This window comes from Thamnophis elegans, chromosome 17, assembly GCF_009769535.1.
Source record: "Thamnophis elegans isolate rThaEle1 chromosome 17, rThaEle1.pri, whole genome shotgun sequence".
Classification (NCBI taxonomy): Eukaryota; Metazoa; Chordata; class Lepidosauria; order Squamata; family Colubridae; genus Thamnophis; species Thamnophis elegans.
The window spans coordinates 13580095-13702185 of NC_045557.1; the positions used below are offsets into that span (position 1 = coordinate 13580095).

The 122091-nt window shown below is 44.1% G+C and overlaps 3 protein-coding genes and 5 long non-coding RNA genes across 11 annotated transcripts; 4 read left to right on the forward strand and 4 right to left on the reverse strand.

The window, feature by feature from the left end:
- Positions 1-8725: 8725 nt before the first annotated feature.
- Positions 8726-118558, forward strand: LOC116520190 (prelamin-A/C-like). Its single transcript, XM_032234341.1, is given in 15 exon segments — positions 8726-8957; positions 15732-15979; positions 20056-20152; positions 20155-20180; positions 21179-21349; positions 21635-21760; positions 22112-22179; positions 22181-22321; positions 22725-22935; positions 24221-24252; positions 24254-24299; positions 24568-24686; positions 25342-25573; positions 26592-26840; positions 117970-118558. Coding segments are annotated over 15 exon segments (2004 nt in total). The 3' UTR covers positions 117976-118558.
- On the reverse strand, positions 23177-24157 carry LOC116520268. Its single transcript, XR_004256741.1, has 2 exons — positions 23757-24157; positions 23177-23575 (listed from the first exon to the last, which is right to left on the reverse strand). It is a non-coding gene; the product is annotated as an uncharacterized LOC116520268 (long non-coding RNA).
- LOC116520263 lies at positions 31361-34004 on the reverse strand. Its single transcript, XR_004256735.1, has 2 exons — positions 33640-34004; positions 31361-31867 (listed from the first exon to the last, which is right to left on the reverse strand). It is a non-coding gene; the product is annotated as an uncharacterized LOC116520263 (long non-coding RNA).
- Positions 54902-57893, forward strand: LOC116520269. The gene is made up of 2 exons (XR_004256742.1): positions 54902-55466; positions 57724-57893. It is a non-coding gene; the product is annotated as an uncharacterized LOC116520269 (long non-coding RNA).
- LOC116520264 lies at positions 58016-62175 on the forward strand. Of its 2 annotated transcripts, XR_004256736.1 has the most exons (3): positions 58558-58577; positions 60835-61203; positions 61606-62175. It is a non-coding gene; the product is annotated as an uncharacterized LOC116520264 (long non-coding RNA). The 2 variants fall into 2 exon arrangements; XR_004256737.1 differs by lacking the exon at positions 61606-62175 and having other exon boundaries at positions 58016-58577; positions 60835-61517.
- On the forward strand, positions 69263-73556 carry LOC116520261 (lymphocyte-specific protein 1-like). The gene is made up of 4 exons (XM_032234428.1): positions 69263-69369; positions 70843-70980; positions 71201-71281; positions 73390-73556. The coding sequence occupies exons 1-4, from the start codon at positions 69295-69297 to the stop codon at positions 73480-73482; spliced, it is 387 nt and encodes a 128-aa protein (XP_032090319.1). The 5' UTR covers positions 69263-69294; the 3' UTR covers positions 73483-73556.
- Positions 77902-80869, reverse strand: LOC116520256. Of its 3 annotated transcripts, none has more exons than XM_032234422.1 (3): positions 80576-80869; positions 80097-80153; positions 77902-79244 (listed from the first exon to the last, which is right to left on the reverse strand). In XM_032234422.1, the coding sequence occupies exon 3, from the start codon at positions 79233-79235 to the stop codon at positions 78372-78374; it is 864 nt and encodes a 287-aa protein (XP_032090313.1). In that variant the 5' UTR covers positions 79236-79244; positions 80097-80153; positions 80576-80869; the 3' UTR covers positions 77902-78371. The 3 variants fall into 3 exon arrangements, with proteins under 3 accessions (XP_032090313.1, XP_032090312.1, XP_032090311.1); XM_032234421.1 differs by having other exon boundaries at positions 80441-80869; XM_032234420.1 differs by lacking the exon at positions 80097-80153.
- On the reverse strand, positions 93372-112708 carry LOC116520265. The gene is made up of 3 exons (XR_004256738.1): positions 112315-112708; positions 110995-111132; positions 93372-93520 (listed from the first exon to the last, which is right to left on the reverse strand). It is a non-coding gene; the product is annotated as an uncharacterized LOC116520265 (long non-coding RNA).
- Positions 118559-122091: the final 3533 nt, after the last annotated feature.

Consider the following 122091-nt stretch of genomic DNA (forward strand, 5'->3'; position numbering starts at 1 on the left):
GCATGCAAGAAAGACATCAGACAACGCCATAGTTGCTATGGTAGCATTTGGCTATGCGCAGCGATGCTCTCCTGGTCTTTATGGGTGGGAGGGGCGCAGTTGAGCTGTAATGCTAATCCCCTCGTGGGAACACAGAGGGTGGGAGAAGAGAACCAAAGAACTTCAAACTCCAAGGTTCTGGAGTGGAGAATAAGGGGATCAACTTTGTGACTTCCGGGGAGTGGCCTGTCGCCGTCGGCAGCTTAACAGGGCTGCCCCCAGAATTCAGGTTCGTTATCTACTCAATATCAAGAAGATAACTCTTTTTTCAGACAAGAAAAAAGCAGTGAGGAATCTCAGCTGGTAAGAATCTTCTTTGAAGTTCACAGTTTGTTTTTTTGTGAGCTGTGGACGGAGGGGGAGGATCAACCCAAAGCTGAGTCATTCAACTCCGACCTGAACTTCGCAGCTGTTATTCACAGCACTAGACAGCACCCCTCCCCCTCAGGACAATCTTTAGAAAAGAGACTATTAAAAATCAATACGAGCAAAGACCAAACTTGTGAACTTTAAAACCTTTTTCTATCTGAAATACCAGCTTCAATGTTATAAAAACCTCTTTTGTTTAATTGTCTTCAAAATGGCGTTTACAGCTTCTGCATTTGTTATCTCCGGCTTCCTGCTACAGAATTAAAGAAACAATCTCTTATAATTTAAATAGAGCTACTCCCTTAAAGCTTTCAAGACTCTTTGTAGTTGATACAGAGACATTCCAAACATTCCAAACGGACTTTCTCTTTTGAAATCCTCCGTAAAACCCCTTGAAAAAAAAAAAAGAAGGAAAAAAAGGGGGGGGGAGGAATTTCTTTTTCTCCACATAGCACAGTGGATTAGTAATTTAGAGTAAATAATTAAAACCAAAATATAATGGCATCCAAATCAACCTCTGTCAAATTACCTCCGAAAGCGTCTCCCATACCTGGTACAAAGTTGCAGCCCCCACCATCTATGCCCCCTAGTGGAGATGTACTAACAAAAGAATTTTTTCTGGAAATGTTCAAAGAATCCAGAGAACAGAACTTAGAAATGTTTAAAGAATTCAGAGAACAGAATCTAGAAATGCTTAAAGATTTCAAAGATGAAATAAGGAATGAGATGGAAGTTCTATATGACAAATTCGATACCAGGGTCACTAAAATGAATGATAATATGATGGGAATTGTAAATGTGATAACAGAATATATTTCTGGAATGGAAGATAATTTAGAAACTCTCAATGAAGCTAAAACTAACCTGATATCCAAAACTGAAGTGGTGGAACAAAAAATTGACAATGCTGAAAAACAAATTATTATGATACAGTATAAGCAGATGGAGCTTGCATTAAGAGTGAGGGGGCTGCGTGAAGAAAAGCAGGAGAACTTAAAGCAAATGTTTTCTGAAGCTTTTGACCGTCTGGTGGGAAAACCGGGATCCAATTTTGATTGGCAGATTGACAGGATTTTTCATGTTAACTCATGGGCGGCAAAACAAAGGCAACTTCCCCGAGACGTGGTAATATACTTTGTTACAAGAGAATCTAGAAATATGATACTACAAGAGTCTTACAATACTAAGCTTCAAATTGGTGGACAGGACCTGATTGTTTTGAAAGAAATACCACCTCAGATGCTAAGAGCCAGAAGAGATTATGCTTTTCTGGTGGAAGAGCTCAGAAAGCGTCAGATACAGTACAGATGGGATGCCCCATTCGGTATTATAGTTACAATGGACAAACAAAGATATCGTCTCAGCTCTGTATGGAAAGCTCGTGATTTCTATCATAAGATTCTGAAGATGGGATACCCTGGACCTTCGGGATATGGTGAAAAACCACGAGACGAACAAGATAAACAGCAAACCACACAACCATCAGATAAAATGTATCATCTCCCTCTTCCGGAAGGGCAAGGAGTCAAGGAAAAAAGATCCAACCGTAAGACCACCAGACAAACGGATAAACAAGCTACTATGCAACAATCTCAACAATCGTTGGCCACTGATCAAGGAGCTACTGCAACAAGCTCAGAAGCTGTGGGAGGAGCTAAACCAAAGGTGAGACAGGCCTTGCGGGAGGCTCTAAAAAAGCTTCAGGCAACCAAAAATGACAACTAAGATTTTGACATGGAATGTTAACGGACTGAACTCTCCACAGAAAAGAAAGAAAATATTTCATTATCTCAAACAGTTTAAGAATGACATAATTTGCTTGCAAGAAACTCATATCAAATCAACCGATCAAAAATATTTGTTTAACCCCAAACTGGGCCAACATTTTGCGACCTCAGCCATGGAAAAGAAAAATGGCATAGTAGTATATTTAAGAAAAGATATTAAAGCTGAGCTAATTGAAGCAGATCCCTTTGGAAGATATATTGCATTAGATTTAATCTTAGAAGGGAAAAAGACGTTACTTTTGGGAATTTATGCTCCTAATCAACAACAAGATGGATTTTATAGAAATCTCCACGCTAAATTAGTACAGTGGGACTTTGAGTCTTGTATATTATTGGGTGACTGGAATGGCGTGATCGACACCAAAAGAGATAAGAAGACAGCTCGCCCGAACACCAAATTTCAAGCTAAGTTACCCAAACCCTTTTTTGACATGCTGGACGACTTTGAATTGCGAGAGGCTTGGCGCGAGAGGCATGCAGAAGAATATGACTTTACTTTTTTTTCCAATAGACATCAATCTCTTTCAAGGATTGATTTTATACTAATTACAAATGATTTACTTTGTAGGGTGAAGAAGACAAAGATTATGGCGAGAGTTCTTTCAGACCATAATCCAGTCTGGATGGAATTGGGAAGGGTAGCCCAGGCAAGAAGGTCCTGGAGGTTGAATGAAAACTTATTTAGATATGAAAAGTATGTTAATGATTGTAAAAAATTGCTATCGGAATATTTTGTTCTCAATATGAACAAGGGTACATCTTTGGAATATGTATGGGATGCAAGCAAAGCGTATATGAGAGGAGTATTAATGAATATAAACAAAATACATAGACACAAACAAGGGCAAAAACGAAAAGAATTGGAAGAGGAAATTAAAGGGAAAGAGTCAGAATTAACATTGAATCCAGGAGATACAAAGATTAGGGAAACAATTGCTATATTAAAATCTCAGTTTGATATGCTGATCTCTGACCAGGTAGCTACTAGTTTATTATATGCTAAACATAATACTTTCTGCAATGCAAATAAACCCGGTAGGTGGTTGGCTTATCAGATTAGAAAAAAAAGGAAAGCTCGAAATGTATCCAAATTGTGTTACAGAGGGAAGGAAGTGTTTCAACAGGAAGAGATTCAAAAGGTATTTCGGGAATTTTTTACAGAGTTGTATAAAGGGGATAAAATTAAGGACGGAGATATAGACAAATACCTAGATAAAGAGAAAATCCCCCTAGTTAGAGAAGAACATAGGCATAAGCTGAATCAACCTATAACCTCTGGGGAAATTTTGCAGGCAATTAAACAATTAAAGTTAGGGAAAGCACCAGGCACAGATGGTTTAACAGCTGTTTATTATAAAAATCTACAGTTAGAAATGGTAGAACCCCTCAGAGAACTATTCAATAAAATTCAATCGGGAGGGAAAGTGCCTCCTTCGTGGAAGACTGCGTTCATATCGTTGATACCCAAAGAAGACCAAGACCTTACCCAACCAAAAAATTACAGACCTATTTCATTACTCAATGTAGATTATAAAATTTTTACTAAAATATTAGCAAATAGGCTAATGGGGGTAATTCAGCAACTGATACATACCGATCAAACTGGTTTTATACAGGGCAGACAGATGAAGGACAACGTTAGATTAATTATCAACGCTTTAGAATACCTGGGAAAGAACAATCAAATCCCGGCCGCATTCATATTTTTGGATGCGGAGAAAGCCTTTGATCGAGTTAATTGGCAATTCCTGCTGAAGACATTGCAAAAAATGCAGATAGGAGATGGCTTTTTACGGTCAATTGGTGCAATATATCAGCAGCAAACAGCCCAGATCATTGTCAATGGAAGTCTGACAGACTCCTTTCAAATTGAAAAAGGTACAAGACAGGGCTGTCCTCTGTCCCCATTATTGTTTATTATAACTTTGGAAACACTGTTGAATAAGATACGGGGCCTGGGCGGTCTAAAAGGGATTAAAATTAGACAGCAAGAATATAGAGTCCGTGCATTTGCGGATGATCTGGTTATAATATTGGAACAACCGCAGGAAACTAGTAGGGTATTATTGAATACGATCAATCAATATGGTCAAGTCTCAGGATTTAAAATAAATCTAGGAAAAACCAAAATAATAGCTATAAATATGACTATCAAACAGAAGGAAGAACTGGGGGCGATGCTAAGATGTGAGGTAGTTAAAAAAGTTAAATATCTTGGAGTTAATATTTTAATCTCAAATGGGAAATTATACAAGTATAATTATGAATCACTTTGGCATAGTACACAGTTGGAGTTGAAAAGGTGGGAAAAACTGCATTTGTCCTTGCTGGGTAGAATAGCGGCAGTAAAAATGAATATTTTACCAAAATTTTTATTTCTTTTTCAAATGTTACCAATACTTAAAAGAGATGCGAATCTTTTAGAATGGCAGAAGGGTATCAACAAATTTGTGTGGGCAGGAAAGAAGCCGAGGGTAAAGATGAAAATAATGCAAGATGCACGTGAAAGAGGAGGATTGAAATTACCTAACTTAAAATTATACTATGACGCAGTGGCATTATCTGCAATTAGTGATTGGATTCATCTAACTAATGACAGAATTTTGAATATCGAGGGATATGACTTGTTATATGGTTGGCATGCTTACCTGTTATTTAACAAAAAAACGGATAAGAAATTTAAAAATCACATCTTAAGAAATGCTTTATTGCGGGTTTGGAAAAAATATCAACATAAATTAAATGATAAAGTGCCCATGTGGGCAATTCCTAGACATGCAATTGAAAATATGAATGTAGAACAAAAACACGATAGAACCACCTATAGACAACTTCTTATCTCAGAAAGAGGGGTGATGGAACTAAAATCTTTAGAGGTACTTAAAGAAGAGAAGGTAGTTCAAACGTGGTTTCAGTATGGTCAACTACAGGCTAGGTGGAAAACAGATCAAAAAATTGGCTTTGTAAAAGTTGAGGATAATTTGTTTAAACAAATAAGAGATCAAAGCTCAATGCATATAAAGAGGATATATAATGTATTAGTACAGATGGATTCTGAAACGGAACTGATTAAGGATTGTATGATAAAATGGGCTCAGAATATCGAGGAACCAATAATGCTTGAAACATGGGAAAGAATCTGGGTAAGAAATGTGAAATTTACACAAGCACAAAACTTGAAAGAAAATTTTTATAAGATGTTTTATAGATGGCACCTAGATCCTAAAAAGCTTGCCTCTATGTATCCAAACGTTCAACCTAAATGTTGGAGATGTGGTTCTTGTGATGCTACATATTTTCATATATGGTGGACATGTCGTAATGTCAAGGCATTTTGGATAAAAATATGGTGGATCCTGCAAAACATCTTTAAAAGAAGGATAAAATTTACCCCCCAGTTGTTTTTACTGGGTATATGTATTGATTTTACAGCAGCAGAGACTAATTTGGTTCTGTATTTAATAACGGCAGCAAGACTCTTGGTGGCGCAGTATTGGAAGAAGAAAGATTTACCTACAATTCAAGAATGGACTTTGAAAGTTATGAACTTAGCCGAAATGGCCAAAATCTCAGCATATCTCAAAGAACATTCAAACGAGAGATATAAACGAGACTGGAAAAAGTGGATTGATTACATAAAAAGTAAATATGGGACTAAGAAACTCCAGATAGCTTATGCTTAGTATCAGTAATAATTTAAATTGTTTAAAATTTGAGTAACAGTAAGAAGCTGAGTTCAATGTAGAGATATTTTAGACTGTGATTGTTCAAAAATTATACCACGTATGGTCTTTGGGAAGTCGGGGGGAGGGAAAGGAGGTGGGGATTTAGGGGGAGGGGGGAAATACAATATGTGTTAAATTCCATGATTGTATTTGTATACTGTGGCTTTTCAATGTTAGTGCGAAAATAGAACAAACCGAATATACTGGAAGGTAATAGATACCGAAGGAAAGAGTCGAGTGAAAGAAGAAGGAGGGTGGAGAGGGTGAGAGAGAGGAGGAGGAGAAGGGAGGGAGGGAATGGAGAGGGAGTGATAGGGTTAAGGTTAGAAAGAAGGGGAGGGGAAGTAGGCGTAGAGGGGTGTGTGAGAAGGAAGAATGAAAGTTGGAGGGGGTTGAAAGAGGGTGTATGGCAGGCCAAGGTGGTATACTGGGTTTGTATTGTAGAGGGCATTTTCTATATAAGTGAGGGCCGTGTTTATTATTCAATGTTATATGCCCTGATTAAGCACAGTGAATATGTGATTGTATAGAATGAAAACATAATAAAATATATATTTAAAAAAAAAAAAGGGGGGGATCAACTTTGTCTAAATGATATTGACATATAAAGAACGGTTGTAGGAACTGGGTATGTCCAGTTTGATGAAAAGAAGGACTAGGGGAGACATGATAGCAGTCTTCCAATATCTCAGGGGTTGCTCCAAAGAAGAGGGACTCAAACTATTCTCCAAGGCACCTGAAGGCTGGACAAGAAGCAATGGATGGAAACTAATCAAGGAGAGAAGCAACCTAGAACTAAGGATAAATTTCCTGACAGTGAGAACAATTAACCAATGGACCAACTTGCTTCCAGAAGTTGGGGATGCTCCAACACTGGAAGTTTTAAAGAAGATTTTGGATAACCGTTTGTCTTAAGTAGTGTAGGGTTTCCTGCCTAGGCAGGGGGTTGGACTAGAAGACCTCCAAGGTCCCTTCTGTCATTCTATTCTACGATTAGGGGACTGGAGGCTAAAACATATGAAGAATGGTTGCAAGAACTGGGTATAATGAAAAGAAGGAATTGGGGAGACATGATAGCAGTCTTCCAATATCTCAGGGGTTGCCACAAAAAAAGAGGGAGTCAAGCTATTCTCCAAAGCACCTGAGGGCAGGACAAGAAGCAATGGGTGGAAACTAATCAAGGAGAGAAGAAACTTAGAACTAAGGAGAAAATTCCTAACAGTTAAAACAATTAACGGAACAGCTTGCCTCCAGAAGTTGTGAATGCCCCAACACTGGAAGTCTTTAAGAAGATGTGGGATAGCCATTTGTCTTAAGTGGTGTAGGGTTTCCTGCCTAAGCAGGGAGTTGGACTAGAAGACCTCCAAGGTCCCTTCCAATTCTATTTCTATTGTATTCTCTATATTCTATTCTTTCTCTATTCTATTCTAATCTCTTCTGAACTAAATGTTTATCTAGAACTCAAATAAATAGCTGCTTTTTGGTTTTATTTAATATTTATCAGTCTCTCTTTTATTCCATACTTCTGGTTGAAAGACTATTCTATGTCATGCTAAACAAATGCATATTCTAGTGGCGGCGGGAGCTCGTTGGCATCTTCAGCAGCAGCCCTGCCTCCTGTGAAAAAAACGAAGATGGAGCAGATCCACGCAGATGACGTTGCTGCAACATGACTGGAGGAGGAATTCTGGGAGTTGAAGTCAGCAAGGCTTAAAGCTGTCAGGTTTGAAGACCCCTGGGGTTTTTTTCCTAAAGGGTTACGGGTGGAAGGGTCTTGTAACTTGACAGCTTTAAGACTTGCACGCTTCAATGCCAGAGTTTCTAAGCCAACATTTTGGTTGCTAAGCAGGACCGTTGTTAAGTGATACTGATATTATATAACACTTTTAATTAAGCGGGTACCTTGAATAAACATAACTTTGAGTTTCAAATAATACTGATTTCGTTGTTGTCTTAGGTGACATCTGTGAAAAAAATTCAGGTGCTCAGGCATGAAAATGTGCCGCTCAAACACTATACTTTTCCGCTCACACTGAAAAAAAATTAGAGGGAACATTGACCATCGGGCCACTCAGTATTTAGTAGATTGGAAATATCTCCCAATAAGAAGTTACTGTGCTTTTCCTAACCACAAAATGTGTTCAGTAAACAGGACAAGATAACCTTTGTTATTCCAAGCTCTTTATAGGCGCCTACGTACAAGATAGATAGGAAGCCATCTGCTCAGACAAAAGGCACCAGAAAAACCAAATAAGAGATCAATGCCTCTCAAGAAATTCTCAAGTTGACCCTTTAGAGTATAAGATGACGAAAGAAACGACATAAATGAATGTGCAGGAGGGGGAGAGTTTCTTAGGAGTAGAGTGTATAAAAGGTATTGTTTGAATGCTATTCTTTCCTCTCCTTGTACTCCATCCACTTGGGAGAACACTTGGAGGCCACCTTTGCAAACGCTTTTTATTTTTCTATAAATAAACCTTTTTGAATTGTGAACCAGGCTTGTCTCTGTGTTTGAGGATTTCATAATTGGGTTTTTACATCACAGGTTTGCATCCCCTCCTGTCCTGAGATGGCCCTCCTGATCACCAACTTACTAAAGACCAAGGGGGTGGATAAGCCAAAACCTATCCAACCATTAAAATGGACCATGGTATGCCAAACCCCCTTCAACCACCTTCATCTCTTTATCTCACCACTGGAGAAAGGAAAACCGAAGCGCCTGGGAGTTGAGAGTTATCGCCTTGAACATCTAATAGTCAAAGTCCCACATGGGGTTCAGGAGATTATGGAAGCGAAGGGGGCCGGATGACTGGGGGCCGCCAAGCCAATTATCAGACTATCCTGCTTGACTCCCCAGCCATACAATTAGAGGTGTGTGATACCCTCAATCCAGCTACACTCTTGCCCCAGGTGGATACTGAATTGCATCAGGATTGCGTACAGCTGGTGGAGTCTGTATATGCCAGTAGACCCAATCTTAGTGCCTCAAATGCTGACTGTGAATGGTTTACAGATGGTAGCAGCTTTATGATGGAAGGTCTGAGAAAGGCGGGATACGCAGTGGTCCCACTGTGGGAAGTTATAGAAGCCAAATCACTACCAGTAAAGACTTCTGCTCAGCTGGCTGAGCTGGTAGCTTTAACTAGAGCCTTACAGCTGGCTGTAGGACTAAGAGTAAATATTTACACAGATAGCAAATGTGCCTTTGGAACCTTGCACACCCATGGAGCTTTATGGAAGGAAACAGGATTGTTAAATGCAAAGGGGTCAACTATTAAGTATGGTCCACAAATTTTAGAATTGTTGGAAGCAGTCTGGCAGCCAAAAGAAGTAGCAGTCATAGATGTCAAGGGGCATTCTAAGGAAGACACCCTTTACGCGAAAGGGAACTGGGCTGCAGATAGGGCTGCTAAGGAAGCTGCCCTACGACACTCAGATGGAACAGCTACCCGAATTCCCATGTCTCCTTCCATACCCCCTTCCCCGGCCTCTTATACACCCGGGCACAGGGCATGGGCCAAGTTTATCGGAGGCAAGGAGGGGAACGATGGGTGGCAGGTAGAGAGCAAAGTTATTCTACCAGATGCACCTCTAAGGATTCCTTTAAAACAAAATTCGTTATCTGCAGGACTAGATCACCCAGGGCATCCGTTTCAGCCTGCAGACTGGACGCTTGTAAAGACGCGGGGACCAACAACCTCTTTGGATCAGCAGTGGAAGGGACCGTTTCAGGGGCTTCAGACCACCCATACAGCCCTAAAAGTGGAAGGCCTGGCATCTTGGATTGATCACTTCCAGAGTGAAGAAATACCCATGATCTGCCCGTCCGGATTCCTGGACTGCGCAGCCTGTGACTTTCTCAGTAGCAGAACTGGGACTGAAGTTATTGTTCTGGAACCAAAAGCCTCCGGAACCATAGTTGTGTGAGAGGAGAACTGCCATCTCCCGTAGGTGTTTTCTCAATTAGAACATTTCCCCAAAAGGTGTTTGTAGCTACCCACGCTAGGAGTTACCCAATTATTACCACTAGCTGATTGGTGCGTCTGTGTGCATGAAGGCTAAGATATTAAGACAAATAAACTTAACAACCTTTGGGATGAGACCACATGATTTGTTATGTATCTGTGCTCTTCCCATATAGGTGGGTACCTATGTTATGCCCACTTTACCTGAAAGGAAGACTGGAAACCACAGGAATCTTGAACAACTCAGAAAGTACCTGAATCCCTTTCTTTGCTCCGTGGGCTCTGGTCCCTCAATAATGCTTTGTATCACATACAAGCGGTGGAGGAAATCCTAGCCAAGGCGACTGGGGAGTTTTTTTATTGCTGCAGCCAAAGAACAAGAAGCCATTTGGACAATGACAGTTCAGAATAGAATAGCTCTAGATATGATATTGGCATCCTAAGGAGATGGGTGTGCACTACTTGGACAACAATGCTGTGTGCAGATTCTGGAGAAATCCTGGAATTCCACAGCTGAACTGCACCCCCCCTCCCCCATGGACGAATGGAAAGAGAAGTGGCATTGACTGACAGGAGGGTTGCCTGATTTCACTGGTTAAGGACCTAATAATGACCCTGGCAGGCAAAGTCATTGTTCTCTTAATCACCTGTTGTGCATTACAATGCCTTCTGCTTTGCCTCCCCACCTGTAAGTAAACCAGGAGGTCTCCCAGTACAGGGATATTGCTGTTGGGTGAACCTTGGAAAATGAGATCATTTTCATATTCAAGGGGGGGGGGATGATGGGCTGGGGGCTAAAGCAAGGTCATAGCACACACTTGAAAGTAAAGCAGGAAGACTGTAATTGGGGTGTGAGGCTCTGTCTGTCTCACAAGAACAAAGAATGCTTATCAACAGGAAATATGCATGTGTAAAGCTTGCAGCAATTATGGGTAGCTAGAAAGTGGATAACAGTAACAAGAATTAGACAACTTGCAGAGCTCAGCTAAAAGTTAGGAATAGAGATGGCCTATGGCAGCCAATGAAACACCTGTTAGAGAACTCCTGGGGCCTTCCTTAGCCAAGGCTTAGGAATGGCACAGCTAGAGACCAATAGAACAAATGGTAGAATTATTGCTAAAGTGTTTTTTAGAGGATATTTCTTATTATTTCACCTTGTCCCGCCTTCTCCTTTAGTGAAAATGTATAAAGCTTTCTTAATCCTTTGTTCTTGGCCTTTTGACCAGGAACATTTTTCCTTGGAGTCCTCCAATAAAAAGCAATCAGAAAACCTGCCCCTCCTGTCTGGGTCCATCATTGGCTTCCACACCAGGCTCAGACCCCAATTGGGGAGAAGACAAGTGTGTTTTTAAACAGCAACTACATTTTCACCCAGAAACAACCTGGAGACGAACACAGTTTGCTTGGAATTGGGCTTACATGACTAAAGTGGCTCTTGTTCACCAACCCACACGGACACACACACAAACACACACAGACGGGTGCATTTCTCGCCCATTGGAGCAATCTTCAAGCGCAGCCCCAAGGAAATTTCAGCTTCAACCTGACAGGCTACTGAAACTATTTGGCAGAGATTTTCAGTGGGGTCTCTTGAAAAAACCACCACAGAATTTTGCATTAAAATAAGCACAGGTTGACAAAAAATAGTAAAGAAGGGAAGGAAGAAAGAAAGAAGGAAAGAATTCAAAAAAGCACAATATTGGTTAGTGCTGCCATAACAGTGAACAGTTAGTTACGTAAATGGTCGTAAGTTGAGGACTCTGAAAGGTTCTGCTTCGTCCTCAGGGTTTCACACCTGGAGCTGAAGTTCAATCAGAAGAAATTCTTAAACCAGTGAGTTGGAATCAGAATTGTAGGGCTGGAAGGGACCTTGGAGGTCTTCTAGTCCATCCCCCTGCTCAAGCTCCTAGAATCATAGAATTGTAGGGCTAGTCCACTCCTCACCCCGCATCCTGCCCAGGTTCATAGAATTGTAGAGATGGACGGTTCCTCAGAGCTCCTCTAGTCCACCCCATTGACCAAGGCAGGAGTCTTCACCCTCAAAGTTGCTTCTCCAGCTGTGAAAACCTCCAACCTTCTGCTCCTTCCTTGCTTACCAACCTGTCCCGTGTGACGTGTGGGTGGGTGCTGTGCCCCACCCGTGGGCCTCCTTCCTAACCCCTTCCACCAACATCATGAATCAACTTTGTCTGGGATGATGGGAGCTGAGATCCGAATATTGGCAGGCAGCTCCAGGCCAAATGCCCCATTTATTCACTTCTACAACTCTACACAAGGCTTCCTTTGATCCAGGGAAAGCTACTTCGGGCACCTGAGTTCTCCTTTCTCTGCCCCAAGGCTAAAAATAGCCAGAGTTACCCTGTGGAAAGATGGGTGCCCTCTACATCTGATGAATAAAAATAAAATAAATCCCGGAGGTTTGTGGTGACAGGAGGATTGTCTTTCTTTCTGGAGGAAGCGTCCGACGCTCCGAAGAGATCCGGCCAACGCAGGAGATGGGCACAAACAGGGAACGGAAAAGAGAAGTGAAGCATCAGGAAGTTCCTTAATTCCTTTATTCTGGCATTTCTCTTTTTTTTTTTTTTTTTTTTTTATGAGAACTTTTATTTTTCTTTAAAAAAAAAAACACAAATATGTCATCATTTGTCAATCATTAAGACATTGAAGTACAATTTTTTTGTTGTGTGTACCCCTCCCTCCCTCCACCCCCCCATCCCCCCTCCTCCTTCCCCCCCCGACTTCCCAGAACCCGTACACGGTATGGATTTTTAACTAACACAGTCTAAAATCTATTGAGAAAAAAGAAATAATTCTGAATCAAAACGTTCAGAGGGAATCCTGGGAGTTTAAAACTTTCTGCCGCTTCCCGGAGTTTGGCAGCAGGAATAATCTAAACTGCTCAAAGTTAGTGTAACAGGAAGAAGCTGAGTTCAATGCAGAGATGTTATTAACTTCTTTTTTTAAAATTTCCTTTGTCTCAATATATTTTAGACTGTGTTTGTTAAAAATCTATACCGTTTACGGGCTCTGGGAAGTCGAGTGGGGTGTTAGGGGGGAGGAGGGGAGGGGGGATATATAGTATGTGCTAGATTTTAAAGTAACACGATTGCACTTGTATACTGTTGCTCTTTAATTCCACTGTAAAAATAGGACAAGCTGAATATATTAATAGATTGTAGAAATACACCGAAGGGAGGAGTAGCGGGATAGAAGAAAGAGGGGCAGAGAAGGCGGGAGAGAGGATTGGAGGGAGGGTGAGAAGGAAGGGAGGGAGTGGATTGGGAGAGAGGAGTGGTAGAGGGGGAGGGGAAGTAGGGTACAGGGGAAGGATGGAGGGAAGATGGAAAGTTGGAGGGGGGCGAAAGAAAGGGTGTATGGAGGGTCAAAGAGGTATATTGGGTTTCTATTTTGGGGGGTATTGTTGACAAGAGGAATGGCTGTGTTCATTGTTTAATGTTATATGGCCCCGGTTATGCACAGTATATATGTGACTGTACAAAAATGAAATGGAAAAAAAATAAAAACACATTTACGAGAGAATTGCAGGAATAGAACTCACCTTCTCCGTCTGATTGGCACAAAGTCACTCAGCCAATTGAAGGACAGGAACTCACCAAACATATTGGAAGAATGGAAGTCATCCTTCCCTGGTGATTGGCCAAAGGTTGTACAAATACTCACCATCTTCTGGTCTTTTCCCAACATCATATAAGTTCCTGTGCTTTTTTACGTTGTCCAAATACTTACCATCTCCTTTTCCCCAAATCATAGATGTCCCTCTCCCCTTTTATGTTGTACAAATACTCACCATTACTTTGTACCCAAATCATGAAGGTTCCTATCCTCTTTTACCTATTACCACCATCGCCTGGTTCTTCTATCCAACATAACCAAGGAACAGTTCCTCTATGAAGTAAACACCTACAAATAGTTATCATCTCCTTTGTCCAAAAGAATTTTTCTTTAAAGCGGTGCAAATACTCACCAACTGCTTCTTATTTCAGCAAACTAATTTCGGGTACTTTTCCTGAAAAGGAATCCCCACATACTCACCTCCACCTTCTCATTTCTCCATATTAATTTCGGGGTACATTTCCTGAAAAAAGAATCCCACATACTCCCCTCCTCCTCCTCCTCCTCCTCCTCCTCCTCCTCCTCCTCCTCCTCCTCCTCCTCCTCCTCCTCCTCATTTCTCCAAATTAATTTGGGTACATTTCCTGAAAAGGAATCCCCACATACTCACCTTCTCCTCCTCCTCCTCCTCCTCCTCCTCCTCCTCCTCCTCCTCCTCCTCCTCCTCCTCCTCCTCCTCCTCCTCATCATTTCTCCAAATTAATTTGGGTAAATTTCCTGAAAAGGAATCCCCACATACTCACCTTCTCCTCCTCCTCCTCCCCCTCCTCCTCCTCCTCCCCCTCCTCCTCCTCCTCCCCCTCCTCCTCCTCCTCCTCCTCCCCTCCTCATTTCTCCAAATTATTTGGGTAAATTTCCTGAAAAGGAATCCCCACATACTCACCTTCTCCTCCTCCTCCTCCCCCTCCTCCTCCTCCTCCCCCTCCTCCTCCTCCTCATTTCTCCAAATTAATTTGGGTAAATTTCCTGAAAAGGAATCCCCACATACTCCCCTCCTCCTCCTCCTCCTCCTCCTCCTCCTCCTCCTCCCCCTCCTCCTCCTCCTCATTTCTCCAAATTAATTTGGGTAAATTTCCTGAAAAGGAATCCCCACATACTCCCCTCCTCCTCCTCCTCCTCCTCCTCCTCCTCCTCCTCCTCCTCCTCCTCCTCCTCCCCCCCCTCCTCCTCCTCCTCATTTCTCCAAATTAATTTGGGTAAATTTCCTGAAAAGGAATCCCCACATACTCTCCTCCTCCTTCTCATTTCTCCAAATTAATCTTTTGTCCAAGTTAATTTCCGTACCTTTCCTATAAAATATTCCCCAAATGTTCTGTATTTGTAGTCATTGGACCAAAGCTGTAGTTGTTATATTATCTTCTACAAGTACCTCCCATTTAGTTGTCAGTGTCCACAATTGCCGTAGAGGTCCTTATCTCATGGTTTCTCAGTTGCTATCTTGAGTTTCAAACAAAATCTTCTACCATTTTAGGGCAGAGCTGGCTGGAGAATTCTGGGAGTTGAAGTCCACAAGTCTTAAAGTTGCCAAGTTTGGGAACCACTGATTTAGGGGACTGTGGTTGCCAGCCTCTGCCAACTGTCATCCTGCCTCAAACCTCTGTGGCTGCCCTCCCAGTGGCCGTTGCTTAGTGACCCCTGGTGGGGGCACCTCTGATGTCACAGTGGAGGGAGGGGAGGGGGCTGGGGGGGGGCTGCAACCGTCAGGAAAGACCCAGCCCTCCCCACCCAGCCCAGCTCCCTGCTGCCCAAAGCCCCCATCAGGGCCACCTAAAACAATCACGGTCACCTATTCCTCTTCCTGCTCAGGTCTTTTTTGGTGGGGGGTCCAAAGCCCCCTGGCAGCAGCAGCAGCTCCCCTCCCAGGACCCCCCTGAAGGGTAAGGTGACCAGATTTTCAGATTGGTAAAGAGGGACACCTTTGACCGGGGGGGAGGGGGGTTGATTAAAAATGTTATACGGAGCAACAAAATTTTTCATACAACGCAAAAATAGTATTGTAATTTTTTAAAAAAATTTCAGCAAAACTACAATTTACAAATATAAATTGTAACTGTTGCCAAACATCAAAATTTTGATCACGTGGCCATGAGGATGCTGCAACGGTCGCTAAGTGTGAAAATGGTCGCTAAGTGTGAAAAATGGTCATCGGTCACTTTTTTCAATGCCATTGTCACTTTGGTCACTATACCACCTTTCTTGCCACAGTTCTTAAGTGAATAACTGCCAAAGTCCATCTTGCCTTCCGGGGGGGCTGCTGGGAAGGCTCTTTCCTCCTGACCCCATCGCCGCTTCTTTCCCTTTCAGGAACGCCAAGAAGGAAGGAGACCTGCTCGCTGCCCAGGCCCGCCTGGAGGATGTGGAGGCCCTGCTCAACTCCAAGGAGGCTGCGCTCAGCACCGCCTTGGGGGAGAAGCGCAACCTGGAGGCTGAAGTCCGTGACCTCAGAGGCCAGCTGGCCAAGGTAGACCAGGCACACCTGCGAAGAACCCCAGGGGTCCCTCTGCTCCGCCCTCGAGATGGGAGGGGGCCTCTTTCTCCTTCTGGGCCTCCCTCCCGCGTCCATCTTTGGACTCCCGGTCCCAAAACGTGCCAGGAGGAGTGAGTTTGTAGGCTCAGGTAGACGATGCCTGTAAATGTCTCTTGTGCAGAAGGGGAAGGGTCCTTCTGCTAGGACAGCGGTTCCCAAACTTGGCAACTTTAAGACTTGTGGACTTCAACTCCCAGAATTCTCCAGCCAGCAGAGCTGGGAGTTGAAGTCCACAAGTCTTAAAGCTGCCAAGTTTGGGAACCACTGTGCTAGGAGACCGGTCACCAGCCTTCCAGGTCCTTCCTAGGCTGGTCGACCTTTTTAGGCTTCCAGGACAGAAGGCAGGCTGGTGGTCTTTGAGTTTCTTCCCCCTCCCGGACAATGGGTGGCTGGGCTCCTGCGATGCTTTTAATTTGGCCATGCTTCCTCTTTGGGTGGCTTCTGTAATTGTGGCTTTAACGTGTGCTGTGCCGGAAGGAGGCCAAAACAGCAGGAAGATACAGAAGAATATTTCTTCAGCTTGGCAGCTGACGGGGGAATTCTGGGAGTTGAAGTCCACCCATCATTCAGCTGCCAAGGTTGAGGATTTCCTTGGTCTGTGAGGACCAGCAGAGATGTTGACTGTGCTCAGTTGTGGCCCTTCAAAGGTAGACTGCTCCTGGCCACAGAGGTGCCATCGACTGTCCTGAATTTAGTCCCTCCTTGCCTCTGCTTTCCCCACTTTATGTCCGTCCTGCACCCTCTCTGGGCTGTGCTCCAGGACAGTCTGGATTTTAAGATCAGCTTCATTTTACCTTCACTCCCCCCACCCTCCCACTTGCTCCCCCAAACTGGCTGGGGGGGCTGGAGAAGCTCATTGTGTAAATGCTTTACCAGTTGACATTCACGTCTGCAGGCACCAGGTGAGGCCAGCAGGGGGCGGTGGAGCCCACCATTTGCCAAGGCAGAGAGGAGGAATGGACAGCTGGAGAGCAAATGGACTCTTCCATTCACCGGCCTTTCAGAGGATCTGGCTGTGGGGACTCTTGCTCCCATCATCCCCAGCCAGGGGCATTTTCCATTTGTTTGTTTGTTTCTATAGTTTATTTATTTATATCCTGCCTTTATTATTTTTATGAACAACTCAAATTGGCCACAATACCAAATTACTCCTCCTTCCTGTTTTTTCCCAGCACAACAACCCTGTGAGGTGGGCTGGGCTGAGAGAGAAGGAGCGGTGCCAAAGTCACACGGTCGGCTTTCACGCCCAAGGCGGGAGTAGAACTCCCAGTCCCCCTGTGATTGGTCCAAAGTAACCCAGGGACTTCTGTGCCTAAGGCAGGACTAGAACTCCCAGTCCCCCTGTGATTGGTCCAAAGTCACCCGGGGCTTCTGTGCCTAAGGTGGGACTAGAACTCCCAGTCTCCTGGTGGTTGGACCAAAGTCACCCAGGGGCTTCTGTACCTAAGGCAGGACTAGAACTCCCAGTCTCCTGGTGATTACACCAAAGTCCCCCCAGGGGCTTTTATGCCTAAGGCGGGACTAGAACTCCCAGTCCCCCTGTGATTGGTCCAAAGTAACCCGGGGCTTCTGTGCCTAAGATAGGACTAGAACTCCCAGTCCCCCTGGGATTGGACCAAAGTCACCCGGGGCTTCTGTGCCTAAGGTGGGACTAGAACTCCCAGTCTCCTGGTGGTTGGACCAAAGTCACCCAGGGGCTTCTGTACCTAAGGCAGGACTAGAACTCCCAGTCTCCTGGTGATTACACCAAAGTCCCCCCAGGGGCTTTTATGCCTAAGGTGGGACTAGAACTCCCAGTCTCCTGGTGGTTGGACCAAAGTCACCCAGGGGCTTCTGTACCTAAGGCAGGACTAGAACTCCCAGTCTCCTGGTGATTACACCAAAGTCCCCCCAGGGGCTTTTATGCCTAAGGCGGGACTAGAACTCCCAGTCTCCTGGTGATTACACCAAAGTCCCCCCAGGGGCTTTTATGCTTAAGGCGGGACTAGAACTCCCAGTCCCCCTGTGATTGGTCCAAAGTAACCCGGGGCTTCTGTGCCTAAGGCAGGACTAGAACTCCCAGTCTCCCTGGGATTGGACCAAAGTCACCCAGGGACTTCTGTGCCTAAGGCAGGACTAGAACTCCCAGTCCCCCTGTGATTGGTCCAAAGTAACCCGGGGCTTCTGTGCCTAAGATAGGACTAGAACTCCCAGTCCCCCTGTGATTGGACCAAAGTCACCCGGGGCTTCTGTGCCTAAGGTGGGACTAGAACTCCCAGTCTCCTGGTGGTTGGACCAAAGTCACCCAGAGGCTTCTGTACCTAAGGCAGGACTAGAACTCCCAGTCTCCTGGTGATTACACCAAAGTCCCCCCAGGGGATTTTATGCCTAAGGCGGGACTAGAACTCCCAGTCCCCCTGTGATTGGTCCAAAGTAACCCGGAGCTTCTGTGCCTAAGGCAGGACTAGAACTCCCAGTCTCCCTGGGATTGGACCAAAGTCACCCAGCGACCTCTGTGCCTAAGGTGGGACTAGAACTCCCAGTCTCCTGGTGGTTGGACCAAAGTCACCCAGGGACTTCTGTGCCTAAGGCGGGACTAGAACTCCCAGTCTCCTGGTGATTGGACCAAAGTCACCCAGGGGCTTCTGTGCCTAAGGCAGGACTAGAACTCCCAGTCTCCTGGTGGTTGGACCAAAGTCACCCAGGGGCTTCTGTGCCTAAGGCGGGACTAGAACTCCCAGTCTCTCTGGGATTGGACCAAAGTCACCCAGGGGCTTCTGTGCCTAAGGCGGGACTAGAACTCCCAGTCTCCTGGTGGTTGGACCAAAGACACCCAGGAGCTTCTGTGCCTAAGATGGGACTAGAACTCCCAGTCTCCTGGTGATTAGACCAAAGTCACCCTGGGCTTCTGTGCCTAAGGCCGGACTAGAACTCCCAGTCTCCTGCTAGTATTCATTTGCTGACAGGTGCCTTCTGGCTTTCCTTCTGCTTCAGACTCTCTCCCTGCAGACTCTTAAGAGGCTTGAGGAGACCTTCAGTGGGAGAAGCTGAATCGGGATGGATGGCTTAAACTCTCAGTTCTTGACTAGGGGAGAGGTACCTGAAGAGGATGGTGCTCCTTTGGAGCAGCTGAGGCTACACAGGCTCTCCCTTCCGGGCGTGACAGGGGTCTGTCCTTTGTCCCCCTGCAGTTGGAGGTGTCCTCGGAGGAGCCAATGTCACGACAACACAACGTGCGGTCTCGACAGTCCAAGACCGCTGTTAACACTTTTGCCACTGGACGGTCCAGTTGGACCTAAACCATCCCGTAGAGACGATGAACAGGAAGACAAAGCCTTGCTGGTCTCAGGGACATCGCAAAGTCTCTGATTGACCCAAGGGATGCGCTTCAAGCTGGCGGCAAACAGGCAGCCCTAAGCTGACGAAGTCGGAGACGGCTCCGGAAAGAAGGAAGTGAAAGTGAGTCCATCGGGTGAGGTTTTTTGTTTTTCTATTCTGAGAAGATTGGCCAAAGAAACTTTTTTTAAAAGATAAATTAGTCCTTTAAGTAAAAGAATAAAGCGACGAATTTAATACTTATTGGACTGCCTTGGAAAGTTTTGGGGTTTTTTTGTAACGATATTTTGTGGATTGAAGTGACAGTAAGGTTTCCTGTTTCTCCGCTTGAAGTGAACGGATTGATTTTTTTTACTCTATTTTTTGTCACCTTATTTTTTGGCTTGAACTAAAACCCTCTTTTTTAAAGCACACTTAAATAATTGTAGTTAAATGAGAATTGTGGTACATTGATAGTAAAATGCATAAAGATTTAAAATATACAATTCAATATGAATGGTATAGGTAATGATTGTGGAAGAAACGCACAAAACGTATTTGTAACCAATCGACACGCTTTCTACAAGATGTAATGAAGGATGATTCTTTTTTTCTGTTTTTGTTTAATTAAAACAATAAAAAAAACTTTTCCAAAAAAAGAGGGTGGGGCTCTCCCTTCTGGGCGTGACGGGGGTCCCTCCTTTGTCCCCCTGCAGTTGGAGGGAGCCTTGGCCGACATCAAGAAGCAGCTTCAGGATGAAATGCTGTGGCAGATGGATGCGGAGAACAGGCTGCAGAGCCTGAAGGAGGAGCTGGATTCCAGAAAAACATCTACAGTGAGGTGAGTCCCAGAATCCAGAAGGTCCCCTTAGAGGTCATCTAGCCCAACCCTGCCCTGTCTAGAAAGGGGACCCTGCTGCTCCATAGCTCTCGTAGTCACAAATTCCCCCTTACTTTGAGTTGGGGGTCTCCCTCCGTAAAAGACCCACCCATTCTAAAATAAAGCTTATTGTTAAGTTTCCTTATAAAATAAAAACAGAGAAAAAACAGAAGTTAGAGAAGGAAGAGACAAGAGACGGAGAGAAAAAAGTGGAGACTTCAAACTTTTTTCATGCAGGTAGTCCTGGAGTTACAGCAGTTCATTTAGTGACTGCTCAAAGTTACAACGGCCCTGAAAAACGTGGTGTGGGACTGTCCTTCCCCTGCATGACGGTGGCCTCCATCCCCAGGGTCCTTTCCTGATCCCCTTTTGCAACCTGCTGACAGACAAAGTCAAAGCCAGATTCACTTAACAACCTAGGTTGTTAACAACTGAAGCGATTCATTTAGCGACTGTGGCAAGAAAAGTCATAAAATGGGGGAAAGCTCACCCAGATTGTTGGGGGCAATATGCTGATTCTCTGTAAACCGCTTAGAGAGGCCTGAAAGACCTATGAAGCGGTATATAAGTCTACTATTGCTATTGCTATTGCTATTGCTATTAACAAATGTTTCACTTAGCAACAGAAATGTTGGGCTCAACAGTGGATGTAAGTTGAGGACTACCTGTACAGTGGCAAAGAATCCCCCCCCCACTTTACATTTCCCAATATTTCAAGCCATTTCACTAATAATAGCTAATCACTAATCGTCCGAACCTAAGCAACAGAGTCCCTCTCCATGGGCTGGGAGACTTGAACTCGCCACCCTGCCTTGGGCCAGGCAGTCAGCCCAGCTCCTGCAGAGGAGCTGGGGATCCTGGGGGCTGCAGGGGGGGTTGGGGGGAAGGGGTTGCGGTTGGGGGGGATTGTGCCTCCCTGCCAGTCCTGGGATGCCCTGCTCACCCTCTGCCCCTGGCAGGAGCTCCGTGAGAGCAAACGCCGCCACGAGACGCGCCTGGTGGAGATCGACAACGGGCGCCAGCGGGACTTCGAGAAGAAGCTGGCCGATGCGCTGCAGGACCTCCGTGGGCAGCACGAGGCCCAGGTCAGGCTCTACAAGGATGAGCTGGAGACGACCTATGCAGCCAAGGTAGGTCGCCCGGGGGTGGCTGGGGGGTGGACTCCCGCTCCCATCCTCCCCAAGCCGCCATCCTTCTGCTGCCCCCTCCCTTTCAGGTGCTCTGGAGTCCAGGGAAGGCCCCCCTGCTCCCCCTCACCGCAGCCTTGAGAGGGTGGGGGGTGGGGGCACTGAGGCAGGACGGGGCCAAGCTCTTAGCCTTGGAGGGGGAGGGGTCCCCACTCCTGCCCTGCAGAGCAGTCTGAGCAGCCTTGAGGTCTAGCCCCTTTGCCATAAGCCTCTTTCTGGCCTTTGCAGCTGGAAAACGCCAAGCAGTCGGCCGAGAGGAACAGCAGCCTGGCTGGGACGGCTCACGAGGAGCTTCAGCAGACACGGATTCGCATCGACAGCCTCTCCGCCCAGCTCAGCCAGCTGCAAAAGCAGGTAGGGGCCCCGCGGGGGGAGGGGCGGGAGGGGGGCAGCTCCCACGGCCGCTCGGCCTCCAGCCGCTTTAGCTCCGGCCGCAGGAAGGGCGTCTCTTTGTGGCACCTGGTTCTGGGCCCCCCTTAGAAGGTTTGGGGGTGCTGGTGGTCCTGGACTTGGGGACCACCCTGGGGGAGGACATCCAGTGCCCCCCCCTGCAATCTTTAGGGTCAAGCCCTGCCGCAGTTGGAGACCCTGCTTGCCCTCCACCCTTTTGGGTTGGGATGGAAAGGGATTGGGGATCTGGGGCAGGGATCTGCTCCCCCCCTCCCCCGTCCAGGCCCCCACCCCTCTCTTGCCTCCCCCCCCAAGCTGGCAGCCAAGGAGGCAAAGCTGCGGGACCTGGAGGATTCCCTGGCCCGGGAGCGGGATACCAGCCGCGGAGAAGGAGCGGGAGATGGAGGAGATGAGGGCTCGAATGCAGCAGCAGCTGGACGAGTACCAGGAGCTGCTGGACATCAAGCTGGCCCTGGACATGGAGATCAACGCCTACCGCAAACTCCTGGAGGGCGAGGAGGAGAGGTGGGCGCCTGGGCACCCTTTGCAAGCTAGGCAGACCACCTTGGCCTGGGGGGGGGCTTTGCCAAGCTGGGCAGACCCCCCCAGCACAGGCAGCCTGGGACCTTCAGGGGCGACCTGGAGAGTCTGCTGGGAAAAGGTCGCCCCCCTCACTGAGGTTCCAGGAGACGGAAAGCCTTCGGGTCCAGATCTGGGGTTTTCCCGGCTGCCCCTCCTTCGGGGGGAGCGTTTGGGGGCCCTTCTGGGACGGGTGGGGCAGAGACCCTTCGGGCAGCAAGATCCGCTTGGCCCGAGCGCTGCTTCCCCTGGCACCGAGGGTGGGCACTGCAGCCCTCCTGCCTGCTGTGGGCATCCCTGGGGAAGCGGCCTCTGCCTCAGCCCCCGGCCTCTCTCTCTCTCCCCCCAGGTTGCGCCTCTCCCCCAGCCCCTCCTCCCAGAAGAGCGGCTCCCGCATCCGGGTCTCTTCCTCTGGACAAAGCGCCACCAAGAAAAGGAAGCTGGAGGACGGCGAGAGCCGCACCAGCTTCTCCCAGCATGCCCGCACCAGCGGCCGCGTGGCTGTGGAGGAGGTGGACCTGGAGGGCAAGTTTGTCCGGCTGAGGAACAAGTCCAGCGAGGTGGGTGCTGGTGGCCGGAGGTCCAGAAGTCCTGGGCAAGGAGGGCCGGGGAAGCCGTCTGCTCCTGGGGAGGGGGGGCTTAGGGGGGGCGTAAAGTCACCCAGTTGACCTTTGAGCTGCAAGAGGCAGCCATGTCTTTGTAGGGCGGGCCCCCCCCAAGATCCTGTCATGCAGCCTACCCTCTTTTTCAGGGGGCCCCCTAAGAGTCGGATGGGATGGAAAAGGGAGGCGACGCAGCAGCTGAGAACAGCAAATTCTCATCTAGTTTGAAGATGGTGCTTTTTTATTTAAATGTGTTGCCCACCCAAGATAAATGGAAGAATTTAGGGTTTAATAGCAGAGAATCCCTGCAGCTCAAGAGTTGAACTCTGAGCTGAGCTGTTTCCTTGCAGACGTCTCATGACTCAACTAGGTAACATCATCAGTGCTGGATGGAAGTGGGCTTTGGTCTCTGTTCATGAACAGCAGTCTGCCCTGCCAGGGATTCTGGGGAGGGGGGCGTCTGTCTCCTTGGTGGTTCCTTGATTGAAGTATTGTTTTCTGCTTCTTTGTCTGGGGTTAATCCCTGCTTATCTGGGCGTTGCCTGCCAGAGGGGATGTGTTTGGTCTGATGAGGTCACCTAGTTGGGTCGGGAAACATCTGCAAGAAAACCACCAAGCTGAGAGGGCACCCAGGACCCCACAAAGCAGGTTTTGTTGAGGCTTCATGTCTATTTTTTAGAGCTGAGTGCCCCCCCCCGCAGCCACCTGGGAGCTGGGAAAGGCGGTGGCTTCCCTCCCTCTGAGCCCATGGAGAGTCTCCTTGAGTTTGCAATGGTCACCTGTGCAATGGTTGGAGTTTGGCTGGAGCCGAAGGCAGATTCCAGGCGGCCTTCCCTGCTTCAGAGAGAGCTGCTTTGTGGGGCCCCCAGCGGAGACTCTGTGGCTCCTGGTCAGGAGGAATGGAGAAGCTTTTTATATATAACTTCATTAAACTTTTGAAGAAGCCAGATAAAAACTAACCAGAACTACTGGAGTAGAGAGAGAAGAAAAAAGGAGAGAAGAAAAAGAGAAAGGCAGGAGTGCAGAAAAAGAAGATAAAATAAATATTAAACTTCTGATTTTCTTTGACAAATGTAAATTGGCCTCTCACTCTCTGGTTGCAGCCTTCTATTTCTTTTCCCACCCTCAGAACTTCCTTTTGGTTGGCACAGCCCCCTCCTCCCCCCCCAGCCTGCCTGGCATCTCTTGGGCCACCTAAGCCCCGTGAGATGCCCGCCATGCCTCCCCCTTTATGCCCCCTTAGGACCAGTCGCTGGGAAATTGGCAGATCAAGCGCCAGGTTCCCTCCCAAGTTCACCTTGAAGGCCGGCCAGCTGGTCACGGTGAGCAGCAATGGTGGGGTTGGTGGGCAGGAACGGTTGGGAGCCCCCCTGTCCCTCTGGTGCCCATGCCAGCCGTGGGGAGGTACTCTGCAAGGTTCGTCAACGCAGTGGTTCCCAAACTTGGCAACTTTAAGACTTGTGGATTTCAACTCCCAGAATTCTCCAGCCAGCAGAGCCAAGTTTGGGAACCACTGTCTTACGGGAGACAAATCTATTAAATTACAAATCTATTAAATCTATTAAACTCTTCTCTTCCTTCCCCTGCAAGATCTGGGCTGCGGGTGCAGGCGTGTCCCACAACCCCCCCACGGACATGGTCTGGAAGAACCAAAACTCCTGGGGTTCCGGCGACAGCTTACGCACAGCACTGCTGACCTCCACTGGGAGGTAAGGCGGCTGGGATTCTGGGATTTGGGTGGGCGGACAGCCCCACGGCGTCTCGTGTGGGTGGGCAAAGGGGTCAACCTTGTTGCTGGAAAGGGGACAGGGCATTATTGAATTAATTAATTCAATTAACCTATCTCTGGATTGCGGAATTAACCCCCCTGTCCAGAGTAACTCTGGGTGGCTTATAAATACAATAAAAATGGAGCTAGAAAAAGAGTGAGAAATATAGGAGGAGTTATAATTAACAAAAAAAAATGGACTATTCTGGCTGCATAACTGTAAAAAGGCTGGGGTGTGTGTGGGGGGGGGCTACGCTCCTCTTTGCCCCTCTGGGTTTCCTCTTTCCCTCATCAGGGGGATTCAGGCTCCCCCCTAATTTTGTTGCCTAAAAATGCCCCTCCCCCCTAAATCAATTCTGGAAATCCATATATGGAGCCTTGGTGACTCTCTCAATTCCCGTTTAATTTGGAGGCAATTCAGAGCATGCAAAAACAATTACAGTGGTGTTTGTGTGTGTGTGTGTGTGTTTGTGTGTGTCACGTGGGACCCCAGGGATGAATGAGTTGGGGGTGGGTGGGGTGCCAATGGAGGCATCCTGGCCCTTTTCTTGGGGGTGCCAGGACGGAAGGCGCTTTCCCCTCCTGGGGTGACTCAGGGCTTGGCTATGGGGGGGGGTCCTGGGTCGAAGGCGGGAGCCCCTCTTCTGCCCCCCTGTTTTCCTGGCTCTTTCCCTCCCAAATCCCGCTGAGATGGACTGGACCAGAAACAGCCCCTTCATTTCTTCCTCCCTGCAGGAGGTGGCCATGCGGAAGCTGGTGCGCACGGTTGTTGTCAATGATGACGATGAAGAGGATGATGAGGATGGCGCCCACGGCCACCATCACCACGTGAGTTTTGGGGGGAGGTGGAGGGGCCCCCGAGGGCTGGCTTCCATGGGGAACAAGCACAACTCGGCAGCCATCCGGGGGTGGTGGTGGTGGTGTGTTTCCCAAATGCAAAGGGCTCTGGCTGTGGGGCCAGGACCCCCCCCCCGGGAGAAATTTTGGGGTTTTGTGTGACCGTGTTCTGCCCAGGATTTCTTCCGTCTGTTAGTCTGCAACGGAGATTAAGAGTCCGTTCAGAGGCCCCCAGTGACAATGAAGGCAAGCAGACAGCCGAAATCATCCTCAGTTGTAACAATTGTTTTCATTATTCTCAGGTGTAGAAATTGAAATATTTACACCAAGAAAGGAGAATCTTTGTAGCTCAGAGCTGACACGAGGGATCCTGGGGGGCTCCCCGAGTTTGCTTGTTTTCTTGCAGGCGTTTCAAGGAAGCTCAGGCAGCACCAAGGATCCCTGAAATACTTGCCTGCCTCTCCTTGTTTTAAACAAAAGGGCCAAATAATTTTAGTAAAGCCAGTCCTTATTTATTGTTCATTTCATGAACTAAACTGACAGGCCGTCCGTGTCACAGACTCTGGGCAAACTTCCCCTCTGTGTGGAGTGGGTGGAAATGAGGAGGAATCACAGGGTTGAATCTTCCCCAGCATTCACGGCTACTGAAAGGAAATACAAAACAAAGGCCTCTTAATCAGAACCTGAAATGGGAAGAGCAGAAGTTTTGCCTTTGTGTCCATTGGAGACTTCAGACCACGTTGCAAATTTAGCCTTCAGCTGGTTAACCTGCTTCCATTTAACAGGCTTGTAAATCTAACCAGTAAAGAGAGAAATGCGTTTGGCCTCAATTCCAGTGTAATCTTTTATTTCTGGAATAGTTAAATGTAACGTGGATTCTACACTGGGCTGTGTTTTAAAAAGGCACCAAGGAGCCCCCAGATCCGAATCCAGCATCTCCAGTTCCAGGTGGGGTCTCGGTCCGGGTGGCGCCAAGCTCTGCTTCTTCCCCTCTTCCTCCCTTCTCCAGAGCCACTGCAGTGCCAGCGGAGATCCGGGCGAGTACAACCTGCGTTCTCGCACAGTGTTGTGTGGCACATGTGGGCAGCCGGCAGAGAAGTCATCCGGGGGCACGAATGTGGGCACCAGAACCATGTCCACCGGCTCCTCCTCCTCCTGCTTGACCATCACACGCAGCTACCGCAGTGGAGGCACCAACCTCGGGGAGAGCCTCCTGCTCCGCACCTACATCCTGGGCAGCTCCACCCCACGCCAGCAGGTCCGGTGGACTTCAACTCCCAGGATTCCCCCGGCAGCTGCTTCCAGATTTGGGGGCCTCCCGGACTCCCCCCCCCCACTTTTCCCTCGGTCTTTGGAGGCAGCTTTTGCGGCGCCCCTCCGAAGGCAGCACGGGCAGCGCCTGCCCTCTAGTGGCCGCCTGTGGGAAACGCCCGGGAGACCCTCCCAACATTCAGGCTGCTTGAAATGGGGAGCAAGGCGGGCGGGAGGGGAGGGGGGGCAGCAGCGCTCCTTGCCCTCCATGGAGCCCCCCCACCCTTTGCCCCGCCCCCTTTCCCTCCCCACGTGCGGGGGGCGGGGGGGGCTTTGTGCATGCTCCGCTTTCTGTATTGGCACGTGGCGTTTTGTATCCTACCCCGTTTGTCCAAACAATCTCTTTAACAATCGCGGGCGTTTGTGTAGTTGGGTGTCCAGTGGGAGGTGTGGAAAATGGCAAAACTGACTTAAAGAATGTCTCTAATTTGGTTTCGAGTTGGAAATCGCTGCTGGGCTTTTTGCTCGCAGCTGGAAGAAAATATGAATCTGGTGTGTTTTTTTTATTTTGGATGATTAGGATGATTTTGTAAGTGTAGAAAGAGCTTGAAATGTTGTTGAGAAGCAAAAAGGTCGGGAGGATGTTTTGTGTCATCTTCTGCGGTGGCCTCCAACCTTGGCAACTTTAAGACCTCTGGACTTCAACTCCCAGAGTTCCTCAGCCAGCAAAGCTGATCTACTGCACCAAAGAAACTCAGAAGTCATCAAAGTTGTTGAAAAGAGCCAAGAACTGAATTGCTTTTACACAACGCTCAGTGACTCTCCTCTCCCATCGGATGAGTCCTGGACTTATAACGGTTCATTTAGCGACCATTTAGTGACATTTCCGTTTGTCCGCTTCTGACCACTGCAGCATCGCACGGTCACACGATCAAACTCCAGATGCTGGGTAACCGGTTCATATTTACGACGGTCGCACTATCCCGGGGTCACGAGATCCCCTTTTGCGACCTCCGACAAGCAAATTCAGTGGGGAAGCCAGGCTCACTTAACCACCACGTTGCTCACTTAAAATTGCAGTGATTCACTTGACAAGGGTGGCAAGAAAAGTCAGCAGTGGGGTGGGGGTGGGTGGGGGGGTGTTTCCCTACTGACGGTATCAGGTCTGGGGTCTCTCCCGTCCTCTGGAGGCCACCTTCCTTCCGCCTCCTCCAGCCTGGGAGGGCAGCCCAACAGGTGTGGTTGTGTGTGCAGAGGCAGCGTGATGAGTGATCCCCATCCCTGCCTCCCTGGGGAGCCCCACGTGGGATGGGGGACCTCAAGCCAAGCAACCCTCCCCACCAACACCCCCCCCCCAAGGAGTCCACTCCCCCCCCCCCCCCATTCCCAATGAAGAAACACAACAGCCGTCGTTTTGGATAACTATATTGGTTTTAAACAATACAAATACTGCCCAGTTGCCATCAGAGCACAAAGCATCCCTTGGCAGACCCCTCCCCCGACAGCACCCCAAGTTAACAGCACAATGAAAAAGGGAGGGGCTTCTGGGGGGAGGGGAGAGCTTTCCGAGAAGGCTGGAGAAAGAGCGTCCGGCTGGAGCAAAGACCCCTCCTCAATCATTAAGCATCTGCACCAGGCAGGAGCAAGCAGTGGGCTGGTTTAGTTGGTGCCCCCTCCTCCTTTCCCACCCACCCCCCCAGTTTAAAGGCAGGCTTGCTCTCCCCACGAAGGAGGCAGGGCGCCCCTCAGCAGCCGGGGGTCTCCCTCCTGCCAGGGTTCCTGAGGAAAGAGCTTTCAAAAGGCGCCTCTCTCCAAGTGCAAACGAGATCAAGGGCAGGAGAAAAGGGGGGCTGGGGGGGACCCCCGAGGGATGCAGAAGTCAGAGGGACCAGAACTGGTTCCGACTGCAATCCCAGCTGGAAGCAATAGCAATAGCAGTAGACTTATATACCGCTTCATAGGCCTTTCAGGCCTCTCTAAGCGGTTTACAGAGAGTCAGCATATTGCCCCCAACAATCTGGGTCCTCATTTTACCCACCTCGGAAGGATGGAAGGCTGAGTCAACCCTGAGCCGGTGAGATTTGAACTGCTGACCTGCTGATCTAGCAGTAGCCTGCAGTGCTGCATTTAACCACTGCGCCACCTTGGCAGAGAGGCAAAGAACCATCTCCTCTGGGCCAACTGGGCAGGACAGGTTAGGGGATGAGGCTCAGGATTGGCTCCCTCCGGGCATATGGGACGTACGTGAAGGGGGGCAGAGGAAGTCCAGGGGTGCCTCTAGAGGAACTCTGCAGCTCTTCCTCCTCCCTGGGAAGCCGTGCAGAGTCGGGGGAATCGTCATCCTTGGTGAGAAGTCCTTCCCCATAGGAGGGTCCACCGTTTCCCAGCAAATTCTCAAAGGGGGAGAAGGGCCCAGAAGAGCCATCCAAAAGGACTCGGGGGGCAGGGATCCCATCCATGGATCCTCTGGGGTGGGGGGCAATGTTCCCTCTAATTTTTTTTCAGTGTGTGCGGAAAAGTTGGGGTACATAAACCTATTATTTATTGAGTTGCACGTATACAACATTTATATATTGGATGGCTGTAAACTATATTTAACCATTTGTTTTTATATGATGATCCAAGAACTGGAACCATTTGCTGTATCAATGCTATGGATGGTAACACCTAGCTGACCATGGCTGATCCCCCAAAAACTAGTAGACTCTTTACTGCTGCCAAAACAATCCACATGGAGGTTAGGCCAATTTGAACTTGCTAAAGAAATCTGATCAGTCACCTTTGAGAGGATGAACCAATAGAAAATAAACTTGGCTTTCAATATATTAAATGGCTCATTTAATATACAGCCCTTTCATATGCAAATAGTATAATAATGCATGGAATGTGTGATGATTTGTAAGTACTAATTTTCAGATGTAAAAATACAAAGATGCATAAAAGATGCGAGCCAATACCGTAGCTTAGTTTTCTATTTCCTGAAAATTATCCCTTTCTTCTCTTGTGCCATTGGTAAAAAAACAGAAGACTAATTCAAAGCATTTAAAAAGAAAATACATAATGACAGCATGCAAGTGTCAGCAAAACCCTCCCCCTGACAGATAAGGGAAAGAGGTATATGACCCTACACTTTCAGAATCAGCCAGAAAGGAAACCCCTCCCAGACTAAACGTGGGTGTGTGTTGGCCCTGATCCAAGCTCTTTCTCCAGGTCCTTGGTGAGAACAGGGGAGCGCCACTCCTTCCCCCTTCCCCAACATTGGCTGTTGCGCTTCCGCTTCCATTAGCAACGTGGTTGTTAAGTGAATTGCGGCAGTTTTTAAATTAGTAATGCAGTTGTTAAGTGAATCACTGCAGTTTTTAAATTATTAACACGGTTGTTAAGTGAATTACTGCAGTTTTTAAATTAGGATCACGGTAGTTAAATGAATGGCTGCAGTTTTAAAATTAGTAACACGGTTGTTAAGTGAATCACTAGTTCTTAAATTAGTAACATGGTTGTTAACTGAATTGCTGCAGTTTTTAAATTAGCAATGCTGTTGTTAAGTGAACCATTGAAGTTTTTAAATTAGTAACATGGTTGTTAAGTGAATCATTGCAGTTTTCAAATTAATAACACGCTTCTTAAGTGAATCACTAATTTATAAATTAGTAACACGGTTGTTAAGTGAATCACTAGTTTTTAAATTAGTAACAGGGTTGTTAAGTGAATCACTGCAGTTTTTAAATTAATAATGCAGTTGTTAAGTGAATCACTAATTTATAAATTAACACGGTTGTTAAGTGAATCACTAGTTTTTAAATTAGTAACAGGGTTGTTAAGTGAATCACTAGCTTTTAAATTAGTAACACAGTTGTTAAGTGAATAACTGCAGTTTTTAAATTAGTAATGCAGTTGTTAAGTGAATCACCGCAGTTTTAAATTAGTAACGGTTGTTAAGTGAATTGCTGCAGTTTTCAAATTAGTAATGTCGTTGTTAAGTGAATCGTGGCAGTTTCTAAATTAGTAACACGGTTGTTAAATGAATCAGAGTTGGAAGAGACCTTGGAGGTCATCTAGTCCAACCCCTCCCCCCCCCAAGCCGGAGAGCCTACAGTGTAGGCGGGGCCAGGGCTGCAGGCGGCGGCGAACAGGAAGGAAAGCGAATGCCAGTCAGCATCCCTGCCTTCTTCCTCCGAGAGCCGCTTCTTTGCCAGCCTCTCAGCTGATCGGTGCCAGGCAGCCCCCGTGACACGCGGACCCCTCTGCCAACAGCAGAGAGACCTATGGGCAAGAACTAGTGAACCTAACTCCCGATTTCCCCTCATGAATGGAATAGTATCATATAAATATTCCTGCCAGAACCTTAACTAAAATTAAAGTCTCTCCTGGGCTAACTCATTGCTCTAATCAAAAGGACCGAATAATATGTGACCTCCATATACTCTTCAGAATGGACAGAGCCAAAAATTCTGCACTTAGGAGAAAAAAACAGACTATGAAGGAATTTAAAAGACTTTAAGTCATAAAACATATTTTTTTTTCCATTTAATCCATTAAACATTTCTATTTCTTACCCCAATTGAGCCCATTTGGTGGTACTGCCCTAGTCAACCCACAGCTATTCTCATGCCATAAAATATCCAATGTGGCCATTCAATGTAAAGAAATTACAGTATCCCTTTGAATAATACTATAGAGCTTGGTGTGGTTTCGTATATCCAATAAGTCCAAATACGGGGGTTATAAACCCTGGTTAGTATATTGCATGAATTTAGCCAACTGTGTTTTATTCTATAAACCATGGCTTAATGTGACTTTATAGTCTAAGCATTCTTAATGAGTGAAAAACATTCATACATGACCCTTAAAATATGTCTCATTGTCAATCAGAGAAGAACTATGTCCATAGAAATTCTTCACATAATACTTACTGAGAGACAGAAAAAGTCCTATTTGGAAATGATAGTGCTGCAATGAAAGGTAAGTAAAACATAAGCAGACTATGTGGAAAAACACTAGAGTTAAAATCCAGGGTTCAGACCAATCCGTGTCCTATGAAAAAAACCGAAGATAAATTTATCAGAATTATAATTGCAGATGAGAACCATTCGCTGACAAAAGTTTCCAAACACATCTATGTTTACAAATATACTGAATGAATGCAACCTGCAGCCCATTAGAATCCTAGGTCTGCCTTATATCCCCCCACCCTCAAACAAGAGTCAAATGTTCAGGAGCAAAGGAACAAAGAAAGGGTTGCCTCCCCCCCTTTCTCTCTCTCAATTGTTTCTTTTTCCTCTCTCTCATTCTCTCCCTCCATCGTTTTCTCATTTCTCTTTCCCCCTTTCTCTCTTATTGTTCTTTCTCCTCTTCTCCTTCATTTGTTTCCCTCTCTCATTTCTCTTTCATTTGTTTCCCTCTTTCCCTCTCTCTCATTCTCTCCCTCCATCGTTTTCTCATTTCTCTTTCCCTCGTTCTCTCTTATTGTTCTTTTTCCTCTCCCCCTTCTCTCTCTCATTCTCTCCCTCCATCATTTTCTCATTTCTCTTTCCCCCTTTCTCTCTCTCATTCTCTCCCTCCATCGTTTTCTCATTTCTCTTTCCCCCTTTCTCTCTCTCATTCTCTCCCTCCATCGTTTTCTCATTTCTCTTTCCCCCTTTCTCTCTTATTGTTCTTTTCCTTCCCCCTCCTCTCTCTCATTCTCTCCCTCCATCATTTTCTCATTTCTCTTTCCCCCTTTCTCTCTCATTCTCTCCCTCCATCGTTTTCTCATTTCTCTTTCCCCCTTTCTCTCTTATTGTTCTTTTCCTCTCCCCCTCCTCTCTCTCATTTGTTTCCCTCTCTAATTTCTCTTTCATTTGTTTCTCCCTTTCCTCTCTCTCATTCTCTCCCTCCATCATTTTCTCATTTCTCTTTCCCCCTTTCTCTCTCATTCTCTCCCTCCATCATTTTCTCATTTCTCTTTCCCCCTTTCTCTCTTATTGTTCTTTTCCTCTCCCCTTCCTCTCTCTCATTTGTTTCCGTCTCTCATTTCTCTTTCATTTGTTTCTCCCTTTCCTCTCTCTCATTCTCTCCCTCCATCGTTTTCTCATTTCTCTTTCCCTTGTTCTCTCTCTCATTCTCTCCCTCCATCATTTTCTCATTTCTCTTTCCCCCTTTCTCTCTTATTGTTCTTTTCCTCTCCCCCTCCTCTCTCTCATTTGTTTCCCTCTCTCATTTCTCTTTCATTTGTTTCCCTCTTTTCCCTCTCTCTCATTCTCTCCCTCCTGCCTGGCTACCCAAATCTCTCCAGCTGCTCATCGCAGGGCAAAAACTACTATAATCACCCCCCCCCCCCGGTCGTGCTTTTTACCCCCGCAGACGCCCAGACAATAACGACTGTCCTTGGGTGCCAGATTACAACCGTCGTTGCCTGCCGTTGCTTATCGGTCGCCCCGATTTCTTCCTGAAACCACACGGGGAGCGGGCAGTCGGGAGAGACAGCGAGCTCAGCCTGGCTGGCTGGCAAAGCGGACGATCCTCCCCACTCGGGATTCTCTGGACCCCCCCCCCAACCCCCCCCTTAAGCCCCTCCCCCCTCTGGACAGCTGCAACCTCCCGCCCCCCCCGCCCCCCCGCCTGGCAGGGTCAAAGAACAAACCCCCCCCCCCCACCCACGCTTTTCATTGCAAAGCGCTGGTTTCCCCCACCCAAGAAACCGCAGAGCTCCTTCTCCTCTGGCTCCAACTAGGGAACGGCTCCACCCGCGGGATGATCGTGGCTCAGCCCAGCAAGAGCCGGTCACCCCGCACCCTTCCAGCAAAGGCTCCGCGGCCAGGAATTACCGTGAGGACCCTGGTGACCCCGATGCCCGGCAGGCGCCCTGGGGACTCCATGATTGGGGAAGAATTCCTCCGCCTCCTCAGCCGAACAGGCCTCCCGAGTCTGTCGGTGAGGGACGAACGGAGGTTGACTATGAAGCACAGAAGAGGAATTGGCTCCACGCGCAGCCCAAGGCTCGCGCCCGCCTTCTTCGCCGTCGCTCTGCGGTCCGTTCCGAGAGAAAGCCGGAAGTGTTCGTTGCAACTACTGTCACCTGTGGCTCTTTGGGAACGTGGGATGGGTATTCTCGCGAGAGCCGGCCAGCTAAGGTTCCTCCCTCTCACCCGACGCTGGCAGTGACTTCTTTCTCGCGAGATTTCGCTAGCCTACGGTTATGTAAATGGGGCGGGGCGGGTGTGGCGCGGCTTTAAAGGTGGTGGCGGGAGGGCCCGCCGGGCGCGCCTCCCGTGGCGGTCTTGGCTGAAAGACGGGCGGGAAGGGGGAATAGGAACAGGCGCGAAGGGGGAATAGGAACAGGCGCGGCGGCTTCTCTGAAAAAAAAGGAAAGCGTCGAGAAGGGCAGGAAAGCAAACTAAGCTCTGAGGGAAAACGCTCGTGTAATTTGAAGGGCAGAACCGCTTTGTAATGGCGTCTCTTGGGAAGGAGGCCAGGAAATTGGGAGAGATGAATGCAGGTTGTTCGGGCGACAGCTGCGCCTTGAACGCTCAGCCTCATTTCAGGGACTTAGTATTTACCGTGTGTTCCATTCGAGCACTCGAGGCACCGACAGACGTTGCGGAGGAGAAGCGAAAGGGAAGCCGTGAAGAAGGCTGAGGGGGGGGGGCAGAGAAAAGCAGGGAAAAGACGCCTATGAGAGCAGCCCGTGTGATTATTGTGAGTGGAAAGTTAATGTAGAGGACTGGAACGAGAATTTTAGGTGCGGCTTCCTTGAACTTTACGGGTGGCCTATACACTTTATTCTCTCAGGCTGCTTCTGCCCATCTATTCTGCCTCCTTTTGCTTAGCGGCATCGATTTTTAAAAACAAAAAGAGCTGAGATCTTGTGGAGTTAATAAAACCCTGAGTAAAGTAACATATATATATATATAGGAGAGTTTACTGACAATACCTACGGTTTGTCCACTTGTTGCAATCAAGTGCTCAGATAAAAAACACCTGATATTCTCAGTCTCTCTAGCTAGTATCGCTGTGCCTGCAGGAATAACGAGTCTGTTCTCAGCCCCCGCCAGCCACAGTCCACCTCAGTCCACAATTCCTGCAAGAGGGCTTTGGCCTCCAACCTTGTTAGCTAAACTCATTTGGACTGCAGTTCTTCAAACTCTGTTTGGCAGTAAGCTAGTTTGAAGACGAATGTAATTCCAGTTGCTCTTGGGAAAATTTGCTCAGTAATGTGGAATACACCCCCCCCCCCACGAAATTTTTGGGGATATTCAAAGGGGGGGGATGGAATATTTCCCCTAAAGGAGAAATGGGGGGAACCTTAAGGGAGGCAGAAATCAGCCTGTTTCCCTGCCCCAAGAAGAAACTGAAGCCAGTTTATAGAAATGCTGATTTGTTAATCTATTCAGAAGGAGGAAGGAGTCGGAAAGAACTTCAGATAAGCAACACAAATCAAGCGTTGATAAAATTAACTTGAAAGCCTAGAATTTATATTTCCCCTTTTGCCTACAAAACTAGCCATGACCCCATAGGAATATAGACCGTATAAACCCATCCACTCTAAACTTCCCAGAACCTCACATGGTTGGTGGTTCTGCCGCTTCATTATATCCTGGCTTGGAACGGAATCTGGATATTTCTTCCAACGACAGTTTGCTATCTGAACTGAAATGTATTTTTTTATCTTCAGAAAAATCTGAAATGTCAATTGGGGAGAGAAGGCATATTGTGTCGCTTTTTCTTCAAATAGTTCTGAAAATTGCAGCCAGAAGGGGATTGTTCACTTTGCCTCTAGTAGTCGTAAATAAAACCTGGTTAGATCTAGCACTCAATTCTATCATTAACCACATTGTAAATAAGGCATTTAAGCACCCTATTGTTGAAAGGGGGAAAGCATTTTAAAATCAGAACAGCTGAAGGTAAATTTCGCCTGCTGCTTCATTGGAGGGGGGGAGGTGTTGAGTTGAAGATCAGGTAGTTCAGACAGTCATTTAGAATTTGTTAACAAAAACATCTTTATGCTCGATTAGTGGAATGTGAGGAAGATGCCCTCTTGGAAAAGATTGTGATTTGCCTGAGGAAGTTTTAGCTCAGATCATAGTTGTTTTTTTGCCTCCTTGCACCAACTTAGGTGGCAATTTACTAGCAAGCAATCGGTTTATACTCTAGCTTTGGAGTTTGGAAAAATCTCTCATCCAAAAAGGCTTAGTTAAAATCAAGATTATTTCTAACACCCTCTAAATCTTCCCTTGCGTTTCCTATTTTTAATTAGTTTTTCCCTTCTGAGATCTTTAATACGCTGATTCTCCGTTTCCAATAAACTGACTTGGGGTTTTTTCCATAAGGGGGGGGGGGCATGCATGTTCTTTCATTTTGGTAACCTGATCCAGAGTGATTTTGGGCTGCTCCCAATATAAAGCAGTAAAATGTAACAAATTCAATAAAGTAACACAATGGCAGCCTGTAAAGACCCCCCCCCCTTTTAATTTAGTAAATAACATCACATGTCTGAAGGTGAATCTACATCTACACACAACTACATATATTAAAATGCTGTATTTGTATTAAAACAGTTCATTTATTTTGTAAGGATATAGATTTAAGGGCATAATGGGTTATGTACAAAGTATTTAATTATTCCATACTCCACCTGAACTCGCATTGAATTTGATAAAAAGCATAATTTTGTTTTAATAAACGGGTTCAGTGGAATGTTTGTAATGATTACAAAAGAACATTAAAATATATACCATATTCTATTCTATACATAGTTTAACATGGCAGAAACATACTCCAATTCAGAATTGATTTCTCAATAGATGTATTAAGTCCAAAACATTTTAAAGACAGTTTAGCATTATTACAAGGGACCAATTACTATAAACAACAGATTCATCTTATTCTTTGCATAATGCACCTTATTTTCAAGCTCCTTTATTTTTTGCCCATGTAATGTTTCCAGTTTCTATGCGCAATGCATCCAGCTGTACATTTTGCTGCTGCTTAAGAGCCTCATACCGTATATACTCGGTATAAGCCGACCCGAATATAAGCCGAGGCACCTAATTTACCCCAAAAAGCTGGAAAAGTTATTGACTCGAGTATAAGCCTAGGGTGGGAAATGCAGCAGCTACCGGTAAATTTCAAAAATAAAAATAGATACCAATAATGTTTTTTGAATATTTATTTCCTCCCTGGAGTGGGGAGGAATTGGGGATTTCATATCCTTCCCTGGAGTGGGGAGGAATTGGGGATTTTGCAGTATCCTACCCCTGGAGTGGGGAGGGAATGTGGCTTTCATAGTATCCTCCCCTGGAGTGGGGAGGAATTGGGGATTTCAGTATCCTACCCCTGTAGTGGGGAGGGAATGTGGCTTTCATAGTATCCTATCCCTGGAGTGGGGGGATTTGGGGATTTCATAGTATCCTTCCCCTGGTGGGCAGGAAATGTGGATTTCATAGTATCCTTCCCCTGGAGTGGGAGGATTTGGGGATTTCATAGTATCTCCCCTGTAGTGGGGAGGGAATGTGGATTTCATAGTATCCTACCCCTGGAGTGGGGAGGATTTGGGGGATTTCATAGTATCCTTCCCCTGTAGTGGGGAGGAATGTGGATTTCATAGTATCCTTCCCCTGGAGTGGGGAGGATTTGGGGATTTCATAGTATCCTTCCCCTGGAGTGGGGAGGATTTGGGGATTTCATAGTATCCTTCCCCTGGAGTGGGGAGGATTTGGGGGATTTCATAGTATCCTACCCCTGGAGTGGGGAGGATTTGGGGGATTTCATAGTATCCTACCCCTGGAGTGGGGAGGATTTGGGGGATTTCATAGTATCCTACCCCTGGAGTGGGGAGGATGGGATTTCATAGTATCCTACCCCTGAGTGGGGGAGGATTTGGGGATTTCATAGTATCCTTCCCCTGGAGTGGGGAGGATTTGGGGGATTTCATAGTATCCTACCCCTGGAGTGGGGAGGATTTGGGGATTTCATAGTATCCTACCCCTGGAGTGGGAGGATTTGGGGGATTTCATAGTATCCTACCCCTGGAGTGGGGAGGATTTGGGGATTTCATAGTATCCTACCCCTGGAGTGGGGAGGATTTGGGGGATTTCATAGTATCCTACCCCTGGAGTGGGGAGGATTTGGGGGATTTCATAGTATCCTACCCCTGGAGTGGGGAGGATTTGGGGGATTTCATAGTATCCTTCCCCTGGAGTGGGGAGGATTTGGGGATTTCATAGTATCCTACCCCTGGAGTGGGAGGATTTGGGGGATTTCATAGTATCCTACCCCTTATTTATTTCATAGTATCCTACCCCTGGAGTGGGGAGGATTTGGGGGATTCATAGTACCCCCTGGAGTGGGGGATTTGGTGGGATTTCATAGTATCCTTCCCCTGGAGTGGGGAGGATTTGGGGGATTTCATAGTATCCTAAGTCGAAATAACATTGCTGCGTAGCCAGGAGTGTGTCTCAGTCACTTAAACCTCATACATAAATCATTGTATGAGCGCTCAACGGCGCCTCTTACCTGCCGCGGGTCCCACCAGGACCGGCCAGAGGCACAGCAAGCTCCGGAACCAGAGCGGGAGCCTCCGCCGCATGGCTCAGCTCCGCCAGGACGCATCCGGCCAGGGGAAGCGGGGTCCCCCGCGTCTCGTGCAGCGGGTGGAGGCGCGGGGCGGCGGCAGGGCTGCTGCCTCCAGGTCCTGCCTCCCGGAGCCCTGGGGCGGCCGCGGGAGTCCGTGGGCGGCGGGCTCGCTCGGCTTCCAGCAGCAGGAGAAGGGGGGCTTCCCGGAGCCGCGCGCTTGGCAAGCTCGCCGCTCACTCAGCGCCAGCGCGCCTTCATCTCCGAGCGTCCAGCGGAAGGGCCAAGCCGCTCGCCTCGGAGCCGCTGGAGCTGGGACGCCGCCTCCGCCGCGGAATTTGCTCCAACTCAGCCTCTCGGCCCATTGTCGCCCTGTCCCTGCTTCCCTCCCCTCCTCTCTCTAGCTTAAGAGACCCGACTTGCCTCGGCTGGAGGCCGGGCACGGGAGTAGTTGGCGCCACCGGGAGGGGGCTGCAAGCGGGCGGGCTGCGGGGACGAGGTAAAAGGCTGGATGGGTTTGGTTGCCAAACCGAGGCGGCTCGCTCGGGCTCTTCCCTCTCTCCCCATGGTGGGCAGCGGCCGGGAGTTCCACAAATGCCTCTCCCCGCATTTTTCTGGACGGGTCTCGCAGGAAAAATCCCCTCCTCTCCAACAGGCAACAGCACTGCCGGATCCATTGTAGACTCGAGTATAAGCCGAGCCGGCTTTTTTCAGCCCAAAAAGTGGGCTGAAAAACTCGGCTTATACTCGTATATACGGTATTCAAGATTTAAACTCTCCAACATTTGGTTCTTCAATTCTACTTCTCCCTAGTGAGTATATTTTGCTTGTTCAAAATTCTGAAAAAGAAGTATCACGGACTTATAACAAGACAGACATCTGCTATAGAAGAACGGTGGTGAGCAAAAAGTGTTCACCCTGGCAAAGACTAAAACTGCATATATCTTGGTGCCCATTTCTTACTGCATCAAAGGAAAGATTTAGAGGCATGAGGTACTGGATCAGCCCAGAGGGAAAGTTTAAATTTTACCTCCCTTTGTTCATGGGAAAATGAAATGAATATTCAATTATTAATATAATAATCATATTAATAGGTTGGTTATACTAATAGTTTGGGAAATCATTCACAATTTATTATTTAGAGATGCTGACCATAGTACAGACTATATATATATAGGATAGCAATGTTTTCTTTCATGATGGTAAAGGTAGTTGTTGCCTTATAACCATTCATTTACCACAGCCTTGGAAAAAGTCACTGTTCTGCTCCGGGCAATGAGGTTCTGCTCAGGCAGCCAGTTAACTCCACGCTTGGGAATCTTTTCAGATCACGTTTATTATCAGGCATCCTTAATAGCAAAACTTACAGTTCAGTGTTAAGATTCTTCTGACTTTCCATGATCTGTCCCATCACGTAGTGTAAAAACATTAATTCCTCTAACCCATGCTGCTGGTGCAAAGCTGCTTCTGGCGTGCCGATGGCGATTCAGTGAGTGCCCAGTAATAAATCAATTTCCTGGGCAGAGTATCCCACTGTCCAATCAGGAGCACAGATGTGGTCAATGTTATGGGACTACATTACCCATGAGGTAGTAACATTTCCATGAGGTAGTTTCTTAAAGGAGACAGCACTTAATTCCCTAAATTAGCTATATACTGTTGGGACAGCACACTGGGACAGCACACTCCCCACCTGGAATTATAAATTCCACTATCAACTAGCCTTTAACTAAAGATAAACAAAAAACATGGCATAAAAATGCAACTGACTGCCTAACTAACTGAGTTACACAAAGACATAGCATGACTATCTAATCAACTAAGATAAACAAAGGCTTAACATCAAACATGTAATTAACTGACTAATTAACTGAGCATGCAACTCTACCTAACTGATTAACTGGGTTACACAAGGCATAGCTTCAGACAGTGCAAACAATCATGTAAACACAAAGCATGCAAAGCTTGAGGTTCAATCTTCTGGTTCAGTCTTTCGTAGCAGCAGTACCGGTCGCTGATTGGTCTGGTGTAGAGTTTCTTGGTGGAAATCCTCTTCGCAACCTGAGCCTCCATCTGACGAATTAGTTCATCATTACTGGGTGGGGCTTGGTACACAAGTCCCATAGGCCATGAGTTCCAGTGGACACAAGTCCCTTAGGCCACAAGTTCCAATACATGTCTTTGGGATTGAAGTTCCCTGCTGGTTCTGGCCAGTCACCTGTCTTCTGGGTCAGTAAGGTGGCTGGAGTAAGGGCAGTTGGTATTTCAGGATCCAAAAACTCTGGAACCAAGGCTTGAGAGTTGATGATGGCTGCACCTTCTACACACGAGGGTGGTGAAGATGATTACTGCTAAGCCCAACATGAGAGGCTTCCGTCTGGATAGTTTTTGAAGCGAGTGGTTCTTGGGACTGGTTGACGGGTAGTTGTGGTGCTAGTTTCACCATTCCCATGATGAGACTGATGTGAACATTGTTCCCCCCGTAGATCTTGATGTATCCTACAGCTGTTACCACCTTTGTTGTGGCGATAGGCAAGGTGGGAACGTACTTGCGTGGACAGGAATGCCTTGGAGACAACTCAGGGATTCTCGCCATATTGGCGAAACCAAAAACTTGTACCCAAGAAATGATCAGCTTTTTAATTCTAGGCCTTATAACATAAATATTTTTTAGCAGTGAGAAGCTTTGCTGGATTTGTATCTTTTACAGATTTCAACTGAAAGGACATATGCTTAGCTATTATTTATTTTGTTAGGAATGTATTGTTTGAATCGGTAGCTAGGATAAATAAAGCAAATCCTCTACTTGATTTTTGTCCTATTTTGTTTTAAGCATCAAAAGCAATTGTCTACATCTACTATTCTGAACAATTACTGGACTGCCTTAAATTATCAATTTTTTTCCTAAGACTAAACTGTTTTCTGTAATACAATGTTAAGGAAGGAAGGAAGGATGGATGGATGGATGGATGGATGGATGGATGGATGGATGGATGGATGGATGGATGGATGACGGACGGACGGACGACAGACGGACAGACATTGTGATCTCCTGAACCTAAAATATATTATCTATTTAGTTTTTGTTAGCCTCTGCTAACATCATTAGAATATAATCATATTCTTTCAGTTGTTTTTTTTTAAAAAAATGTTTGCTAGTGTAGGATAAAGCAAAATGGCAACCTGGAGTATTCTCTCTATGGAGATTCTTAGTCATCAAGGTCATGGTTTGTCGCAGCTTCAGCTGAAAAAGCTTGGATGAGAGGCGAAATATCTTCAAAGAAAAACCAGAAAGTCCAGTTGCCTTTTGAAAAGAAAACACCTTTGGGACAACCTGGAAGATTTGCATTCTTTTACAACATTTCTGCACCTACCCTGGTCTTGTCTTGGGAAAGAAAATGATAGGCAACTACATTCCAGCACTGTCTCCTGGCTCGAAAAAGGATAAAATAAGTTGAAGCATAAGACAGTAACCTGGGAAAGTATCAGAGAGCAATCTTAGCAGATTGCTAAACAGATTGCTTCTAGACATTTATCTTTGGAAGCTGTGCTGTCACAATGGGTGCAATGCAGGTTACAGGCTAGTTCTGCCCACGCAGACCAATTCTGACCAGCTCAAGGTGACTCAGCCTTCTTGAAATTGGTAAAATGAGGATCCAGATTGCTAGGGCTGACTCTAAACTGCCTTAGTGAGGACTGTTAAAGCACTATAAAGTGGTATATAAGTCTAACACTCCTAGTGCTATTATTATTTATAATGCCTTTATTATTTTTACAAATAAATCCAGGTGGTGAATATATCCAACACTTTCCTTCTCCTCTTTTTTCCCACAGCAACAACCTTGTGAGATAGGTTGGGCCGAGAGTGACTGCCAATAATCACCCAACTTGTTTTCATAGTCTCCTGCTTTTCTAGCCGATGCCTTGCAACACTAGATCAAACTGACCATGGTGATGTTTTGTGACATGTAATGCCATTATCATGTGCTTTCAAAATTTGGAATATTTACAGGATTGGAGAGTTCTGTAAATAAGATACATTTAGTCTGGGTAAATTTTTAAATTGAGTTTAGTTTGGATAAATTAACAATGTTTTTACTCAAATCAGGAAGAACGTGAGATGAATCGAGATTTTCAAGTTCAAGTTGAACAGATCTGCGCATGTGCGAGATCCGAGATGGCTGCTAGACGTTCTTCTCCGTGCTGATTTAAACGGAAAAACGCTGGAAACCCCAAGAAAACCGAGCCAATTTTTCTATGAAGAGCTCCTTAGGGATGTCCGAAGTCTGGGGATCCGAAGGGGTCAGACCTCTGCGGGGGCTGCCATTCTCGGGCGCCCCCGGCTCGCTCAAACATCATCGGAGGTCTGTGTGTTGCCTGACGGTAGAGGAAGCGAAGCCACGCTGGGAACAGCGATAGCGGATTTCGGCGTCTTTGGCGTTTTTCGCTGGCAGCGACTTCCCTCGGCGCTATTTAAAGGTTCTGGTGCCCCGTCTTGCTAGCTGCACTCCCTGGGGGCTTTTTCTGGTTACCATCTCCCCGGAATGCAAGCGGACGGACGGAGGAATTACTGGAACTGGTGATAGCGCTCTGTGGGGGCTCTGCTCAGCCGCCATTATTTTGGAGAGGAGAGCAGACGGATAAGAACACTGCTGAGGGTGAGCGTGTTGGCTGTGTTTTTTAGGGGGCTTTGCTGGACTATTGCTGCTTCGGAGGGAGAGTGGACGATCATTACTACTGGGACTGAGAGAGCTGGGCGGCTGGCTTTGCCTGGTGCCGACGGCAGTCCCTTCGGATGGCTTCCCTCCCGTATGGCTTTGCCTTCGCCCCGTCTTTGCCCCCCCCCTCTTCCGCTCTTGCCTGGTCAGGTGCCCTATAGAAGTACTCCATCTTTGCTTACCCCCCGCTGTTGTGAGGCTTCCCCCTGTGTTCTCTGTTTGGCGCTGTGACTATCGCTTACTGTGGCATTTTAACATCTGGCCTTTCTCTGCCACAGGCCTCTGGACTCCTAGGCTTGTTGGCATATTTCCATCTGACTGGACTATGTCACTATTACTATCCTTTGTGCCTGCCCTCGTGCCATCGCCCTAGACAGTGCCTGTTACAAGAAACCCTTTTACCATCTTGGACTGCTCCGGCCGGTTGAACTTTTATAAATTTGCCAGAAGAAGAGAGGGGTTATAAGACACCCCCCCCTATATAATGGTGAAATAGAATGAAATGAAAGTGAAACCATTAGAAAAACCAATGGTATGTACCATGACTAAATTATCAAATCCTTATTGGCAGTTAGTGAAGGAATGATTTAGAACTATCTGGAAAACATTACATAGTATAAGCCCATGCAGCAAAAAGAATCATGAAATGAGAGTGAGTTGCTTACCATAAAGACGAGATGTTACAACTGAAGAAAATAGATCTCCCATAAAGGAATTTATGCCGAAAATAACATGGGGCCCATCTCTCTCTGACACACAGGGAATAGTGGAGAGTACGCCAAAAGTGGGATTCCCAGGCATATAGGTGATGGCAGCAAGAACTATGAAATCAAGGCAAGAGGCACAAGCAGGGTGTTTAAATGCAAAGGTTTCAGGAAAGGAGTGTGTGAGGGAGCTCCCCAATGCATCACTGGATATTCAGTGGCAAAATACCGTAATTAAATTATAATCATGCAATTTCTGTTTCTCAGTTATAATGTGGTTTTAAGAATGAAATAGGAGCAATTTGCTTTAGAGAGCCCCAAAATTGGAATAAAAATGAAACGTGGCCATGCTTCTTCCAACGATTGTCAATCCTGAAGTGAATGTGGCTGAGGCCATCTTTGAAGCTTTAGGGTTGCCACAAGAAGAAGAAGGGACAGGACAGGGGAAAATAACTAACTGGGGGCTTGTAGTCAAACCAAGAACATTCCCAACACGTGACTGGGGGAGAGGAGGAGTGGAGTAACCAAGCAACTGGCCAGCACCTCTATTGGACAATATAACTGATGACTTGGGGGAAGGGTAACTTTTTAAATTTATAATTAAAAGTACTTAGATGAAAACCACAGGAACTTTCAGAGTTGGTTTTCACCAGTTGTGTCAATATGATGTATCCAATAAAATGTTCTTTGAGGAATCTACTTGCCTTGGAGTTCTGCTTTCTATGGGTGCATTACTTGGAACACTGACAGATACAGAAGAATGACTTTGGGGTGTTTTTACCTTATCCCAAGCATTGTTCATCATGATTGTAGATGATACTGAAAGACTTGAGGAACTCCATTACTGAGGAATAGTACACACAAGTAGTTGCTCTGTCAATCTCAGTTCCAGGAAGTACAATAAAGCAGGGAAGTGGTGTTACAACTTTGCATTTATATAAAGACAAGCTTTAATATTCATTGAGCAAGCCATTTTGGAATAAGAACCCAAAATGTGTTTTCATGGTTGTGTTTTCTAGGCTGATTTCACGAAGCATAAAAAGCAATAAAATACCACAAATATCTATTTGGTGTGTAAGCTGTTAATTTCATTAATCATTTGATAATTTTCCTCTTGAAGATAGTTGAATTTATATATTCCCTTATACATATTTTTACCTCAGGCTATAGCATAATTTCATACATTGAATGGGATGATTTTCTTCAAAGATATTTTCATTTGTTGCCATACCTTTTTGTTGTGAACTGATAACTGAAATTAGCAAAAGCCAATAGTGTATTAGTTTTAATTTTTTAAATAATTGTTTACCCAGAAGGTATCTGAGAACTCAAGAGAGCTGAAACAGTGTAATGCCTCAGAAGATGCTGAATTTGAACACAACTATTATCTTGATTTGCTTCAAATGAAACTTGAAAATTCAGAGTGAGTCTTGTGAATTCTAATTGTGGAAATTGACAGCCTGAGTAAGCCATGGCATATTCGTTTAAATTAGAGTATTAGTTCCTTCTTATCTAAATGCTAAATTGTTAGATTTTCTTGATTGTTGTTTTTTAACTTTTTTAATTTTTTAACTTTCTTGATTAAAATACCAAGTTAACTATTAACTATTTTAGTAAAATAAGCCTTGGTTATACATTACATAATGTTAACATTTTTAATTGAAATCAAGTAATACTACAGAGCATATTGTGTGAAATCAGCCACCATTGCTTATAAGTAGTGATTTATGGTATATCATGTGTGAATTTAGCAAGAACATAATACATAATACCTGTATTCAGCCTTAGTATCTTAGTATAAATCATCCCAGGGTCACACAGTAAGACATAGTTTGTTGAATAAGATATAATGGCTGGGCACAATTTGTTGTTGTTTGTTGTTTATTAGTTTTGTATGCCGCCCACTCCCGAAGGACTCCGGGCGGCTCACAATAAAATAGGGAAAGGAAAATAAAAAAGACAATATCGGATTCCAACAAAAGAGCTGAGTTAATGTGTAGGTAGCCTTCAACTTACATTATGACAAATACTTCCCCTCCAAAAAAGTATTTATGACATGGATTCCAGTGATCATGTGATCACATTTTGGGTATTCAACCCACTTGCATTTATGATTTTCAGTATCCCAAAGTCACGTGACCATATTTTTTTATTTTTGTTGCTGGAAACCGGCATTTACTTCTGGTTTCTGGAAGAAGCTCCCATTAGGGACACTGAATTTGCTTGACACCTGTGCCACTGGCTTAATGACCATGGTGATTTGCTTAATGATTGCGGCAAAACAAATGTAGAATTAAGTTAGTTACTTTATGTTTAACAACCAGCACTTTTTAGTATTGTAATTTCAGGCTAAATTACAGTCATAAGTCATAGATTAACTGTAATATCCTAAACTAAACAAATCATATCTTACTTACCATGTTGTATATGAACCCAATATCCATGTCCAAATGTTTTACTTGGATTAGAAGACTACATATAGCATAAAATGTAATTTCTTATCCTGCCACTGATTCAACTTTTCAGAGGATAAAAAAAATAAATAAGGAAAAAAACACCTGTATGCAACAAGAAAGCCAGAACTTTGAATATTAGTAGATATTTTAGAAATAAATAAACCATGTTCTTTAGAATATTAACATGAGTTCAGAATTCTGGATGTTTCTCTTCCCTGTTTATCTTCCTCTGCCATACACAGTAGAGCTAAGCCGAGAGAAAGGCACTCACTGATTTCCCCTATCTGAAGGTGGGCCCAAGCTGATCTTTCCTGGTCTTAGTCCATACCTTAATCATACACCACTTTCAATGTTTTAATATTACTTTATGAGCCAGATTCAATGATATTTTTTCAATGATAATTGAAGTTGTTCTCTTCCTTCAATTTTTTTCTTCTTCTGTATTCTCTCCTGAAAGCGACAGATTTTCGCTGGCTAGAAAAGTCACTATTGTTCTGTACTGAGAGCGTCATAAATCTTTTTGAATGGTTTTGGCTGCTAATTTTGCTTCATATATTACATGTTTTTAATCCTAATATCTTTATATGGGGATTAAGTGAAAAAGATGGAAGGAACTGAGACCTGCGATGTGAAGGTTGACTTTATGCAATTGTATGTTTTCTAATACTTACTTTTTGTTTCCTTATTTTTAGTAAAGAGAAAGAAAATTTGAATTATGAATTATCTTTACAGCGGATGAAAGCTTTATTTGAAAGTCAGAGAGTCTTGGAGATGGAGCGAAAGCTTTTTGTAACTGAAAAGAAACTTAAAGCTTGTCAGAGTGAGAACACCAGGTCAGTGCAAAGACAATCATCACAGACCTGCATCTCTGTACTGCTCATGCTTTTTGTTTGTATGTTTGTTGTTTTTTATTATCATTTATAGGCCGCCCTTTTCCCTGAGGGGACTCAGGGCGGCTTACAATTAATGGGGAAGGAGTAAAATAAAATAATAAAATAATAAATATGTGAATAAAGTAAAAATAGAAATAAAACAGAACATACATTCAACATTCGGGTGGGGACGGATTACGATCTTGATCCCCAGGCCTGACGGGATAGTCAGGTCTTGAGGGCTGTGCGGAAGGTCTGGACGGTGGTGAGGGTACGAATCTCCACGGGGAGATCGTTCCAAAGGGTAGGAGCTACTACTGAAAAGGCTCTCCTCCGTGTGGTTGCCAGTCGACACTGACTGGTGGATGGAACTCGGAGGAGGCCTTGTCTATGCGATCTAATAGGTCGCAAGGAGGTAATTGGCAGGAGGCGGTCTCTCAAGTACGCAGATCCACTACCATGAAGGGCTTTTTGGGTGGTAAGTAGCACCTTGAAGCGCACCCGGAGATCAACAGGTAGCCAGCGCAGCTCGCGAAGGATAGGTGTTATGTGGGCAAACCGAGGTGCACCCACAATCACTCGCGCGGCCGCATTCTGGACTAGCTGAAGTCGCCGGATGCTCTTCAAGGGCAGCCCCATGTAGAGCACATTGCAGTATTCCAGCCTAGAGGTCACAAGGGCCCAAGTGACTGTTGTGAGAGCCTCCCAATTCAGGTAGGGTCGCAACTGGCGCACCAGGCGAACCTGGGCAAATGCCCCCCTGGTCACAGCCGTCAGATGATGGTCGAAGGTCAGCTGTGGGTCCAGGAGGACTCCCAAGTTGCGAACCCTGTCTGAGGGGTATAAAGTTTGACCCCCCCCCTCAGCCTGAGTGATGGAACACTAGCCAAATTGTTGGGAGGGAAACACAACAGCCACTCAGTTTTCTCCGGGTTGAGTACAAGCTTGTTAGCCCTCATCCAGTCCCTAACGGCTTCAAGACCCCGGCTCATCACGTCCACCGCTTCATTGAGTTGGCACGGGGCAGACAGATACAGCTGGGTATCGTCTGCATATTGATGGTATCTTATCCCGTGCCTCCGAATGATCTCGCCCAGCGGTTTCATGTAGATGTTAAATAGGGGGGATAAGACCGAACCCTGCGGCACCCCGTATGTTAGGGGCCTAGGGGTCGATCTCTGCCCCCCAACTAACACCGACTGCGACCTGTCCGAGAGGTAGGAGGAGAACCACTGCAAGACAGTGCCTCCCACCCCCACCTCCCGCAGTCGTCGCAGAAGGATACCATGGTCGATGGTATCGAAAGCCGCCGAGAGGTCAAGGAGAACCAGAATGGAGGCATGGCCTCCATCCCTGGCTCTCCAGAGATCATCAGTCAATGCGACCAAAGCGGTTTCTGTGCTGTAACCAGGTCTGAAGCCCAACTGGAAGGGGTCAAGGTAACTGGCTTCCTCCAAGGACCGCTGAAGCTGGAAGGCCACCACCTTCTCAACAACCTTCCCTACAAAGGGGAGGTTGGAGACTGGACGGTAATTGTTGAGAACAGCTGGATCCAAAGATGGCTTCTTCAGGAGGGGTCTCACCACCGCCGCTTTGAGTGCGGCGGGGAAGTGCCCCTCCCGAAGAGAGTCGGTGACAACCACCTGGATCCAGCCTCGTGTCACCTCACTGCTGTTAGCGACCAGCCAGGAGGGACACAGGTCCAGTACACAGGTGGAGGCACTCACAGCTCTCATGGCCTTGTCCACGTCCCCAGGGGCAACATCCTGAAACTCAACCCAGGGGTGGTCAACTAATTCATCCTCTTGTGCCTCGGCTGGATCTGCAGAGATGGAGTCCAAATCCGACCGAAACCGAGCAACTTTGTCCGCTAAGAATTGGGCATAATCCTCAGCCCTACCCTGCAAGGGTTCCCCCGTATCCCTCCTATTTAGGAGGGAACGGGTTATCCTAAACAGGGCGGCTGGGCGGGACTCAGCGGACGCAACCAAGGTGGCAATATAAGATCTTTTTGCTGCCCTAAGTGCCCTGATGTACTCCTTGGTGCAAGTTGTTAAGAGTGCTCGGTTCGATTCGGATTTATCGGACCTCCATAGGTGCTCTAGGCGTCTCCTCCGGCGCTTCCTCTCCCGGAGCTCCTCGGTGAACCAAGGAGGCCTCCGGGATCGGCCGCCTCGGAGGGGCAGTAGTGGCGCAATCCGGTCAAGGGTCTCCGATGCTGCCGAGTGCCAGGCAGCAACCAGAGTCTCTACCGGATTGTGGGCGAGAGTATCAGGAATGACCCCAAGCTCCGTCTGGAACCTCAGGGGGTCCATAAGTCGCCTGGGGCGGAACCACTTGGTCGGTTCCTCCTCCCTACAGTGGGGGTTTGGCCTCCGAAAGTCAAGCCTCAGTAGGCAGTGGTCTGACCACGACAGGGGTATGATCTCATTACCCCTCAGACCAAGATCACAAGTCCACTGCTCCTAGAGAAATACGAGGTCGAGCATGTGGCCCGCTGAGTGGGTTGGGCCCCGAATTACCTGGGTCAAGCCCATGGCCATCATGGAAGCCATGAACTCCTGCGCCCCTCAGAGTGTTCACCAAGCGAAGGCAAATTGAAGTCCCCCAAGACCATAAGTCTGGGGATCTCAATTGCTAGCTCGGCTACCGACTCGAGGAGTGAGGGGAGGGCTGCTGCAACGCTGTTGGGAGGCAGGTACGTTAACAGCAGACCCACTTGACCCTTGAGGTCCAACTTCACCAGCTGGGACTCACACCCGACAAGCTCCGGAGCAGGGATCCTACGAGGTACTAATGACTCCCGGATAACCATAGCCACACCGCCACCCCTTCCCTGGGCTTTCGGCTGATGAAGCACCTGAAATCCTTCTGGGCACATCTCTACGAGGGGGACTCCTCCCTCCGGGCCCAGCCAGGTTTCAGTAATACATGCCAGGTCTGCCCTCTCGTCTAAAATTAAGTCCCGGACGAGGGGAGCCTTATGAACAACAGACCTGGCATTTAGCGACAACAGCCTGAGACCAGGGTCCTGATTACTCGCGCCATCTGGCCTCGGAGTGGAACTCATAGGGCCGGAAGGAGGGATCTCTGTGACTTAGCGAGCCCTCCTTCCCCGGTAATGGTCAGCCCTAAAGTCCCCGCCATATCTGCCCCTCCCTGTTACGACCATAATGCTCCGGCCCACTCCCGTGTCCGTGGTCCGCCCGACCACCCCAGTGACCCCCGCATTCCCCGGCAGGTCCTCCGAATCAAGCATACTCATCCGTTCACTCAAACAATCCCCACGTAATGATTAAAAACACAAAAAATACAGCAATAATAGGTAGTAAAAGTGGGCACATTCGCTCAATCACATACATATCCCATACAAAGAAGGAAAAAAAAGAAAGAAAGAAAAGGGAGGAAACAAGAAGGATTACGCAGCTTCTTAGAAATGCGGTTCAGGTAGCTGTACACCAACCGTGGGATATAGGGTACGTAGATGGTATATCACGTTCTTGGACGGTATAATAATGGGGGTCCAGAGTCTGAAAGTCCAAAGTCTAAGGTCCAGGGAGGCCAAGGTGGGTCGTAAGGAGAGGGGAAGTATGTTAAGAACATTAAATCCCCTCTTATAGATTTTTCCACTTGATGGTAAGGTGGTGATAGTAGTCCGGAACAGTCCCCAAGGGTTCACTGAGTCAGTCAACCAGGTGGGCGCAGTCAGGAGATGTTGCACGGCCCAAAAAATCATAAGGGATGCCGCCATTGTCCATATGTCACCCGCAGCAGCGAGCAGAGAAGGGGGTGTACCAGAGAAAGGAGGGGGGGGAGAGAGCTCGAAAACTAAGGTGGCCAGAAATCAGGCACCAGTCACAGCCAGTCTCAGCTGTATAGGTGTAAAGGATCAGCCACTCCCTCTTTAATGAAATGCTGGTTAACACAGGCCCAGGTCTTTGATCTTAATCTCTCACAGTTCAAAACAAATGCTTGCCATCTGCTAGCGCCGCCCACCAGTATGGAATACGCCCTTGTTGTCTTCAGCGTTTGCACCGATCACTTGGTGCCACTCGCCCACACCAATTCGAGCCGCAAAATTATCTAAAGCGGCTGCCACCGTCACCCCCAGCTTGGAACACACTGGGGGGCTGTGTGTGGGGGGGGGCGCCCGACAACGCCGGCAAAACTCCAAAAATCACCGCCCATATGAGCGGGGGGGGGGCATCCAACAGCGCCCACGGCCAAGCCACCGTCCGCTGTAAGGGAGGGGGAAAGGGGACGTCCGACACCATCGAAGGCCACTCTGGAGTATCCTAGGTCTTTCAAACTCCAAGCCCCTCCAAGTTCCAAGGTTCCGAGGATCCCGACAGCAACGTCTCCAAGTTGCACTAGCAAGCCGCGCCGGCAGTCTCCGCCCCAGCCCAGCGCTTTTTTTCCGGATATCTTCTCTCGTCCGCGTCTTCCGAGCCTAGCAGCTCTGGGGAGGCAAATCTCCTCAGTCCACTGCTGGCACGGGTATTCTAAGGAGTTCTTACTTCCTTCAAGCACGAAGCCGGGTTCCTGGACCAAGATTCCACCTTCTCCCACGCAATTTCTCAGCAACCCGAGCCGGAGCGAAAAAACTCGGCAGCCATCTTCCATCCAGAGATGTCATTAAAGCAGTGGGTGTAACATAGCTATTGGAACGACTGGATGTATAACCTGGTAATGAGAGCTTTTGTATGAATTGACAGAGCTTTTAATATTTTTTTAGGGCTTTAAATGCTTTCAGAAGAGGTACTATGGGAAAACATTTGGCCAGTAACAAGCACTTCCTTTTTGAACTATTACATTGTGCCTCTTCCCAGATTCACATGATTATTTGTAGCTGTCCTATGAATATGAAATCATGTCAATTTGGGAAGAAGCTAGGCTGCTTTGAAGGCTTATAAAAAGATATTTCACTTATGTTTCCTTGCATTCTAAAGTACTTACTAAATTACTCATAGCAACTATGAGCAATTAAGTATATGTTCAGATGCTTTGGCTGCCAGATTAGCATTATACCTACATAATCATGCAATCGATTATTGGGCAATGAGCTTTTCATGGATTATGCTCTGCTGTGATATATTTAAAATACTTTGGAGGATCTGCAATGTGAATGCAAGAGCTTCAAGGCAGTTACCCATTGGTTACCAGTTACCATTGCATTTTGTCGTAATTCCTTGGCTCATTCCTATAGTGTTAAGATTGTAATACAGTGGTGTTATGTACCTTTCTGCTGCATAGTTGTCTTTAAAACTGGTCATAATAACCAGACCTGCTTGCTTTGACATCATCAAGAAAATGGAGGATACTAATATTGGCCAGCTGACCTGTCATTTTATTCATTTGACTTTTTCACTTTGGGAGGAGAAAGAACTGCAAGGTTTGAAAATACGTGAGCAGCATCTTTAGAGATATTATTGCCAACTTAGCAATGGAATTCAGCAACTCAGGCAGAGAAGCTGTTGAGAAACAGGGCTGGTAATACACCAGCAGCAATCCCTATTGTTTCCATAAACCCAACTTCAACCAGAGCACCTCTTCGCTGAGGACAAATAGGTATAGGACAGCAACATAACACAGACTTACTAATCCATTGTTCTGTCGCTTATAAACCTTTTCATTTTTATATAATTTTTAATTAAATATTTTTAAAATAATGCAAATTTTGAAAGAGAAGAGTAAGGGAAGTGAACAAAAAGAAGAACAAAAAATGCAAAGAAGAAATAGAGAAAGAAAGGAAAAAACAGATAATGTTGTAAACAAATGGCTTCCAATCTTTAACAGCAATTACAAATATATGAGCCGTGCAGTGGTTAAAGTGCAGTACTGTGGGCTACTTCTGCTGTCTGCAATTTGGTAGTTCAAATCTCAGCAGGCTCACAGTTGACTCAGCCTTCCATCCTTCTGGGGTGGGTAAAATGAATACCCAGGTTGTTGGGGGCAATATGTTGACTCTGTAAACCATTTAAAGATGGCTGTAAAGCACTGTAAAGTGCTATATGTCTAAGTGCTATTGCTAGTGCTATTAGCTCTCTCTAAGACCGCACATAACTCCTTTTTCCATTCTTTAGCCTTTCTCATCATCAAATCCATAAAGCACAAGTTCATTTTTTAATTTTCAACAAAAAGTCTATAAGAAGCTTCCTGCTAGTAATAATATATTTTTGTCCTTTCTCTAATAAGACAATTTTGCTATCTCTCTGTTAATTCTGTCATCTTTACCATTATTTCTCCATCATACATATTTCGGAAGCTTTCCATTTTTAGCATAAAATCTTGCAGCAGCTACATATAAAAGTCTTCCATGACTCTTTTTTAAGTGTCTGTCTATTAGTTCCAATAAGATCTCTGCTTTCAATTGAATATATTACTCTTTAAAATTCTTTCTATCACTATACATATTCTAACCCAAGATTCTCTAGCTTTTGTGCATGTCTGCCAGTCATGATAAAATGACCTTTCATATTTTCCACATTTCCATCATAAATTTGCAGCATCTTGATATATTTTGGATATTTTTTTTCTGGAGTCATGTACCAGTGGTACATCATTTATAAAGTTCATAGTTACATATTTTCCCACTGTTCTCTCTTTATATTGATAGAGCCAGTTTGGTCTAGTAGTTTAGGCAATAGTCCAGAAAGCAAGGCAATGTGAGTTCAAGTCCATAAATACCAAGTGGGTGACCTTGGGCCAGTCACTTCCAGCCCAATCCACTTCACAAGGGTTGTTTTGGGGAAAATAGGAAGAGAGAGGTGTTGGATATGTTTGTCACCTTGACTTATTTATGAAAATAATAAAGGCAGGATATAAATAAATGAATAAATAAAATAATAAATATTGTCCAAAGTTATTTGCTCACTTTATATACTGTTCCGCTTATTCTTCCATTTCAAATTTCAACAAAAGTTTATGCATTTTAGCAATTAAATGGTCCTCTTTTATACATAGTTTAGTTTCAAATACTGTTTTGTGATGCTAAATTCCAAGTATACTGTTATCTACCTTAAATATTAACTGTAAACAAAAACCATTGAAAACTAAATCAGCAGTCAATTTATCTCTTGATTTCATTTTACAATTGTTTGATCACTTCTAAACTTTACTGAATGCCAATCTTTGACACAATTGTCATTAACTGCTTCTTTGAGTTCTTTTAAAGTCATTTTGTGTCATCGCTGATGCCATCTAGTCATGTAGGTATTTTTTTTCTTATCTCTTGAACTTTCCAAGTGCCAGGATATTGTCCAATGACTATAGATTTCACTTTATGTGACCACAATATTTAAACTAGATTCGTTATGTGTGCTTCCAGCAAGCATTCTGTTATCTATCGATGAACTATTTTTTCTTCCAGTCTAAGGTATTCGTAGCAATTTTTTCCAACACTACCATTCAAAGGCATTGATTTTTCTTCAGCTTTTTTTTAATAACTTTATTTATTTATTTATTTTAATTATTTTTATTTTTTGTTACACAGACAACAATGGGAAAGGGAGAGGATGGAAAAAAAAGGGGGGGAGGGGAAACCCATCTTCACATACAATATGTCGTTTAATCACAGGTGCATCCCTACTAAGTTTATACATGCCGTATCTCTCTATTGTATATTTAATAAGTACCACAATAAGCTAGGGTTTAAAAAAAAGGGGGGTGGGGGAGGGGGGGAGGCCAAAAAGGACAAAAAAAGGTCCAAGAAGGAAAGGCGGGAAAAAAAACAACCATCCTCACATGTAGCAATGTTAACAATGTTTTACTCAAATTCAGGAAGAACGTGAGATGAATCGAGATTTTCAAGTTCAAGTTGAAGAACAGATCTGCGCATGTGCGAGATCCGAGATGGCTGCTAGACGTTCTTCTCCGTGCTGATTTAAACGGAAAAACGCTGGAAACCCCAAGAAAACCGAGCCAATTTTTCTATGAAGAGCTCCTTAGGGATGTCCGAAGTCTGGGGGATCCGAAGGGGCCAGACCTCTGCGGGGGCTGCCATTCTCGGGCGCCCCCGGCTCGCTCAAACATCATCGGAGGTTTGTGTGTTGCCTGACGGTAGAGGAAGCGAAGCAACGCTGGGAACGGCGATAGCGGATTTCGGCGTCTTTGGCGTTTTTCGCTGGCAGCGACTTCCCTCGGCGCTATTTAAAGGTTCTGGTGCCCTCGTCTTGCTAGCTGCACTCCCTGGGGGCTTTTTCTGGTTACCATCTCCCCGGAATGCAAGCGGACGGACGGAGGAATTACTGGAACTGGTGATAGCGCTCTGGGGGGGCTCTGCTCAGCCGCCATTATTTTGGAGAGAGAGCAGACGGATAAGAACACTGCTGAGGGTGAGCGTGTTGGCTGTGTTTTTTAGGGGCTTTGCTGGACTATTGCTGCTTCGGAGGGAGAGTGGACGATCATTACTACTGGGACTGAGGAAGCTGGGCGGCTGGCTTTGCCTGGTGCCGCGGCAGTCCCTTCGGATGGCTCTCCCTCCCGTATGGCTTTGCCTTCGCCCCGTCTTTGCCCCCCCCCTCTTCCGCTCTTGCCTGGTCAGGTGGCCCTATAGAAGTGACTCCATCTTTGCTTACCCCCGCTGTTGTGAAGCTTCCCCCTGTGTTCTCTGTTTGGCGCTAGACTATCGCTTACTGTGGCATTTTAACATCTGGCCTTTCTCTGCCACAGCCTCTGGACTCCTAGGCTTGTTGGCATATTTCCATCTGACTTGGACTATTGTCACTATTACTATTCTTTGTGACTGCCCTCGTGCCATCGCCCTAGACAGTGCCTGTACAAGAAAACCTTTTACCATCTTGGACTGCTCCGGCCGGTTGAACTTTTATAAATTTGCAGAAGAAGAGAGGGGTTATAAGACACCCCCCCATATATTCCACCCGAACTGTAACTGGTCTCCAGCTACTTCAACCTTGAACACTAAGAGCCAGCTCTGTTAACTGACCTCGCATTTTAAACCTGTAATTAACTGCGCAACTTATTTTATTTTCTTCCTTTTCTTTCATCTTTTTTTCCCTCTCTTTGTATGGGGTATGCATGGGATATGTATGAGATGAATGAATGTCCCACTTTTTATTATTATACTGTTGTAATTTTCTGTGTTTTAACTTTTACGTGGGGACTGCTTGGGGGAGTGCATGGGTATGTATGATTCGGAGGACCTGGCGGGGGATGCGGGGGCCATGGGGGTGGTTGAGGGGACTAGAGACACGGGAGAGGGTTGGAGTATCACGGTCGTAACAGGGAGGGGCAGATATGGCGGGGAGTTTAGGGCGGGCCATTACCGGGGAAGGAGGGTTCCCTACATTACAGAGATCCCTCCTTCCGGCCCTATGAGTCCCACTCCGAGACCAGATGGCGTAAGCAATCAGGACCCTGGACTCAGGCTGCTGTCGCTAAATGCCAGGTCTGTGGTACATAAAGCTCCTCTCGTCCGGGACTTAATTTTAGACGAGAGGGCAGACCTGGCATGTATTACTGAAACCTGGCTGGGCCCAGAGGGAGGAGTCCCCCTTGTAGAGCTGTGTCCAGAAGGATTTCAGGTGCTGCACCAGCCGAGAGCCCAGGGAAGGGGTGGGGGTGTGGCGATTGTTATCCGGGAGTCATTAGCTCCTCCTAGGGTCCCTGCTCCGGAGCTTGCCGGGTGTGAGTCCCTGCTGGTAAAGTTGGACCTCAAGGGTCAAGTGGGTCTGCTGTTAACGTACCTGCCTCCCAACAGCGTTTCAGCAGCCCTCCCCTCGCTCCTCGAGTCGGTAGCCGAGCTGGCAATTGAGTTCCCTAGGCTGATGGTCCTGGGGGACTTTAATTTGCCGTCGCTCGGCGAACACTCTGATGGGGCGCAGGAGCTCATGGCTTCCATGACAGCCATGGGCTTGACCCAAGTAATTCGGGGCCCAACCCATTCAGCGGGTCACATGCTCGACCTCGTATTCCTCTCGGAGCAGTGGATTTGTGATCTTGGTCTGAGGGGTAACGACATCATACCCCTGTCGTGGTCAGACCACTGCCTACTGAGGCTTGACTTCCAGAGACCAAACCCCCACTGTAGGGAGGAGGAACCGACCAGGTGGTTCCGCCCCAGGCGACTTATGGAGCCGTCAAGGTTCCAGACGGAGCTTGGGGTTATTCCTGATACTTTCGCCCACAGTCCGGTAGAGACTCTGGTTGCTGCTTGGCACTCGGCAGCGTCGGAGACCCTCGACCGGATTGCGCCACTACGGCCCCTCCGAGGCGGCGGATCCCGGAGACCTCCTTGGTTTACCGAGGAACTCCGGGAGATGAAGCGCCGGAGGAGACACCTGGAGCACCTATGGAGGTCCGATAAGTCCAAATCGAACCGAGCAATAGTAACCACCTGCACCAAGGAATACACCAGGGCTCTTAGGGCAGCGAAAAGATCTTATATAGCCATCTTGGTTGCGTCCGCTGAGTCCCGCCCAGCCGCCCTGTTTAGGATAACCCGCTCCCTACTGAATAGTAGGTTATATAGAGATAATAATAGAGATCTTCAAGTTCAAGTTGAAGAACAGTTGCAAAGAGTCGAGGTATGTTAATTTAAAATTTATTCTAGAATTTTATTCTTTCTAATAGCTGCCCAGGATGTAGGAGCGGGGCAGGAGGCTCTCCCCGAGGTTGGTGCCTCCACTGAGGTAGCTGCGCATGATGGTGAAGCTGGAGGAGGAGGAGGAGCTGGACATGGTGCTGGTGCCCACATTCGTGCCCCCGGATGACTTCTCTGCCGGCTGCCCACATGTGCCACACAACACTGTGCGAGAACGCAGGTTGTACTCGCCCGGATCTCCGCTGGCACTGCAGTGGCTCTGGAGAAGGGAGGAAGAGGGGAAGAAGCAGAGCTAAGTTTGGATAAATTAACAATGTTTTACTCAAATTCAGGAAGAACGTGAGATGAATCGAGATTTTCAAGTTCAAGTTGAAGAACAGATCTGCGCATGTGCGAGATCCGAGATGGCTGCTAGACGTTCTTCTCCGTGCTGATTTAAACGGAAAAACGCTGGAAACCCCAAGAAAACCGAGCCAATTTTTCTATGAAGAGCTTAGGGATGTCCGAAGTCTGGGGGATCCGAAGGGGCCAGACCTCTGCGGGGGCTGCCATTCTCGGGCGCCCCCGGCTCGCTCAAACATCATCGGAGGTCTGTGTGTTGCCTGACGGTAGAGGAAGCGAAGCCACGCTGGGAACGGCAATAGCGGATTTCGGCGTCTTTGGCGTTTTTCGCTGGCAGCGACTTCCCTCGGCGCTATTTAAAGGTTCTGGTGCCCTCGTCTTGCTAGCTGCACTCCCTGGGGGCTTTTTCTGGTTACCATCTCCCCGGAATGCAAGCGGACAGACGGAGGAATTACTGGAACTGGTGATAGCGCTCTGTGGGGGCTCTGCTCAGCCGCCATTATTTTGGAGAGAGAGCAGACGGATAAGAACACTGCTGAGGGTGAGCGTGTTGGCTGTGTTTTTTAGGGGCTTTGCTGGACTATTGCTGTTTCGGAGGGAGAGTGGACGATCATTACTACTGGGACTGAGGAAGCTGGGCGGCTGGCTTTGCCTGGTGCCGCGGCAGTCTCTTCGGATGGCTCTCCCTCCCGTATGGCTTTGCCTTCGCCCCGTCTTTGCCCCCCCCCTCTTCCGCTCTTGCCTGGTCAGGTGGCCCTATAGAAGTGACTCCATCTTTGCTTACCCCCGCTGTTGTGAGTCTTCCCCCTGTGTTCTCTGTTTGGCGCTGGACTATCGCTTACTGTGGCATTTTAACATCTGGCCTTTCTCTGCCACAACCTCTGGACTCCTAGGCTTGTTGGCATATTTCCATCTGACTTGGACTATTGTCACTATTACTATTCTTTGTGACTGCCCTCGTGCCATCGCCCTAGACAGTGCCTGTACAAGAAAACCTTTTACCATCTTGGACTGCTCCGGCCGGTTGAGCTTTTATAAATTTGCAGAAGAAGAGAGGGGTTATAAGACACCCCCCCATATATTCCACCCGAACTGTAACTGGTCTCCAGCTACTTCAACCTTGAACACTAAGAGCCAGCTCTGTTAACTGACCTCGCATTTTAAACCTGTAATTAACTGCGCAACTTATTTTATTTTCTTCCTTTTCTTTCATCTTTTTTTCCCTCTCTTTGTATGGGATATGCATGGGATATGTATGAGATGAATGAATGTCCCACTTTTTATTATTATACTGTTGTAATTTTCTGTGTTTTAACTTTTACGTGGGGACTGCTTGGGGGAGTGCATGGGTATGTATGATTCGGAGGACCTGGCGGGGGATGCGGGGGCCATGGGGGTGGTTGAGGGGACTAGAGACACGGGAGAGGGTCGGAGTATCACGGTCGTAACAGGGAGGGGCAGATATGGCGGGGAGTTTAGGGCGGGCCATTACCGGGGAAGGAGGGTTCCCTACATTACAGAGATCCCTCCTTCCGGCCCTATGAGTCCCACTCCGAGACCAGATGGCGTAAGCAATCAGGACCCTGGACTCAGGCTGCTGTCGCTAAATGCCAGGTCTGTGGTACATAAAGCTCCTCTCGTCCGGGACTTAATTTTAGACGAGAGGGCAGACCTGGCATGTATTACTGAAACCTGGCTGGGCCCAGAGGGAGGAGTCCCCCTTGTAGAGCTGTGTCCAGAAGGATTTCAGGTGCTGCACCAGCCGAGAGCCCAGGGAAGGGGTGGGGGTGTGGCGATTGTTATCCGGGAGTCATTAGCTCCTCCTAGGGTCCCTGCTCCGGAGCTTGCCGGGTGTGAGTCCCTGCTGGTAAAGTTGGACCTCAAGGGTCAAGTGGGTCTGCTGTTAACGTACCTGCCTCCCAACAGCGTTTCAGCAGCCCTCCCCTCGCTCCTCGAGTCGGTAGCCGAGCTGGCAATTGAGTTCCCTAGGCTGATGGTCCTGGGGGACTTTAATTTGCCATCGCTCGGCGAACACTCTGATGGGGCGCAGGAGCTCATGGCTTCCATGACAGCCATGGGCTTGACCCAAGTAATTCAGGGCCCAACCCATTCAGCGGGTCACATGCTCGACCTCGTATTCCTCTCGGAGCAGTGGATTTGTGATCTTGGTCTGAGGGGTAACGACATCATACCCCTGTCGTGGTCAGACCACTGCCTACTGAGGCTTGACTTCCGGAGACCAAACCCCCACTGTAGGGAGGAGGAACCGACCAGGTGGTTCCGCCCCAGGCGACTTATGGAGCCGTCAAGGTTCCAGACGGAGCTTGGGGTTATTCCTGATACTTTCGCCCACAGTCCGGTAGAGACTCTGGTTGCTGCTTGGCACTCGGCAGCATCGGAGACCCTCGACCGGATTGCGCCACTACGGCCCCTCCGAGGCGGCGGATCCCGGAGACCTCCTTGGTTTACCGAGGAACTCCGGGAGATGAAGCGCCGGAGGAGACACCTGGAGCACCTATGGAGGTCCGATAAGTCCGAATCGAACCGAGCAATAGTAACCACCTGCACCAAGGAATACACCAGGGCTCTTAGGGCAGCGAAAAGATCTTATATAGCCACCTTGGTTGCGTCCGCTGAGTCCCGCCCAGCCGCCCTGTTTAGGATAACCCGCTCCCTACTGAATAGTAGGTTATATAGAGATAATAATAGAGATCTTCAAGTTCAAGTTGAAGAACAGTTGCAAAGAGTCGAGGTATGTTAATTTAAAATTTATTCTAGAATTTTATTCTTTCTAATAGCTGCCCAGGATGTAGGAGCGGGGCAGGAGGCTCTCCCCGAGGTTGGTGCCTCCACTGAGGTAGCTGCGCATGATGGTGAAGCTGGAGGAGGAGGAGCCGGTGGACATGGTGCTGGTGCCCACATTCGTGCCCCCGGATGACTTCTCTGCTGGCTGCCCACATGTGTCACACAACACTGTGCGAGAACGCAGGTTGTACTCGCCCGGATCTCCGCTGGCACTGCAGTGGCTCTGGAGAAGGGAGGAAGAGGGGAAGAAGCAGAGCTTGGCGCCACCCGGACCGAGACCCCACCTGGGGCTGGAGATGCTGGATTCGGATCTGGGGGCTCCTTGGTGCTCTGTGAACCTGGATGTTTCATTACCAAACTAGGTAACTTCATCAGCGCAGAAAAGCCCCAAGGCCAGAAAGCCCCAAGGCCCCCACAGTTCAACCCTGAACTAAAATTATTCTCTTCTACCAGATTCCTACTTGGCCCTTTTGACCCCCCCGGCTTCCTCCGGAGCCCGCGATGACTTTTTAAAACACAGCCCAGTGTAGAATCCATGTTACATTTAACTATTCCAGAAATAAAAGATTACACTGGAATTGAGGCTAAACGCATTTCTCTCTTTACTTGTTAGATTTACAAGCCTGTTAAATGGGAGCAGGTTAACCAGCTGAAGGCTAAATTTGCAAGGTGGTCTGAAGTGTCCAATGGACACAAAGGCAAAACTTCCGTTCTTCCCATTTCAGGTTCTGATGAAGAGGCCTTTGTTTTGTATTTTCTTTCAGTAGCCGTGAATGCTGGGGAAGATTCCACCCTGTGATTCCCGAGATCTCCTCATTTCCACCCAGTCCACACAGAGGGGAAGTTTGCCCAGAGTCTGTGACATGGATGGCCTGTCAATTTAGTTCATGAAATGAACAATAAATAAGGACTGGCTTTACTAAAATTATTTGGCCCTTTTGTTTAAAACAAGGAGAGGCAGGCAAGTATTTCAGGGATCCTTGGTGCTGCCGGAGCTTCCTTGAAATGCCTGCAAGAAAACAAGCAAACTCGGGGAGCCCCCCAGGATCCCTCGTGTCAGCTCTGAGCTACAAAGATTCTCCTTTCTTGGTGTAAATATTTCAATTTCTACACCTGAGAATAATGAAAACAATTGTTACAACTGAGGATGATTTCGGCTGTCTGCTTGCCTTCATTGTCACTGGGGGCCTCTGAACGGACTCTTAATCTCCATTGCAGACTAACAGACGGAAGAAATCCTGGGCACAACACGGTCACACTGGAGTAATAATATAATATAAAGTGTTTATATTTTACTGAAATAGTCCCCTAGGGGGAGCTATACCACGTGGTAATGGCGGAGAGAAGGAATATGTAAATACTTGAGAGGAGAACAATGAACTGTAAGAGGAGTGGCTATGAATTGAGCGGGAAAATGTGATTGCTTGATTGGCCAGAAGGATGCCAAGGGCTAATTGGTTAAAAATTGTATTCCCAAATAAGGTAAAAGATAGGGTAATTATTGTCTCTGATTGGTCTGTAACCACCCTCGTCAGGCTAGCTGATGAGGAGTAGGAGGAGTTAGGGAGGGTATAACTACTGTTTCACTTTCGAATTTGGTGTGGCTCTCCTTTGTGACTCAGGTGAAGTCAGGGTGAGACCCACCAACGCTTTGCAAACCGTTTTCAAATTAGCTCTGATTTTTGGATAATAAAAATGAACTTTATTCTTCTACTCCGAACCTCGTCTCTAGAATTCTTTTAAATTCTACAAACAAATTGGGGGCTCGTCCGGGATCCAATCTGCGCTGAGACTCTGAGGGATTCTCCTCAGGTGCACCCCTTTCCTTTTTGAAAGGAGAAGAATCACCCAGAGGACTGCGCAGCTCTTGGAAGCCCGTAAAAATTGTGCGATAGACGAGGAGTAGGGGGGGTTGAATAAAGAGGAAGAGACGGCTTGGAGATCGACCGGGAAACATCTGTGCACAGAACCCTGAGTGAGTACCTGGTAAAGACACCAGAACAAGACCCCAGGGCGGTCACAGTTAGAGTTGTGTGGTGAGAATCAACAACGGGGGCCGGGAGGAAGTCCTTTTGAGGGGTCTCAGGGGAGACCCGCAGGACGGAGTGAGTGAAGGGGATATTGTTAAATGTCCGGGGACGGTGACGTGTGAGTTTGGAAGGGTTGTTGAGAGGGACATAGGAACACATACTCGGGAGAAAGGTTAGCCATCAATCGGGAAGATGGGTGGTGGAAGTTCAATTAAACCAAAAATGAAATGTGTAAAGAAAATGAGAAGGAATCCCAAACTTAAAATCAATCCAAATGGCCCATTAGGCCAGATATTGGCTGGGTGGGGGTCCCCACCCTATAATCGAGAGGTTTTAAGGCTGGGATTGACTAAAGAGAATATGGTAAATCTGTGCTGTTTTATTTGGTGGGAAGATAATAATATTGAGTGGCCACGAGATGGTGCTGTAAATTATTTTCAATGCCGTAATCTGTATGATTACGTGAAACAAAAACAATGTAAGAGTTTGGACAATGAGTTAGATTATGCTTTATTGTGGAACCCAGAACTTTGGCCTTCGGAAAGAATTTTGATAGCCAAATCTAAAAATATTGAAGAGATAGAAGAAGAGGAGAAGGAGGAGACGAGGAGAGATTTGTTAAAAATTACATCTCCTCCTCAAGTTGCTGCTCTTCCCCCATATAATATGATTCATATTCAAAATCCCCCGCATCCAGCCAATGTGTTAAACCCCCCTTTATACCCTGAAATGCCTGGAGGAATAAGCCAGTTGACACCCAGCCAATGGCTCAGTCCTTCTATGCCGATTTTAAGCCCCCAAATGGTGGAGAGGAACACAAGTAATCCCTTTGAAACCACCAATTTTGTGACCCCACCTATGCCGGTTTTGACCAACTCAGGGCCGTGGATTCCAGGAAAAAGGGAGGTTTGTAGGGGAAATGAGCTAGCAAACGTGAGGAAAGATTTAACAAGGCAGATGGAGGAAGAGGAACTAATTAGACAGCCTCCTTTGGATTCCACACAAGAAGGAGAACAAATTAAGCAATTCCCTTTAAGGGAAACCCCGAACGGAAATGATCCCAATGGGATTCCGATCATAACATATGTACATGAACCCTTGCGATCGTCCGAAGTACGGGCATTTAAGAAAGAAATGAAAAGTTTTGTTGAAGATCCCCTGACCGTAAGCGATCAGTTGGATGCCCTATTAGGACCTAACGTTTATACCTGGGATGAAATGCAAAATATAATGAGAACTTTGTTTAGCCCAGAGGAAAGAAATTTAATTAGGACAGCTGCAATGGCAATTTGGGAAAGGGAGAATCCGGGAGTACAAGGAAACCAAATCAGAGGGGATATTAAATACCCATTAGTAAGGCCAAATTGGAAAAATAGTGATGCAGAGGGAAGACAGAATATGATGGATTTGAGATCAATAATCATAAAAGGAATGAAAGAAGCTATTCCACAAGCACAAAACATGACACAAAACATGAGCCAAAAACAATATAATATTTCGATAGAAGGAAGAAAAGGTCTCCAACCAGTAATAGATCAGTTGGTGGAAGACGGGTTGTTGGAAGGGACCATGTCACCTTACAATACCCCTATATTGCCTGTAAGAAAACCAGATGGCACCTATAGGATGGTGCAAGATTTGAGGCTTTTGAATAAAATTGTGGAAACTAGGCACCCGGTGGTCCCAAATCCTTACACGATTCTGAGTAAAATACCTGTAGACCACCGCTGGTTTAGTGTAATCGATCTAAAAGATGCCTTTTGGTCTTGTCCTTTGGACAAAGACAGTAGGGCCTTATTTGCATTTGAATGGGAAAACCCTTTTACCGGGAGGAGGAGACAATATCAGTGGACGGTGTTACCACAGGGATTTACAGAATCCCCAAATTTGTTTGGACAAGTATTAGAACAAACTTTAGAGAAGTTTAAATTGCCTAAGGGAAGTGGGTATGCTACAATATGTAGATGATCTATTGATATCAGGTAAGAAGAAAATAGATACTGAGGAAGGAACAATAGCTTTACTAAACTTTTTAGCCCAACAGGGTCTGAGAGTAAGTAAAGGGAAGCTTCAGTTTGTAGAGCAAGAAGTAAAATATTTGGGACATTTAATTAGTCAGGGTTCGAGGAAGATAAGTGCTGAGAGAATCCAAGGTATTGTGGAGCAACCAAGGCCTAAAACGCAGAAAGAATTGAGGAAGTTTTTGGGACTGATTGGATATTGCAGGTATATTACTGATATGGATAGAAGATTATGCCAAACGGACAAAAGGATTATATGAACAGCTAACTCAAACAAAGCCATTTAAAATCGGTTGGACAAAGGAGCTGGATGAGGACTTTCAGGAGCTGAAATACTTGTTAGTGAAGGCCCCGGTTCTCAGTTTACCTAATTTGGAGAACCCATTTCATCTTTTTGTCACCGTGGAGGGGGGAGTAGCTCTTGGAATCCTGACACAAACTTGGGCAGGACAGAGGAAGCCAGTTGCATATTTGTCAGAGAATTTGGACCCAGTGGCCCAGGGATGGCCTAATTGTATTCAAGCAATCGCAGCGGTGGCCTTACTAGTAAAGAAAAGTGAGAAGATCACAATGGGGGGAGCGCTAATTGTAAGCAGCCCACACCAAGTGAGAACACTGTTGAGACAGAAAGCTGGGAGGTGGTTGACTGATTCAAGGTTGTTGAAATATGAGGGTATGTTGCTGGATCATGTTGACCTAGTTCTAACAACGGACTCGGCATTGAATCCAGCACAATTCCTCAATAAAACTAATTCATCAGGAGGTGAAGAAATTGAACATTGGTGTAGTGAAATAGTGGATTTAGAAACAAAAATTAGGCCGGATTTACAGGATACCCCTTTGGAAAAGGGAGAAAGATGGTACATTGATGGTTCTTCACGAGTGGTGGAGGGGAAAAGGCAAAATGGGTACGCTATAATTCAGGAAGGCACGTGGGCTCTTTTGGAAGGGGGGAGGTTGCCAAACCATTGGTCTGCACAGGCAGCTGAATTATATGCATTGAAAAGAGCTCTCATATTGGGGGAAAAATCAAATTTAACGATTTACACCGACTCTAAGTACGCCTTTGGAGTGGTGCAAACCTTTTGGGAAAATCTGGAAGGAAAGGGGGTATGTACCCGCAATGTACCACCCAATGTACCCGCTTAATTAAAAGTGTTATATAATATCAGTATCACTTAACAACGGTCCTGCTTAAATGTTGGCTCAGAAACTCTGGCATTGAAGCGTGCAAGTCTTAAAGCTTACAAGACCCTCGCACCCCTAACCCTTTAGGAAAAAAACCCCAGGGGTCTTCAAACCTGACAGCTTTAAGCCTTGTGGACTTCAACTCCCAGAATTCCTCCTCCAGTCATGTTGCAGCAACGTCATCTGCGTGGATCTGCTCCATCTTCGGTTTTCTCACAGGAGGCAGGGCTGCTGCTGAAGATGCCAACGAGCCCCCACCGCCACTAGAATATGCGTTTGTTTAGCATGACATAGAATAGTCTTTCAACCAGAAGTATGGAATAAAAGAGAGACTGATAAATATTAAAAAAAATAAAACCAAAAAGCAGCTATTTATTTGAGTTCTAGATAAACATTTAGTTCAGAAGAGATTAGAATAGAATACAGAAAGAATAGAATATAGAGAATACAATAGAAATAGAATTGGAAGGGACCTTGGAGGTCTTCTAGTCCAACTCCCTGCTTAGGCAGGAAACCCTACACTACTTAAGACAAATGGATATCCAACATCTTCTTTTTTATTATTATTATTATTATTTATTTATTTTTTATTACACAGACAACAATGGAAAAAGGAGAAGAGGAGAAAAAAGGGGGGGAACCCATCTTCACATACAATATGTCATTTGATCACAGGTGCATCCCTACTAAGTTTATACATCCCATATCTCTCTGCTATACATTTAATAAACACCACAATAAGCTAGGGTTTGGGGGGAAAAAGGGGGGGGAGGAGGGGGAGGCCATAAAGGACAAAAAAAAAGGGTCCAAAAAGAAAGCGGGGGGGAAACCACCATCACATGCAACATGTCGTTTGGTTACGGTTGTTTTAACATCTACATCTTCAAATAATATTTACCATCTCAGATATTTCATCTAATGTAACTAAAGGCCTCATTTTCATTATACAATATATATTCAGTTAACATTAGCATTATTTCCCCCCAGAAAGTATACTTCTATTCATTGTTAACCTTGCATTTCATACCTTCAAACAGAGATCTTATTCCTTCATTGTTCAACAAAGCATCGCTGTCTATATATACCAGTTTTCATTTGTTCCCCTATTAGAATTGCCTTATCAGCAGCGAGATATCATTATAGTAAGTTCTTGACCTTATACATTATATCACCAGACCTTATATTAACACTTCCTTATATCATTGTTGAATTATTTCACAGCATAATTATATCATCATTTACTTTTTCCAATTAAGGCATAAGTATATCATTTTTCATTTCCAAAGTTTTTTTTCCCTTAGCCATTGATAAAACAAGTCCCATATCTTATAAAATTGTTCATCCTCTTGCTCTCTAATTTCAAATGTCAATTTACTCATTTCGGCACAGTCCATTATTTTTCGGATAACTTCTTCCTCTTTTGGTATTGTTTCATTTTTCCAGTTTTTTGCAAATACAATTCTGGCTGCTGTTAACACATTTACAATCAGATATTTTAAGTCTTTCTTGTAGGTTTCTGGTAAGATTCCCAATAAAAAGACCTCTGGTTTAAAGTCTATTTGTTTGTGTATCATTTTCTCCAACCACATGTGGATTTTAGTCCAGTATCTTTTGGCTTCAGTGCAAGTCCACCACATGGGGTAGTATGAGCCAGGTATCTGGTGACATTTCCAACACTTTTCTGATTTATTCTTGAACATTCTTGCGATTCTGGTCGGGGGTAGGTGCCACCTGTAAAACATCTTATACAAGTTTTCTCTATATGCAGTAGACATTGTCATTTTGTAATTTTGAGACCACAATTTCTGCCAATTCTCTAAATCAATCCCATACCTAAAATTTCCCCCCCAAGCAATCATAGTTTCTTTAACTTGTTCTTCATGCAATTTAAACTCCAATAAATATCCATATAGTTTTTTAATTACTTTTTCATCAGTACCTGTTAGAATTTTGTCTAACTCAGTCATTTTGTTATAAAGACCTTTAGTTTTTCTATCTTCATTATATCTAGATTGTATCTGTACATATGAATACCAGTTCATTTCCATCCCTTCTTGCTTCAACTCTTGACTAGATTTGAGCTCACCCTCTGTATTCAATAATTCTGTATATCTAACTGTTTGTTCCTTTTTATATATTATCGGATACAAAAATGCTTCAATTGTTGATGTCCAGACTGGAATTTTTAAATAATGTAATCTTTTAACCTTTTCCCAATTTAACAACAACGCCTCCCTTATATAATGTCTTCTAAAATAACCATGTGGTTTAGTTCCCTTATACCATAAGAAAGCAATAAGAAACTTTTAAAATGCCACTTCAAATGCCAAATAACAGGGCACATGCATGTGGATAACATTTAGAAGAAAGATCAAGAGTTATGATGCCACCTATTGAAAGAGCTTTGCTGTGAACTCTGCAAATAATTCAAGACTGATGGTTTGTTCATTATCATTGTGTGTCTGAAAGATCACTTTTTAATGTGTTGACCTGCAGAAAATATTTCCAGTTAAGGCAATTTCTCCATCTCCCCAGGATTCTATTATGCATTCTTTCTAGGCAGTCAGAATTTATCAAGCAAGTTAAAATATTCATTGAATTTGCAGAACCCTAATCAGGGTTCAGTCAACAAATTACTCTGAATTGTGCTGCCACTTGTTCTTCTTGTGTATGCTTATATAACATAGTAAACTGCGGTTTGCTTAACTAAAGGCTACTAAATAAACTCCATTTGATACAGATAACCATGAATCATGATTTAGAAATCATCCTCGCTGGGGTTCATCCAAAAACTAAGCCATAAATAAGTAAGCCACATTGCCATTCAGCGTGCTATGTGTTCTATGCAAATTGTGGAAATCACTGGTCATAATTCTAAATAAACAATGGTGTTTATATAGCAATAGCAATAGCAATAGCAATAGCAGTAGACTTATATACCGCTTCATAGGCCTTTCAGGCCTCTCTAAGCGGTTTACAGAGAGTCAGCATATTGCCCCCAACAATCTGGGTCCTCATTTTACCCACCTCGGAAGGATGGAAGGCTGAGTCAACCCTGAGCCGGTGAGATTTGAACCGCTGAACTGCTGATCTAGCAGTAGCCTGCAGTGCTGCATTTAACCACTGCGCCACCTTGGCTCCTTGGTTTAGGCTCTGAAATGTTGGGTCTGTGGTAAGCACCCTTTCTACCATCTTCTTTCCTTCCAGTAACAGTATGAAGAAGACCCAAGCACCACTTCCAGTTTCCAAGATTGATGATAAACTTGAGCAATACACTCAAGCCGTTGAGGTGAGTTTAAACTCACTGACTTTGACAAGCTTTTCAAAGAAGTACTTTCAGAGTCATCTTAAAAAATGTGTTACAGCAAGCCCATTCAAAAGCATAAGTCCATTGATTTTCACTCATTGGCAAGTTAACTGAGCACTACTGTCACCCATGCAAGATTTTAGCTTTTGATGTGTTTTTGCAGATGTCCTCCTTTCCATGGCAGCCAAAAAAGTAGAGTTGTATTATAATATTTTGTTTGGCAATTAATTCCCAATGGGCTAAAATCCACCTTCTTCTGGTATTCTAACCCATGATTAACCTGGCTGATGGCATTATCCTTTGTCTTATCTGATGTAACTGATTTATGACTATGAAATGAAGGCAATGTGTGTGCGCCACAGGTGTTTGAGCTTTCTTGCACTGTTTTTCTTTGCATGGCCATTGATGAAAGATTAGAGCCATGGTGGTGCAGAGGTTAGAATGTAGTATTGCAGGTTACTCTGCCCACAGCAGAGTTTGATCCTGACTAACTCAAGATTGACTCAGCCTTCCATCCCTTGGAGAGCGGTAAAATGAGGACCCAGATTGTTAGGGGGGAATGTGCTGATATTGTAAACTACCCAGAGAGGGATGTAAATGTTGTGGTCTGCCAGCGGCCTGTGGAGCCGGCAGCAGAGTCGGACAGTGAGGAGGTTGGGGAGGAACATGGGCCAGTCCTCAAGTCTGGGGAAGGCTCGGACAAAGGCTCTGTGTTGAAGGCAGAGAGGGAACGAGGGCCATCTGATAGTGATGTCAGCCTCCGGAGCCTGACATCAGCAAGGCAGAGGAACAGTGGGAGCCTGTTCCCAGTGTGCACATGCACAGAGCTGCCAGAAGGCAAGAACAATTAAGAAAAAAGGGATGACTTGGGAGAAAGGCTTGGAGATGATTGCCCCCCCCCCCATAAGACAAAAAAAGGAGCAAATGTACCTTTGCAGGAAGCAATTAGTTCATCTGGTAGGTTCAAGATCTGATAAGTTCCATATGACTCTTGCTAGGTTTGGCCTTGCAAAACTAATTGGCAATTAGGTCTCTGGCAGCATTTTAAGGGAGATAAAGGTGGGTGCTTATCAACGTTACCCAAAAAGACTATGGCAACTAGAGCAGACATCTGTCGGAATCTTCTGTTGGGCTGTGAATGATCATCAGTCACAGCCATATAAATAAAAGAGGGTTTGGGGGACTAAGATTGTGGTTTATGCTTTCTCAGGAAACCTAGGTCAGAACAGTAAAGCACCATGGGATGGTATATAAGTCTAAGCACTATTGCTATTATATTGGCACAAAGGCTGTGAGGGATGGACATTTTCTGATCAGTTGCTAAATTGGATGGCTACCATAATGCTGATTCTCCCTAACGGATGCATCAACTCAGTGCTTCATAAAGAAACTTGACTATGAGAGAGAGGTTTTTTTGAAACTAGAAAGCCAGTTCACCCTTGTATTATTTTGCAGATCTCCAGCAAAACTCCGAAGCCAGTGCGCCAACCTTCCATTGACCTTCCTACCAATAGTGCCGCAGTGGCCAGCATAAAAAGCCTCTGGGAGACTGGTGAAATGGCTCAGTCATCTGCAAAATCAATGCCCTGCAAGGTAACTTTTTTTTAAAAAAATGTGGTCAAATCCCTACCATTGGAAAGATACAATTTCTTCTACAGAGATTGATCTTGTGATGAAAATGATGTCCGGTTATAAATGTCATCAACCAAATGGAACCTATATGGACTCTAGATTTGACCTGACTTGCAAAACATAAAGACCTTTTCACAGAGGGCACTTCAAACATCTCTCATCACGTCTGTGTTCTTCCTAGGACATTGTGGCTGGAGACATTGTGAACATAAGAAGCCTTTGGGAGCAAAAGGAGAACCCCCAAACAGATGCAAATTCTAAGGTGAGGATTGCTGCTTCCTTTGGGAGAAATGCTATGATGAAGCTTAATTTTTTCTGTATAAGTGGCCATCCATGTTAAGCCTGGTGGGGCTTTGCTGGAAAAGGGCCCAGAAGTGATGCAAAATGAAACAACACAGCAGCTTAGTTTTACTCTTCCTTAATGTAGCTTTGAAAAGATGCTTCACGTAATGCATTGTCAAATTAAAGCACCCTTGAAGGACTTCTATAGCCACCCTGTGACTATTAAAAGAAAGATTTTTTCTCCCATTATTGTGGCTGTATGCAGTTGGCTCTTCCTCAGCTCATTGAATGCAAGCTCTCCTGTTCATGGTATTAAAGGAAAATTGTTCCACTATATCAAGTGAAATATGTATTTAATTCAGTGTTTTATTTTGCCAGAAGCATAGTAGCTGCCCGAGGAAGCTCACAACCGGTCAGGAGTGTGATAGCATCTTCCTGCTTGCGCTTCCCAACAAATGACATACAGAGGCACATTGCTTCTACCTATGGAGCTAAAAACAAATGTTCACATTGACTAATCCTGGGTCACGTATTCCTGCCCAGTTCCACACAAATCAGAATTCTATGTTCTTCATTGTCATCATCTGTTTGGTTGGTATAAATGTCTTTATCCAAAAAGGGGATGGAGAGGGATTGAACGCAGGGAAGGAAAATTTGCAAGTAAACTACCTCCAAGCTAGTTGTGCAAATATATTCTTAATTTTCTGTGAAAATAGATTGGATATAAATTTTAATTCCATGTTAGTGGCCAACTGTGTCCCCCCCACTCAACCTCAGAAGGTTGTGTCTTTTTCAACCCAACACCTCAAAGGGTGGTTGTTGTGGGAAAATAGAAGAGGAGGAGTTTCAGGTATGTTTGCCGCTTGTTACTTGCAAAAATAATACAGGCAGGATACAATAAAACAATAATAATGAAATTCTCCCTTATATGGAACATATTGCACAGTAAAGAGGATCCAGGAATTTGGAATATGGTTTTGAGGAAGAGAGTCGAGATCGAAAACCATGGATGATTTAAATAAAGAAAAACCTCCGATGCTTTGTAAAGTATTAACACAAATATTTAAGGAGTGAAGAGTGGATGGGAAACAGAAGGGGGGATAGAGGACTCACCAAAATTCCCCTTTACAATGTATATTTATGTTCTCTTTTCCATATTGCTTTTTCTAACTTTATTCTTGACCCTGTTCTCATTTTATTTATTGCCTTTATTTATTTATTTTTTTGGGGGGGGGGATGTATGCAACTGCATATCTTACATAAATAATTATGAATGACTGCAGACTGGTACCCATCCCTGGACTGGGAATTGGGGACTCCTGATTTAAAGTGTAGGAGCATCTGGAATAACAATTCAGCAGATTTGCTTGTTAACTTTTGAGCTATTTTTCTGCAGAGGTTTGAGGTGATTTTGGTTTTTGACATAGGATAGTGATGGTGAATTTTTTTTGGCACAGAGTGCCCAAACCGGACTGTGCATGCATGCACATGCATGTGTGCGCACTGGAAACCTGAACAACAGCTGGCCAGTGTGCATGCATGCACTGGCCAGCTGGTCTTTGGGCATGCCGGAGCACCGAAAACCTGAACACCAGCTGGCTGAGCATCCATGTCTGTTTTTTGGCTGGTTTTGGGACCATTTTTGTGGCTACTTTTAGCTCAAGACAGCCCAAAAATGCCCAAAAGATGGGCTGAAAATGGTCTGGAAAATGGCCTGTTTTTTGGCCTATTTTCTGGCGCTCTGGCACCCATGAAGACCAGTTAGCCGGCATGCCAGGAATCAGATCAGCTGGCGACAGCGCACAAGTCCACAGAGAGGACTCTGCATGCCACCTCTTGCATGCATGCCATAGATTTGCCATCACAGACATAGGTTCAGGTTTTTCTGGTATCAAATAATGAACTGTTGTTTAAACTTCCAGGCCAAAGAAAAAGGAACAGAAGCACAGTGCATGAAATCAGCCCATATTTGATGGCTAATGGTCAAACTTAGTTTTTTTCAAAGCACTTCAAAAACTGTAGGATGGAAGAATAGTAAGGATTTGGGTTTTAACCACTGAAATTGCAATTTTTCATCCTCATTTTTAGGTCAAGATTCCTGGCAAGAAATATAAGTATGTGGCAACTGGACATGGACAGTACAAAAGGGTGCCAATAGAAGATGGGGCGAGGGCAAAATAGCTGTGCTGGTACCAAACTCACAGGTAAAGGTAGGCTGATGTACTAAATAGCATTTGCAAATTCTTTTTGCACATATAAAGTCAATAATAATTGACCAAGGGCTGACTGGCTTTGCTATCAGATTTCTATAAGCAGAAGCAGAGAGTGCTCCTTTATAAAGCGATTCCTTGTCATGTTCCTCCCTTACTAAGGTAATGGACAATTCAAACAGGGACCTTTATTGGTACAGTCACATTTTAAGCCCAAAGGCATACGGAATATTTAAGGAATGATTTAGGTGGTGTATTTTAAGGGATGTATGGGGGAGGCATGCATTTACTTAGAATAACATTTCTCAACTCTCTACTAGCAATGAGAATCCATTTTTTTTCATAGAAACACTTTATTCATTCTACATATTCAATGTTTATAAAAATTGTTCTTGAGTCAGGATTTCATATGAACTGCCTTTTAAGCTGTGAAAAGAATTCTTTCCGTGTTGGTGTAATGGCAACCATCCTAGCACTTATTCATGATAAGTTCAGAAAAAACTTAAGAGCATCTTTTGCTTCCATCATATCACTGTTCCTTTTCTTACCGTATATCTGCTTCTCTCAGGAACCAAACATTTCTATTTCCTCATTGCTCAACATACCTTCCGTGTCTTTTATTATCATCTCAAAACAGGGCACTTACTCTACCAAACATTTGAAACCTTAGTGTGGTTCGTGTATGCTTTCTTTACTTAGAATTCTCTCTCGACCCAACTAATTTTGGCTAAAAAACATATTTGAAGATGTCTGAAACCGAACTTGGCTTTTATAGCTATTTAAAAGAATAAGGCACTTAATCAGTCCAGGAGATCTTTATCTTCTACTATATTGCCCTTAAAGTTAGGACAGAAGACCTTAACGTTACTTTGCTTTACTTGCCTGATCTTTATGCAATACAGTATGGGATAGATTCTTACCTACACTTCAATTTTAAGACACTGTTAATATAAATAATGAGTAGAACACACCAATTAAAAGTGAACACAAAGATATCAGTTGACTCAGTTGGGTAAGTGGTTGGTAGAAAACCAGTTTTCCTGCCTGCTGCAAAATTTAACATTTTGATTCTTGACGCTGACGTTACTGCTAAAGATATATGCAGGAAAGTGGATAGGATGTTCTGATGTTCCATATATTTGCACTAAAGGAGACTGTGCTCCATATTTTATATGCTCATTTGAGTTGTCTTGAAGCAACAGGCAGCTGACACAAAAATTTGTTTTCCAATGATCTGATCAAAAGCTATGATCTACTACTGCATGGCATATGATGAGAGTGGAATAACCAAAATGAACTCAGGGTTAGGGTTCGGGTGCCTTTTGTGATGGCATTTTTGGAATTGTATATTTGCTGTCATTCTTCTGGGGGAAAAAAACAGATTGTGAAGTGATGGTAGTCCTGTCTTTTGATATAAAACAGAGGCCTTGCAAAACAACTATAGTAGCCTAAAATCTGCTATTCACACATTATTCAAAGCATTAATGCTAGAGCAAAAACGGGGCATACAACTATATACAATAAAACTGAAGTGCTGAAATGGGCACGCATGTGTGCCGGAAATGGGAAGATCATCTTCCCGGTGCATGCATGCACACTGGGTGGTTGCTCTTTTGGTTTCCGGAGCTCCCGTGTGTGTAAAAACCAGCTGACCAGTGCACTGGAATCTGGAAGAGGAAGAGGTGATGGCTTATGTGCCCAGAGAGATAGTTCTGCGTGCCACTTCCGGTACACATGCCATAAGTTTGCCATCACAGCCCTAAATCTTCCCAATTTTGCTTTTGATGGATGATACTCATGTTTTGCAACTACCAATGGGAAGAAGCAGTGGTGGGTTTCGGATCCCGTTCCAACCAGTGCAGTTGGAACGGGCCAAGCATCGCCCACATGGACGCACATGGCATAGGCGCACACACTCATGGCACGTGCATGCATCGTACCTGCCTGCAACGCCTCTGCAAGCCTCTGCGACGCTCCAACCGCTCGGCGTTGCATCTGCGCCGTATGCGCCATGTGCGTGCACAGAAGCGCCAAAGGCTTAAAGGACAGGTAAAGAGCTCGGGCGGGAGGGTGGGCCATACCAGAACAGTACCCGGTGCTGTGGGCAGGCTCCAGTACGCCCATACCGGAGCATACCACCTGCAAACCGCCACTGGGAAGAAGATAGTGAAATGGCTGAAGATCTATGCCATTAATCCCCAAACTGCAACAATTTGATAAGGCATAAAATATACCAAGCCCATGGCTATTTCACTGCTACTGAGTGCCATTGGCTACTTCCTGTTTTGCAGTTATGTCAGCATTTGGGTTATTAATATGCCAATTTAGCCACAGCATGTTTGTAATATCTTTCCATTAAACAGAGTTATTAATGTTTGACTCTTCTGCGTTCTTATAGTATCTCGGTGCAAAAACATTCTAGATGGCTTGGCATAAAAGCATTACTCTTTTATGAATCCATGGCTAATGATGGTAGTGATAATGATAACAGTCCTTTTTTCCAGGCTCCCTCCATGAGTTAGAAAAAAAAATTCTTGTGTCATTCTTCTGGAGCTGATTGGTTAAGTATTGACAATCACCTGACATCATTTAAAAGCTAGGTTCAGTGGGGTAAATTGATATTTGCACAGGGTTTTCCCTTTTTTAATATGTAAAATTGGCCTGCAGCTGCTTTCTAGGGGAAAATAGCCTTGGCGTGGTCATGCTAAATTTTGAAAATGGTTTAAATGGATTTCACTGCAGTTAAGAGAAGCACAGAATTGTCCAGATTCCACAACTCGAGTTTCTGTTGAGGTGGGCCCATGAAAAAAACATTATCCTGACTCTTGTGCAATGAACACTGCTTGCCCTTTTCCTTAATTCAGTGTTTATTTTGTGATGCTGCAAATGGCCTGGCTACCAGAGCACCTTAAGGAAAATATCTTTGCTAATGTGCTTATTCATCTGGCAAAGGCTCTACTCTAGGAAGGTACATCTAAGGCTGTGATGACACATGCTGGAAGTGTCATGCAGAGTTATCTCTCCGGGCATGCAAGCCATCACCCATTGCTCTTTCAGGTTTGGGTGTGCTGGCCATCTGGTATTCACACGTGGGAGCACCGTAAACTGAAAGAGCAGCTGCCTGGTGCGCATGCGCAAGCCAGGAAGATGATCTTCTGATTTCAGGTGTATGCATGTGCACAGGCCAGCTGGTCATTGTGCATGCATGCATGTCAGAAACCAGAAAATCATCTTCCTGGCACAAGCATGCGCAATGGGCAGCTTCACTTCTGGTTTCCGGCGTGCGCATGCACACCAGCCACCTGGTCTTCGCTCATGCATGCATGCCAGAAACTGGGTTCGCCAACACTGATCTATGGGATACTAAAGGGCAGGATTCTTTTGATGGAGAATCTGAAGTGTTGCCTCTAAAGAGGCCTGCAAGACAACTTTCTATGCTCATGTGAGCTAAACCAGTTTAATCTTTTTAATGTCCTATTTTTAGGATCTGAAGCCATCTTGAATCTTGTTCTTGTGTAACTGTTGATTTCAAACTGCAATTTTGTGTGCATTGTTAGTATTACAATTTAGATTTAGGCGGTGTATGAAAAACATTCATTTTTCCTGCCAGAAACATGAAAGTAGCTTGTGAAAACCACCATTGTTCCTACTATAATCCTACTCATGTTGTCCTCTAACCAAAAGACCTAAACCTTGGGATAGCATTTGACCTCAAAGGGGGGTAGGGAGAGAGAACATATCTGAATATGTTTTTATGATGATATGGGATGATTGTTTGGCTCTATTCAAAATGCTTTTTTGACTGAATATGGAAGAAAAGCCAAGAACTTTAGGATTATTTTAGAATAAAAGGTAGGCTTGGTGGAGCAAGCCAATACATTTCTGTCCCATCCTATATTTATTTCAGCAGATCTTTTAATTTCCTTCTTCTATATAGGGAGTTATTCTATATAAAAAAACAAAATTCTCTCTCTCTCAAGCCCCATGTTAAAACTTGAGTAAAACAGGCATATTCATTTTTTGGTATTATAGACAGTAATTCTGTATGAAGGATTTTATTTTATTTTTTTCTCCTCTCAAGTGCTGCTTTAGTAAAATCTGGATTTATTTCATTTTCTCTCAGCCACTGACCATCTTCTCAAGGAAGCATCTATTCCTCTCTTTCCTTCACCTGCCACCCAGATGCCATCCTATTAAAACCCGTCTGTGTATCTTCAGGTGGTTGGCGTTGGATACGACGCACATCAAACAGAGTAGTGATCTTTGTCATGGGTTTGGAAGCCAGCTCTTTAAGTTTCCGGGTGTCAAAGCGTGGCCTGTGGAGAAGCAGGGGTAAACGTCGCCGGAATGAAAACGTTCCCTCTTTCCTTATTTCTTTTTCTTCCTCAGTTTGTGGTCTTTTTTCCTTGTTGATTGTCATCTGGTACAAGATGGCATCTCACATCTTGATGGCTTTTGACTTGGTTCCTTTTTTCTCCTGACCTGGATCCACTTCTGAGATTTCAGTTATTGGCTTTTCTCTCCCTTGCTCTGGTTCAGATTCTGAGACTGGGAACTGAGGAACATCAGATTCCACTACCAAGTGTTTTTTGAGACGAGACCAGCCACTAAGTTTGCTTTTGGGGGGCACTGCTGGCTTTGATTTGGGTGACGAGCTGGCAGGACTTTGGGAGACAGATGGTGGCGGTGGCGGTGCCACTGATACAGCTTGCTGGTTTATCTTTCCTGGCAAAAACTCCTGCACACTGACAGTGGATGGTGCAGGAAGGATTGTTTCTGGCCCCATGTACTGTGATCTGTTGGAAGCTGGCTGTCTCTGGACTTCAGTCTGTAGTTCAGGGCTTTTGCTGCTTCGTGGAGTTACAGGCCTGTCCAGCTGATGAGTTGGGGATGTAACCACTGTATACTGTCTAGGGATATGGAGTATTTTTCAGCTTTCATTTTCCTGGCGGGTGGCTCAGGGGGTGCAGAAACATGTAGCTTGGGTGTGAGTGACCTGGGATGCTGTACAAAAGATGTTTCATATGTCTGGCTTGATAGTGGAGCTGCATAGTTGGTTTGCAAATGAACACGACTTGGATATTCCTCTGGTTGTCCTATTAGTGGAGACTTAACCCTTGGCGCTTGCACGCTATGAAAAGAGGAACGCGTTTCAGCCACATGAGTGACCATGACTGGAGTCTCCACTTGAGGAGTGTAGGAAATGGGATGTTCATGAGAAACAAAGGCAGGGGACGAGAGAGTAGGGGGAACTAAAGAGAACTCTGTAGATTGCCTTGGTGATTCGGGAGTTGTCGGTCTGTAATGCAGAGATATGGCAGGTGAGACTGTTAGTTTGAGATGCTCTGAGAGGCTCCTCTGTTCTGTAACTGTGAATGTGAAGGGTTTTGCTTTAGGAAAAGGAGATGGAACATGATGGATGATGGGCTTGACCGAAAAACGAGGTGGAAGATTGATAGTGAGGCGGAATTCATTTTCTGTTGGCTTGAGTGGGGAAGTGCGTTCATTGTGCTCCAGGTCTGGACTAGCTTCACTTACAGGAGACAGATTAGACCGGAATGATGTAGTTGATTGTGCTGATAAGGTGGCCTTCTTCTTTGCTGTTTTTTTCAGAAGCTTCTGTAGCTTAAGATTGTCAGTTCCAGGTTTTGGTAGAATAGGTGGAGGTGGAACTTGTGATTGGAGAAGGATAGGTTCATAGGGTGGCGTCACCGTTATCAGCATTTTGACCCCCTAAATCAAAACAGAAAAAATGATTTTTTTTTACGTTACTTTTTCAGGTTTCTAGCCTCCAAAACATATAGGGTTATTGATATGAACATTTTGTTCAGGGAAGACTACACCAGGGGGGTCCAAACTTGGGAACTTTTAAGACTTGTGGACTTCAACTCCCTGAATTCCCCAGAATTCCCCAGCCAGCATGCCAGCACCCATTAACCAGATACCTGTAAGAAATGAACCAGGATAGGAACCAAAGGTTTCCATGCCAGACAGAATCATTATATCAGCATCCAGCAGACGGCTTCCAGTCTCAAGGCAGTGAATGGCCCAATTTTTATTGAAAATTTAAAGTTTGGAACCCTGACTCTTATTTTTGTGTGCATATACTTTCTATCTTGTCTTCAGCAAAAACAAAACAAAACCATGTTGTTTCTGCTGTAAGCAAGGTTCTTAAATGCAGGATTGCACATCTGCAGAGTTGAAATTTATTGCTGCATTTGGCATGAAGCCTGAAATTACCGTTTTCAAATAATTAAGCATACAAATACTTAAAAATTCTAAAACCTTTAGGAGACATCAAATTATCAATCAGAAAAATGTGGGGATTGGACTATGATGTCCCTTTATCATGTTGGAAACCCCCCATTTCATATACTGCATAAAAATTAGTCATAGTATCTCAGAGCTGATGCTTTTCAGTGCCTGGCTGAAAAAGCTCCTTGATCAGTGGTTTTAACCATCAAATGTAGATAACCCTAACCATTAATATATTCGAAGTGTTAGGGTTGTTAAATCACTAACTGAGATCAAGTCATATCATTACCAATATGTTTCATTCTCTATGTGATCTTCAGACTTCCTTACCTATTTGCTCCAATGCTAGGATTGTGCTTGGCTGGCAGGAAAGCCTTTGAGAAGAAACTGCAGGGCAGAGGAAGAAAATAGGCAAGTTCTCCTCACTGCTGACTCTTTAAAGTCCTATCTGTATGCTCCCACCTCCACTCTCATCAATGTGTTTTAGGCAGGCAAGCCAGCAATAATATGCAAAGCTTAGATCTGATTGTATTGTCCCCCCCCCAAAAAAAACCCCTTAAGCCCCTCCCCCCTCTGGATAGCTGCAACCTCCCGCCCCCCCCCTCCCCGCCTGGCAGGGTCAAAGAACAAACCCCCCACCCACGCTTTTCATTGCAAAGCGCTGGTTTCCCCACCCAAGAAACCGCAGAGCTCCTTCTCCTCTGGCTCCAACTAGGGAACGGCTCCACCCACAGGATGATCGTGGCTCAGCCCAGCAAGAGCCGGTCACCCCGCACCCTTCCAGCAAAGGCTCCGCGGCCAGGAATTACCGTGAGGACCCTGGTGACCCCGATGCCCGGCAGGCGCCCTGGGGACTCCATGATTGGGGAAGAATTCCTCCACCTCCTCAGCCGAACAGGCCTCCCGAGTCTGTCGGTGAGGGACGAACGGAGGTTGACTATGAAGCACAGAAGAGGAATTGGCTCCACGCGCAGCCCAAGGCTCGCGCCCCCCTTCTTCGCCGTCGCTCTGCGGTCCGTTCCGAGAGAAAGCCGGAAGTGTTCGTTGCAACTACTTTCACCTGTGGCTTTGGGAACGTGGGATGGGTATTCTCGTGAGAGCCGGCCAGCTAAGGTTCCTCCCTCTCACCCGACGCTGGCAGTGACTTCTTTCTCGCGAGATTTCGCTAGCCTACGGTTATGTAAATGGGGCGGGGCGGGTGTGGCGCGGCGTTAAAGGTGGTGGCGGGAGGGCCCGCCGGGCGCGCCTCCCGTGGCGGTCTTGGCTGAAAGACGGGCGGGAAGGGGGAATAGGAACAGGCGCGAAGGGGGAATAGGAACAGGCGCGGCGGCTTCTCTGAAAAAAAAGGAAAGCGTCGAGAAGGGCAGGAAAGCAAACTAAGCTCTGAGGAAAACGCTCTTGTAATTTGAAGGGCAGAACCGCTTTTGTAATGGCGTCTCTTGGGAAGGAGGCCAGGAAATTGGGGAGAGATGAATGCAGGTTGTTCGGGCGACAGCTGCGCCTTGAACGCTGAGCCTCATTTCAGGGACTTAGTATTTACCGTGTGTTCCATTCGAGCACTCGAGGCACCGACAGACGTTGCGGAGGAGAAGCGAAAGGGAAGCCGTGAAGAAGGCTGGGGGGGGGGGGCAGAAAAAAAGCAGGGAAAGACGCCTATGAGAGCAGCCCGTGTGATTATTGTGAGTGGAAAGTTAATGTAGAGGACTGGAACGAGAATTTTAGGTGCGGCTTCCTTGAACTTTACGGGTGGCCTATACACTTTATTCTCTCAGGCTTCTTCTGCCCATCTAATTCTGCCTCCTTTTGCTTAGCGGCATCGATTTTTAAAAACAAAAAAGAGCTGAGATCTTGTGGAGTTAATAAAACCCTGAGTAAAGTAAACATATATATATATATATAGGAGAGTTTACTGACAATACCTTACGGTTTGTCCCACTTGTTGCAATCAAGTGCTCAGATAAAAAACACCTGATATTCTCAGTCTCTCTAGCTAGTATCGCTGTGCCTGCAGGAATAACGAGTCTGTTCTCAGCCCCCGCCAGCCACAGTCCACCTCAGTCCACAATTCCTGCAAGAGGGCTTTGGCCTCCAACCTTGTTAGCTAAACTCATTTGGACTGCAGTTCTTCAAACTCTGTTTGGCAGTAAGCTAGTTTGAAGACGAATGTAATTCCAGTTGCTCTTGGGAAAATTTGCTCAGTAATGTGGAATACACCCCCCCCCACGAAATTTTTGGGGATATTCAAAGGGGGGGATGGAATATTTCCCCTAAAGGAGAAATGGGGGGGAACCTTAGGGGAGGCAGAAATCAGCCTGTTTCCCTGCCCCAAGAAGAAACTGAAGCCAGTTTATAGAAATGCTGATTTGTTAATCTATTCAGAAGGAGAAGGAGTCGGGAAAGAACTTCAGATAAGCAACACAAATCAAGCGTTGATAAAATTAACTTGAAAGCCTAGAATTTATATTTCCCCTTTTGCCTACAAAACTAGCCATGACCCCATAGGAATATAGACCGTATAAAACCCATCCACTCTAAACTTCCCAGAACCTCACATGGTTGGTGGTTCTGCCGCTTCATTATATCCTGGCTTGGAACGGAATCTGGATATTTCTTCCAACGACAGTTTGCTATCTGAACTGAAATGTATTTTTTTATCTTCAGAAAAATCTGAAATGTCAATTGGGGAGAGAAGGCATATTGTGTCGCTTTTTCTTCAAATAGTTCTGAAAATTGCAGCCAGAAGGGGATTGTTCACTTTGCCTCTAGTAGTCGTAAATAAAACCTGGTTAGATCTAGCACTCAATTCTATCATTAACCACATTGTAAATAAGGCATTTAAGCACCCTATTGTTGAAAGGGGGAAAGCATTTTAAAATCAGAACAGCTGAAGGTAAATTTCGCCTGCTGCTTCATTGGAGGGGGGGAGGTGTTGAGTTGAAGATCAGGTAGTTCAGACAGTCATTTAGAATTTGTTAACAAAAACATCTTTATGCTCGATTAGTGGAATGTGAGGAAGATGCCCTCTTGGAAAAGATTGTGATTTGCCTGAGGAAGTTTTAGCTCAGATCATAGTTGTTGTTTTGCCTCCTTGCACCAACTTAGGTGGCAATTTACTAGCAAGCAATCGGTTTATACTCTAGCTTTGGAGTTTGGAAAAAATCTCTCATCCAAAAAGGCTTAGTTAAAAATCAAGATTATTTCTAACACCCTCTAAATCTTCCCTTGCGTTTCCTATTTTTAATTAGTTTTTCCCTTCTGAGATCTTTAATATGCTGATTCTCCGTTTCCAATAAACTGACTTGGGTTTTTTCCATAAGGGGGGGGGGCATGCATGTTCTTTCATTTTGGTAACCTGATTCCAGAGTGATTTTGGGCTGCTCCCAATATAAAGCAGTAAAATGTAACAAATTCAATAAAAGTAACACAATGGCAGCCTGTAAAGACCCCCCCTTTTAATTTAGTAAATAACATCACATGTCTGAAGGTGAATCTACATCTACACACAACTACATATATTAAAATGCTGTATTTGTATTAAAACAGTTCATTTATTTTGTAAGGATATAGATTTAAGGGCATAATGGGTTATGTACAAAGTATTTAATTATTCCATACTCCACCTGAACTCGCATTGAAATTTGATAAAAAGCATAATTTTGTTTTAATAAACGGGTTCAGTGGAATGTTTGTAATGATTACAAAAGAACATTAAAATATACTTTTTGCTAAAAAATTTCATCTTTTTCCAGAAACCTATCTGATACTAAGAATTACATTGTTAATTAGCCAAATAGGTCATATCAAAGGAACAGAATAAACCACAAAACATTATATAGAAAAACCATCTGCATAAAATGGAATACAAACATTAAATGAAGAAAACATGATACAATGTTTCTGTTGTCCCTACAGTTTACTTCTTCTGACCCACGATATGTAGATTTCAACTATTTTATTCAAATAGAGGATTGCTATATGATTTTCAAATTCTGAGCACATGAAATATGCTGCTTTTAATATAAGTGTCCTAAATAACCAATATGTTAAAAGTTCTGGCCTAGAAGTCAAGAGACCAGTTCTAGTCCACTTTGGGGGATCATCACCTGGTCCTACAGACATACAGGAATGCAATCCCAAAGTATTTACAAGAATCTGAAAAATGATAAGAGCCTGATGAACCCATAAGCATTTAATTAAAAAACAGGAACAAGTTCATATGACAAACACAGCAACCCACATTATTAAATTACACTTCTCATATAAAAGTTTGAATAAAACGTCCACAAAGTCCGACAAATTTACAACCAAGCAGATTTAGCCTAGGCATTCACAAAATGGAGGGAGACAAAGCATGTATTGCAACACAAACCACATGATTTATATACTGCAATACATATATATTTATAACTGATATTAGGAAGGCTGAGGATTTGCCTCATGTCACAATGCAACATTTTCTCACTTTTGTTTTACTGAAGTTTGTACCAACAATAATTACTTTTGTATCATGAAAATGTATAAACTATTTGTTATATGCTATGATAATTCCTAAATGGAAATTAATCGTGAGTGGCAATTATGTAGCTAACCAGTTTTATGAACTGGTACTTATTAAAATTTACTTGTTCATTTTGGCATATTTGATGCACATCATCATAAAACCACGAACAACTCCTGTATTGAGCTATGATAAAACAGTGCGTTAGAGAAATTCTAATAAACATATGAGATGCCTTATGACTGGTTCAGAATGAAATAGTAGTCTATATAGCAAAATGCCATATAAGAATTGCTCTAACAATGGGCTCAAAATGAACATGATTTTTTTTTCATAGAACTGTGAGAACATAAGACCATTTATAAAGGAATGTAAAAATCCCTAACTTCCAACCTCAAGTTAATAAGGGTGACAGAATAGTTGGTAACATAACCAGTTACAAAAGATAGACTTATTCATTGACTTTTCTTATTTTCTCTCCTTGCTTTCCTTTTCTGCTGTATTGTCTTTAGTTCCGTCATTACTTTCACTGTTTTATAAACCCAAGCAATCTGAAAAGCAAAAACAGATTATGACATGTGAAATTCAATTCCTGATTGTGTTCTCATTTCTCCGGGGGCCTCTCTTTATGCAATCCAAATCTCCAGACAATAAGAGAAGATGCTATCAAGCTTGGTAAAGCCCAATATTTGAAGTACTGTCAATTTTTCCAAATGAGAACAAAACCTCATTAAAAATACAGAATGTTACGAAAATGGTAGTGAATAAACAGCAAAATCATCCTAAGTCACACGGCCTTTGTTTCCTCAAAAAAAAAAAAATATCCCACTTTCTAGTTCTATCTACCTCAAACACCTCACTACTTAGGATTTTACAGATTACAGAGATATTTTAATTCGTATAAGCCTCTACAAGAGGGGTGAATTCCTGATTCTTCTTAGGTTTTTTAGTGAAACTTCTCGCATGCAAATAAATTTAATGTTCTTTGAAAGGATGGGTATTGCTGGTTTCCATTACTAACATGCTTTAGTGGTTCAAAAGGGTTACCAAGTTGAGTAATTGATGTCACACGTGTGTCAAGATGTCACTAAAATGATGTTATTTACATTATAATAGCTACTACTAAATGCCTGAGCATCAAACATTATGAAAGTATCACCAGACATCATAAATAGGAATGTTCTATAATAAAACAATCTTTTTCTGGTTCCTTTTGCATTTTGACTTGATATCAACATTTTGTAAGAAAGAGATTGGTGCTTACCACTATGAGGATAGATCAGGAAAAATCTAAATATATTTAGATTTGTTCTTTCCTCTTAAGTAAGCATGCAAAGTTTCTTGCTTCTAACAAACATCTTTACAGTAATTTGGAATTTACTTCAGATTCACAATTGAGCAATGACTTCTGAATTAGCATATTGTATGATTATTTGTAAACCCAATTATTTGTAAACCACGATTTAGGTTTGGTATGCCAAGCAATTCAGCCTCTTGTTTTTTAATTCAATAAATCAATTAAACGACAGCCCCTCATGTTTGGACTCAATGTAGCTGACATTACAGGACTCATTTATTTTTCACAGAATTTTTATTAAATTGTTAGGAAACATATCAGATCACACAAAAAATTAACAGATGAAAGCAAAAGAAAAATGAAAGATACAGAAAAGAACTGTTTTCTAAATGCAAGTCTTAGGAGAAGCAGGATATAATGGTCTTTTTTTTAACCTACAGGGTGGCAAATACTATTTGTAATAGAGAGGCAAAGAGATGCATTCATATTTCCAGGAATGGATCTATTCCACTAGGTCAAAAGGTATCAGCAGCTGTCGGGGGAGCTGGTAAAGGATTGTCCTGTAATTTGACTGGTCCTCAGAAGCTACCATTCATCTTGTTAAATGCACCACAATAAGAACTGTACCTCAATTGCCCCATGTTTCCTTCAAGGCAAGAATTATTTAGATAAGGAAGACAAAGGTCAAATGGTACGTTGGATCTCCACTCAAGCTCAGGATAATATCTTGCATTTACTCTCCAGTTGTTGTTTTTTTGTCAGAAAATATTTCAAGAAACAGTGCAGTGTTCCAGTTTCAATATCTACATCTGAGAGGATAGTAGATTATGAAGGGAATAAAGGCCCTAGCTTGTTAATCAGCCATCAGAAGAAAAAATAAGCAAAGCAAGCCAAGATGGCTTTCACTTTGTGGTTGGAGAAGGCACTTTGGGAGAAGGTATTTCCTGAAGTGCATTTTAGCCAGATACCCATAACTGAAACAAAGTCTCACCACAAGAGCCATCTTAGAAATCTTCATTCAAAAAGAATACCACGTAGTATTTAAATAGAGTGGCACCAAAACAGTCTTCGGTTTAAAGTTCTGTGGTATTCCGTGGTATTAAGAAATTATGTTCCCACCTGCAACATGGGTGGGAACATAAAACATCATCTTATGGTGAAGAATAGACATTCTGGTATCTCTTGCCATTCAATAAGCTTGAATTTGAATTTGAATTTGAATTTATTACAATTTATAGGCCGCCCTTTTCCCTGAGGGGACTCAGGGCGGCTTACAAAACATAGGGGAGGGGAGTACAAAACAATGAACATAAAACAATACATAAGTATTAAAATACTACTCAACATACATTCATCATTCGGGTGGGGACAAATTACGATCTTTGTCCCCAGGCCTGACGGGAAAGCCAGGTCTTGAGGGCTGTGCGGAAGGTCTGAAGGGTGGTGAGGGTACGAATCTCCACGGGGAGATCGTTCCAAAGGGCCGGAGCTGCTACTGAAAAGGTTCTCCTCCGTGTAGTTGCCAGTTGGCACTGACTGGCAGATGGAACTCGGAGGCGGCCTAATCTATGCGATCTAATGGGTCGCAGGGAGGTAATTGGCAGAAGGCGGTCTCTCAAGTACGCAGATCCACTACCATGAAGGGCTTTATGGGTGGTGAGTAGCACCTTGAAGCGCACCCGGAGATCAACAGGTAGCCAGCGCAGCTCGCGGAGGATAGGTGTTATGTGGGCGAACCGAGGTGCACCCACAATCACTCGCGCGGCCGCATTCTGAACTAGCTGCAGTCGCCGGATGCTCTTCAAGGGCAGCCCCATGTAGAGCACGTTGCAGTATTGAATAATACAAGAATCCTTAGCATCAGCTGTACTGCTTAATCCTCAATGTTATTTCTATATTTACTTTTGTTTTCATTCTTGGATCTCAGAAATCTATTCTAGCTATCTTGAGGCTGAAGATTCCTCCTTCCTTACCAAGGGTGTAAAACAGAAAGATAGGAAGAGGGGGGGAGTTTCATCTTTTTCTCCTAGTCAAGTTTAGGAATTCAGTTCAAAACAAAATTTGAAAAAAGCTCAATACGGCACACAAGTTAAATTTCTCAGAATAAAAAATCTGATCTAGAAAGGATTTCAAATTCATTATTGCTTCTTGAGTTGATGCCAAGTCCAAATTCAAATGAAGTCAGCTTGGAGAAATGCTTCCATCTCTGAAGAAATCAATAGCTGGTTTTAAAGCAGATTGAGCTAGGAGGGAAGAAATCCTTTCACTATAATTTCCTTATAGCCAGGGAAACATCAGCGTTGCATGAAGTATTGCCTCTGGTTTCCAAGCTGGGTAGCAAAGAGGGGGGAAAATACATACATCAAAATGGCATCACATACTTGTAATTAAAATGAATTTCCCAAGGCGATGCCCAGGAGCATGAGATTAATGCAATTGCTAATTGTGACTATCATGTATACTTTCATGATCGAAGAGAGCAAACTCACTATCAGAACATAGGATTAGATGCTACAATTATTAGCCTATGAAGGTAGTAGCCTTGTAACCAAGCAAAGTAAGAACTTCTTTTTTCAGCTAAAAATATAATAACATGATTAACATGATCAATCATTGGTATGAATGCATTTCCCCAGAGATTGTGCTGTCTTTGATGATACTTTTCTTTATTGCATTTAATAAATAAAGAATTGCATTTAATGATTGACAAATGGGACGGGGACTCTCTACCTGCACAAATAAAATAGTTTTGTTTGGCTATGACTTTTTTTCTGAATATTCCACAGATGCTTTCCCACATTTGGTGTCAAAGCTACCAATTCATTTCCAGCCAAAAGTACTGGGTCATTATCTTGAACACCTTCTATAGTTTAGATCTAGACCTCCAGCCAGAAAAAATCTTCACTCTTAATAAGATCATCTCAAAAAGGTTTACCTAAAATTGCTATGAGTTCATCTTCTTCCCCTACTCTTAAGAACAGACTTCCTCTGGCATTGAGCTGGCTTAATCTCATTATCAGCTTTAAAGGTGTCTCTCAAACATATCTTTTCCTAGAGCCTTTTAACGACTGATTCTGTCAATTCTCACCATGAATTATATTCGATTTACCTATTTAATTTCTATGTTAGCAATTGTTCATACTCACATTTAAATTGCTTTCTGTTGTAAATTGTTAAAAGCCTTTAGTCATAGGCATACCAAGCTGAGTAAATGCAGGCATTAATTACTATGTGTGTAGCACTTAGGAGCTAGCATGCACTCCTACTGAGTACATGTGGTAAGGAGAAAATGTTTTGAAAGCTGTCATATTTCAAGGTATATCGCTGGCCTATCTAATCCAGTTTTATCTGGACCATTGGCTATTTTCAATCCCACAGTGTATAACCAACATTCATACTGCAGAATACAGATTCCTAGTCTGTACTGAAAAAGTAGCACTTTGCCAGTATCAAATACTGCTTTAGCCGGAGAAAAGGATAAGTGTTCAAGCAACCATTCTGAAACCAACCCATAGATGCAGATACCACTTTTTTCTTTTAGATGAGCCCCCTTTCCGGTACATCATTTCTTTTCTGAAATTCAACTGTACCAGAGTTAATATTTTCCAAGGAAGGGAAAAAAATAAGTTGAAGAAATGTAAAAACCTTGAGAGAGAGTTTGGTGTTCTAGGTGAGGAACTCTAATTTTATAAAAGCTGAGTTTACTAAAGCCAAGGAGAAAAATATATGAAGGATTCCATGATAGATCGATATCCTGAAATGAAAATCAGTTCAGGAAGACTGGAAGGAAAAAATCATTAAGGGAGACCTGTTGAGACCAGTGTGGTTGCAGAGAATGTTCTCATAAATTAAAAAAACAAAAAGGACATGCTTAAAAAATGGTAAGAAGGACATTTAGCAGAAGTAAAATATCAGCAAATGACCCAAATCTTTAAGAAAATCTAGAGTTCAGAATAAATCAAGGCTTGCAATGAAGCCAAAAATAGCGTAAAGGAATTCTTTGCTATATGCAGAAGAAGAAGAAAGCCAAGAGAAGGTTGAACTGCTGAATTGCTGAATCCCAAGCAGTAGACTTGCATGCATTTTGAAAGGTAAAAAAGTGATTACTAGAAGCCAGCATGGGTTTCTTAAAATGCCAGACAAATTGTAATGACAGAGTAACTATATTAGTAGACCAAAGGGAAGCTATGAATATAATATACCACAACTACAGTGAGGCATTTAATAAAGTTTTTCTTGATAAAGTGGGAAGGGTGATCCCACTACAACCCTACTACTTCAACAGATGGCTAATATTTCAGGAAATGGAGTCTTAAGTTAAAAATATCTTGATAGATTTCAACATTAGTCCCTATCCAGCAAAATGTTGTTCACTAGGGAGAAAGGTAAGGTTCTGCACTTAAAAAAAACAAAACAGATTTACACATTTAGGATAATAGTACCTAACTTAGCAGTTGTTTTGTGATAAGGATCTGGGCTCCTAGATGACCACAAATTAAGTATGAGCCAGTAGTTGTAGTTCACAAAGAAACCAATTCAATATTGGTTGCATAGCATTAATACAACATTGTATTAAAATCATGGGAAGGGATAGCTTAGGCTGTACTGGTCAGAAATACTACATCAAATTGCATTAACAACAAGAAGGATGCTGAAGAAAGAATGCAGAGAAGAATGACAAAGGAGGTGATGGGCAGATGATACATTCTACGAGGCATTATTAAAGAAACTGGGTATGTCTAACCTAAAGAAGAAAAGGGGAATTGGGGGTATTATAGTAGTTTTAACAATACTTGAAAAGCTGTCACAGAGAACAGGATATCAATGTATTGTCCATAGTGCTGAAGATAAAATGACAGCCAACAAAAAGAGATCCCAACAGAAAATAAGGATTACAATCTTGACTGTGAAAGCTATTAAACAGTGGACTACTCTTTGGAATTGTGGATATTCTATCACTAGGAGCTTTTAAACAAATGTTGGACAGGCATTTGACTGGGATGGCCTGAACATTCCTTGGATCCTCCAAGATCCTTCAACCCTATGATTCTATTATTAATACTCACCCTAAAATAGCTAGTTTTCTGGAAATTTTGAATCACTGTTATTTTCCTGTTAATATTTTCCTGCTAGTGAAATTTCTGAATTTCTTGCTGGGAAGAAACTGGTTTTGGTTCAGGAAGTTAAGAGAAGGTAGAACCTCTGGAAGTAGAACTTCTGCTTGCAAAATGTTGTCACTGGGCTATGAATCTTATATTTTGCACACACATACCCAATCAAACATAAACCATTGTGTGGGAAGGAGATATATTGTTAATGAATCTATTGCCTAGTTAAGGATGGAGAAGCAAAGAGGCCAAGGTGCTCTATCAAAATATAGTTGTTCTTCAATAGCCAAGGAAGTTTAAAGCCAAATCTAACCAAATCTCATTTCGAAGTCTAACATCCATGTAACGAGAGGTCCTTGGTGTTCTCTGAGCTTGCTTGCTTTTTGCAAACATTTCATTACCTTGACTAGGTAACGTCATCAGGGCTGATGTTACCTAGTTAGGGTAATAAAATGTTTGCAAAAAAACAAGCTCAGGGAGCACTAAGGACCCCTCATTTCAACCCTGAGCTACAAATATTCTCCTTTATTGGTATCCATGTAATCATTTAATCCAAAGAATTTCACAAATGGTTTTTCTCTCTAATTCCTAACAGAATATGTACATACAGTATGTTTGATATAAAAGAGGAATCTGTTGGTTCTCATTGTCTGATTTTTGGACAATGAATACTCGCGGGTAATCTATAGCAGGCACGTGCAGTCAGGGGAGGCACAGCCTCACCACTGACAATCATGAAAAGGAAAAAAATGTAAATGGGAAAAGGCGAGTGCTGAGGTTAGGCTAGCTAGCTGCTGCCATACCGCAAATGACTGCCTGTTTAAAAAAAGTCTCTAAAAAAGCGCCCTCTACTATGAGGCAGGAGAACTGCATGCCTCATCTAGTCTGACTTTTTAGGTGCTCGAGCAGAGTTAAGCGAGGGTTAAAAGCCTAAAAAATCCCGAGGTAGTTGAGGCACGCAGTTCTCCTGCCTCAGAGTACAGGGCGCATTTTTTAGAGGCTTCAAGTCTGTCATTCTGTTTAAAGCTGCAGCGTCGCACTCACTCTTCCTTCTCTCTCCGTTTCTGATGACCCCACACTCCCTCTTTTCCTTCAAATTTCCCTTTTTTCTTCAATAAATGCAATGCTCCGACATTCTCTCAACCCATTGACTAAAACACTTTCTTTCACCCACCTGTGCTCGCGGCATCCCGCTCAAGCTCTGCCGTGAGCACAGGAGTGCTTTAGGCTCAGGAGGGTGAAAGAAAATGCTTTAGTCAGTGGGGTGTCGGGGGAGAGGACTGCCTCACCAGCCATAAACCTCACTGCAAGTCACTGATCTATAGCAACTTGCAGTAGCTAGGACATCCACTGTATGGCTAAAAGTTTATGCTGGGATCTTCTTTCTGTTCTTCTCATCACTTGGTGCTGAACAAGCAGCATAGAAGCAGAGCCTCAGAAGAGCTAATTTCTATCCTCACCGTTGCCAGAAGCATCTGATCTCTGCCTGAAGCAAAGTCTCTCTGTCATGGGGCCAGACACTTACTTCCACTTCGGACCATTTTATAGCTTCTTTGAGTTGTGTGTTTTTCTATGGCTCTAGAGCAATGCATTTCATCCTTAGCAACTTTAAGGCTTTAACTCCCAGAATTCTCCACATGGACGTTATACGTATTAAAGTTACTAAGGTTGAGAAACAGTATTCTAGATTAGAAAATGCTGGTCAGACTAATGGTTAATCTGTTAACTGTTAATTTAATACAGTTCCATTTTTCATGAAGTTAAAACTGCTTTCTCACCACCCATTGCACGAAGAACCATCATGTTAAAAAAATAGAGGATCTCATCTATTGCACATTGTATTTGCAACAGATGTATTTCATTCTTCTCTCCATCTCGTCTAATGACAACAGCAGCAAACATTAGTGGGGGAATCCAATTTTACCTTGGCTGTTCAGCTCCAATGACACTAGGATCCAGTTTCTTCATAACTCACTCTTCTCTCAAAGCTGAACAGCTGGGTCTGCATTTGGTTTACAGATTGCAAATAACTTTTCCGTCTCACAAGCTATTCCCTCTCTGACTCTCTGCTTTTTGAAGCTAGGGATATACAGTTGACATAAAGTAGAATAGTAGGGTTCCTTAAAATTTGGCATTGGATCAAATTAAATGCTTGTTAATATTTGGCCTTTCCATGTGCTAAATTATTTGGTGTATGTGTGTGTGTAAATATATTTGTGTGTGTGTGTATGTATGTATATGCATATCTGTGTTCGTGTACACGTACACACACACACACACACACACATATATATATATACACATACATACATACATATACTGTTTATACAGTATATGCTCTGAATATACCGATATTTAGGCAGTTAAAGTGGACCTGTATGTACAATCTAATTGTGTTCCTACATTCAGTCAAATACTTCACTAGGGCTTCAGAAATAGTCTTTACCTCAGAAAAAGTTTAATGGTAGTAGTCACCGGAAACATTTTTATCAACTTAGGTTGTTACGTCAATTGCATAGTGACCGGAAATGGCAGGTCATTTGTTTAGTATCCCTATTGCTTTAACATAGTCTATGTGTGCTGCCTTCAAAGATAGATTGTTATCAGATTATCTTGCGGACACAAAATGTGGCTGCTTAAAGTATGGACAAATATCAAGTAATCAGTTCTGACTTGTTGTCTGGCTGTGTTGTGTTCAGCCGGCAGAGAAGTCATCCGGGGGCACGAATGTGGGCACCAGCACCATGTCCACCGGCTCCTCCTCCTCCAGCTTCACCATCATGCGCAGCTACCTCAGTGGAGGCACCAACCTCGGGGAGAGCCTCCTGCCCCGCTCCTACATCCTGGGCAGCTATTAGAAAGAATAAAATTCTAGAATAAATTTTAAATTAACATACCTCGACTCTTGCAACTGTTCTTCAACTTGAACTTGAAGATCTCTATTATTATCTCTATATAACCTACTATTCAGTAGGGAGCGGGTTATCCTAAACAGGGCGGCTGGGCGGGACTCAGCGGACGCAACCAAGGTGGCTATATAAGATCTTTTCGCTGCCCTAAGAGCCCTGGTGCATTCCTTGGTGCAGGTGGTTACTATTGCTCGGTTCGATTCGGACTTATCGGACCTCCATAGGTGCTCCAGGTGTCTCCTCCGGCGCTTCATCTCCCGGAGTTCCTCGGTAAACCAAGGAGGTCTCCGGGATCCGCCGCCTCGGAGGGGCCGTAGTGGCGCAATCCGGTTGAGGGTCTCCGATGCTGCCGAGTGCCAAGCAGCAACCAGAGTCTCTACCGGACTGTGGGCGAAAGTATCAGGAATAACCCCAAGCTCCGTCTGGAACCTTGACGGCTCCATAAGTCACCTGGGGCGGAACCACCTGGTCGGTTCCTCCTCCCTACAGTGGGGGTTTGGTCTCCGGAAGTCAAGCCTCAGTAGGCAGTGATCTGACCACGACAGGGGTATGATGTCGTTACCCCTCAGACCAAGATCACAAATCCACTGCTCCGAGAGGAATACGAGGTCGAGCATGTGACCCGCTGAATGGGTTGGGCCCCGAATTACTTGGGTCAAGCCCATGGCTGTCATGGAAGCCATGAGCTCCTGCGCCCCATCAGAGTGTTCGCCGAGCGACGGCAAATTAAAGTCCCCCAGGACCATCAGCCTAGGGAACTCAATTGCCAGCTCGGCTACCGACTCGAGGAGCGAGGGGAGGGCTGCTGCAACGCTGTTGGGAGGCAGGTACGTTAACAGCAGACCCACTTGACCCTTGAGGTCCAACTTTACCAGCAGGGACTCACACCCGGCAAGCTCCGGAGCAGGGACCCTACGAGGAGCTAATGACTCCCGGATAACAATCGCCACACCCCCACCCCTTCCCTGGGCTCTCGGCTGGTGCAGCACCTGAAATCCTTCTGGGCACAGCTCTACAAGGGGGACTCCTCCCTCTGGGGCCAGCCAGGTTTCAGTAATACATGCCAGGTCTGCCCTCTCGTCTAAAATTAAGTCCCGGACGAGAGGAGCTTTATGTACCACAGACCTGGCATTTAGCGACAGCAGCCTGAGTCCAGGGTCCTGATTGCTTACGCCATCTGGTCTCAGAGTGGGACTCATAGGGCCGGAAGGAGGGATCTCTGTAATGTAGGGAACCCTCCTTCCCTGGTAATGGCCCGCCCTAAAGTCCCCGCCATATCTGCCCCTCCCTGTTACGACCGTGACAGCCACTCGGTCTTGTCTGGGTTGAGTATCAGCTTGTTTGCTCTCATCCAGTCTTTAACGGCTTCTAGACCCCGGCTCATCACGTCCACCGCTTCATTGAGTTGGCACGGGGCGGACAGATACAACTGTGTATCGTCCGCATATTGGTGGTATTTTATCCCGTGCCTTCGGATGATCTCGCCCAGCGGTTTCATGTAAATGTTAAATAGTAGGGGGGATAGGACCAACCCCTGCGGCACCCCATAAGTTAGGGGCCTCAGGGACGATCTCTGCCCCCCCACCAACACCGACTGCGACCTGTCCGAGAGATAGGAGGAGAACCACTGCAAAACAGTGCCGCCCACCCCTATCTCCCGCAGTCGTCGCAGAAGGATACCAGCTGTAAAGATAATTCATTTTTCAAATTTTCTTTCTCTTTACTAAAAATAAGGAAACAAAAAGTAAGTATTAGAAAACATACAATTGCATAAAGTCAACCTCCACATCGCAGGTCTCAGTTCCTTCCATCTTTTTCACTTAATCCCCATATAAAGATATTAGGATTAAAAACGTGTAATATATGAAGCAAAATTAGCAGCCAAAACCATTCACTGGCACTGACTGGCGGATGGAATACGGAGGAGGCCAACTCTATGCGATCTGATGGGACGCAGGGAGGTAATTGGCAGAAGGCGGTCTCTCAAATAGCCAGATCCACTACCATGGAGCGCTTTATAGGTGGTGAGTAGGACCTTGAAGTGCACCCGGAGATCGACAGGTAGCCAGTGCAGCTCACGGAGGATCGGTGTTATGTGGGCGAACCGTGGTGCGCCCACGATCACTCGCGCGGCCGCATTCTGGACTAGCTGAAGTCTCCGGATGCTCTTCAAGGGCAGCCCCATGTAGAGCACATTACAGTATTCCAGCCTGGAGATCACAAGGGCTCGAGTGACTGTTGTGAGGGCCTCCCGATTCAGGTAGGGCCGCAACTGGCGCACCAGGCGAACCTGGGCAAATGCCCCCCTGGTCACAGCTGAGAGATGGTGGTCAAAAGTCAGCTGTGGGTCCAGGAGGACTCCCAAGTTGCGGGCCCTTTCTGAGGGGTATAAGTTTTGTCCCCCCAGCCTGAGTGATGGTATGTTGGTCAAATTTTTGGGAGGGAAATACAACAGCCACTCGGTCTTGTCTGGGTTGAGTATCAGCTTGTTTGCTCTCATCCAGTCTTTAACGGCTTCTAGACCCCGGCTCCTCACGTCCACCGCTTCATTGAGTTGGCACGGGGCGGACAGATACAACTGTGTATCGTCCGCATATTGGTGGTATTTTATCCCGTGCCTTCGGATGATCTCGCCCAGCGGTTTCATGTAAATGTTAAATAGTAGGGGGGATAGGACCAACCCCTGCGGCACCCCATAAGTTAGGGGCCTCAGGGACGATCTCTGCCCCCCCACCAACACCGACTGCGACCTGTCCGAGAGATAGGAGGAGAACCACTGCAAAACAGTGCCGCCCACCCCTATCTCCCGCAGTCGTCGCAGAAGGATACCAGCTGTAAAGATAATTCATTTTTCAAATTTTCTTTCTCTTTACTAAAAATAAGGAAACAAAAAGTAAGTATTAGAAAACATACAATTGCATAAAGTCAACCTCCACATCGCAGGTCTCAGTTCCTTCCATCTTTTTCACTTAATCCCCATATAAAGATATTAGGATTAAAAACGTGTAATATATGAAGCAAAATTAGCAGCCAAAACCATTCAAAAAGATTTATGACGCTCTCAGTACAGAACAATAGTGACTTTTCTAGCCAGCGAAAATCTGTCGCTTTCAGGAGAGAATACAGAAGAAGAAAAAAATTGAAGGAAGAGAACAACTTCAATTATCATTGAAAAATATCATTGAATCTGGCTCATGAAGTAATATTAAAACATTGAAAGTGGTGTATGATTAAGGTATTGGACTAAGACCAGGAAAGATCAGCTTGGGCCCACCTTCAGATAGGGGAAATCAGTGAGTGCCTTTCTCTCGGCTTAGCTCTACTGTGTATGGCAGAGGAAGATAAACAGGGAAGAAACATCCAGAATTCTGAACTCATGTTAATATTCTAAAGAACATGGTTTATTTATTTCTAAAATATCTACTAATATTCAAAGTTCTGGCTTTCTTGTTGCATACAGGTGTTTTTTTCCTTATTTATTTTTTTTATCCTCTGAAAGTTGAATCAGTGGCAGGATAAAGAAATTACATTTTATGCTATATGTAGTCTTCTAATCCAAGTAAAACATTTGGACATGGATATTGGGTTCATATACAACATGGTAAGTAAGATATGATTTGTTTAGTTTAGGATATTACAGTTAATCTATGACTTATGACTGTAATTTAGCCTGAAATTACAATACTAAAAAGTGCTGGTTGTTAAACATAAAGTAACTAACTTAATTCTACATTTGTTTTGCCGCAATCATTAAGCAAATCACCATGGTCATTAAGCCAGTGGCACAGGTGTCAAGCAAATTCAGTGTCCCTAATGGGAGCTTCTTCCAGAAACCAGAAGTAAATGCCGGTTTCCAGCAACAAAAATAAAAAAATATGGTCACGTGACTTTGGGATACTGAAAATCATAAATGCAAGTGGGTTGAATACCCAAAATGTAATCACATGATCACTGGAATCCATGTCATAAATGCTTTTTTGGAGGGGAAGTATTTGTCATAATGTAAGTTGAAGGCTACCTACACATTAACTCAGCTCTTTTGTTGGAATCCGATATTGTCTTATTTATTTTCCTTTCCCTATTTTATTGTGAGCCGCCCGGAGTCCTTCGGGAGTGGGCGGCATACAAAACTAATAAACAACAAACAACAACAAATTGTTGCCCAGCCATTATATCTTATTCAACAAACTATGTCTTACTGTGTGACCCTGGGATGATTTATACTAAGATACTAAGGCTGAATACAGGTATTATGTATTATGTTCTTGCTAAATTCACACATGATATACCATAAATCACTACTTATAAGCAATGGTGGCTGATTTCACACAATATGCTCTGTAGCAGGGGTGGGTTTCTCGCCCCGTTCCAACCGGATCGGTTGGAACGAGGCCGGCGGCGTCCTCACGCACGCACGTGGCGCGCGCGTGCACGCACGCGGCGTCCTCACGCACGCATGCGGCGCGCGTGTGCACGCACGCGGCGTGCGCATGCGTATTAGCGTCTGCGCGATGCTCCAGCTGCTCCTGGAGGATCGCGCAGGCGTTCTGCGCATGCGTGGAAAGCGCGAAATTCAAAAAAACCGGGTAAGGAGCGGGCGCGGGTGTGCGGGCACGCGCGGGCGCGGGGGGGGGGCTTCGCCCTTCCCGGAAGTTACTTACTTCCGGGTTCGGCGACCAACCGGATCGCAGGGACCGGTGCGAACCGGTTGAAACCCAGCCCTGCTCTGTAGTATTACTTGATTTCAATTAAAAATGTTAACATTATGTAATGTATAACCAAGGCTTATTTTACTAAAATAGTTAATAGTTAACTTGGTATTTTAATCAAGAAAGTTAAAAAATTAAAAAAGTTAAAAAACAACAATCAAGAAAATCTAACAATTTAGCATTTAGATAAGAAGGAACTAATACTCTAATTTAAACGAATATGCCATGGCTTACTCAGGCTGTCAATTTCCACAATTAGAATTCACAAGACTCACTCTGAATTTTCAAGTTTCATTTGAAGCAATCAAGATAACAGTCGTGTTCAAATTCAGCATCTTCTTTTGAACAGAACTTTTTTATTTTTTTCTTTAAAAAAAACACAAATATGTCCCTCCCTCCACTCCCCCACCCCCCCTCCTCCTTCCCCCCCCCGACTTCCCAGAACCCGTACACGGTATGGATTTTTAACTAACACAGTCTAAAATCTATTGAGAAAAAAGAAATAAAGAAATTAATGACATTCTAGATTGACCTTAGCTTCTTCTTACTGAACTGACTTTTAACAGTTTAAATCATTTCTGATCTTAAGCATAGGCTAACTGGAATTTCTTAGTCCCGTATTTATTTTGTATATAGTCAATCCATTTTTTCCAGTCTCGTTTATATTTCTCATTTGAATGATCTTTGAGATATGCCGATATTTTAGCCATTTCAGCTAAGTTTGTTACTTTCAATGTCCATTCTTGGATTGTAGGCAAGTCTTCCTTCTTCCAATATTGCGCCACCAACAGTCTTGCTGCAGTTATCAGGTGCAGAGTCAAATTGGTCTCTACCACTGTAAAGTCAGTACATATACCTAGTAAAAATAACTGAGGACTAAACTTTATCCTTCTTTTAAAAACATTTTGCATGACCCACCATATTTTTATCCAAAATGCCTTAACCTTTTGGCAGGTCCACCATATATGATAATATGTAGCATCGAGAGAACCACACCTCCAACATTTAGGCTGTACATTCGGATACATAGAAGCCAACTTTTTAGGATCTAAATGCCATCTATAGAACATCTTGTAAAAATTTTCTCTCAGATTTTGAGCTTGTGTAAATTTCACATTTCTTACCCAGATTCTTTCCCATGTATCCAACATTATTGGTTCCTCAATATTTTGAGCCCATTTTATCATACAATCTTTAACTAATTCTGTTTCCGAATCCATCTGTATTAATACATTATATATCCTCTTTATATGCATTAAGCTTTGATCTCTTATTTGTTTAAACAGATTATCCTCAACTTGAATAAAACCAATTTTTTGATCTATTTTCCACCTAGCCTGTAATTGCCCATACTGGAACCATGTTTGAACTACCTTCTCCTCTTTTAATACCTCTAAAGATTTTAATTGTAATACCCCCCTTTCCGAGGTAAGAAGCTGTCTGTAAGTAATTCTGTCCTGTTTTTGTGCTGTATTCATATTTTCAATTGCGTGTCTAGGAATTGCCCACATGGGTATCTTGTCATTTAATTTATATTGGTATTTCTTCCAGACCCGAAATAAAGCATTTCTTAAAATATGACTTTTAAAGTTCTTATCCAATTTTTTGTTGAATAACAGGTAAGCATGCCAACCAAATACCAGATCGTGTCCCTCAATGTTCAATATTCTATCATTGGTTAAATGAATCCAATCACTAATTACAGATAATGCCACTGCATCATAATATAGTTTTAAATTAGGTAGTTTCAATCCTCCTCTCTCACGTACATCTTGCATTATTTTCATCTTTACCCTCGGCTTCTTTCCTGCCCACACAAATTTGTTGATACCCTTCTGCCATTCTAAAAGGTTCGCATCTTTTTTAAGTATAGGTAACATTTGGAAGAGAAATAAAAATTTTGGTAAAATGTTCATTTTCACTGCCGCTATCCTACCCAGCAAAGATAAGTGCAATTTCTCCCATTTTTTCATCTCTGTCTGTATGCTATGCCAAAGTGGTTCATAATTATGCTTATATAATTTCCCATTTGAAGTTAAAATGTTAACGCCAAGATATTTGACTTTTTTAACTACCTCACATCCTAGCATCACTCCTAATTCTTCCTTTTGTTTAATATTCATATTTATAGCTAATATTTTGGTTTTTCCTAAGTTTATTTTAAAGCCCGACACTTGACCATATTGATTAATCATATTCATTAAAACCATACTGGATTCCTGCGGTTGTTCCAATATTATGACCAAATCATCCGCAAAAGCGCGGACTCTATATTCTTGCTGCCTAATCTTGATCCCTTTTAAACCATCCAAGCCCCGTATTTTATTCAACAATACTTCCAAAGTTATAATAAACAATAATGGGGACAAAGGACAGCCCTGTCTTGTACCTTTTCCAATTTGAAAAGAGTCTGTTAGACTTCCATTGACTATGATTTGTGCTGTTTGCTGTTGGTATATTGCTTTAATTGACTGTAAAAAATTATCTCCTATCTGCATTTTTTGCAGTATCTTCAACAGAAATTGCCAGTTAACTCGATCAAAGGCCTTCTCAGCATCCAAAAATATAAACGCAGCAGGGATCTGGTTGTTCTTTCCCAAATATTCTAATGCATTAATAATTAATCTAACATTACTTTTCATCTGTCTCCCTTGTATAAAACCTGTTTGGTCCATATGTATCAATTGTTGAGTGACCAACATTAACCTATTTGCTAATATTTTAGTAAAAATTTTATAATCTACATTCAGTAATGAAATAGGTCTATAATTTTTGGGTTGAGTAGTATCTTGATCTTCTTTGGGTATCAAAGATATAAACGCTGTCTTCCAAGATGGAGGGACTTTACCTTCCGTTTGAATCATATTAAATAATTCTCTAAGAGGTTCTACCATTTCTAACTGTAAGTTTTTATAGTAAACCGCTGTCAAGCCATCTGTACCTGGTGCTTTCCCTGACTTTAATTGCTTAATTACCTGCAGGATTTCCCCCGAGGTTATTGGTTGATTCAATTTTTGCCTGTGTTCTTCTCTAACTGAAGGTATTTTCTCTTTGTCTAAATATTTGTCTGTCTAAACCATTAATTTTATCCCCTTTATACAGTTCTGTAAAAAATTCCCAGAAAGCCTTTTGAATCTCTTCCTGTTGAAACACCTCCTTCCCTCTGTAAATCAGTTTAGATATATTTCGAGTTTTCCTTTTTTTCCTAATCTGATAAGCTAACCATCTGCCAGGTTTGTTTGCATTACAAAAAGTATTGTGTTTTGCATATAATAGATTAGTAGCTACCTGGTCAGAGATCAACATGTCAAATTGAGATTTTAATATGTTAATAGCTTCCTTAACCTTTGTATCGTCTGGGTTCATTGTTAACTCCAGCTCTTTTCTCTTAATTTCCTCTTCCAGTTCTGTTCGTTTTAACCCTTGCTTATTTCTATGTGTTTTATTTATATTCATCAAAACTCCTCTCATATACGCTTTGCTTGCGTCCCATACAAATTCCATAGATGTACCCTGTTGGAATTCATTCTGGATGTTTGCGTGCAGGACAGCTTCGGCTGTCTGAAACACACATACACAGGGATGCAAAAACATTGCCTAACGGTCATAACTCACTATGCAGCCTTTTGTAACAAGAACTGTGTGAGCCTACTCCCACACATGCCCTTCCTCCCCCCCTATGCTGTGCTATAGCTTTCTGTTCCCTCTCTCCCCCTCCCAATGCCATGCAGCTTGTAATCTTCTGTTCCCCCTTTTGCCCCCCTTTGCCCACCCTTTGCCATGATGTGACTTTCTATTGGTTTATTTCTGGAATGCTGTGAACTTTTCATTAGCTTACTTGTGCCATGTGTGATTATGACGCTGTAACTAACTTTTTCTAATAAAAGAGCCCTTCGAGGATCCTTCGAAGCTTTTGCTCATCCCAAGGAATTTCGTCTGGTGTTTTCCTTTTGATTAGGCAAGGACACATGAGCAGCCCACCAGTGTGGCGAACAACGCCGCAACTGGTGACCCCCGACGTGATCTTGCTGATCAAGCACGTCGTCTCATTTGGCACCCCCATTGCTTACCGGCGAAGGAACGCCCCTTGCATACCAGGACCGGCCGTCGCAGACGGAGCATCCTCCCAATCGTGAGTTATGGGGGCAGAATTCTCTAAGCCTCAGGTTGCGCACCTCCAAGAACTTAGAGAATTGGCCAAAACCTCAATATTAATCTTAAAAAACAATGGGAACTTTCTCCCCATCCCTTCAAAAAAAGACCTTACTGACCTTCTCAGGTATATTTATCAAAATTGTCCCACATATCCTGATAAGGGCTCAATTCGAATAGCCACTTGGGAAAAATTAGGGAAGTATTTCCATGACCCTCCAAGGGCACCAGGGAAAATACTTTCCACTTGGCGGATCGTCATGAAATGTTTAAAAGTTCATGAACAAGCCGTGATGGGGGGACCAGACACCCCCCCGCCATATTTGGAAACCTTTTTACTAAATTTGCACTTTGAATCCAAGGCTTTTTCTTCCCTTGTATGCATGCTTCTATCTCCCTCAGCCTTTGAAGCTCCCCGGCATTACATCCCTTTAGAGGAAGCTTTTGCCTGCTTTCCAACCTGACCCCCACACAAAAGGACTGCTTCTTATCTTCCTTCTTATTTCAATCTCTTGGCAAGTGAATCTATAGATGCTCCAATGCCTGGCTCTTCCTATTTTCTTCCAGTGATTCTGGCTACCTCTATTCCATTACCCCCTACGGTGCCTCTTTTGGTCTTTCCTCATCGTGATTTCATGTCTCAAGGAGTTCTTGCTATTCCCTTTCTTACTGACTCTTCTGATTTCTCTTCTGTTGCTTTGATGACATTTTCCTGCCTGAAGCACCTGAATCTTTTTCACAGATGTTTCACAGAGCAATTGATTCATAGGATCTGAATTGGAATGGAGAAAAATGGTTTTGTGCATGCGCGCGTGTGTGTGTGTGTGTGTGTTTGAGGGAGCGAGGGCTCCAGTAAGGAAATTAGGAAAGTAGGTAAATTATTGCAAACATGATTAATCAAAGATAAGTATGGGGACAGGTTGGGCAGTAGAGAGTAAAGAGGAAGAAAGAAAAAGAGTGAAAGAGACAGAAAGAGACGAAGAGAAGGAAGAAGGAGAAAGTGACAGAAGAATGGAAAAGAGGGAAAGAGAAAGTGAACAGAAACAAAGAGATAGAGGATGAGAGAGACAGAGAGAGAAGAGAGGAAGAGGAAAGAGATATGGAACAGTTACAAAAAGGACACATTGAGCCCTCCCTGAGTCCCTATAACACTCCTGTGTTTGTTATAAAAAAGAAATCTGGTAAATGGCGTTTTTTGCATGATTTGAGGGCTGTTAATAAAATTCTCCAGCCCATGCACCTCCCGACCTTAGATTGGCTCTTTTGAAAACTGTTCCCCTGCAATGGCACACTCCATATTCCCCTCTCCCACTTCCTCAGGCCATGACTATTTTTGCTGACGGAAGCAAAACCTATGGTGCTTGTGCCTGGCAGGAGAATGGTCGGTGGTGTACAAAAATTACCCCCCCCCCCCGCAGACTTCCGCTCAGCGTGCGGAGCTTGCTGCCTCTATTTTGGCTTTTTCCACTTTTCCAAATAAACCCTTTAACTTGATTTTGGATAGCCTCTATGTAACTCAGATTGTGAAATCAATCTATGAGGCCTATCTTTCTCCCTGATTGGAACTACAATTACTCTCACTTTTCTTATTTTTGCAAAAGTTAATTTCTGCTATCACACCTTGGGATAGCCACTCTTACTTTCATCAGAACAAAAAAGCGCTCATAAAACAATTTGGCCTTACGTCAGCGGGGGCATCTGCAATCATTCAACAATGCCCAAATTGTAGTCGACAAGCTCATTCCCTCCCTATGGGAGTTAATCCCAGAGGGACAGAATGTTGCCAAATTTGGCAAATTGATGTGACTTAATATTCATCCTTTGCTCCTTGGAAGTATCTACATGTAATCATAGATACATTCTCTGGCTTCTTGTTTGCTACCCCACAAAGGGGAGAAGCCACAAAACATGTTATCAACCACTGCATTCGAACCTTCGCATCGCTGGGACGCCCAAAAGAGATAAAAACAGACAATGGGCCAGCTTATACCAGTGCAGCATTTGCTGCTTTTTGCAACCAATGGGACATTGTGCACAAATTCGGCATTCCATATAACAGCCAAGGACAGGCAATGGTTGAGCGCGCTAATCAGACTCTTAAGCATGCCCTTGATCGCTACATTGAAACACAGGGGAAAGCGCCCCCTAGCCTCCCAGCTTTGCAAAACATTCTTAATCTTTGTCTCTATACATTAAACTTTTTAAATCTCACCGGTCAGCCGCCTTCCTCAGCAGCAACTCGTCATTTCGCAGCTCCACCTTCCGCTGACACTCTTCGACCACCTGTCTACTATTGCTGCTTGCCTGACCTGACGTGGCGAGGACCTGCTGACCTGATTACCTGGGGAAGGGGCTATGCTGCCATCCAACTGAAAGACAAGGTTCTTTGGATCCCAGGACGGCACGTAAGACCATATTTGCCCAAGCCACCCACACAACCACCTACACAAACACAGAAGCCGCCTGACCATGACCAACCAGCAGGAACCACAGCTTGAGGCTGTCTCTGTCTCTGACCTGGAGAACAGGGCAGAGCACCCTCCACCTTCCACTCCCCCGGAGGAAGTTTCCAAGCCTTTGGACTGCAGACCATTTTCACATCACATGATTATCTTTGCTTTATTGATGGTCATTTTGTTTTTGCTTATCTGGGTTGGGGAATGTCAGGCAGTTCCTGCTGGGGCAAAGGATGCCTCCACCCCACATCATCGGCCCAAACGCACAATGGATTGGCATGTAAATGAGTTTCATCTTCTTATACATAACCTTACCCATATTAACAATCTGTCTGATTGCTGGGTTTGTACGCACGGCCCTGCCTCTAACATGCAGGGCTGGCCCATTCTAGCCTCTGGAACTTTAAACCTCACAGGCTGGAATGTTACTGTACTATATTCCACAAAAAGTACATGGTGGAATGTCTCGCATGAAGGTTATGAAGCAGTAACTATTGGTGGTATCACCAAGCAAATCCCTTTGCCCCGCTTTTCTGTTGGGGATTATCCCCACTGCAATGCTACTTTCAAAATTACAGAAATTGGCTACGATTGTTCACACTTATCATTACCTGAGCATTTTAAGTGTAGAAAAGAAGATAGTATAGTCATAGATTTATTCTCTAACAGGAGAGGGATGGTTGCCTTTAACAGAGTACAGGAACAAATCTGGGGCCATCATGGGTATTATTTGTATGGGTTACCACCTGGCCTGTACTGGCTTTGTGGTCACTGGGCTGGGAAGGTGTTGCCCCCTGTATGGAATGGTACTTGCACTATTGGAACTCTGGCACCTGCCGGAATCTCAGCACATCCCATGTCTCAACCCGATAGTGCCTGGGAGAAACAATTTGGGTGGGCCAGACAAAAGAAAGCAATCAATCCAGCTTTAGGTTATGATCCTGACAATACCTATCTGACAGAAGGTGAAAGATTTATTGCTATAGCCCTACCACTCTTGGGTGTCGCATGGAACATTAAACAACTGCGTATCTTATCTGCTCAAATGGAAACCCTAGCTAACACCACGATATTTGGGCTACAAGCCCTGCAGGCAGAAGTTGACTCTTTAGCTGGAATTTTAACTCAACATAGATTAGCTTTGGATTACTTGTTAAGCAAGGAAGGAGGCCTATGTGTTTGGTTGAATGCTACCTGTTGTCATTATTTGAACCAGTCCGGAGAAATTGAAACCAGTGTGGAAAAATTACATGATATCGTTCAAACAGTTAGACAAACATATAAGGCCTCGGACTCCTTGTGGGACTGGCTGACCTCTTGGCTACCTAATTTTAGCTGGTTACTGTCAAGACCATTATAACCCTTGTTGCTTTGCTGATACTGTTGTGCTGCTGTATTCAATGTGTACCCTCTTTATTTGCAATGTGCAAGAATATACTCTCTAGCTTGGCTCCACAGAAGAAAATTCACATTGTCAACCACATGGAGTTACATGAACAGTCAACCCCTTTCATGGGGAAAGATCCCTTCTGCATGCCCAGCGACGAAGAGGGAGACGCTGCTTTTTAAAACAAAAATATAGGAGATGTTGGAATTCATTCTGGATGTTTGCGTGCAGGACAGCTTCGGCTGTCTGAAACACACATACACAGGGATGCAAAAACATTGCCTAACGGTCATAACTCACTATGCAGCCTAATGTAACAAGAACTGTGTGAGCCTACTCCCACACATGCCCTTCCTCCCCCCCTATGCTGTGCTATAGCTTTCTGTTCCCTCTCTCCCCCTCCCAATGCCATGCAGCTTGTAATCTTCTGTTCCCCCTTTTGCCCCCCTTTGCCCACCCTTTGCCATGATGTGACTTTCTATTGGTTTATTTCTGGAATGCTGTGAACTTTTCATTAGCTTACTTGTACCATGTGTGATTATGACGCTGTAACTAACTTTTTCTAATAAAAGAGCCCTTCGAGGATCCTTCGAGGCTTTTGCTCATCCCAAGGAATTTCGTCTGGTGTTTTCCTTTTGATTAGGCAAGGACACATGAGCAGCCCACCAGTGTGGCGAACAACGCCGCAGTACCCTTATTCATATTCAAAACAAAATATTCAGATAGTAATTTTTTGCAATCATTAATATACTTTTCATATCTAAATAAGTTTTCATTCAATCTCCAAGACCTTCTTGCCTGCACTACCCTTCCCAACTCCATCCAAACTGGGTTATGGTCCGAAAGGACCCTAGCTGCAATCTTTGTTTTCTTGACCCTAGAAAGCAAATCATTAGTGGTTAGGATAAAATCAATCCTTGAGAGGGATTGATGCCTGTCCAAGAAGAAAGTGAAGTCACATTCCTCTGCATTTCTTTCTCGCCAAATATCTCTCAATTCAAAATCATCCATATGTCAAAGAAAGATTTGGGTAACTTTGCTCGCATCTTGGTATTTAGGCGGGAAATCTTCTTATCTCTCTTAGTGTCTATCACTCCATTCCAGTCACCCAATAGTATACAGGAACTATAGTCCCACTGTACTAATTTAGCATGAAGATTTCTATAGAATCTATCTTGCTGTTGATTGGGAGCATAAATTCCCAAAAGTAATGTCTTTTTCCCTTCTAAGATTAAGTCTAAAGCAATATATCTTCCGAAGGGATCTGCTTCTATTAATTCAGCTTTCATATCTTTTCTTAAGTATACAACTATACCATTCTTCTTTTCCATAGCAGAAGCTGCAAAATGTTGACCAAGTTTTGAGTTGATCAAATATTTTTGATCAGTTAACTTGATATGAGTTTCTTGCAAACAAATTACATCGTTCTTAAACTGTTTGAGATAATGAAATATTTTCTTCCTCTTCTGTGGAGAGTTCAGTCCGTTGACATTCCATGTTAAAATCTTAGTTGTCATCTTTGGTTGGTTGAAGCATTTTTAGAGCTTCCTGCACGGCCTGTTTAACCTTAGGTCTAGCTCCTCCCATTGCTTCCAGATTTGTTGTTGTAGTTCCTTGATCGATGGCCGATGATTGTTGATGCTGTTGCTTTTTAGCTTGTTTCTCCATACGTCTAGTAGTCATGCGGCTAGGTCTTGGTTCCATAGCACCTTGCACTTCTAGAGAAGAGAGATGCTCCATCTTGTCTGGTGGTTGTGTAGTTTGCTGTCTATCCTGTCCTTCTTGTGGTCTTTCTCTAGGTCCAGATGGTGCAGGGTGTCCGGCCTTCAATATATTATAATAAAAATCTCGGGCTTTCCATACAGAGTTGAGGCGGTACCTTTGCTTATCAAATGTAAATATGATGCCGAATGGTGCATCCCATCTATACTGTATCTGACGATTTCTGAGTTCTTCGACCAAAAAAGCGTAGTCTCTCCTGGCTCTTAACATTTGAGGTGGTATCTCTTTCAAAACAGCCAGGTCTTGACCGCCAATTTGAAGCTTAGTGTTATAAGATGCTTGCAGTACCATATTTCTAAACTCTCTTGTAGTAAAATATATAACGATGTCTCGAGGAAGCTGCTTCTGCTTTGCCAGCCAGGAGTTAACGCGGTAAGCTTTGTCAATTTGCCAGTCTTGATTGGTCCCTGGTCTTCCCATCAGGCGGTCAAAAGCTTCCGATAGGATCTGTTTCAGGTTCTCCTGTTTCTCCTCACGCAGCCCCCTTACTCTTAATGCGAACTCCATTTGTCGGTACTGTATCATAATAATTTCTTTTTCAGCATTTTCCACTTTTTGTTCCACCACCTCTGTTTTCAATGTCAATTTAGCATTGGCATCATTAAGAACCTCTAGAGTATCTTCCACTCCAGAAATATGTTCTGTTAATACAGTTACAAGACTCAGCATGTCGTCTCTAATTTTATCAACCTTAGCCTCAAATTTCTCATACAGCTCCTGTTTAAGTCCTTTTATTTCACTTTTAATTTCTTCTTTCATTTCTTTCATTTCCTCTTTTCTCTCCTCTCTATTATCTCTAAATTTATCTTCCATTTTAATTGTCTGTGCATTAAGAGCCTCGCTTAGATTACTCAGAAAAAATTCTTTCGTTAACACATCCCCAGCAGGGGGCGTAGGAAGCGGAGGCTGCAGCTTTGTGCCAGGCACTGAGGATGTGCCCCTGGAAGTAGAGGGTGACGACTTCAAGTTAATATTTGGTTTTGAGGCCATTTCAAAATTTATCTGCCTGCAGTTAATAAAACTCTATTGCCTGAATATGCAGCTTTAAGTAAAGAGGCTTTTATTTTGAAGTTTAAGGCTTGGCAAAACTTTCTGTGAGTAAACATTGTAACAAGACCATTCAGCAGATTCATCACCATTTAACTTCCAAATAAGCAAGGTTAATGAAGGAGTAAAATTCTTCTATTGTGAAACCAAAACAAATGATAAGCAATCTCTTTTGTTTTGAATTCTTGTGAGGATTAGCAAAAAGTGTTCGTTATTACCGGAGAAACCAGCCTGCTCGGCGCCATTTTAAAAGCCTCTGAGTAAATAATTTTTCGGAGGAGAAAAAGAAAAGAAGCTAAAATGTTGATAAGCAATTATTGTCCACAGTAAACGGATTCAGCTCGTGATAAGAATAAATCAAACAAAACTTTGAGCAGAGTGGGAGAGACCTACTTTGTCCTGCACAAGGCAGTTTGAAGTTCCCAGCACGGACAGCCGTTCTGCCTTGGGCTAGCCCCCCTTTCCTTGCAAGCACAAAAGCTGCAAAAATCGAAGAGCATTTGCCAGCAAAACAGTTTCTTCTTTCCTTCTTGCCTGAAGGATAAGAAAACCTGATAAGACGTCAGATGGAAGATCCTCTAAACAGGTACGTAGCCAGGAATTCGGAGGCAGCTGATTTTTTGCTGCCCCCACCAGTAGGCTCCTCCCAGGAAGTCCCAAATTCAGCATCTTCTGAGGCATTACACTGTTTCAGTTCTCTTGAGTTCTCAGATACCTTCTGGGTAAACAATTATTTAAAAAATTAAAACTAATACACTATTGGCTCTTGGTAATTTCAGTTATCAGTTCACAACAAAAAGGTATGGCAACAAATGAAAATATCTTTGAAGAAAATCATCCCATTCAATGTATGAAATTATGCTATAGCCTGAGGTAAAAATATGTATAAGGGAATATATAAATTCAACTATCTTCAAGAGGAAAATTATCAAATGATTAATGAAATTAACAGCTTACACACCAAATAGATATTTGTGGTATTTTATTGCTTTTATGCTTCGTGAAATCAGCCTAGAAAACACAACCATGAAAACACATTTTGGGTTCTTATTCCAAAATGGCTGGCTCAATGAATATTAAAGCTTGTCTTTATATAAATGCAAAGTTGTAACACCACTTCCCTTCTTTATTGTACTTCCTGGAACTGAGATTGACAGAGCAAACTATTGTGTGTACTATTCCTCAGTAATGGAGTTCCTCAAGTCTTTCAGTATCATCTACAATCATGATGAACAATGCTTGGGATAAGGGTAAAAACAACCCAAAGTCATTCTTCTGTATCTGTCAGTGTTCCAAGTAATGCACCCATAGAAAGCAGAACTCCAAGGCAAGTAGATTCCTCAAAGAACATTTTATTGGATACATCATATTGACACAACTGGTGAAAACCAACTCTGAAAGTTCCTGTGGTTTTCATCTAATTACTTTTTAATTATAAACTGAGAAACAGAAATTGCATGATTATAATTTAATTACGGTATTTTGCCACTGAATATCCATGATGCATTGGGGAGCTCCCTCACACACTCCTTTCCTGAAACCTTTTGCATTTAAACACCCTGCCTGTGCCTCTTGCCTTGATTTCATAGTTCTTGCTGCCATCACCTATATGCCTGGGAATCCCTCACTTTTGGCGTACTCTCCACTATTCCCTGTGTGTCAGAGAGAGATGGGCCCCATGTTATTTTCGGCATAAATTCCTTTATGGGAGATCTATTTTCTTCAGTTGTACATCTCAGGTATTTATGGTTAAGCCACTCACTCTTATTTCATGATTCTTTTTGCTGCATGGGCTTATACTATGTAATGTTTTCCAGATTAGTTCTAAATCATTCCTTCACTAACTGCCAATAAAGGATTTGATAATTTAGTCATGTACATACCATTGGTTTTTCTAATTGTTTCACTTTCATTTCTTCTATTTCACCATTTCTTTGTTGAAGCATGTTGGGTAAAGGGTCCAGCTGGTCATGTTCTCCCTGTGAACCTATCATTCTTCGAAGATCTGCAGCCATCTGCAGCTACAAATCAAACCAAATTTTGGTCATTTTTTAATTACATGTATATGAAATATACAGGTAGTCCTCGTCTTGCAACAGTTCATTTAATGACTGTTCAAAGTTATAACTGCACTGATAAAAGCGACTTATGACTGTTTTTCACAGTTACAATATTTGCAGTATCCCCATCATCATATGATCAAAATTCAGATGCTTGGACACTGGTTCATACAGTATCTGTTCAAAAAGTAAAGGTAATCCTTGACTTACAACTTTTCATTTGGTGACCATTTAAAGTTACGACGGCACAGAAAAACTTTCAGACTTATGACCATTTGCAGCATCCCCATGGTCAAATGACCAAAATTCAGACTCAGCAACTGATTTTACGATGGTTGCAGTGTCCCAGAGTAATGTGATCGCAGTTTTTGCAAACCCTTTTGCAAAGTCAATGGGGAAGACAGATTCACTTAACAATCATGTGACTAACTTAACGTCTGCAGTGATTCACTTAACGTGGCAAGAAATGTCAAAAAATGGGGCAAACCTCACTTAACAAAATTCTCATTTAACAACATAACTTTGGGCTCAATTGTGGTCATAAGTCGAGGATTACCTGTAGTTAGCCAAGTCAGTTCTATGAGATTTAACACCAGTTCTTGTAAGTATTCGTTTGTACTGAAAATATCAACTGAAAATACCAAGCATGGGTCCTCTGGAAAATGTTTTGACTAAGAATAGCACATCAACCAAAGCTAAAATCTTCCTAATATTTCATACTAATACTTTGTTTTCTACAACAGAAATAGAATGGATAAGCATTTCTCAATCTTGACAACTTTAAGATATGTAGTCTTCAACTCCCAGAATTCCCCAAGCAAGATGTGGATATTTGTGCCAGGAAGGTAACGATACATTTTGCTGGTTCATGATTAAAGAAGGCACCATTCACCATTTTTTTTTCTTTTAAGAATTCAAAAATAATTTGCGCTAGAAGGCAACTTGTTTCTAGAAAAGTAGCATTTACATAGTAAGTGATATTAATATTACACAGATGAAATAGCTTTGTTACCTAAACACAGCTTTCTAAATTCCATAGCTGTATCTCATCTTAATTCTGTAACAATTTTATATATGTACAAAACAGAAATGCTTAGCTATTAGAAAGAATAAAATTCTAGAATAAATTTTAAATTAACATACCTTGAGTCTTCGTAACTTTTCTTCAACTTTAACTTGAAGACCTCGATTCATCTCACAGGCTTCCTGAATTTGAGTAAAACATTGTTAATTTATCCAAACTAAACTCAATTTAAATTTACCCAAACTAAATGTATCTTATTTACAGAACTCTCCAATCCTGTAAATATTCCAAATTTTGAAAGCACATGATAATGGCATTACATGTCACAAAACATCAACCATGGTCAGTTTGATCTAGTGTTCAAGGCATCGGGCTAGAAAGCAGGAGACTATGAAAACAAGTTGGGTGATTATTGGGCAGTCACTCTCGGCCCAACCTATCTCACAAGGTTGTTGCTGTGGGGAAAAATAGGAGAAGGAAAGTGTTGGATATATTCACCACCTGGATTTATTTGTAAAAATAATAAAGGCATTATAAATAATAATAGCACTAGGATTTAGACTTATATACCACTTTATAGTGCTTTACAGTCCTCACTAAGCAGTTTAGAGTCAGCCCTAGCAATCTGGATCCTCATTTTACCAATTTCAGAAGGCTGAGTCAACCTTGAGCTGGTCAGAATTGGTCTGCGGTGGGCAGAACTAGCCTGTAATCCTGCATTGCACCCATTGTGACAGCACAGCTCCAAAGATAAATGTCTAGAAGCAATCTGTTTAGCAATCTGCTAAGATTGCTCTCTGATACTTTCCCAGGTTACTGTCTTATGCTTCAACTTATTTTATCCTTTTTCAGAGCCAGGAGACAGTGCTGGAATGTAGTTGCCTATCATTTTCTTTCCCAAGACAAGACCAGGGTAGGTGCAGAAATGTTGTAAAAGAAATGCAAATCTTCCAGGTTGTCCCAAAGGTGTTTTCTTTCAAAAGGCAACTGGACTTTCTGGTTTTTCTTTGAAGATATTTCGCCTCTCATCCAAGCTTTTTCAGCTGAAGCTGCGACAACCATGACCTGGATGACTAAGAATCTCCATAGAGAATCCTCCAGGTTGCCATTTTGCTTTATCCTACACTAGCAAACATTTTTTTTAAAAAACAACAACTGAAAGAATATGATTATATTCTAATGATGTTAGCAGAGGCTAACAAAAACTACATAGATAATATATTTTAGGTTCAGGAGATCACAATGTCTGTCTGTCCATCCATCCATCCATCCATCCATCCATCCATCCATCATTAACATTGTATTACAGAAAACACAAGTTTTATTACTGACTAGTCTTAGGAAAAAAATTGATAATTTAAGGCAGTCCAGTAATTGTTCAGAATAGTAGATGTAGACAATTGCTTTTGATGCTTAAAACAAAATAGAAGGACAAAAATCAAGTAGAGGATTTGCTTTATTTATCCTAGCTACCGATTCAAACAAATACATTCCTAACAAAATAAATAATAGGTAAGCATATGTCCTTTCAGTTGAAATCTGTAAAAGATACAAATCCAGCAAAGCTTCTCACTGCTAAAAATATTTATGTTATAGACCACAGCCCAAGGAATTTCAGTAAATCAATTATATTTAAACAAGTAAGCTTTCTGGAGGGGAGAATATTATGTTTTTTTTAAAAAATATTAAGTTTTTTTATCATTTTTATTGTTTTTTTCAAACTTCTAACATAATTTGAAAAAATATTCCAATAGCAATAGCAATAGCAGTAGACTTATATACCGCTTCATAGGGCTTTCAGCCCTCTCTAAGCGGTTTACAGAGAGTCAGCATATTGCCCCCAACAATCCGGGTCCTCATTTTACCCACCTCGGAAGGATGGAAGGCTGAGTCAACCCTGAGCCGGTGAGATTTGAACCGCTGACCTGCTGATCTAGCAGTAGCCTGCAGTGCTGCATTTAACCACTGCGCCACCTTGGCTCTTAGTGGACAACCATTTAAATATGAGCCAGCCGTGTGCAGCAGCTGCCAAAAAAACCAACACAGTTCTAGGCTACATAAACAGAGGGATAGAATCAAGATCACATGAAATGTTAATACCATTTTATAATGCCTTGGGAAGGCCACACTTGGAATACTGCATTCAGTTTTGGTCGCCACGATGTAGAAAAGATGTGGAGACTCTGGAAAGAGTGCAGAGGAGAGCAACAAAGATGATTAGGGGACTGGAGACTAAAACATATGAAGAACGGTTGCAGGAACTGGGTATGTCTAGTTTAATGAAAAGAAGGAGTAGGGGAGACATGATAGCAGTCTTCCAATATCTCAGGGGTTGCCACAAAGAAGAGGAAGTCAAACTATTCTCCAAGGCACCTGAGGGTAGAACAAGAAGAATTCCCTGGCTGAAGAATTCTGGGAACTGAAGTCCACCCCTCGTAAAGTGACCAAGGCTGGGAAAAGAATCCGCACTAGGGACAATGCAAGCTATGCTTCACCCCGTCAGTCCATCTTAGCGTGCAAGAAAGACATCAGACAACGCCATAGTTGCTATGGTAGCATTTGGCTATGCGCAGCGATGCTCTCCTGGTCTTTATGGGTGGGAGGGGGGCAGTTGAGCTGTAATGCTAATCCCCTCGTGGGAACACAGAGGGTGGGAGAAGAGAACCAAAGAACTTCAAACTCCAAGGTTCTGGAGTGGAGAATAAGGGGGTCAACTTTGTCTAAATGATATTGACATATAAAGAATGGTTGTAGGAACTGGGTATGTCCAGTTTGATGAAAAGAAGGACTAGGGGAGACATGATAGCAGTCTTCCAATATCTCAGGGGTTGCTCCAAAGAAGAGGGAGTCAAACTATTCTCCAAGGCACCTGAAGGCTGGACAAGAAGCAATGGATGGAAACTAATCAAGGAGAGAAGCAACCTAGAACTAAGGATAAATTTCCTGACAGTGAGAACAATTAACCAATGGACCAACTTGCCTCCAGAAGTTGGGGATGCTCCAACACTGGAAGTTTTAAAGAAGATTTTGGATAACCGTTTGTCTTAAGTAGTGTAGGGTTTCCTGCCTAGGCAGGGGGTTGGACTAGAAGACCTCCAAGGTACCTTCTGTCATTCTATTCTACGATTAGGGGACTGGAGGCTAAAACATATGAAGAATGGTTGCAAGAACTGGGTATAATGAAAAGAAGGAATTGGGGAGACATGATAGCAGTCTTCCAATATCTCAGGGGTTGCCACAAAAAAAGAGGGAGTCAAGCTATTCTCCAAAGCACCTGAGGGCAGGACAAGAAGCAATGGGTGGAAACTAATCAAGGAGAGAAGAAACTTAGAACTAAGGAGAAAATTCCTAACAGTTAAAACAATTAACGGAACAGCTTGCCTCCAGAAGTTGTGAATGCCCCAACACTGGAAGTCTTTAAGAAGATGTGGGATAGCCATTTGTCTTAAGTGGTGTAGGGTTTCCTGCCTAAGCAGGGAGTTGGACTAGAAGACCTCCAAGGTCCCTTCCAATTCTATTTCTATTGTATTCTCTATATTCTATTCTTTCTGTATTCTATTCTAATCTCTTCTGAACTAAATGTTTATCTAGAACTCAAATAAATAGCTGCTTTTTGGTTTTATTTTTTTTAATATTTATCAGTCTCTCTTTTATTCCATACTTCTGGTTGAAAGACTATTCTATGTCATGCTAAACAAATGCATATTCTAGTGGCGGCGGGAGCTCGTTGGCATCTTCAGCAGCAGCCCTGCCTCCTGTGAAAAAACCGAAGATGGAGCAGATCCACGCAGATGACGTTGCTGCAACATGACTGGAGGAGGAATTCTGGGAGTTGAAGTCCACAAGGCTTAAAGCTGTCAGGTTTGAAGACCCCTGGGGGTTTTTTCCTAAAGGGTTACGGGTGGAAGGGTCTTGTAACTTGACAGCTTTAAGACTTGCACGCTTCAATGCCAGAGTTTCTAAGCCAACATTTTGGTTGCTAAGCAGGACCGTTGTTAAGTGATACTGATATTATATAACACTTTTAATTAAGCGGGTACCTTGAATAAACATTGAGTTTCAAATAATACTGATTTCGTTGTTGTCTTAGGTGACATCTGTGAAAAAAATTCAGGTGCTCAGGCATGAAAATGTGCCGCTCAAACACTATACTTTTCCGCTCACACTGAAAAAAAATTAGAGGGAACATTGACCATCGGGCCACTCAGTATTTAGTAGATTGGAAATATCTCCCAATAAGAAGTTACTGTGCTTTTCCTAACCACAAAATGTGTTCAGTAAACACGACAAGATAACCTTTGTTATTCCAAGCTCTTTATAGGCGCCTACGTACAAGATAGATAGGAAGCCATCTGCTCAGACAAAAGGCACCAGAAAAACCAAATAAGAGATCAATGCCTCTCAAGAAATTCTCAAGTTGACCCTTTAGAGTATAAGATGACGAAAGAAACGACATAAATGAATGTGCAGGAGGGGGAGAGTTTCTTAGGAGTAGAGTGTATAAAAGGTATTGTTTGAATGCTATTCTTTCCTCTCCTTGTACTCCATCCACTTGGGAGAACACTTGGAGGCCACCTTTGCAAACGCTTTTTATTTTTCTATAAATAAACCTTTTTGAATTGTGAACCAGGCTTGTCTCTGTGTTTGAGGATTTCATAATTGGGTTTTTACATCACAGGTTTGCATCCCCTCCTGTCCTGAGATGGCCCTCCTGATCACCAACTTACTAAAGACCAAGGGGGTGGATAAGCCAAAACCTATCCAACCATTAAAATGGACCATGGTATGCCAAACCCCCTTCAACCACCTTCATCTCTTTATCTCACCACTGGAGAAAGGAAAACCGAAGCGCCTGGGAGTTGAGAGTTATCGCCTTGAACATCTAATAGTCAAAGTCCCACATGGGGTTCAGGAGATTATGGAAGCGAAGGGGGCCTTTTGCATGACTGGGGCCCGCCAAGCCAATTATCAGACTATCCTGCTTGACGCCCCAGCCATTCAATTAGAGGTGTGTGATACCCTCAATCCAGCTACACTCTTGCCCCAGGTGGATACTGAATTGCATCAGGATTGCGTACAGCTGGTGGAGTCTGTATATGCCAGTAGACCCAATCTTAGTGCTCAGCCTCTCCCAAATGCTGACTGTGAATGGTTTACAGATGGTAGTAGCTTTATGATGGAAGGTCTGAGAAAGGCGGGATACGCAGTGGTCCCACTGTGGGAAGTTATAGAAGCCAAATCACTACCAGTAAAGACTTCTGCTCAGCTGGCTGAGCTGGTAGCTTTAACTAGAGCCTTACAGCTGGCTGTAGGACTAAGAGTAAATATTTACACAGATAGCAAATGTGCCTTTGGAACCTTGCACACCCATGGAGCTTTATGGAAGGAAACAGGATTGTTAAATGCAAAGGGGTCAACTATTAAGTATGGTCCACAAATTTTAGAATTGTTGGAAGCAGTCTGGCAGCCAAAAGAAGTAGCAGTCATAGATGTCAAGGGGCATTCTAAGGAAGACACCCTTTACGCGAAAGGGAACTGGGCTGCAGATAGGGCTGCTAAGGAAGCTGCCCTACGACACTCAGATGGAACAGCTACCCGAATTCCCATGTCTCCTTCCATACCCCCTTCCCCGGCCTCTTATACACCCGGGCAAAGGGCATGGGCCAAGTTTATCGGAGGCAAGGAGGGGAACGATGGGTGGCAGGTAGAGAGCAAAGTTATTCTACCAGATGCACCTCTAAGGATTCCTTTAAAACAAAATTCGTTATCTGCAGGACTAGATCACCCAGGGCATCCGTTTCAGCCTGCAGACTGGACGCTTGTAAAGACGCGGGGACCAACAACCTCTTTGGATCAGCAGTGGAAGGGACCGTTTCAGGGGCTTCAGACCACCCATACAGCCCTAAAAGTGGAAGGCCTGGCATCTTGGATTGATCACTTCCAGAGTGAAGAAATACCCATGATCTGCCCGTCCGGATTCCTGGACTGCGCAGCCTGTGACTTTCTCAGTAGCAGAACTGGGACTGAAGTTATTGTTCTGGAACCAAAAGCCTCCGGAACCATAGTTGTGTGAGAGGAGAACTGCCATCTCCCGTAGGTGTTTTCTCAATTAGAACATTTCCCCAAAAGGTGTTTGTAGCTACCCACGCTAGGAGTTACCCAATTATTACCACTAGCTGATTGGTGCGTCTGTGTGCATGAAGGCTAAGATATTAAGACAAATAAACTTAACAACCTTTGGGATGAGACCACATGATTTTGTTATGTATCTGTGCTCTTCCCATATAGGTGGGTACCTATGTTATGCCCACTTTACCTGAAAGGAAGACTGGAAACCACAGGAATCTTGAACAACTCAGAAAGTACCTGAATCCCTTTCTTTGCTCCGTGGGCTCTGGTCCCTCAATAATGCTTTGTATCACATACAAGCGGTGGAGGAAATCCTAGCCAAGGCGACTGGGGAGTTTTTTTATTGCTGCAGCCAAAGAACAAGAAGCCATTTGGACAATGACAGTTCAGAATAGAATAGCTCTAGATATGATATTGGCATCCTAAGGAGATGGGTGTGCACTACTTGGACAACAATGCTGTGTGCAGATTCTGGAGAAATCCTGGAATTCCACAGCTGAACTGCACCCCCCCTTCCCCATGGACGAATGGAAAGAGAAGTGGCATTGACTGACAGGAGGGTTGCCTGATTTCACTGGTTAAGGACCTAATAATGACCCTGGCAGGCAAAGTCATTGTTCTCTTAATCACCTGTTGTGCATTACAATGCCTTCTGCTTTGCCTCCCCACCTGTAAGTAAACCAGGAGGTCTCCCAGTACAGGGATATTGCTGTTGGGTGAACCTTGGAAAATGAGATCATTTTCATATTCAAAGGGGGGGGGATGATGGGCTGGGGGCTAAAGCAAGGTCATAGCACACACTTGAAAGTAAAGCAGGAAGACTGTAATTGGGGTGTGAGGCTCTGTCTGTCTCACAAGAACAAAGAATGCTTATCAACAGGAAATATGCATGTGTAAAGCTTGCAGCAATTATGGGTAGCTAGAAAGTGGATAACAGTAACAAGAATTAGACAACTTGCAGAGCTCAGCTAAAAGTTAGGAATAGAGATGGCCTATGGCAGCCAATGAAACACCTGTTAGAGAACTCCTGGGGCCTTCCTTAGCCAAGGCTTAGGAATGGCACAGCTAGAGACCAATAGAACAAATGGTAGAATTATTGCTAAAGTGTTTTTTAGAGGATATTTCTTATTATTTCACCTTGTCCCGCCTTCTCCTTTAGTGAAAATGTATAAAGCTTTCTTAATCCTTTGTTCTTGGCCTTTTGACCAGGAACATTTTTCCTTGGAGTCCTCCAATAAAAAGCAATCAGAAAACCTGCCCCTCCTGTCTGGGTCCATCATTGGCTTCCACACCAGGCTCAGACCCCAATTGGGGAGAAGACAAGTGTGTTTTTAAACAGCAACTACATTTTCACCCAGAAACAACCTGGAGACGAACACAGTTTGCTTGGAATTGGGCTTACATGACTAAAGTGGCTCTTGTTCACCAACCCACACAGGACACACACACATAAACACACACAGACGGGTGCATTTCTCGCCCATTGGAGCAATCTTCAAGCGCAGCCCCAAGGAAATTTCAGCTTCAACCTGACAGGCTACTGAAACTATTTGGCAGAGATTTTCAGTGGGGTCTCTTGAAAAAACCACCACAGAATTTTGCATTAAAATAAGCACAGGTTGACAAAAAATAGTAAAGAAGGGAAGGAAGAAAGAAAGAAGGAAAGAATTCAAAAAAGCACAATATTGGTTAGTGCTGCCATAACAGTGAACAGTTAGTTACGTAAATGGTCGTAAGTTGAGGACTCTGAAAGGTTCTGCTTCGTCCTCAGGGTTTCACACCTGGAGCTGAAGTTCAATCAGAAGAAATTCTTAAACCAGTGAGTTGGAATCAGAATTGTAGGGCTGGAAGGGACCTTGGAGGTCTTCTAGTCCATCCCCCTGCTCAAGCTCCTAGAATCATAGAATTGTAGGGCTAGTCCACTCCTCACCCCGCATCCTGCCCAGGTTCATAGAATTGTAGAGATGGACGGTTCCTCAGAGCTCCTCTAGTCCACCCCATTGACCAAGGCAGGAGTCTTCACCCTCAAAGTTGCTTCTCCAGCTGTGAAAACCTCCAACCTTCTGCTCCTTCCTTGCTTACCAACCTGTCCCGTGTGACGTGTGGGTGGGTGCTGTGCCCCACCCGTGGGCCTCCTTCCTAACCCCTTCCACCAACATCATGAATCAACTTTGTCTGGGATGATGGGAGCTGAGATCCGAATATTGGCAGGCAGCTCCAGGCCAAATGCCCCATTTATTCACTTCTACAACTCTACACAAGGCTTCCTTTGATCCAGGGAAAGCTACTTCGGGCACCTGAGTTCTCCTTTCTCTGCCCCCAAGGCTAAAAATAGCCAGAGTTACCCTGTGGTAAGATGGGTGGCCTCTACATCTGATGAATAAAAATAAAATAAATCCCGGAGGTTTGTGGTGACAGGAGGATTGTCTTTCTTTCTGGAGGAAGCGTCCGACGCTCCGAAGAGATCCGGCCAACGCAGGAGATGGGCACAAACAGGGAACGGAAAAGAGAAGTGAAGCATCAGGAAGTTCCTTAATTCCTTTATTCTGGCATTTCTCTTTTTTTTTTTTTTTTTTTTTTTATGAGAACTTTTATTTTTCTTTAAAAAAAAAACACAAATATGTCATCATTTGTCAATCATTAAGACATTGAAGTACAATTTTTTTTGTTGTGTGTACCCCTCCCTCCCTCCACCCCCCCATCCCCCCTCCTCCTTCCCCCCCCGACTTCCCAGAACCCGTACACGGTATGGATTTTTAACTAACACAGTCTAAAATCTATTGAGAAAAAAGAAATAATTCTGAATCAAAACGTTCAGAGGGAATCCTGGGAGTTTAAAACTTTCTGCCGCTTCCCGGAGTTTGGCAGCAGGAATAATCTAAACTGCTCAAAGTTAGTGTAACAGGAAGAAGCTGAGTTCAATGCAGAGATGTTATTAACTTCTTTTTTTAAAATTTCCTTTGTCTCAATATATTTTAGACTGTGTTTGTTAAAAATCTATACCGTTTACGGGCTCTGGGAAGTCGAGGGGGGAGGAGTGGGTGTTAGGGGGGAGGAGGGGAGGGGGGATATATAGTATGTGCTAGATTTTAAAGTAACACGATTGCACTTGTATACTGTTGCTCTTTAATTCCACTGTAAAAATAGGACAAGCTGAATATATTAATAGATTGTAGAAATACACCGAAGGGAGGAGTAGCGGGATAGAAGAAAGAGGGGCAGAGAAGGCGGGAGAGAGGATTGGAGGGAGGGTGAGAAGGAAGGGAGGGAGTGGATTGGGAGAGAGGAGTGGTAGAGGGGGAGGGGAAGTAGGGTAGAGGGGAATGATGGAGGGAAGATGGAAAGTTGGAGGGGGGCGAAAGAAAGGGTGTATGGAGGGTCAAAGAGGTATATTGGGTTTCTATTTTGGGGGGTATTGTTGACAAGAGGAATGGCTGTGTTCATTGTTTAATGTTATATGGCCCCGGTTATGCACAGTATATATGTGACTGTACAAAAATGAAATGGAAAAAAAATAAAAAGACATTTACGAGAGAATTGCAGGAATAGAACTCACCTTCTCCGTCTGATTGGCACAAAGTCACTCAGCCAATTGAAGGACAGGAACTCACCAAACATATTGGAAGAATGGAAGTCATCCTTCCCTGGTGATTGGCCAAAGGTTGTACAAATACTCACCATCTTCTGGTCTTTTCCCAACATCATATAAGTTCCTGTGCTTTTTTACGTTGTCCAAATACTTACCATCTCCTTTTCCCCAAATCATA

Coding starts and splice junctions, on each gene's coding strand:
- LOC116520261 (XM_032234428.1), top strand. CDS start 69,295: ATGAAGAAGACCCAAGCACCACTTCCAGTTTCCAAGATTGATGATAAA. Junction 69,370..70,842: donor AATACACTCAAGCCGTTGAG/GTGAGTTTAAAC, acceptor ATTATTTTGCAG/ATCTCCAGCAAAACTCCGAA. Junction 70,981..71,200: donor CAAAATCAATGCCCTGCAAG/GTAACTTTTTTT, acceptor TGTTCTTCCTAG/GACATTGTGGCTGGAGACAT.
- LOC116520256 (XM_032234420.1), bottom strand. CDS start 80,626: ATGGAGTCCCCAGGGCGCCTGCCGGGCATCGGGGTCACCAGGGTCCTC. Junction 79,245..80,575: donor GGGTCACCAGGGTCCTCACG/GTAATTCCTGGC, acceptor GTTTTGATTTAG/GGGGTCAAAATGCTGATAAC.